The sequence below is a fragment of the Microcaecilia unicolor genome, chromosome 3 (assembly GCF_901765095.1).
Source record: "Microcaecilia unicolor chromosome 3, aMicUni1.1, whole genome shotgun sequence".
Classification (NCBI taxonomy): Eukaryota; Metazoa; Chordata; class Amphibia; order Gymnophiona; family Siphonopidae; genus Microcaecilia; species Microcaecilia unicolor.
The window spans coordinates 241504222-241626117 of record NC_044033.1 but is presented as its reverse complement, the minus strand read 5'-3'; the positions used below and the strand labels follow the sequence as shown (position 1 = coordinate 241626117).

The 121896-nt window shown below is 42.4% G+C and overlaps 2 protein-coding genes across 2 annotated transcripts; both read right to left on the bottom strand.

The window, feature by feature from the left end:
* Positions 1-6875: 6875 nt before the first annotated feature.
* LOC115464513 (vomeronasal type-2 receptor 26-like) lies at positions 6876-54715 on the bottom strand. Its single transcript, XM_030194878.1, has 9 exons — positions 54495-54715; positions 51389-51680; positions 25598-26389; positions 14832-14918; positions 14631-14633; positions 14041-14265; positions 12425-12448; positions 10634-10760; positions 6876-7771 (listed from the first exon to the last, which is right to left on the bottom strand). The coding sequence occupies exons 1-9, from the start codon at positions 54713-54715 to the stop codon at positions 6876-6878; spliced, it is 2667 nt and encodes an 888-aa protein (XP_030050738.1).
* A 10165-nt stretch (positions 54716-64880) lies between these two features.
* LOC115464512 (vomeronasal type-2 receptor 26-like) lies at positions 64881-98585 on the bottom strand. Its single transcript, XM_030194877.1, has 6 exons — positions 98365-98585; positions 95877-96168; positions 87787-88578; positions 79040-79267; positions 66849-66975; positions 64881-65776 (listed from the first exon to the last, which is right to left on the bottom strand). Exons 1-6 carry the CDS (start codon positions 98583-98585, stop codon positions 64881-64883), a joined length of 2556 nt encoding a protein of 851 aa, XP_030050737.1.
* Between the last annotated feature and the right edge of the window lie 23311 nt (positions 98586-121896).

Sequence of the window (121896 nt, the reverse complement as noted above, 5' to 3'; positions counted from 1 at the left end):
ATAAATAGTAGTAGTAAGTCTATAAAATAATGAGTGGAGTGGAACGGGTAGATGTGAAGCATCTGTTTATGCTTTCCAAAAATACTAGGACTAGGGGGAATGTGATGAACCTACAAAGTAGTAAATTTAAAACGAATCGGAGAAACGTTTTCTTCACTCAACGTGTAATTCAACTCTGGAATTTGTTGCCAGTAAATGTGGTAAAGGCGGTTAGCTTAGCAGAGTTTTAAAAAACTTGGATGGCTTCCTAAGGGAAAAGTCCATAGACCATTATTAAATTGTACTTGGGGAAAATCCACTATTTCTGGGATAAGCAGTATAAAATGTTTTGTACTTTTTTGGGATCTTGCCAGGTATTTGTGACCTGGATTGGCCACTGTTGGAAACAGGATGCTGGGCTTGATGAAGCTTTGGTCTGTCCCAGTATGGCAACACTTCTGTACTTATGACCTTCTAGGAAGCAAGCCTTCCGGGAGAACAAAAGATTCAGGAGTGTTTCTACCAGATGTCTCCAAATAGGTTAGTTTTGTGCATGCTGTAAGAACATAAGCATTGCCATACTGGGACAGACCAAAGGTCCATCAAGCCCTATATCCTGTTTCCAACCATGGCAAATCTGAGAAGAGTAAAAGAGCTAAAAAATAAAAAGCTACAAAATAATAATAAAAGCTACAAAAATGTTATGGGATATGCATTTAAAACCGTATGAGGAGAGACTTGCTGACCTGAACATGTATATTTTGGTGGGAAAGAGAAACAGAGGTGACATGATACAGACGTTCAAATATCTGAAAGGTATTAATCCGTAAACAAACCTTTTCCGGAGATGGGAAGGTGGTAGAACTAGAGGACTAGACTGGATGGAGCATTCAGGACTTTATCTGCCATCATTTACTATGTTACTAAGGGGGTCTTTTACTAAGGCATGCTCACGTTTTTAGTGCATGCTAAAATTGGGTGCTCGCTAAACTTTAGAGATACCAATGTATTCCTATGGGCATCTCTAATGTTTAACGTGGGCCAAAGTTTAACGCGTGCTAAAAATGTGAGCGCACCTTAGTAAAAGATGGGCCCGCCCGAGAGATTTTAACCTCATCACAGGAACCAAAGAAACATCAATCATTGGACTCTTTTGATCTAATTGGGTTTTTGCAAGGGTCCACCTCTTTGGTATCTACTGCCAATGTGATTGCTTCCTTTGCCTTTGAGACAGACAGTAACTGGCTCCTCAGATCATATTTCCGTTATAAAGATATTGTATTTTGTGGTCATAAAGTTCAGGGCCACACAGCTCATGAAGAAAGGCCTTTTTATCATTGAAACCTGAACTTCTGGTACTGGGGGGACATTTTTTCTTTAATTTCTGTGTAAATGTTTAGTTAAGTTTAAGTCTAAGTCGTATGTTTTTCTAGACCAAGAACATTTTCAAAATTTCTAGCAGCAAGGAAAGTTCCTCAACCCATATTGGTTTCCACTCCTTCTTTTATTCTGGCTTGAACTAGACTTTTTGAAAAATAGCTGCTTTCGGTTTTAAAAAATTTCCTGTGCTTTCCTTGATGATTCCAATTTGAGTTCTCCTGCTATCTGCAATATTCTGTACGCTCAACACCCTTCTTTTCCTTAAATATATCTTCATTTCTTAAGTATATTTGTATATCATTCCTTATTTTTGTTTATATATTATAAACTGGTAAGCCTGAAATCGGTGTGAGCAAAATAGTGGAAACTATTATGAAGAATAAAATTACAGAACACGTAGGCAAAAATGGTATAATGGAACAAAGTCAGCATGGATTCAGCCAAGGAAAGTCTTGCCTCACCAATTTGCTTCATTTCTTTCAAGGCGTGAATAGACATGTGGATAAAGGTGAGCCGGTTGATGTATATCTAGATTTTCAGAAAGCTTTTGATAAAGTTTCTCATGAGAGACTCCTGAGACAATTAAAGAGTCATGGGAGAAGAGGAAAGGTTCTGGTGTGGATTAGGCAGTGGCGTTCCTGGGGAAGCTGGCACCCGGGGCGGATCGCCGATGCGCCCCGCCCCCGGGTGCAGCACCCCCCCGATGCAGCGCGGACCTCCCCCCGGCGAAAGGACACCCCGCGAAAGAACCCGCCGCCGGGTGCACGCCGCTGGGGGGGTGCCGCGCGCCTGTCCTCCGTTGTTCCATGCTTCTCTGCCCCGGAACAGGGGGCAGAGAAGAAGCATGGAACAATGGAAGACAGGCGCGCGCGGCACCCCCCCAGTGGCGTGCACCCGGGGCGGACCGCACCCACCGCCCCCCCCCCCTAGGAACGCCACTGGGATTAGGAATTGGTTTTTGGACAGAAAACAGAGGGTAGGGTTCAATGGTCATTTCTTTCAATGGAGGAGGGTGAACAGTGGAGTACCGCAGTGATCTGTTAGGACCAGTGCTGTTTTACATATTTATAAATTATATGGAAATCAGAATGATGAATGAGGTGCTCAGATTTAAAGAGGATACAAAACTATTCAAGGTTGTTAAAACACATATGGACTGCGTGATATTTCAGGAAGACCTTAGGAAATTGGAAGACTGAATATCGAAATGAACGATGAAATTTAATGTGGACAAATGCAAGGTGTTGCACAGTAGAAAGAATAATTCAAATCATAGTTACCTGATGCTAGGGTCCATCTTGGGGATCAGCACTCAAGAAAAAGATCTGGCTGTCATTGTAGATAATAAACTGAAATCTTCTGCTCACTGTGCGGCGGTGGCTAAAAAAGCAAACAAGATACTAGGAAAGGGATGGTGAATAAGACCAAAAATACTATAATGCCTTTGTATCACTCCATGGTGCGTCCGCATCTTGAGTATTGTGTTCAGTTCTAGTCGCCATATCTCAAAAGATATAACAGAATTAGAAGGTTCAAAGAAAAGCGACCAAAATGATAAAGGGGATGGAACTCCTCTTGTATGAGGAAAGGCTAAAGAGGTTAGGGCTCTTCAGCTTGGAAAAGAGACGAATGAGGGGAGATTTGATTGAGGTCTACAAAATCCTGAGTGGTGTAGAATGAGTAAAAGTAAATCGATTTTTTACTCGTTCCAAAAGTACAGAGATGTGGTAGCCGTGTTAGTCCACTCTTAAAGGTTATCAATAGAAATCAAACAAAATAAAACATGGAAAAGAAAATAAGATGATACCTTTTTTATTGGACATAACTTAATACATTTCTTGATTAGCTTTCGAAGGAAGTTACATGGAAATACTTTTAAAACAAATAGGAGGAAATATTTTTTCACTCAACGAATAGTTAAGCTCTGTAACTTTTTGCCGGAAAATGTGGTAACAGCGGTTAGCATATCTGGGTATAAAAAAGGTTTGGACAAATTCCTGGAGGAAATGTCCATAGTATGCTATTGAGACAGACATGGGAAACAACTGCTTGCCCTGGGAGTTTTAGTATGGAGTATTGTCACGATTTGGGTTTCTACCAGGTACTTGTGACCTGGCTTGACCACTGTTTGGAGAACAGGATACTGGGCTAGATGGACCATTGGTCTGACCCAGTATGGCTATTCTTATGTTCTTATGATGTTGGGTATTCTGTTAGCAGTGGATAAGTCTACAGGATCTTATAGACAGTAGGTATTCCTTGGGATAGAATTTGATTCTGTAAAGATGTCGTCTAGACTTCCACGTGAAAAAGTAAGACAATTGGTTAAATAAATCTCAAATGTACTGGGTTGTAAGAAGATTTCAATACAAGTCATTCAGCCTTTAATTGGACAATTTAATTTTGCTGCATGGGTTATATCTATGGAGTGAGTGTTTTCTCAGCGTTTGGCACTGTTATTGTGTGACTTGTGTAAAAAGAGCATAAGAGTAGCCATACTGGTTCAGACCAATGGTCCATCTAGCCTAGCACCCTTCTGGCCATAGCCATCGACTTGTTGCATTGTTTTCTCACCTTGTGATACTCATACACCCTCACCCAAGGTCCCTCTCCTGGACCAAGCTTATCAATCTCTCCTCTACTATTGGGTACATCTCCTTTGGTTTCTGCACCCAAAGTGCACCACTCTGCTCTTTGCATTATTTATTTATTTAGATTTTGTTCACACCTTTTTCAGTAGTAGCTCGAGGTGAGTTACATTCAATATTTCTCTGTCCCAGGAGTGCTCACAATCTAAGCTTGTACCGGGGGCAATGAAGAGTTTAGTGACTTGCCCAAGATCACAAAGAGCAGCAGTGGGATTTGAACCAGCCACCTCTGGATGTCAAGACTGGTGCTCTAACCACTAGGCCACTCTTCCACTTTGACTGCCAGACCCTTGATCATTCTTCTAATGTTTGAAGATCTCTTCTCATGGTTTCTACTTCCTCCAAAGTATCTACTCTATTGGCTATCTTTGTGTCATCTGCAAAAAGGCAAACTTTTTCTTCTAACCCTCCAACAATATATATTAAACAGAATCAGCCCATGCACAGACCCCTGAGGAATGAGGGACTGTATCAAAGGCTTTGCTGAAATCTAAGTAGATTACATCTAGCGCATGTCCTTCATCCAATACTTTGGTCACCCAGTCAAAGAAGTCAATCAGATCCATATGGCAGGATGTTCCTGTGGTAAAGCCATGTTGCCTTGGATCCTATAACCTGTTAGTTTCCAGAAAGTTAACTATCATTTCCTTCAGCAGTGACTCCATTATTTTTCCTATCACCAATGTGAGGCTTACCATCCTGTAGTTTCCCATTTTTTTCCTGTCCCCGCTTTTGTGAAAAGGGACCATATCAGTTCATCTCCAGTCCTGAGGAACTTCTCCCATCTCTAAAGATCTATTAAATAAATCCTTAAGAGGACCCACCAGGACTTCTCTGAGCTTCCTCAGTATCATGGAATGTATCCCATCCAGCCCCATAGCTTTGTCCACTACCAGATTTTCAAGCTACTTATAAACGCGTTCTTCTGTGAATGGCATAATATCAACTCCATTCCCAGATATACCCTTGGCAGCCAACCATGGTCCTTCTCCAGGATTTTCTTCTGCAAACACAGAAGAGAAGTATTTGTTTAGCACATTTGCTTTATCTTTAACATGGTAACATAGTAGATGATGGCAGAAAAAGACCTGCACGGTCCATCCAGTCTGCCCAGCAAGATAAACTCATATGTGCTACTTTTTGTGTATACCTTACCTTGATTTGTACCTGTCTTTTTCAGGGCACAGACCGTATAAGACTGCCCAGCACTATCCCCGCCTCCCAACCACCAACCTCACCTCCCACCACCAGCTCTGGCACAGACCGTATAAGTCTGCCCCGTACTATCCCCGCCTCCCAACCACCAACCCCTCCTCCCACCACCGGCTCTGGCACAGACCATATAAGTCTGCCCAGCACTATCCCCGCCTCCCAACCACCAGCCCCGCCTCCCACCACCGGCTCTGCCACCAAATCTCGGCTAAGCTCCTGAGTATCCATTCCTTCTGAACAGGATTCCTTTATGTTTATCCCACGCATGTTTGAATTCCGTTACCGTTTTCATCTCCACCACCTCCCGCGGGAGGGCATTCCAAGCATCCACTACTCTCCCCGTGAAAAAATACTTCCTGACATTTTTCTTGAGTCTGCCCCCCTTCAATCTCATTTTATGTCCTCTCGTTCTACCGCCTTCCCATCTCCGGAAAAGGTTCGTTTGCAGATTAATACCTTTCAAATATTTGAACGTCTGTATCATATCACCCCTGTTTCTCCTTTCCTCCAGAGTATATATGTTCAGGTCAGCAAGTCTCTCCTCATACATCTTTATCATTCTCCATATATTTATTATCAAAATTCCATTCTTATCTTTTCTCCTTTCCCCAATATATCTGAAAAGGTCTTGTCATCTCTTCTTTACATCTTTAGCCATTTTTTTTCTTCTGCCTGTGCTTTCTCTTGCCATATTTCCCTCTTGGCTTCTCGATGATTTGTGCCATGTTTACGTTAGTACAAAAGGTGGAGATTAAATTTACATGTGACCCCAGTGCCTAAGCACTATTCTGTAAACCATGCTTAACTTTAAGCGCTGATTATAGAATAACGCTATTTTTGGCACCAATTTTTTTTGGTGCCATATATAATATTCACCCCTAAATGGATAATGCAGAGTGTAATGTCATCAAATACCCAAAGGGTAGTGACCATCTGCCGCCTACCTGAAGGTGTAGGCCGATTATCCAATCACCAATAATCCAAGATAAGCTAGCTCCATTAGCCAAAAGGCGGTCAACAATGACCCTCAGTACTAAGGGCTATTTACTGCAGTGAGTTTATCCACCTACTCTGTAGTAATTGTCAAATTAATGTGTAGTAGTTGCTAAAGTACCATATTAACTACTGGTGCATTTGAATTTTCATGTTAACAGTTAACAACGCTGAGAGTGAAGGAGGAGCCTAATGGTTAGTGCAGTGGGCTGAGAACCTGGGGAACCAGGTTTAATTTCCACTGCAGCTCCTTATGACTCTGGGCAAGTCACTTAGCCCTCCCTTGCCCCAGGTACAAAATAAATACCTGTATGTAATATGTAAATCACTTTGAGTGTAACCACAGAAAGGCAGTATATCAAATCCCATCCCCTTTCCTAAATAGCCCCCCAAGGATTTCCCCTTTGAGTGGAGGATGACTTGGAAATTATTCAATAGTTATTTCAATAAAAATATATCACCAACAACATTATTATTGATCATATTTAATTTTATATTCAAATTGTGTACAGTACATTTTAGCTATAATATTACATATGTGAAATTTAGGATTGCCTCAACCAATGATGTAGTTTCTGGGCTAAAAAAGGACATTCAACTTGGACTTGCCCAGCAACTGATAATATTTAAATTAATCCATCTTTTGCACAAATATTAATAATTCTAGTTTCTTGATAAGCATTTTCTGCTATTCATTTCAGGTCTCAGCAGAATAACAAAGCACTTAGGGAAAAAGATACAGCCAAGAAGTCCAGTACTGGAAGCCAGAATAGCAAATATTTCTACCGCTACCATGTACTTGCCCTTGGTGCTCAGGTACGTTGGGATGAAGGAGAACCAGACGTTGCAGAACACCAGCATGCTGAAGGTGATGTACTTGGCCTCATTGAACCTGTCAGGTAGATTTCTTGCTAGGAAAGCTACAATGAAGCTGACACCAGCCAGAAATCCCAGGTAACCCAGAACAAGGTAAAATGCAACTATCGACCCTTCATTACATTCAGTTAGTATTGTTCCAATTTCTGATTTCGTATTAAGATATGGAAACGGGGGAGCAGTGAACAACCAGGCAAGACACAGAACAGTTTGAATAAGAGAACAGAAAAGGACTATAAAAGCTGAAACCCTGTAACCCATCCATTTCCGGAGCTTGCTTCCAGGCTTGGTGGCATGAAACGCTGTGACCACAGTGATGGTTTTTGCTAGTACAGAGGAAAGAGCAATAGAGAAACTGATTCCAAAGGCAGTCTGTCGGATAATACAGGTCACTTTGTCAGGGTGTCCAATGAATACCAAGGAGCAGAGGAAGCAGAGCATGAGGGAGATGAGGAGAATGTAACTGAGTGCTCGGTTGTTGACTTTCACTATGGGGGTGTCTTTGTAATGAATAAAGATGCCCAAAATGACAATATTAATGAAAATTAAGAAAATACAGATGAAAGTCAAAGTTATCCCCAAAGGCTCTTCATAGGTCAGGAAGGTTATCACTTTTGGGATGCAGGTATCTTTCTTCTGATTGGGCCATTGGTCCTCTGGGCATTTCATACAAGCGTCCATACCTGAGAATTAAAAATATTGTCCCATTATCTCACAAATAGAATCAGCTATATCCCTTATAATAAGATATGTTTCAAAATGACAAACCTTACTTAACTGCCTTCATCACATCGGTATCACAGATCAAGCCTTAGCCTGGTTTGAGTCATACCTCGCCTCCAGAACCTATACAGAGAGCTTCCAAGGAACTACCTCTGAACCATTTTCCACAAGTTGTGATGTCCTCACGGATCTATATTGGCACAACCTTGTTCAACATCATTATGGTCCCATTGCTAACTCTTATTCAATCAACCTCACAGGCTTTATTTATGCTGATGATATTCAAATTTTGAGAACTATAGACCCCACCAACCTGAAGACATTCATTCCCTAACAAACTCTCAAAGATCACTTCCTGGCTAACAAACCATAGGCTAAAGCTGAGTCCAGAAAAATCAAAGGCCATCTTATTCAGTGACCAACCCAATATGGTTCTTACAATTCCACTCCTGCTTCACAATGTACAGGGTACTGTAGTTTCTTCTCTGAAACTTTCAGGCATTATAATTGACAATGATCTCAATTTCCGGACCCTGATTTCAACTTTGATTCGGTGATGCTTCTACAAACTGCACCTGAGATCCTAGTACACTCTCTTGTCTTGTCTCAAGTAGATTATTGTAATTCATTATACAAAGGGCTATGACAGAAAGAAACACATCGAATTCAATTGATTGAAAACAACCCCATTAAACTGATCAATTGTGCAAAAAAGGTTTGATCATTTCACACTGTTAATGAAAGTCGCTCATTGGCTCCCTATTGCACATAGAACAACCTATAAGATTCTGTTTCTGGTATTTAGTCACCACTGGGTCCCCTCCTTTCCTGGCACATGTTTGACTCCCTATTCTCTGTCACAAGCTCTTCGCTCCTCTCAACAACATCTTCTAGCCTTTTCCTCTTTTCAGCACATCAGATATGATACCACTCTTAATTTTATTTTTTTCTGTTGTTGGCCCCACTCTCTGGAACGCCTTACAGTTCCAGCTAGGATCACATATTTCCTTAAACAAATTTTAAACCAATCTTAAAACCTTCCTCTTTGAAGATGCTTTTTCCGCAAAATAATTGTGCTTATTTTGTTGATAATCTCAACCTCCGCTAGATGAGCCTATCTACCTCTGAAACTACCCTTTCTATCATCCACCTCTACCCCTGTCCTATCACATATTGTAGTTCTTTCTTCCTCCCTCCCATTACTGTCTACCCTCCCCCTTCTTCCTCTAACTTTAGTTTTTTAATCCTATTTTTATTAGTTTTGTTAGCTGCTCAGATAATTCTTATGGTTTGTGGGATATTAAGCACTAAATAAACTTGGAAACTTGGACAGTAGCAAACATTAAACAAGTAATGAATGATTTTACTGGAAATGAAATCATGCATTATTTCTTAGAATTACTTGCAACTGAAATGTATGCTTCTAAAGGATTTATTGAAAAACCAGATACTACAGACTCAACATGATCCAAGGTAGCCTGCTGTAAAGTATGTGTAGTTCAAGTGGTAAACTTGATTGTGATGTTTCTAAGTGTTTCAGTGATTGGCTATCCTCACTGATTATTGAAATCACTGATACTTTACAGATACTTGATTCCTGAAGCAGGCAATCATTGCCAAAACATGGACTGTGCCAAGTCTGTGGTATCTGGTTTCTCAATAAATTCATATTTGATAACAATCAACCTCTGGATATTTATCTGTTTTGTTTGGCCTATGTCCCTTCTCTACTCCTCTAGTTGTCTCAGCCTTCCATAGGGACATTCCTTATTCTGTCAGGCGTTGCTTTTAAAGGATTCCATACGTCTTATCCAATGGGGGTGTGATTTTTTTTGTTAGATTTGTACCCCGCGCTTTCCCACTCAAAGCAGGCTCAATGCGGCTTACATGTTATATACAGGTACTTATTTGTACCTGGGGCAATGGAAGGTTAAGTGACTTGCCCAGAGTCACAAGGAGCTGCCTGTGCCTGCAGTGGGAATCGAATCCAGTTCCCCAGGACCAAAGTCCACCACTCTAACCACTAGGCCACTCCTCCAGTTTTGCTAGCAGTATCCAGTTCATATTTTTGGATTAGACACAAGATATTCCACTAGGACATATGAAGACCTTCTTACATAGTATACTGAGATTGCAATTGAGATGTCCAGATCAGGATGTGCTCAATTCTGGTGATATTTTTCAAAAGGGATAAAAACACCAACAGGCTTATTTTCGAAAGAGAAGGGCGCCCATCTTTTGACACAAATCGAGAGATGGACGTCCTTTTTTCAAGGTCGCCCAAATTGGCATAATCGAAAGCCGATTTTGGGCGACCCCAACTACTTCCCATCACAGTTCCTGGGGGCGTGTCGGAGGCATAGCGAAGGCGGGACTGGGGCGTGCCTAACAGATGGGCGTCCTCAAGCGATAATGGAAAAAAGAAGGACGACCCTGATGAACACTTGGCTGACTTTACTTGGTCCTTTTTTTTTATGAACAAGCCACAAAAATGTGCCCTAAATGAGCAGATGACCACCTGAGGGAAATGGGGATGACCTCCCCTGACTCTTGCATCACAGATCAAATATGGATATACCACAAAGCGTAATTCCCATTCTTTGCTGTTTTTGTCCCATTTGTGGCCTACTTCATTATCTTGATCCACATTTTTTTTGTGTTACTGCTTCCCTCCTCCTTACTTTGTGTTGATGTTTTGCAACAGTCAGGAGTACATGCATATTTGCTGCCCATGTTGGGTCTTCAATAAAAGCTGAATATGGGCCTAATAGTGAATAAACAGTGTCTATGAGCATGCCAAATTATAACATGAAATCACTTACCAGTTTGGCTGGAGATCTCTCCCTCTGGACAAGGGATACAGTCGTAGCAGCAGACAGGCTCTCCTTCCCTGGTTAATTTCCTGAACCCAGGAAGGCAACTCGGGCTGCATCTGGACTGCAGAGGTATCTGAGGATTGAGAAAAAATCTGAATAACTTGAGATAATACTGGATTATGACTGTAAATGCAGTGTTACTTTTCTGTCTAAACATGAGCCGGTTTTCCCATTTAGTTTTTGAGCTCATTACCAAGCTATTCAATAGAATATGGAGGTCAGTATGAGCTCTATTTTGATTGGAAATATAAATAACATGAAATAAGTTTGACCTGGAATCAGTCTTTCAGGCTGATTGGGGGAATTTCTTGAGCAATGTTCCTATGCTTTTCACCCTTAATAGTTTGATTGAGAAAAAACCTCTAATTTCTCAAATAACTTTGAATTCTCCCTCTCCTCTTAAGACTTGGACAATGAGAAAAGGACTTTTGTTTCTTTAATTATTTAGCTAACATCTTTATCCAGAGTTAGTTTCATTCAGCTACAGTAGGTATTTTTTGTTTAAACTTGATGCCTTCTCAAATGGATATATTTTGGACTAATTTATCTTGATATGTGAGTATACTATTCAGTGACTATCCAGGTAACTTATCCATTGTTATTAAATTACACTGCAGAAATAGCAAGTCAACCTTCATATTTGTAACCTATCTATATAAAGTTAAGCCGGCATATTCAGCAGGCTAAACTATAGTTATTACCGATGAATATAGCATGAAGATATGCAGATAAATTAGCATATCTTTATGTAGTCATAGTAACATAGTAAATGACAAAAGGTAAAGACCTGAACAGTCCATCCAGTCTGCACAACAGTCACACTCATTATCAAGTCATGATTAAACCAAAAATGAATGTGATATAAAATATTTGATCATTTTCTCTTTTTGGCATTTCTGAGTCATACTATAGAATACAATGTACATTGCTCACAGATGCTCACAAAAGGAGGAAAATACCTCAAAAGATCCAGGTGCTCAAGTTAACTTGTCACTAGCATACAGTCAGCACTCAATGGACCATTAAATCATCATTGGCCAAAAATCTCCAAAAATATTTTTTTATTCTTTTTTATACTCAAAAAAATCATATCGTGCTCATTCATGTGTATAAACAGCAAAATGATACAAAAGCAAAAAAGATTATATATATATAGAGAGAGAGAGAGAGTGAGAGAGACTGAGAGACGTGGAGGGGCATAATTGAATGCGAACGCCTATGTGTAAGAACGTCCATCTCCGATAACGGGTCCGTGAAGGGGCGGGCTGAACCGTATTTTCGAAAAATATGGACGTCCATCTTTTTTTTCGAAAAAACGGTTTGTACCAGGCGACTGCATTGGATTTGGGCGTAGCTGGGCGTTTTCATTTTTTAGCGGTAATCGAAACCGAAGCAGCCCATCTCAAAAACGAACAAATGCAAGGTTTTGGGTCGTGGGAGGGGCCAGGATTCGTAGTGCACTGGTCCCCCTCACATGCCAGGACAGCAACTGGGCACCCTAGGGGGCAATTGTAAAAAATAGAAATAAACATTAAATTACCTCCCAGGTGCATAGCTCCCTTCCCTTGGGTGCTGAGCCCCCCAAATCCCCCCCAAAACCCACTGCCCACAACTCTACACCATTACCATAGCACTTAAAGGTGAAGGGGGGCACCTACATGTGGGTACAGTGGGTTTGGGGGGGTTAAGAGGGCTCCCATTTACCAGCACAAGTGTAACAGGTAGGGGGGGATGGGCCTGGGTCCAGCTGCCTGAAGTCCACTGCACCCAGTAACAACTGCTCCTGGGACCTGCATACTGCTGTGATGGCGCTGGGGATGACATTTGAGGCTGGCATACAGGCTGGAAAAAAAAGTGTTTAAAGTTCTTTGTTTTTTGGTGGGAGGGGGTTAGTGACCACTGGGGGAGTCAGTGGAGGTCAACCCTGATTTTCTCCGGTGGTCATTTGGTCATTTAGGGCACTTTTTTGGCACCTGTTCATGAACAAAATGGGTCCAACAAAAGTGTCCTAAATTCTCGCTAAAAACGCCTTAATTTTTTCGATTATCGGCCGAGCGCCGATAACCACGCCCCAGTCCCGCCTTCACCAGGCCTCCGACACGCCCCTGTCAACTTTATTCGTTCCCGCGATGGAGTGCAGTTGAAGGCGACCAAAATCGGCTTTTGATTATATCGATTTGGGCACACGCGAGAGAAAGATGTCCATGTCCCGATTTAGGTCGGAATATTAGCTTCTCATTTGATCTGGCTGCAAAACTCTCGATGGGGAGTTACTTATTTTTCTATTTTTTACTGCGGAGGGCATTCCCGGCAGTAATCAGCAGCACACTGCATGGTTACTGCATGGGTAGCACGTGAGCCCTTACCGCTAAGTCCATGTCTGGAGGTAAGGGCTCAGGCCATATGCACTAGTTTTAATTTTTGTGCACGCCTATTTCCCGCCAATTAAAAAATGGTCTTTTCCCCAACCATGGTAAAACATGGCCCAGTGTGTGCCCAAAAGACATGCCCACACTTCCGCAGGCCACGTTTTACTGTGACTTTGCAAAAGGACCCCATAGTGAGCAGCTCAAAATGGGACATGGCATGGGAGTGGCATGAGTGTGTCAGGGCGTTTTCAAAAATTAGGCACCATGTTAAAGGCTGCCATCAGTTGGGCACAAGAATTTACCCTAGGTTTTGGCAGGCATAAGTCCTTGGGCCCAAAGTTGGGCACAGGAGTTGGCTTTAAGCACTTTTCTTTAAATGGTGCTTTGTGCAATGCGTTCTTTATAGAATACTGGTTTATCACACATCTTTTTAGCACCTAACTTTGGGTCCCATTTACTGAATCTCTCTCAATATGCACATGGTTCAGTGTTTTCCATCTTGTTTTGTATTATTTTGTTTATTAAAAATTTGATATACGGCCCTTCACAATCACATCAGAGCGGTGTGAAATAGTCAAATAAAACTAGGAGGAAAGGAATTACAAAATAAAAGGAAAATTAAATTTAAATTAAATTAATTGAATTTAGTAAATTAAGTAGACTGTAGTTCCAATCTAGGCAAGTTTAAACAGATAGGCTTTCAACAAAGACTTAAAATGACCAAACGATTGCTCAAAATGAGGGTTAGTGGGAGAAGCATTCCAAAGAGAGGGAATCAGATAAAAGAAAGCAGAGTGATATGTAGATTCCAAATGAGACAAATTAATTGGAGAAATAGAAAAGCTGGAGGTAAAGAGAGAACGGAGAGGGTGATAAAGGGTTTTAGGAGAAATGAGAGCAGTGAGGTATGGATGGGGAGGGGGGTGCCAATGTTAACGGCCTTAAATGCCAGAGCAAGGAATTTAAATTGAATTTAAATCAGACCTCGTTGAATGTGCTGTCCCACGTGGTGTTTTCATAGATGGTAAATTCCTGCTCTGATGGAGCATAGGGGTTATAACTTCCAACAATTTCATTAATCTGTGTCCCATCGGGCAGAAAGAAATTGCTTATAATATTATATCCAACGGCAAGATCACCATTCTCATCAAAAAAGATTTCCTCACCCAGAATGTTCTTAAAGTGGAGGTTCTTTAGATAATGATGAAGCTAATAAAAAAGAGAAACATAGTTATTGGTGAAACTCACTGCAGGGTTAAACTCCGAACTTAAAGCACATACAATCTGCTTCTGATTTTACAGACATGTTTTCATTTTGAAGCAGCATTAGGGTGGAGCTTATTTTTGAAGCAAAACATTAGTTAAATCAATGAACGTTTATTGGTAGCTCAACAACACAGATGTTCTAAAGTTATCAAACAGTAATAATTCTCCAATCCATGTATGGCATTATTGAATATGGGCCGATGTGAACCAAATTTAGCTGTCAGTGTTTTGTACACACAGTGGAACAACAAATTGAACATGTAACTCCATCACATGTCACCCAGTATGCTGACATCATTAGTCATTACCTTCTGCAAAAACAGAAATTACAAAATTTTGGCAGAAATCAAGAATCCCAATAAGAGATCCACAAAACTGCCAAAGTAGAACAAACATTTAGAGAGTGGCGTTTGCTGAAGATCAAACAGTGGCAAGTCTGAAACACAGCAAGTCAGAGAGTCTGAGTTTCCCTCAAGCTTGATGATCCTTTTGACATTGTTCATACCAACATTTGCTGCATAATCACAAGCAGTTCTTGCTGGCTGAACATGAAAAGGGGAGAAGATGATCAATGACTGGTATCGATGCACCATTAGCTGCAAAAAGAAACAGAAGAGAAAAAGCAGAATCTTGCAAAACTCAAAGGGTTGCATATGTGTTTGCATGTCAAGTGGTGCTTAGATGCCAACTCTGGCTGTATAAAGGCTGGTGCTGGGCTGGCTTGTACGATCTGAGTCCCACATATGGCAATCTGGTTGTAGGATGGGCTGGAGAGAGCTTTGACCGAAACTCCAGCAATTTGGAATGTGAGAACTGGGCTGGGCAGACTTTTATGGACTGTGTCCTGCAAATGACAAGACGGATTTGGATAGGCTGGAGTGGCTTTGACGGCAATTCTAGAAGTTGGAACATAAGGACAGAGCCAGGAAGACTTCTATGATCTATTTCCAAGAAACACCAAGTATATAATATCATGTTCATTGTTTATTTAATCTTAAATTGATAAGGAATATGACTGTTGGGCAGACTAGATGGGTCATTCAGGTCTTTATCTGCTGTCACTTACTATGTTACTATGTTACATCATCAAATAGAAGATTTGCAAAGAACAGAAACTGAAACAGCAGTATTGATATCATCAAGTAGTAGTTCTGGGGATGAGAATGTAGGCAATACAGTGACCTCATGAACAAAGCAAGGTTTATCCAGATACCAAGAAAGAAAGGGCTTCCTCTCATTTGCCACATGGGAATCTCTACCGCAGCTTGTAAGGGCTACACAAATTTTGTTGCTTTTCTACTACTACTACTACTACTACTATTTAGCATTTCTATAGCACTACAAGGCGTATGCAGCGCTGCACAAACATAGAAGAAAGACAGTCCCTGCTCAAAGAGCTTACAATCTAATAGACAAAAAATAAATAAAGTAAGCAAATCAAATCAATTAATGTGAACGGGAAGGAAGAGAGGAGTGTAGGTGCATTACAGATTTGAACACGGCAAAATACTTGTCTGAATATGTTGCATAATTGATAGAGAACTGATTCAAGAAACAAATTTGTGTTTATGCTTTTTTTGTTAATAAGGGGCCCTGTTCCTAAGCTGTGATAAAAGGGAGACTGCACTAGTGTTAGTGCGTGTTCTTGATGCACTCAGGATCCTTTTTCACTGCAGTGGGTAAAACGCTGTTTTTTTTTTGTAAAGAAATGTCCATACGGTAAGTGAACCATTTACCACATGGCCATTTTGGGGGTGAGTTCTTACTGCCACCCATTCAGATGGCAGTAGGGGCTCCCGCACTAATCCGGGTGATCAGGCAGTGCATGGTGCTGCCCAATTAACGATGGGTAAGCCCTGGTGCTACAAAAATAGGAGATATGCCCGGTGGTAGTTCTGGATTTGCATGTGGGAATTCTGTTGCTGCGTGCCATCCCATTAGTAAAAGGGCCCTTAAATTTGTTATTTTCATCAGATTTGAGATGATTGAGCTACCCGTTGATATTCAAATAAAGGGTTCTAACTTTTTGACAAATATTTTTAGCTCTGGTGGAACAATTCTAGGGGGTAAGATCTTTGAAAATCAGCATATTTATTTTCCCATCCTAAGCAACAAGTGGCATGGGACAAGTTGGTCACAATTCTGTAACTTGGTACCAAGCACTTACCCATGGCTCCCTCTGACACTGGGCAAGTCACTCAACACTCCATTGCCCAAGATATAAAACTTAGATTGTGAGCCCACTAGGAACAGATAAGTTCCTGCATCTAATATGTAAACCAGCTTGGTTTTACCACAGAATGGCGGCATATCAAGAATCTAAAACATAATAAACATACATTAAATTTGTAGTTATGAGCCATTCTTTAAGGTCATTTTTGAAGTGCATATTGCATGCAAGGGAAATGGAGCTCTGGATGTGTCTCAAACATATGAGCATAAATTAAAGAACAATATAGATTATATGCTTTCTAAGGTACACTTAGGGGCATCCATTTAAGCCTGCCATACGGTTGTCATAAGTGGTTCAACCTAAATCTTGATGCACCGATTTGGGTTTACACGAGTATTCTAGGAAAATGTGGTTTTAGAATTGACACTCTGTGCACAGCATTGAAGGAACCTCAATCTATACACCAAGTTCAAGAATTGACCCCTATGTATTTAATTTCCTTAAATGTATAAATTTGAGGAAAGTGCACAGCAAACATTTTCAGATCGGTTCATAGTTAGTTCAATGACTCATTTGGTTCAACTTTTGAGACTGAATCATTTCATAAGTACATAAGAATTGCCATACTAGGAAAAACCAAAGGTCCATCAAGCCCAGCATCCTGTTTCCAACAGTGGCCAATCCAGGTCACAAATACCTGGCAAGATCCCAAAAGAGTACAAAACATTTTATACTGCTTACCCCAGAAATAGTGGATTTGCCCCAAGTCCATTTAATAATGGTCTATGGACTGTTCCTTTAGGAAGCCATCCAAACCTTTTTTAAACTCCACTAAGCTAACCGCCTTTACCACATTCTCTGGCAACGAATTCCAGAGTTTAATTAAGTCTGGTGCCCATAGTTAGGCTCAAGGTTCTATTAAGGATGCATGCCCTTTACAAAATAGCGCTTTGTGTTGATTTTTTTCAGTGCCTATTTTGGAGCACCATTTTTACAATCTGGTGCTCAGGAGGTAATTCTATAGCATGGTGCTAACATTTAATGCGCACAACTCTCAATCAGGATTTTGGTCTAACCACAGCACCGAAACAGTTCTAATTACTCTTCTAACTAAATTTAAACAAGCAATTGCAACTGGCAACAATATACTTCTCATACAATTTGACATGTCCAGTGCATTTGATATGGCAAACCATAAAATATTATTAAACATCCTAGAATACTTCGGAGTTGGAAGTAATGTTCATAACTGGTTTAGAGGCTTCCTAACCACAAGAACATAGCAAGTGAAATCTTAATCGAATACGTCTGCTCCATGGATTCCTGAATGCAGTGTCTCCCAAGGATCTCTACTCTCGCTGACCCTCTTTAACCTAATGATGACACCCCTGGCCAAATCGTTATCCAATCAAGGCCTTAATCCATACATATACGCAGATGATGTCACGATTAACATCCCGTTCAAACATGATTTAAAGGATTTAAAGGAAGCCACAGCTTCCAAATCATGCATTCATGGGCAGATGCATTTCAATGAAAACTTAATGCAGAAAAAACACAATGTCTTATACTCTCATCACTACATAACACAAGTAAATTCACCACCATAAACACACCAAACTTTTCCCTCCCCATTTCAGACACCCTGAAAATTCTTGGAGTTACCATTGATCGAAATCTCACGCTTGAAAGCCATGTGAAAAACACAACAAGGAAGATGTCTCATTCAATGTGGAAAATCAAAAGAGTAAAACCTTTCTTCCCAAGGGATATTTTTCGCAATCTGGTACAATCAATGGTGCTAAGTCATCTAGACTACTGCAATGCACTTTATGCTGGCTGTAAAGAGCAAATCATCAAGAAACTTCAAACAGCCCAAAACACTGCAGCCAGACTCGTTTTTGGAAAGACAAAATACGAAAGTGCTAAACCCCTAAGAGAAAGGCTACACTGGCTTCCACTTAAAGAACATAGTACGTTCAAGGTCTGCACTTTGGTTCATAAAATCATTCACAGAGATGCCCCGGCCTACATGCTAGACCTTATTGACTTGCCACCCAGGAATGCTAAAAGATCAGCATGCACATTCTTGAAACTTCACTTCCCCAGCGGACTAAAGTACAGATTAACACATGCGTCTAGCTTTTCCTACTTGAGCACGCAGCTGTGGAATGCATTGCCACTTGATCTGAAAACAGTTTACGACCTTATTAACTTTTGTAAATCGCTGAAGACTTATCTCTTCCACAAGGCATACCACAATGATCCATAATAGGAACTGTAGCGCATCTCCCTCTATACCTGATTGCTTAATTCTATTACGTCATCCATGTTCTTTATGTAATACCAATTGTATCTCTTACTCTGGAATGGTGAATGCCATGACAGAACATTGTAAGCCACATTGAGCCTGCAAATAGGTGGGAAAATGTGGGATACAAACGCAACAAATAAATAAATAAATAAATAAATAAACAAATAGTAGTAGCAGGAATAATAAAATCCCATCTGAAAAGGGGCAAAGCAACAGAAGGAATGAAATGAAGAACCCAAGGCAAGGAAATGGGGGTCAATACAACACCAAGGATAGCAGGAACATACCAGGGGACTAGAAGAGGGGTGGGTAAAGCAACTCTATACCTGGGCATGTGCAGTTGCATGCGCCTTGCACCTGTATATGTAAATAAAAGCACTATTTACCACTTATCAAAAAGAGGTCTAAATGGATTACATAAAAGCATAATATACAAAATAAAATCATTGAAAAGAATGCCGTACAAAACAAGCAGAAGGTCTCAATATATTGAGAGGCTGCTTAGTTCCCACTCACCCCATCAGCCCATACCAACTAAACCATTAGATAATTTAATGAGCTTTAACTGGATTTTAAACATTAGTAAGTGATAGTTCTGACTAGATAAATGATGGAAGAGCATTTTGAGCATTGGCGCTAAAAAGAAAAAGATTGAGTTCCTCATCGATTCAAACAGTTGAGAGCAGATTGGCTTAGCCTCCATTTCTTTTTTTTACTTCCATTTCTCTATCCTATAATTGTAATAGTGTTCTTTTTGCCCTAATAATGTAACACAATTTTTCTGCCTGTACGGAAGTGCAATATATTAAGTTTTAAGAAATCATACTTCCTTTCTGCTGGTGCTTTTGTTGCTGTTTTGCTGGTTCTGGGTCTGAGGGAAGGACAGAAGATTAACAGCCAGGTGCATCATTCACTCTCTTCCAATACCTGCTCTACATTTATTTTATTTTTTATTTTTGTTACATTTGTACCCCGCGCTTTCCCACTCATGGCAGGCTCAATGTGGCTTACATGGGGCAATGGAGGGTTGTGACTTGCACAGAGTCACAAGGAGCTGCCTCTGCCTGAAGTGGGAATCGAATTCAGTTCCCCAGGACCAAAGTCCATCACTCTAACCACTAGGCCACTCCTCCACTCCATTTGGGGGGGGGGGGGTTCTTCTTTGCCACTTAGCATGCTAGCACCCATGTTTTGCAGACCTCCTTAGCAAATAAACTGTCAATATCAGAGGCATCTGATGGAAATTTCTGAAATGAGGATTCATCAGAATCTTTATCTGCCAAAAGCTGCCCCATAGTCTTCCTAGTAAACAGTAGAGGTTGCCCACCTATTTCACTCTGTTGGCTTTACATGTTGCTGGTCTCCTGTTCCCTCACCCTGTGTTGCTTCTGCCTTCCTTCAACTCTTTGTGGAGATAGGAGCAAAAAACTAGTCTTTCATAGGTGCACTTAAAGCTGCAGATGTTTGAACATTATTTTTTACAGTAACGTCTCTTGGATTTTCTAGTAAGCTTCTGCAGATGTAGACCTTTCCCTTTGTTCCTCCCTACAATGCTGCTGCTGGACCAAGATCATAAGGACATAACAGTTGCCTTACTCGTCAGACGAAGGGTGTGACTAGCCCAATATTCTATTTCCAACAGTGGCCAATCCAGGTTACAAATACCTGGCAGAGTCCCCAGAAGGAAGATAAGCAGTGGCATTTCCTGGTCTACCTTAATAACAGTTTATGGACTTTTCCTCCAGAAATTTATTCAACCTTTTTAAACACAACTACACTGTTTTTACCACTTGCTCCAGCAATGCATTCCAGAGCTTAAGCTAGCACCTCTCTCTCTCTCTCTCTCTCTCTCTCTCTCTCTCTCTCTCTCTCTCTCTCTCTCTCTCTCTCTCTCTCTCTAATTCTCTCTGTCTGAGTGCAAAAAAAAAAAAAAAAAAAAAAGAAACGATGAACCACTCTGCTTTCTTTTAGGAATTTGAGGAATTTTTTTTTTTTTTTACTAAGCCGAGGTAGCATTTTTAGCTCACAGTAGAAATCAGTTAGCAGTAAACACCAAGACACTCATAGGAATATAATGGGTGTCTCAGTGTTTTCGCCAGCTGATTTCTACTGTAAGCTAAAAACGCTCCCTAGTTAAATATCACTCTGTAGCTTAGTGCCACTGAATTTCAGCTCTGACTCTGCTACAGATCTATTTGATCAGTGCCAAGGCAAATTCAGGGGCAGAGATGAGCTGTACTTGGAAGTTACTTGAACACTGCTGGTATTCAGCTAGATAACTAAGAAACACAGAAAAATGAAAGCAAATAAACCCATATGACCTATCAAGTCTGCCCATCCATGCCATCTACTCTCCCTATCACTCTCTTACAGATCCTAAGTACTTGTCCCAAGCTTTCTTGAACTGAGATACTGTTTTCATCTCCACCACTTCCACCGGGAGGCTGTTCCACAAACTCACCACCCGTTTCATGAAGAAGTATTTCCACAGGTTACTTCTGAGTTTATCCCCTTTCACCTTCATCCTACGCAACCTCATTCCAGAGCTTCCTTACAATTGAAAGAGACTCGCCATCCTGTTCATTTATGCGGCATAGGTATTTCAATGTCTCTATCATATCTCACATATTGAGATCTTTGTCTGTCCCCATACACTTTATGACGAAGACCACTGACCATTTTAGTAGCCGCCCTTTCTGAATGAGGTCTCACCAAAGTCTTATTCAGGGGCATCATCACTTCCTTTTTCCTACTGGCCATTTCTCTCCCTATGTACCCAAGCATCCTTCTGGCATTTACTATCTCCTTTCATATCTGTTTGGCCATCCTAAGATCATCACATACGATCACACCCAAGTCCTGCTCCTCTTCTTCACCCCTAAACTGCACTGTTCCCGCCAGCCTTTGCAGCCCAAATGCATAAACCTGCATTTTTTAGCCTTAGCTTCAGTAAGTTCTTCCTCATATTATCCACACCATCAGGGATGTCTACCCTATGCAGATTTTGGTATCATCCACAAAAAGACAAACCTTACCAGACAGCTCTTCAGCAAAAGACATTAATTAGATTTGTCTGACAAAACCTGCCTCTAGTGATACCATGTCACTTCTGCTCCTGTAATCCATTGAATTCCAATGACTTTACTATTCTCTGTTTTCAAAGTGTTTCCATTAATTTACTTACCACAAAAGTCAGACTTACCGACCTGTTGTTCTCAACCTCTTCCTTAATTCCGCTTTTGTGGAGAGGGACTATATACAGGCCCTTCATCTGTGAACATAGAACAGAAATATTTGTTAAGGAATTCGGCCTTGAGTCTCATAATGCCACTTTTGCACTTCTTTCTGTCACTAACATATCTAAAAAATGTCCTGTCCTCCATTCTACCATATTGGCTAGTTTTATTTTTCCATTTGCATCTTTGCTTTCCTGAATACTCTACCAGCTTCTCTTTGCTTTTCTAGATATTGTCGCCTGTCTTCCTCTTTCTGCAATCTCTGCTAGTTTATAAGGTCTAACTCAGGGGTAGGCAACTCCGGTCCTCGAGAGCCGCAGGCAGGTCAGGTTTTCAGGATATCCACAATAAATATGCAGGAGATAGATTTGCAAACACTGCCTCCTCGGTATGCAAATCTATCTCCTGCATATTCATTGTGGATATCCTGAAAACTACTACTACTACTACTACTACTACTACTACTTAACATTTCTAAAGCGCTACTAGGGTTACGCAGCGCTCTGGACACCCTCGCACCATCCACCTCCCGTCCCACAAAGTGTACTAATCCCCAGCCCTGGCTGACCCCTTGCATCCGTTACCTTCGCTCCTTCCACGACAAAGTGCAAAAGATCAACCTTGAATTCACTACCAAGCCATCACCCCCCACCCCTCTTCACCCAGCCATTAACCCTCTCCCTCAACCAACCAACCCAGGCCTCCTTCTCCTCCTTTCCTGAGATCACCGAGAATGAAACCTCCCGCCTAAAACCTGACCTGTCTGTGGCTCTTGAGGACTGGAATTGCCTACCTCTGGTCTAACCTCTTTTTCCATAATTTTTCAGCTACTGCTTTTGAGAAACAAAGCTCTCCCTTTTCCTCTTACTTTCACCAAAATGTTTGTTGCCTTTACAGTAGTTGATTTCAGTTTTATCCACTGCTTTCCAGCTTCTTCCAGACAACAGTTCCTTGAGGTAATCCTCCATCTGAACAAAGTTTTTTTGACGTCTAGAACCTTCACTTTTGAATGAACCCTCTCCACACCCGTGGCCTAGTGGTTAGAGTGGTGGACTTTGGTCCTGGGGAACTGGGTTCAATTCCCACTTCAGGCACAGGGAGCTCCTTGTGACTTTGGGCAAGTCACTTAACCCTCCATTGCCCCAGTTACAAATAAGTACCTGTATACAATATGTAAGCTGCATTGAGCCTGCCATGAGTGGGAAAGCGCGGGGTACAAATGTAACAACAAAAAAAATTAATATTAAACCACACCATCTGGTGATCGCTGGATGCCAGATAATCACCTACTATAACACTATCTCAGTTAATAAACACTGAGTCCAGTACGACCCCATCCGACATGGGTTCTGTTACCAACTGCTGGAATACTTCCCCCTGTATGAAATCCAGGATCTCCTTGTTTCTCAAAGACCCACAATAAGGATATATTAAAATCACCTATTAGTAGTACATCCCCTTTAACAGGTAGATTTTGAATGTCTTCAATTAAATCCCTGTCTAATTTAAAACAAATTGGAAAAAATATTTCTTTACTCAACCTGTAATTAAACTCTTGATTTTGAGCCAGAGAATGTGGTAAGAGTTAGATTAGCAGGATTTAAAAAAGGTTTGGGTGGTTTCCTAAAGGATAAGCAGCATAGAATGTATTGTACTGTTTTGGAATCTTGCCAGGTATTTATAACCTGGTTTGGCCACTATTGGAAACAGAATGCTATGCTTGATGGACCTTTGCTCTGTCCCAGTATGGCAATAGTTATGTACTTATGACTGTGAATGAGGCCTGTATATCAGACCATTGTAAATACATTTGCCGTTCCTTCTTTCCATATTGGCCCACAGTTCCTCTTCCTTCCTCTGTGGGTCCTGCAATTGTGTGGCTTTAATATAATCTTTAATATATAATGCCACTCCCCCTCCATTTCTTCCTACCCTGTCTTTCCTGAACTAACTGGCCAAACTGGACCACATATAAAGCTGCCCTAACGATGCCTAATTAGTAATCTTGGTACTGAGTATCAGCTGGTCCCAGATAATATCCAGGTCCTTGTGGACCACTGGAAATTAAATATTGTTAATAATGGGCTCCCCTTTTCCACTCTATGACTATCACTCTCTTTCCACTTTCAATCCAGTGTTCCACATATCCACTATTCAGTGGCGTAGGAAGGGGGGGGGGCGGTGGGGCGGTCCGCTCCGGGTGCACGCCGCTGGGGGGTGTCAGCGCCTCGCTGGTTCCTTGCTCTCTCTGCCCCAGAACAGGTGGGGCAGAGAGAGCAAGGAACCAGCGAGACGCCGACACCCCCCAGCGGCGTGCACTCGGCGGATTGGCTCTCCCGCCTGCCCCTCACCGCCTTCCAGGTATGTTCTCATGGGGGGGGGGGGGTTGCGCTATGGAGGGGGGAGGGTGCGTCACGCTGCACCCGGGGGGGGGAGGGTGTGCGCAGCGGCGACCCGTCCCGGGTGTCAGCTGTCCTCACGACGCCACTGCAACTACTTAGTAATGTGGAGTGCTGAAAGACCAGTGGTGTTTAGTATTTTCACCCCATCTCCAAACTATCATATATAATATAACAGTTTTGGAGAGACAAAATATAAGGCCACATATATGAGAAAGTGAAGTTAGAAATTTTATTACTTACCAAGAGAAGAGTACAATTATAAAAGTTTAATTTCTCATAGGGGGGGGGCTTCAGAGTCACAACACAGCCATGATGCTTGCGTCTGAGATTCAAACCCCCCCCCCCCCCCCCCCCCCCCCAGATAAGATCTGGTACATGCAGTTTTATACAGGTAACAGTTAATATATATTATAATGCAGTGGTTAATACCCATTGGATAGTATAATATAGTGTTTTTTACTAATTGGCCAGGCTAATACGCTGCTTATTATTTCTGAGAAAGTCTAAACTAGCTTTACTGTTCCTAGTAAGCACAGTCATCTTTCAGGGAAATCTCCCAGTTCTGCATTTCTCCGGAACACCTGCACCACCAGGTTGCCACACAACGCTAATCTATACTTGCAGGCTTTGCCCCTACAACCCCCCTTCCTCATTCTCATCACCGCAAGGGTGTGTCAACCCTTTCCATTGCTGGAGTTCAAGTTAGTGTCACTTCAGACTTGGGCCTGTCAGTTCTACTGTCTTTTTCATACCCTGAACCAAAGAGTAGAGAATGGTTCATAATAGACATTATTTTCAACTGTGTTAGGACCCACACAGAATATCCAGATCTAATTCAACCCATGGCAATCAGCATTTAAAAAAGCCCTGACAGCCTAAGGATAAATATTACCCATGTAGTTTTTATAAGTACTTTTATCATTCCAGGTAGCTGCATGTCTGTAATGTTGGATATGAAACATCTGTTATAGTTACAAGACTTGATATACAACCCTTCTGCAATGAGTCAGAATGGTTTACAATCTAAAATTATATAAACAAAGGAACAAATATATACAGACTTCTCTGCATCCTCCTTCCCTTCCATACTGTGCAATCATATACCATCACTTCTTTATTAAAATAACATTCTTCTAACATAGGATAATACCTTCCATGGGAAAAAATCTAAAAATCTCTCACTTTCTCCACTCCACATGGTGCTATTTCCAGAACCAGAAGTCATCATGTTATGCAGTGCATGTGCCATGGCGTACACAGCATTGTATATATTATAACTATCCCCAGAGTTTAGAATATCACAGTGTAAGAGATAAAAAGATATTTCATCACTGCTGCAGGATCTTTGGATGCTCTCGGGACACTGGTTGTTACACAGGTCCTTCCACCACATCTCTGTGAATGAATCATTTGGAAATATGGCAGGATTCACCTCACGGACAATTTTGTGAAAGCTTGGAATAGTCCTCTTTGCGACAGTAAAAGCTAAGGTGTTTTTTTTATCAACATTGTATGAGGGTAAGAAAAATCCCCATTCATCTGTGATGATCCAGACCTTTCCAGGTGCTTCCCAAATGGATGTGCGTCTTATAGTCTCTGTGCAGACTCTATTACAATACAAAATAATTACTTTAGTTGAAGATGTAATGATGGTGTTGTGAATTTTATCTGTATTATGATGCATGAGTGACATGTACTGACGGAAGGTTTCTATGAATTCAATGCAACCTCCACTCTGCTCAATTCCTTCTCTCAGAATCTGTACAGCCCTCATGCTGTTTTCATCATCAGCTGCAATGATACTGACCCAGGTCCAGCCAAAATGCTTCAATAGTTTGACTATCCCAGCACAGAGGTGCAGCTCACTGGGGACAGTTCGATAGAAATAAGGAAACTTAACTGTGTTGCTCATGACAAGATTCCCTGAGGTGTAACTGATCTGCTGAAAATAAAAGAATGAATTTATCAGCACTTTTGTCAAGAAATATCACATTTCATTCACATGCCAAATACTTAGAGCATAATTGTACTATAAAGAATGGAGGTGAAAAAAGGTGAGATGTTAAAGTCAACTGGTATGCAGTAGCCAAGAAGCTATTTCTCCCCTCCCCCACGTGACCTCTGCTGTTGCTACCAATGAAATTCTGAAACAAAGCCCCACTCTGGGACCGTCCTCCAGACCCTCAAACTCCACAGACCCTTTGTTTATTAATTTTCTTCACAAGACAGGAACAATCCACTATTATTCTGTCCTTCAGCTTCTGTAGATCAAGATTGCCATACAACTTGAGTGTGTATGGTTGCTTTACATACAGTAGGATGGGTAACAGCATAAGTACATAAGTATTGCCATACTGGGACAGACCAAGGTCCATCAAACCCAGCATCCTGTTTCCAACAGTGGCCAATCCAGGTCTCAAATATCTGGCAAGATCCCCAAAAAGTTCAGTACATTTTATGCTGCTTATCCCAGAAATAAGCAGTGGATTTTCCTCAAGTCCATTTTAATAATGACTTATGGACTTTTCCTTTAGGAAGCTATGTAGAAAACTGAGCTACTGAGATGTGCATCTGTATTTTACTAATTTTGCATTAGGAGACCCACTTTGTAAAAGCAGGCCTATCTCTATCCACTCTCAATCTATGACTGAACAGGCAATAAATACAGCCATAGAAATTTAGGCACATGGATTTGTGTATGAAAAAATTTGTATCCATTGGGAGTAATTCTAAAAAGAGGTACCTAGTTGAAGGTGGCAAGTAGATACTTAAATAATGGTATTTTATTCATTGAAGATTGGGAATGTGGTGAAGTCAAGTTTTTTCCATCTCCACATGATGCGATAGTTGAAACCTATATTAACTGATCACAATCTACTAAAGTATATTAAGGCTTTGCTAACAAGTAGGTTAGATCACTGTAACTCTCTTTTCAGGGGTTGAATAAAACTGGGTTGTGTACATTGCAACTGGTGCAGAACACAGCAGCTAGACGTGTGACTGGAAGCAAAAGGTCAGATCATATTACGCCTGTCCTGTACCAATTGCATTGGCTTCCTATGGCGGCTTCTATAGCCTTTAAGACACTAGAGGGTCCTTTTACAAAGGTGCCTAAGGACCTACGCGCTTGCAACATGTGTCAAATTGGCATTACCGTACAGCATTGGATAGTGCGAGCACCCAGCGTTAATTTACTAGTTTGGTACATACTGAAAACATGTGGTAGAAAAATAGATTTCTATTTTCTACGGTGGGGGACATTCCTAGCGGTAATCAGCAGTTGGTGTGTGCTGGACGGTTACCGCATGGGTAACACGTGAGCCTTTACCACTAAGTCAATGGGTGGCGTTAAGGGTCAGACACGTGCTTGGTTTCATTTTGCTGTATGTCCATTTCCAGGCCGCCCCAAAAGAACCCTTTTTTTCCAGACACGCTGGAGAAATGGTCCAGCATGCATCCTATACATGTGACCACACTACCGCAGCCCACTTTTTGGCGTGCCTTTGTGAAAGGGCCCCTGGGCTTGGTATAAATCCTATTATTTGGATCTTCTTGACTATGTTTGAATCAAGTTAAAGAAATATGTATCTCATTGAAGTCTTCATTCTTCCCCAAAGGCCTTCTTCAACTTCCAGCATTAGATGTGATTAAACTTTCAATTACCAGAAAGAGAAGATTCTCTTATATTGAATCCTGTCTTTGGGATTCATTGCCTGATGACATTCATGATGTCTCTTCCTATTTGGGTTTCTGCAGTCTTTTGAAGACACAGTTGTTTCAACAATATTTTGTTTGAAATAGTCAAGACGGGCAATGCATTTCTTACATGATTTTATGGTGTATTTTTGTTATAATTGTATTTTTAATTATTATTGTAAACAGCTTTGATATTGTGATAATAGGCGGTCTATGAAATTAATAAATCAAATCAAATTTATGTAAGTAAATGACCTTTCACAGAATATGAATTAGCAGAAAATACACAGCATGATTGCGTACATTGCTGGTGTGAGTGCTCATGGATGGAGTTTGAACGGGGTGCCCAGGTTTATGTGTAAATGTTAGAACTCTTATCATTTGCGTTTGTACATGGGAACATCTAGGCCTGGGCATGGGCACCAGCTATAGGTCTGGTGTAAGGGATTTCACCTTAAATGAGTGAGTGTTTTCAGCCATTTGTGCTAAATTTTTATAAAGAAAAGCAGGTGTTTACTTTTATTTATAGAAAAGACTTAAAATAAGTGCCATATCCAGCAAATATAGCAGACACCTAGCCTTAGAATGTCACTAATTGTGCACAATTACATGTTTATCAAAATTAAGCTGTAAGCTTCTAACTTTAGTTTTGGCCTAGCTAACACATGCATCCACGCTGAACTACTGATGGGGAGAATAGAGTAGTTGTTCCCCTCTCAAAGGTATGGAGGGGTTAATAGAGGACTAACAAGGTCAGGAAATGACTGGTCCAGCAGTTTAAGTTCAGGTACCATACCAGAGAGAGGTAGAACCTTGCAAGAGCAGGGAAGTAGGATCCACATGCTTAGGGTTACCATATTTACGAAGACGAAAAAGTGGACTCCAGAAATAAAATATCTACCTTTGCTAAAGAAATATTTAATTGTAGCAAATGTGCAAATGGCTTTTAGCTAATGAGCACACATCAAACAGTGACTGACATACAGTACAGCAGTAAACAATAATCTACTTTTCAAAAACTTTCAGATTTGAGTTTGACTGAGTCTGAGCCCAAGTGTACTAATCAGAAGAGGGGATCTCCCTCAACAACATTGCCTGGCTTGACCTATGCTTAAAGTAGTGAGGTACAAACAAAATTCCTTTGACAGATTCAGCTAGCAGGAAAACAGAGAGATCAGCAATGTCCTGCTCTCTCTTTAGCACCTCTATTTGTCCAGACTAAATAATAGGCCAGAGATGGTTTCTATCATTATGAGGGCAGGTGTATTGGTCATATAATCCACATAGAACTAGAGTTTAATATCTGGTTGTTTATGGGATATAATGCTAATAAAATGAAATGAAATAGACACACAAAAAGAGGATATTTTCCTAAAAAATTAAAAAAAAAACCTAGGGGACATATCTGAAGTAGCCAAAAAAGAGGACATGTCCTATTAAAAGAGGGCATATGGTGATCCTACACATGCTAGGCCTAGAAATAGATGGACATAGAGGGTATCTTGAAGGGAACACTCAGGTTTTATTGGTGCATGCTGCAGCAGTAAAGATATGAACTAAACCAACTTTCTACTTTTTGGCATCTTGCAGGTGTCTCGACCACTGAGGACACAAGCACAAGGCACCTTGAATGGGGTTAGCAGATTATTTTACATTTGTCAAAACCTATGTAAATGTTCTACTCAGCTCAGGGAAATGCTGCTGGGAACCCTATATGGGCACCTATGGGGCATGATAGTAGCCTTAACCTGCTAATTTTGATCTATATATAGCATTTTGGGGCAATTCTATGACAGGGCACCTCTGATTGGGCCCCCCAATGTAGCACATGAAGCATCTATTCTATAAGGGCTATTGTAAATGAGTGTGCCTAAATGTGACACTTTCATGCATAAATTACAGGGTGTGATTTGGGTGGTACCAGTGTGGGCACAAAACATGGACATCCATACTGTATTTCAGTATTTGATTCAAACAGTGGAGGAGTGGCCTAGTGGTTAGGGTGGTGGACTCTGGTCCTGGGGACCTGAGGAATTGAGTTCAATTCCTACTTCAGGCACAGCTTCTTGTGACTCTGGGCAAGTCACTTAACCCTACATTGCCCCAGGTAAAATAAGTACCTGTATATGTAAGCCACATTGAGCCTGCCATTAGTGGGAAAGCGCGGGGTACAAATGTAACTTAAAAGGGGAGGGGACATTTTTATCATCAAGGATGGACATTGGGCGTTAGAACTGCCATTTGGGATGTCCAGGTTTCAGAATAATGTTCGTATGGAGCAGCGCTCCAGTGGGTGGAGTAGTGGAGATCATCTCCATTCACCAGTGATTGGTGCCCCCCCCCCCCCCACCAAAATTGAAAATGATGAGGGTTCCCAGGCTTTGTGACTGCTGCCAGAAACAGAAATGCCAATGTTTCTACAATGGCTGACATATTAATTTATGATTCAGCATATAAACATCTATGTTAAGGGTTTTCAACCCAGTCCAACTGGCTGGGAGTGCCTCGAAGACTGGATTGAAAACTTCTGATTTAATCATGACTGAAGGAGGTGCTTAGTGGTTAGTGCAGTGGACTTTGATCCTAGGAAACTGGGTTCATTTCCCACTGCAGCTCCTTGTGATGTTGAGTAACTCACTTAACCCTCCATTACCTCAGGTACCAAAACTTAGATTGTGAGCCCTCTAGGGACAGAGAAAGTACCTGTATTTAATGTGTACTGCGCTGTGTATGTCTAGTAGCACTATAGAAATGATTCAGGTGTGGATGCTGTTCAAAAACACCATCCTGGAAGCCCAGGCCAAATATATTCCGCGTATTAAAAAAGGAGGATAGACGACCAAATGGCAGCTGGCATGGGTAAAATGTGAGGTGAAGGAAGCTAATAGAGCTAAAAGAAAATCCTTCAGAAAATGGAAGAAGGTACATACAGAAAATAATAAGAAACAGCATAAGGAATGTCAAGTCAAATGCAAAGCGCTGATAAGGAAGGCTAAGAGGGACTTCGAAAAAAAGATTGCGTTGGAGGCAAAAACACATGGAGGGGCATAATCGAATGCAAACGCCCATGTGTAAGAACGTCCATCTCCGAGAACGGGTCCGTGAAGGGGTGGGCCGAATCGTATTTTTGAAAAAGATGGACGTTTATCTTTAGTTTCGAACATACGGTTTGTGCCAGGCAAATGCATTGGATGTGGGCGTTTTTGAGATGTGGGCATTTGTTTGAGCTGGGCGTTTTCGTTTTTCAGCGATAATTGAAACTGAAGCATCCCAGCTCAAAAACGACCAAATCCAAGGTTTTGGGTCATGGGAGGGGCCAGGATTTGTAGTGCACTGCTCCCCCTCACATGCCAGGACACCAACCGGGCACCCTAGGGGGCACTTTTAAAAAATAGGAAAAACATTAAATTACTTCCCAGGTGCATAGCTCCTTTACATTGGGTGCTGAGACCCCCAAATCCCCCCTAAAACCCACTCCCCACAACTCAACACCTGAAGGGGGGTACCTACATGTGGGTACAGTGGGGTTTTTTTTTTTGGGGGGGGGGTTAGAGGGCTCCCATTTACCACCACAAGTGGTACAGATAGGGGGGATGGGCCTGGGTCTGCCTGCCTGAAGTGCACTGCATTACCCACTAAAACTGCTCCAGGGACAGGACTTGTTGCTGCTGTGTAACCTTGGCACAGCAATTCACACTGTAAGACTAATCTCGCTGAAAACGTCCTTTATTTCAATAACCGCGTTTACTCACAGTTAACTGCAGATCAGAGGTTGTGCCCCACTGGCAACGAGTCTCCCTGGTACTAAGATTAGCAGTAGGTCAGAGCTGGCAGAATGGTGTACAATGCCCTCTTTCAGCAACATTCAAGGTAAGAACTAAGTTCTGTAACGTGGCTAACACACTAAACGGATCTAAAACGGACTTACAAAAATGGCCACTACCTCGTGGACTACCGGAAACAAAACAGGGCACACTCTGACCCAGTAGGCCGAGGGAAAAGCACCATGGGAGAAGAGCCTACCAACTACCAACATCGTGAGACTGTAACACAAGCTAGAGAAATCACGCAGCCCAATAACCTACACCCACCACAATGCAATGCTGATGTGACTCTGCAGTGCACCCGAGAGCCACATCTGACCCAGGGAAAGGCTGTGAGAGGATCGAACACATTCTGCTGTCATGGAGGTGGGTATGGAATTTGAGGGTGGCATAGAGGCTGGGAAATAAGGTTTTTGCAAGTAGGAGTTTTTTGGTGGAAGGGGTTAGTGACTACTGGGGGAGTCAGGGGAGGTGATTCCCGATTCCCTCCGGTGGTCATCTGGTCATTTAGGGCACTTTTTTGGGACCTGTTCGTGAGAAAAAAGGGTCCAAAAAAGTGTCCCAAATTCTCGCTAAAAACGCCTTTCTTTTTTCCATTATCGGCCGAGAGCGCCCATCTCTGCTCGGCCGATAACCACGCCCCAGTCCTGCCTTCACCACATCTCCGACATGCCCTGTCAACTTTATTCGTTCCCGCGACGGAGTGCAGTTGAAGATGACCAAAATCGGCTTTCGATTATACCGATTTGTTCGCCCATGGGAACAGGCGCCCATCTCCCGAACATGGGCGTTTTTCTCCTTTCGAAAATAAGCAGGATAGTAACATTTTTTTCAGGTATATTAAAAACAGGAAGCCGGCAAAAGAATCAGCTGGACCGCTAGATGACCGAGGAGTAAAAGGAGCGATCAGGGAAGACAAAGCCGTAGCAGAGAGATTAAATGAATAATTTGCTTCGGTCTTCACCAAGGAAAATTTGGGAGAAATACCGGTGCCAGAAATGGTATTCAAAGCTGATGAGTTGGAGAAACTGAATGAAGTTTCTATAGACCCAGAGGATGTAATGGGGCAATTTGACAAATTGAAGAGTAGCAAATCTCCTGGAACTGAAAAATGAACTGGTGGAACTATGGTTAGTAATATGTAATTTATCCTTAAAATCGAGCATGGTAACTGAAGATTGGAGGGTAGCCAATGTAACACCGATTTTTTAAAAAGGTTCAAGGAGAGATTCGGGAAATTATAGACCGGTGAGTCTGACGTCAGTGCCAGGCAAAATGGTAGAGACTATTATAAAGAACAAAATTACACACCATATTCAAAAGCATGGATTAATGAGACAAAGCCAACATGGATTTAGTGAAGGGAAATCTTGCCTCACCAATCTATTACATTTCTTTGAAGGGGTGAACAAACATGTGGATAAAGATGAGCCGGTTGTTATTGTGTATATGGATTTTCAGAAGGCATTTGACGAAGTATCTCATTAAAGAATCCAGAGGAAATTGGAGAGTCATGGGATTGTGGATTAAAAACTGGTTAAAAGAGAACAAAGAGTAGGGTTAAATGGTCAGTATTCTCAATGTAGAAGGGTAGTAAGTGGGGTTCCCCAGAGGTCTGTGCTGGGACTGCTGCATTTTAACATATTTATAAATGACCTAGAGATGGGAGTAACTAGTCAGGTAATTAAATTTGCTGACGAAACAAAGTTAAATCGTGGGAGGATTGTGAAAAATTGTAAGAGGACCTTACATGACTGGGAGACTGGGCATCTAAACGGCAGATGACGTTTAATGTGAGCAAGTACAAATGCATGTGGGAAAGAGGAACCCGAATTATAGCTACGTAATGCAAGGTTCCACGATAGGAGTCACCTTCTGCTCAGTGTGCTGTGGTGGGTAAGAAAGTAAATAGAATGTTAGGTATTAATAGGAAAGGAATGGAAAACAAAAGCGAGGACGTTATAATGCCTTTGTCTCCATGGTGCAACTGCATCTCGAATATTATGTTGAATTCTGGTCGCCGCATCTCAAAAAAGATATAGTGGAATTAGAAAAGGTGCAGAGAAGGGCAATGAAAATGATAAAGCGGCTGGGGCTTTTCAGCTTGAAGAAAAGACGGCTGAGGGGAGATATGATAGAGGTCTATAAAATAATGAGTGGAGTGGAACAGGTAGATGTGAAGTGTCTGTTTATGCTTTCCAAAAATACTAGGACAAGGGGGCATGTGATGAAACTACAAAGTAGTAAATTTGAAACGAATTGGAGAAAATGTTTCTTCATTCAACGTGTAATTCAACTCTGTAATTCGTTGCCAGAAAATGTGGTAAATGCGGTTAGCTTACCAGAATTTAAAAAAAGGTTTGGATGGCTTCCTAAAGGAAAAGTCCATAGTCCATTATTATATTGGACTTAGGGAAAATCCACTATTTCTGGGATATGCAGTATAAAATGTTTTGTACTTTTGGGGGGATCTTGCAAGGTATTTGTGACCTGGATTGGGGCTTGATGGACCTTTGGTCTGTCCCAATATGGCAATACTTATGTACTTATGTAACACAATATATATTGGAAACACCACTGCAGAAGAAACATTAATAATGAACAGAATGAGAACATGGAACCGATCTCACTGACAACTCTTCCTCCCCCTCCACCCAGCTCAGACATTAGACATAAGAATAGCCATACTGGGTCAGAGCAAAGGTTGATCTAGCCCAATATCATGCTAATAATAGTGGCCAAGCCACATACACAGTAACACAGAGGAGATCCAGGAAGTTATAGACAGGTGAGCCTGACGTCGGTGCCGGGCAAAATGATAGAGACTATTATAAAGAACAAAAATACAGAACATATTTAAAAACATGGGCTGATGAGACAAAGCCAACATGGATTTAGTGAAGGGAAATCTTGCCTCACCAATCTATTACATTTCTTTGAAGGGGCGAACAAACATGCGGTAAAGGTGAGCCGTTTGATATTGTGTATCTGGATTTTCAGAAGGCGTTTGACAAAGTACCTCATTAAAGACTCCAGAGGAAATTGGAGAGTCATGGGATAGGAGGTAGTGTCCTATTGTGGATTAAAAACTGGTTAAAAGATAGAAAACAGAGAGTAGGGTTAAATGGTCAGTATTCTCAATGGAGAAGGGTAGTTAGTGGGGTTCCCCAGGAATCTGTGCTGGGAACTCTGCCTTTTAACATATTTATAAATGATCAGGAGATTGGAGTAACTAGTGAGGTAATTAAATTTGCTGATGACAAAAAGTTATTCAAAGTTGTTAAATCGCAAGAGGATTGTGAAAAATTACAAGAGGACCTTACGAGACTGGGAGACTGGGCGTCTAAATGGCAGATGACATTTAATGTGAGCAAGTACAAAGTGAAGCATGTGGGAAAGAGGAACCCTCATTATAGCTACATAATGCAAGGTTCCACGTTAGGAGTCACGGACCAAGAAAGGGATCTAATCATAATAACATAGTAGATGATGGCAGAAAAAGACCTGCACAGTCCACCCAGTCTGCCCAACAAGATATACTAAAGAGAATACACAAATAGTGGAGAACTGAATAGATCCCACGATGCGTGAAATGAAAAATAAAAAAGGTGGGAATATAAGCCAGGCTATCCAAAGAATGGAACCAAATTATGTTTAAAAAAACAAAGTTTAATAATTTCCAAGCAAATAATGATATAACAACAACACATAAAAAATGACTCGACACAACGTTGTGTTTCGGCCGAAGAGGCCTACATCAGGAGTCTATAAACATAAACAAACAATAAATAAATAAATTAAGCATAAAAAATGAAAAATAATAATAATATACAGCAAAAATTATACTGAAAGAGAAACATATATAAATTATCAAAAAGATCAAGGAACCATATAAATGCAAAAAATAAAATACTATTAGCAAAAAAGCCAATTAAAAATTATACATCTATATATATATATGCCAAATAATATGTCAAACAAACATACTGACGAAAGGAACATTAAATAGAAAGAGGCAAAAAAAATGCAAAATAATGAAACCAGGAAACAAATTGAAAATATATACATACATGGGGATTAATGAAAAAACTAACCTTATTGATCAAGTTGAAATTGAATATAACACATCAAAGGAATCTCAAAGAGTGGATAAAAGATTCCAAAGATCTTGCAGATAAGATCTTAAAAATGGTCTGTAGAAGACAGAAAAAAAAGGTTTTTGCAAAAAAGATCGTATATTCACGAGTGTGGTTAGCGTACATAAGACAATAAATATGTTTAACCCTATGGTCACGTGAAACAGTTTAAATTTCACCCATTTGAAGAAATCCAAAGGAAAAAAAGTCACGTGATTTGACTATTGAGTCTTTTCCAGCACTGTTTCGTAATTAAAACACAAGACTAGCTAAAAAACCCGGCAAGACTAGTTAAAAGTTAGTTTAGGAAAAAGAACACGCACAACATATTAATAATAAAAACACAAGACTAGCTAAATGCCGCAAGACTAGTTAAAAGTTAATTAGAAAAGAGAACATGCACTACATATTAATAATAGAGGAAACCGCACTCAGATAAAACAAAAATGCTAACCCGCGGCAGCGCTAGAGGCGCGAACCGCATGTATTAGAAAGAAGACGTGAAACGCATACCTTGAAAAAGACCGTTGCACAAGTGAACCGTCTGTCTGTCGCACTGATCTCAGCAGTTACAATGAAAGTAAAAGTGAACTGCAGGACAATTCAAATAGCCAGAAGAGCGCAAAAAAACGCGCGAAGATAAACCGACACAAGTGTCAGCTGATCCAAAAGCGTGAAACATAAACGCTGTGACAAGATATTCTCACATGTGCCATTTTTTGTGTATACCTTACCTTGATTTGTACCTGTCTTTTTCAGTGCACAGACAGTATAAGTCTGCCCAGCACTATCCGTGCCTCCCAACCACCAGCCCCGCCTAGCACCACAGGCTCTGGCACAGATCGTATAAGTCTGCTCAGCACTATCCCCACCTCCAATCCACCAGCCCTGCCTCCCACCACCGGCTAAGCTTCTGGGGATCCTTTCCTTCTGAGCAGGATTCCTTTATGTTTATCCCACGCATGTTTGAATTCCGTTACCGTTTTCCTCTCCACCACCTCCCGCGGGAGGGCATTCCAAGCATCCACCACTCTCTCCGTGAAAAAATACTTCCTGACATTTTTCTTGAGTCTGCCCCCCTTCAATCTCATTTCATGTCCTCTCGTTCTACCGCCTTCCCATCTCCGGAAAAGGTTCGTTTACGGATTCATACCTTTCAAATATTTGAACGTCTGTATCATATCACCCCTGTTTCTCCTTTCCTCCAGGATCTAGATGTCATCGTTGATGATACATTGAAACCTTCTGCTTAGTGTGCTGTGGCTGCTCAGAAAGCAAATATAATGTTAGGTATTATTAGGAAAGGAATGGAAAACAAAAATGAGGATGTTATAATGCCTTTGTATTGCTCCATGGTGTGACCGCATCTCGAATATTGTATTCAATTCTGGTCACGACATCTAAAAAATATATAGTGGAATTGGAAGAGGTGCAGAGAAGGGTGACAAAAATGATAAAGGGGATGGGAAGAGTTCCCTATGAGGAAAGGCTAAAGCGGCTAGCCAGCTTATTTTCGAAAGTGATCCCCGGCCACCTTCCGACATAAATCGGGAGATGGCCGGCGATCTCCTGAAACCGGCCAAATTGGAATAATCGAAAGCTGATTTTTTTGACACCTTCACTGCTTTCCCATCGCAAAGCTTGCGAAAGATCAAGGGGGCATGTCGGCAGGGTACCGAAGGCGGGACATGGGCATGTTTAAGAGATGGCCGCCTTTGCGATAATGAGCATTTCGCCGGTTTCATTTGGTCCCTTTTTATTCACGAACAAGCCTCAAAAAGGTACCCAAACTGACCAGCTGACCACCGCAGGGAATCGGGGATGACCTCCCCTTATTCCCCCAGTGGTTACCAACCCCCTCCCACCCTAAAAAAAAACTTTACAACATTTTTTTCCCAGCCTCTATGCCAGCCTCAAATGTCATAGCCAGCTCCATGACAGCAGTATGCAAGTCCCAGGAGCAGTTTTTAGTGGGTGCAGTGCACTTCAGGCAGGTGGACCCAGGCCCATCCCCCCCTACCTGTTACACTTGTGGTGGTATATGTTGAGCCCTCCAAAAAGCCCCAAACCCACTGTACCCATATGTAAGTGCCCCCCTGCACCCCTTAGGGCTATGGGAGTGGTGTAGAGTTGTGGGGAGTGGGTTTTGGGAGGCTCAGCACCCAAGGGAAGGGAACTATGCACCTGGGAGCTATTTGTATATTATTTTAGAAGTGCTCCCTAGGATGCCCGGTTGGTGTCCTGGCATGTGAGGGGGGCCAGTGCACTACAAATGCTGGCTCCTCCTATGACCAAAGGGCTTGGATTTGGCTGGGTTTGAGATGGCCGGTTTTGGTTTCCATTATCGCTGAAAATCGATCCCGGCCATCTCAAACCCGGCCATTTGGCCAGGGTCAACCATATTATGGAAGATAAAGATAGCCAGCCATCTTTTTCGAAAATACGGTTGGCTCCACCCTCTTGCGTCGCCGGGCCCGGAGATGGCCGGCCATAGAAATGGCCGGCGCCTTTCAATTATGCCCCTCCAGGGCTCTTTATATTGGAGAAAAGGCAGCTGAGGGGAGATATGATAGAGGTGTATAAAATAATGAGTGGAGTGGAACAGGTAGATGTGAAGCATCTGTTTACTCTCTCCACAAATACTAGGACTAGGGGGCTTGCAATGAAGCTACAAAGTAGTAAATTTAAAATGAATTGGAGAAACGTTTTCATAACTTAATGTGTAATTGAACTCTGGAATTCTTTGCCAGAGAATGTGGTAATGGCGGTTACCTTAGCGGGATTTAAGAAAGGTTTGGACAGCTTCCTACAGGAAAAGTCCATAGACCATTATTAAAATGGACTTGGGGAAAATTCATTGCTTATTTTTGGGATAAGCAGCATAAAATATTTTGTGCTTTTTTGGGATCTTGCCAGGTACTTGTGACCTGGATTGGCCACTGTTGGAGACAGGATCCTGGGCTTGATGGACCTTTGGTCTGTCCCGTCATGGCAATACTTATGTACTTATGTACTCATGGTGCTACTGGATATAGACAGCATTGTACACATTGTGGGGATACAATCTAAATTTTTGTAACTGATTCAATGGAGGGTTAAGTGACTTGCCCAAGGTTATAAGAAGCTACAGTGGAAATCAGACCCAGTACACCAGGATCAATGCCAACTATTAATGTTTTCTTAGCAGTAGTTTTCTTACAAACTCTTATTTTATAGCAACTAATACATTTCCCCAAATAAAACAAACAAAAGTATCAGATAGTCTGACTTACACTTCCTGAAAGCAACAGAAAATGTGTCTTACTGACCTCAAGCACAAGGAGAATAAAATAACAGGAATACAACCTTTTGTGCCAGGAAAGACACCAATTTGTCCTAACCTGTGGGAAATAAATGGTAAAATATCCTATATAATAATTCTCACCTCCAACATTCTGTTGCTGCCTGGGACCGTGGCTCATTCTGAGTTGGTCAGCTAGGCTCTGTAGATCAAGCTGACATCACCCTAGCCATTATAATGTCAACTTCAGAACCTGGGGGGGGGGGGGACATGCCTCACAGCTGATCCATGTCCAGAGGAGGGTCGCTGGACATGGGTGGCTGGAGGGGGGGCAGGGGAGAGAGGAGGGTCGCTGGACATGGGTGGCTGGAGGGGGGGCAGGGGAGAGAGGAGGGTCGCTGGACATGGGTGGCTGCAGGGGAGCTGAGGAAAACCTTGCTAGTGCCCGTTTCATTTGTGTCAGAAATGGGCCTTTTTTTTTACTAGTTTTACCTATAAACTGCAGGATATGCATTCTCTTTGTAGCCATTCAAGGCAAGACCTACAAGACTCAAAGACATTTCTAAACATTGGCCTTTTTCACTTATCCCTCTGTACCACTGTGGCTTTAATTTGAGGCTCACATGTGAGGCTCACCATCTGGGGAATTAGTTGGCTAAGGCCAGTGTTAAAAGAATAAATGTACCTATGCAGCAGCTGCCATTCCTTGGAACAGGATCTTCATTCAGCATCTTGTTTGCCACAAAATAAAATAAACAGTCATACAACTTTTTGCTTGGGTTCATTTTGAGCAATTCCCTTTTGTTTCCAGAAAGTAGAAGTCAGGCTACCTGATACTTTGATTTGTTTCATTCAAGAAAATGTATTAGTTATAATGAAACAAGCAACAAAACCTGTTTTGTGAAAAATGATACAGACCCTAGGAAGGCTCTCGTCTAAGTGATTTCTCCTCTCTCCCCTGCCCTCCCCTCCATGCTCAGCGATTCTCCCCTCTCATCCCATCCAATTCATGTCCAACGATTCTCATCTGCCCTGTTCTCCTCTCCCAGCCATGTCCAGCGAATCTCCCCTACCCTCCCATCCCATCCATGTCCAGCGATTCTCCCCTCCTCTCCTCAGCCCTCCCATCCCATCCATATCCAGCGATTCTCCCCTCTTCTACCCTGCCCTCTTCTCTTTCCTACCACCCTGCCTTTAAGCTGTTCATGTTATTTCAGGTCGCAGCGGCGGCAGGCTTGGCTTGCGTCACCTCCAGCCTTCCCTCTCATTGTCCCGCCCTCCTCTGACATCATTTCATCTTTCTGCGAGGGCGGGACACTGAGAAGGAAGGGAACGCTTGAGTCAAGCTGATGTCAGCTCATTTGCATGATGTTACAAACCCAGCCAGCCAGCCATCCAGGGAAGCAGAGTGACCAATTATTATATATTTATTTATTTTTATTTTATTTGTTACATTTGTACCCCACATTTTCCCACCTATTTGCAGGCTCAATGTGGCTTACATGGTACCGTAAAGGCATTTGCCAGTCGATTGATAACAAATACAGCTTATATTGTGGACAAAGTGAGGTAGGTATGTATCAGGCACCATGAGGATGGAAGGGATGAAGATTGTGTATTGTCCAGTACGATCATTGGTTATGTGTTGCTGGGTGTGGGGATTTACGTTGGATCGGTGGGGTAAGCCTTTTTGAAGAGGGTGGTTTTTAGTGATTTCCTGAAGTTTAGGTGGTCATGGATTATTTTCACGGCCTTTGGGAGACCATTCCATAGTTGTGCGCTTAAGTAGGAGAAGCTGGATGCATAAGTTGTTTTATATTTCAGTCCTCTGCAATTTGGGTAATGTAGATTTAGGTATGATCGTGATGATCCGATTCTGTTTCTGGTTGGTAGATCTATGAGGTCTATCATGTATCCTGGGACTAAGCTGTAGATAATTTTGTGGACCAAGGTGCAGATTTTGAAGATGATCCGTTCCTTGATTGGGAGCCAGTATAGCTTTTCTCGGAGGGGTTTAGCGCTTTCAAAGTGTGTTTTACCAAATATCAGCCTGGCAGCTGTGTTTTGGGCGGTCTGGAGTTCTTTTGCGAGTTGTTCTTTACATCCCACATAGATTCCGTTGCAGTAGTCTGTATGGCTTAGGACCATTGATTGTATTAGGTTACGAAAACTTTCCCTTGGGAAGAAAGGTTTTATTCGTTTGAGTTTCCACATTGAATGAAACATTTTCTTTATTACGGAGTCAGTGGCGTAGGAAGAGGGGGGGGGGGGGGCGGTGGAGTGGTCCGCCCCGGATGCACGCACTGGCGGTGTGTCAGCTCGCTGGTTCCCTGCTCTTTCTGCCCCGGAACAGGTTACTTCCTGTTCCGGGGCAGAGAAAGCATGGAAGCAGCAGAGCCGACGCAGCTCCCAGTGACGTGCACTGGGGGGCGGATCGGCCCTCCCGCCTGACTCCAGCTGAAAGGTAGGGTGCGTTTCGGGGGGGGGGGGGTGCGCTCCGGAGGGGGGGTGCGCAGCGGCGCCCCGCCCCGGGTGTCAGGCACCCTCACTACGGCACTGTATGGAGTTTACTTGGCTCTCAAGGGTAAGGTTACGGTCGATTATGACGCCGAGTATTTTTAGGTTGTCTGAGGTAGGGAGGGTGTGTACTGGGGTGTTTATGGTTGTGGGTTTGTACTTGTTATGTTGAGATGAGAGGATGAGGCAGTGTGTTTTTTCAGTGTTCAGTTTCAGTTGGAATGAGTTTGCCCAGGAGTCCATGATGTTCAGGCCGTCATTGATTTCATTGGTTATGTCTGTTAAGTCATGACTGAAGGGAATGTAGATTGTGACATCATCTGCATAGATGAACGGGTTGAGGACTCGGTTGGAAAGTGACTTTGCCAATGGGATCATCATGTTGAAGAGTATTGGTGATAATGGTGATCCTTGAGGTACTCCACAGCTAGCTTTCCACGGTGGTGATATGTTTGAGTTTGATTTTACTTAGTAAGTTCTGGTGGTTAGAAAACCCTTTATCCAGTTAAGTACATTTCCAACAATCCCAAAGTGGCCAAGGAGTCTTAGTAGTATATTGTGGTTGACCATGATGAATGTGCTCAACATGTCGAATTGAAGAAGTATAGTTTTACCTGTGGCTATTTATTGCTTGAAATTGGCCAAGAGAGTGACTAGGACAGTTTCAGTACTATGGTGGGGGCGGAATCCTGACTGTGAGTCGTGTAATATTGAAAACTTCTCCATGTATTCTGTAAGCTGTTTGGTCACCAAGCTCTCCATCAGTTTGACTACTAGTGGGATAGATGCAACTGGGCGGTAATTGGTTAGGTCGTTTGTGTTTGTCTTGGCGTCTTTAGATATTGGGGTGAGTAGGATGTCACCATATTCCTCGGGGAAGAGACTTTGTTGTAGTCTGAAGTTTAGGTGGGATGTGAGATCTGCCATGAAGCTATCGGGGGCAGATTTGAGTAGATGACTGGGACATATATCCAGTTTGCAGTGGGTGTTGGCAAACCTATGAGTTGCTTTTGTAACTGATTTAGTGGTGAGGAGAGTAAATGTTGACCAGATACGGTCAGCTGGGCATCCACCTGGGATTAGGTCCCGGTCACCGAAGAAGTTTTCGATGTCGGTGTTGTGCTGAGGAAGTGTGCGGCGTAATTTTATTATTTTTTTGTTAAAGTAATTAGCGAGTTTCTCTGCGGGTGGGATGTCTGTATTAGTTGTGGTGATAGGAGTGGTGTCTAGTAATTTATTTACGAGTTGATATAGTTTCTTCAGATCTTTGTAATCCGGTCCTATTTTAGTTTTTTAAAAGGACCTTTTGGTTTGTCTTATTGCATATTTGTATTTTATTTTCATTTTATTTTGCTGCATTTAAATCCCACATTTACCCACCTATTTGCAGGCTCAATGTGGCTTACAATATAATACAACTAGAATATTATTGATGGAGTAGAAAATCAGAGTATATATAACAGATAAGGTGCATAGGAATATTATGGTAATCATATTAATGGAGAAGAATTTCAGAATAATTGCTGTTAAGGTTCATACGAAAAATATGTTGATTAAGAAGTGGGTAGATGGATAACAACATAACATAATTTATTTATTTATCTCATTTGTACCCCACAGTTTCCCAACAGTGCAGGCTCAATGTGGCTTACAATGGACCACAGAGGCAGACGCCAATGTAAAATGAAGCTAATACAGCAGAAAAAAACCTACAAGAGATATTGGGGAAGAGTAGAAATGGGCGGAAGGATTAGGGAAACCTGGAAGGAAGAGGGAAGGGGAATGGATCCAAAATGTCTCTAGGTCAATGCACTTCCAACAGTGAAGACACATGCAGTGGCAGTGGGATAAGCATTTCCAAATAACATGGTCTTTAGAGATTTCCTGAAAGTTAGATGGTTGGTGATGGTTTTAATTGTCTTTGGCAAAGAGTTCCAAAGCTGAGTGCTGATGAAAGAGAAGGAGGTAGCATACGTGGATTTGTACTTGATGCCGTTGCATTTTGGATAATGAAGGGTAAGATATGAACGGGAGAGTCCAGATGTATTCCGAAGAGGTAGGATGATGAGATCTATCATGTAGCCAGGTACCTCACCATATAGGATTTTGTAAACTAGAGAGCAGAGTTTAAAGGTGATTCAGTCTTTGACAGATAGCCAATGTAGTTTCTCTCGGAGGGGCGTGGCACTTTCAAACTTTGACTTTCCACAAATCAATCTTGCCGCTGTATTTTGGGCCGTCTGCAGTTTCTTAATAACATAATGATATAAGGACAAGGGATAATTGTCAGTAATTAGGATAAATGGATAACAACATAACGTAATGATATCAGGACAGGGTAGATTATCGGTAATTAGGGTGTAAATAAAAATAGGCAAAATGAAAGAGTTCCAATATACACTGTGTCTGGTGTAATTTAGGAGTCAGATTGTTATGAGGGATCCATTTTGTACGCTTTTTTGAACAAGTAAGTCTTCAATAGTTTCCGGAAGGTCATCAGGTCGTGTGCTTTTCTTATAGTGGTTGGTAATTCATTCCATCGTTGTGTACAGATGTATGAAAAGCTAGAAGTATGTATTGATTTGTATTTAAGTCCTCTGCAATTAGGATAATGGAGGTTTAAGAAAGTATGTGATGAACTTTTGTTGTTTCTCTCTGGTAGATCTATAAGATCTGACATGTAAGATGGGGCATCTCCATAAATAATTTTATGAACTAAGGTGCATATTTTGAATGTAACTCGATCCTTTAGTGAAAGCCAGTGTAATTTTTCTCTAAGGGGTTTAGCAATATAGTATTTCGCCTTTACGAATCACTGGTAAACGGCATTTTTGTTACAAAGAATGTGAATGGTGTTCTTAGCTAAGTCATAGGTGCTGAATTCAAAAATGAAATCAGTTTTTGCCTATCGGGCTCAGTTTTCTTGTGACACGCTACACTTTTTATAAAAATCCTTGAAAACGCTGCATTTTGGTACCCTGCTGTGCAGGGCTGCCGAGAGGGGGGGGGGGCGGGGGGATAAAATCCCCAGGGTCTGGACCTTCAAGGGGGGCCCGGTGCCAGTCCCACCCGCCCTCTGACCGTCTGCCACCGGGCCGGCCCCCTGTATTTAAATCACCGCGCGGTGCGACTCTCCCTCTCACCTCCCTGTGAGGCGGAACTCCTCCCTTTGGGTCTCCTTCCCTCCCTGTATCCCACCCTCGGGGGAGCAGCAGCCGCAGCGGCGACCTCAGGGGTGGGGCTGCGGCGGGGGAGAGGCGGCCTTGTCTTGGACCCAGCCAAGTTTCTCGGCAGCCCTGCTGCTGTGGATTAATTTAATTCAGCAGTTGTAATTGTTGAAAAAACAATTGAAATATACTAGGAATTACAATGCAAAACCCTTAGTTTAGAAAGCCACCACCAGGAAATAAGGGAGGTTTGGCAACATTGCCCATGAGTCATGCTCGAATATGTTCAAACATGTTCTGTTGCGTCAGTTGCCACCTGTATCTCAGCATTGAGAGTTCAGTCAACAATTACTGTTGGAAGTGACTGCTTGTAGTTCTACGTTTGTGAAGGTTTGTGTTTTGTGTCATTTCAGAAGAAATGCCTCGTACCTGTGCAAATAGTCCAAATTCTTTTTGTTATTTCTGTGGAGAGTTTACTCTGAAATCGCAAAAACGAAAACTTAATCCTCTTGTAAAAAAGTGCTACGAACTATATTTCAGGTGTAAGGTTGGTGAACAGGACTGCAAATGGGCTCCCCACATTTGCTGTTTGATGTGTGTTACACTCCTGACAGGCTGGTTAAAAGGAAGACGTTGCATGCCCTTTGTTGTTCCCATGATTTGGAGGGAACCAACGGATCACACAACAGACTGTTATTTCTGTCTGACAAAAATAGCAGGAATCACCTTGAAAACAAGGAAAACTGTGCAATATCCTAACTTACCATCTGCTATAAGACCTGTATGTCGGAGGAGATCCAAGATGGCGTCTAGCTGAACGGACGTGCGCCGAGCTCTCTCCTCCCTCCATTGAAACCTGCACACGGAGATTCGCTTGCCGCTATGGGCAAGCGAAAGGGTAAACCCAGTGCACTTGTCTCCGCGCGCAGGGTGGAACCAGCTCTGCTGCGGCAGATGACTCTGGCAGAGATGGGATTGCTGACGCCGGGAGCTGGCGGTTTCGCTACGGGTGGTCCGGAAAATCTTACAGACCTGAGCGCTGAGGGAGCCTCGTTGAGCCCTCCCCCAATGGCTGTACCCCCAAGGCCAGGAGAGAGGCAGGATTCAGCGGTGGAACGGAGCGAGGTATCCGGAAGTCGGTCCCCTGCGCTTGTTTGCGGAGACCCCGCTGCTTCCTCAATGCCAGAAGGAACACCGATGCAGGCGAGTGTACTGCCTGCAGTGAATCTGAGCATGTCCTCTGTCGTGCTGGGAGATTTGAAAAAACCTACAGCTATCACTTTAGAAGTTTTATGGGAAGCGATACAAGGCCTAAATTCCAACGTACAACAGATTGCCCGAATCCTAACGGGAGAATTGGCAGAGGTAAAGCAAACTCAAAAAGATATTTCTCTTAAAGTTGCAGAGCATAGAATTAAAATGAATGTTTTGGACAATGACTTTAAAGCAGTGAAATCTTCAACAGAAGTGTTGATGAAAAGTTTCAATTTTCAGCAGCGTAAAATAGATTTCCTTGAAAACCAAATTCGTATAAATAATCTACGTTTTCTTAACTTTCCTAAATCTCCACTCATCCCAGCACTGGAAATGTTGAGGAAATATGTGCATGAGATACTGGGTGTCCCCTCTGAGGGATTCCCTCCTATTATAAGAGTACAATATATTTCTGGTGCAAGAACGGGTGATACTCCTCAAAATCCTCAAGCTGCTACAAATTTAACTGACTTCCTGGAAAGTTCTATGGAGGTCATATCTGAGAGAACCACACTGCTTGCTACATTTGCACTGCAAACAGACCGTAATAACATCTTGAGACGTTATTTTCGCCATATGAACTCCACTTTTCTTGGGTCAAAAATACAGGTTTTCCCAGACTTTTCCAAGGATACCCAGAGAAGAAGAAAAGTTTTCCTGTTATTAAAAGAAAGAGTTCTCCGCTTAGGTGGAACTTTTCAATTGAGGTTTCCTTGTAAATGTCTTATTACCATTGATTCTATATCATATATTTTCTTTGACCCAGAAAAACTACAAGAATTTATTACCTCTAAAGAATAATGTTGTAATAGGCACTGTATCAAGCGCTATTCGGCTGCGATTTTCCGCCATCTCTCTCTGTTCACTTAAACTGATTGCTTTTTGACTTTAGTTATTTTCCTAGATCTTGGATCATAATTTGTGGTCGATATAATGTTGGAAAATTTCCATTTTGACTGAATTCCCTTTATTTTTATCTTGATTGATTTATGTTGTATTGCATAAATGTAAATTTGAATAAAGTATAAATAAAATAAAATAAAAAAAAAAGACCTGTATGTCACAGTGAAGAATTGCCAGTACCAGTGCCTCCTGAGAATTTGATAGTGAGTGAAAATGAATACAGTGACGAACATGCAGAAGACAGAGAAGGGGATATGCATACCGACCCATCATTTCAGGACCTCTGTGAATCAAATGTGCCCCACTTTTTGACACAAGGGGATCTCAACGATCTTGTTCGTGATTTAAATTTGTCGAAGCAACAGGCTGAGCTTTTAGGTTCGAGATTAAAAGAATGAAATCTTCTTTCTTGCGATACGAAAGTGAATGTTTTTCGCAGTGGCGTTCCGAGGGGCGCTGACACCTGGGGCGGATCGCCGATGCGCCCCACCCCCCCGGGTGCAGCGCCCCCCCATGCAGCACACCCCCCCCCAGCGAAGGGACACCCCCCAACCCCGGCGAAAGAACCCCCCCCGGGTGCACGCTGCTGGGGGGGTGCCGCGCGCCAGTCAGCGTCGTTGGTTTCCATGCTCCCTCTGCCCCGGAACAGGAAGTAACCTGGAAACCAACAATGCTGACCGGCGCGCGGCACCCCCCCCAGCGGCGTGCACCCGGGGCGGACTGCCCCCACCGCCCCTCCCTTGGTACGCCACTGGTTTTTTGTGACCGACATGCTATTTTTTCTGAATATTTCTCCAAGGAAGGTGACATGGTCTTTTGTAATGATATCGAATCCGTTAGAACGGTTCCACCAGGACATTTCTCAAATGGAAAAGCGTTATCAAGGCAAATGGAATGCCGCAATGTTGTCCGACTACTGCTGGACCTTACGGAGAGACGTTCCCGAGGCAAAGTATCACAGGAAATCAGGAAGGAAATCTTTTTAGGTATGTTTCTTCACTTCTCTTTACTCTTATGTTGCTTATATCTTTGATTTCTTTGTGAACTGACACAGTTTTTTTGGAACTCTTGTAGCAGATACATATAATAGCTACATACGCCGACACAAGCATTTACAAAAACCATTATCACATGAAAACCGAGGCTGATACAGAAATTCTGAAATGAGATCTGGATTCAGGGAAGAATTATCTTCCAGAAAAAGTTTGTTTTGTTCTTGTTACCAGTGATTATTCTGGCTGCGGTGTTCTGGGCAGTCTGGAGTTTCTTAATGGTTTTCTATGTGTTTGTTTCCATGCATTGAGTGTGTGTTCATTTTTTTATTTTTTCCATGCTTGTTCAAGTTTCCTGGATTGTGTGTTCATTTTTTTAAAATTCGTCATTGAACCATGGTATCTAGTTTTGTCTTCTTGATATTCTTGTCTTTAGTGGTGCTATTTTGTTTAGTACGCTTCTGCATCTATCCTCCCACTGATTGAGGTAGAGTGTGGAGTCCGTTCGTGTTTTCCATTTGTTGTTATATATCAGTTGCCAAAATAATTGGGAATCTATTTGCCCTCTCATGGTGTAAGTTGTGTGTGCTGGTGTATGGTTTAGTCCCTTCTTCCGCTAGTTTAGGGATAGGTTCAATTTGTAGTAGTCGGACAAATGTGTTTCTGTCCATTTGATGTCTTTTATTAATAGGTTATGATCTGTGGACAGTTTATGTGATAAGAGGTCTAGTGTGTGTCCCTTGATGTGGGTAGCTTGCATGTGGGGCCATTTGAGATCCCAGGACTGTAGGAAATATTTGCATTCACATGCATTGGTGGAGTTGGGGTCTTCTAGGTGAAGGTTTATGTCACCTAGTATTAATGTACTGGAGTTGTTTACACAAGTGTTTGAGATGAAGTCCGTGAAGATAAATTGGCTTTTGTTCCAGTTACCAGGCAGTCTGTAAAACAGGACGCAGTTCAGATGATCGGTCAGAGATTTGTTATGGATTCTGAATGATGCAATTTCTAGTTGGGGTGTTATGGATTCGGCAATGGTTTCTGTTGTGAATTGGGTTCGGTAGATTATAGCTATGCCTCCTCCTCTCTATCCCGTTCTGGTTCAGTGAGTGATTTTGTAACCTGGAGGGCCTAGTTCAAGGATTATGGGGTCCTTTTGATTGTGGATCCATGTTTCGTTCATGAAAATAAGATTGAGGTTTTCTGAGCTGATCCAGTCTGATATTGTTGTTGTTTTGTTAACTACGGACCTAGCATTAATGTAGCCCACTTGGATATCTTGGTATGGGGCTGCTAGGTTTGATGATATGTGGATTTTTGTTAGATGCCATTCCTTGGGTGGTGTGTGTTTGTTGCGATCTTTCCTTCTGTTGGTGTTGTCCGTGTTTAGATAGTCTTCCTTTGATTTGATGGGTGTCAGTTTGGTGAAGTGTGGATTGTTTGATCAGCCTTTGGTGATTTTGAAGGATGGGTATGATATTATTTTCTGTAAGTGGGACGGATAGTGTTAGGTGGATCAATGAAAGGGAGTAGATTGTTAGGAGTATTTTGACTGTATTCATTTTGGTGTCAATTTGGGGATGGGTAGGTGATAGGTAGGTTGCTCACAGTCAGCTGCTTGGGGGTGATGTCCTGGGCATACAGCTCTATTGCTTTGGAAACCGTTCTGATGGTTGGAGGCAGAGGGATTCCGTTAGCAAGGGCGCAGTGCTGCCGGTTGGGGTAGAGTTGCAGCTGGTTGTCTAGCAGGTGGCGGTCGTTTGGGCTGGCATCTTCACAGATCAGCTTCCTGTGGTAGTACTTTGGTGGATATATTTGGTGGCTGGTTTGGCTGGGTCCCACTCGGGCGAGCTGCTTGCATCGCGATGGTCAGCTCATGTGGTGTGGTGTCATGTGGGCCTGTCTCGACATCGTAGGCCCCTCGTGACTTGCCGGTGGGTGCTTCCCCTGTGCTCCGAGACAGTGTAAAACCCAGATCTGCGGGATCCCACGGATCTAAGTACAACCTTAAGACTGGAGCGCGTCTTTGTTTTGACGGCCGCTGCTGCTTACAGAACACTGCAGCGATCACCAGCCATAACCCAGCACTGCGATTCTCTATTCTCCTCTTTCCATGGTGAATCTTCAAGGACGTTAAATCAAGGAGGTGTAATAGACTGGAGTGGAAGTGAGCCTATCTAGTCCACTGTAAATAAGGAAGACATTTGATTAATCTCTGTTTCCACTCCCCAGCGCAGCCATCATTGGCATTCACTCAAAACACTGCATGCAAACCTGTGAGCTGCTGCATTCACGTTATCGTTCTTTATTTTCGGTCCATCTGTAACAAGTATTGTCTAACACTGTTTTTGTTGGATAGGCAGAGCTTTTTGCCCTGTGCTCCTCGTCTCCTGCTGTGCACCGTTCCACTCTCCCCTCCTTCCTAGGCAGGCGTCCGGCCAACTGGTACCGCTGGGCAACAGGTGGGTGCCCGATGTCAGCGGGGCAGCATTTACTCTGTGGCAGGGAGGAGCTGCAACAAACCCACAGTAGTCAGCCGTGTCAGGGAGGATGTCAGTGGAGTGGTCAGGTGGTTGCGTCTCCCTCAGCAGAGATTGCTGCTTTAGAAACCCCACTAGTTTACTTGCAAGGAATTTCCCTCTCAGACTTCTTATTGCATTGAGGGTTAATAATTTTACCCTCATGAGTTAAAATAATACAACATACATATTATTCACATTGGTCTTAATGTTTGAACCAGAGGCTAGAGCCATAATAATAGGAGGGGGAAATAGGATGCCTCAGTCCACTGCTCTGATAACTAAATATTTGATTCATTATTTACATTTTTGTTTTTTTGTCTCTGAATCATCTTTTAAATGTTACAGTTTATTTTATGTTTTTTGTTACATTTGTACCCTAAGCTTTCCCACTCATGGCAGGCTCAATGCAGCAGGCAATGGAGGGTTAAGTGACTTGCCCAGAGTCACAAGGAGCTGCCTGTGCTGGGAATCAAACTCACTTCCTCAGTTCCTCAGGACCAAAGTCCACCACCCTAACCACTAGGCCACTCTTCCATATCACCATTAGGAGTGAGTGGTTAATAATTTGGTTTCATTCTGCTAAGGGTAGAGGTTCTTTAAGGAAGGCTTATAGAAAAGGGAATGAAGTGAAATCAAAGATGCTCCCTGACCTGTGGGTAGTGGTATATCCTGGAGAGGCTGGAAAACTGGCTCGAATGCTCAGCTGGAAGACCTTCAATAATAGCAGCTGGTGGTCCAGATGTTTTGCAGTTGTAATTTGGGATCCTGGTGTCCATTCCTGAAAATATATTCATGGCAGCTCTATACATTAAGAGAAAGTTGTCATAAGGGTTATCAATGTGGAATCCCAATGTGAGGTTGGGTAAGAGCTCCGAGCTGTTGTTAATCTCCTCCACCGCAGACACAAAGGCCAGGAAGTTGTAATAGTTCAATGCTACAGGACTTTAATGACAATAAATATCATTTAATATGAAATTAGCATCACACTATAAGATACAGAAACATACATTAATAGTAGGCAAGAAATAGGTTTAGGATAGGGTTAGAAGCATTGTTTCTCACAATCTTTACATATTGGTCTGATAACAAAGAGCAAAACATGCATGCTCCATGTTTAGCACAAATTAACTGCATTTCTTTCCTCTTTTTCTCTTCGCCTATATCTTTATCTATTCTTCAGCCATGCTTTCAGGCCACAGCAGGTAAATACACATCCTACCCATATGCAGACACCCATAATCACTAGACTCTAGCACTGCTGTTTTTTTGCCCAGCAATATATATCGGAAACAACAATATAAACTCCCCACCCAAGATTATTCAGGAGCAAAAGGAGGTAGGATGAAGAAATGGTATCAGGAGAGATGGCATGGTTGGACATGGTTGGAAGTACAGGTGGAAATTCCCAATCCCCAGTAACAAAAATTTGGCCAGACCCATGAAGGAATAAATAGAAATGTTAGTGGAAATTTACATCCACCACAGGTGAAGATGAGTCCAAGAATGCGAGGAGAAAAAAATAGAGGAAGGGGAGGGGGAGGAAGGGAGGGAAGAGAAAGGAGGGAGCAAATAGCAAGGAGGAAGAGGAGGTGAGATGGGAGAGCACTAAAACTCAATGAAGTCGACTATTTTAATGTTTCATGCAAATGTTCATGATCCAATTCATTTTTATGGTTAGCTGTAGTAGACTTTTGTGCAAAATGGCAGACAACTCATTGAAAACCCCTCAGGTTACTACCTCAGTGCCTGAAAACTCTTCATACAAGTACATTTGCAACAATCTTACTGTAGAGATTGTGTTTTTAGATTTCACTGGATATTCAGGCAAACACTTCACAGTTATGTGCTGTCAAGCATCGGATGTAATAATCTGCATTAAAACATTGACTGAGCTCCAGCACAAAATGCTCTAATGCATGTGCAGAACTCTGGTCTTGATGCAGTAAACTACTGCTGCTTTAGAAAATGTGTAATGAAAGAAAATTGTGCACTCTATGGATTGCTGCAACGGACGTGTTTGTTTCCCTTCCTATCAGGTGTCACCATTTCCCAGATAACAGAAGACAAAGAGGGAAGCACAAAATGCCGTGGTGATCTGGTGAGAGTGAAAATCCAGTGCTGTGGCTACTAGGATGCTCAGGATCAGATATCCACCATAGGTGGCGTAGTGACCTCAGCAGAAGTAAAGTTTGTGCACAAAGGGAGAATTAGGATGGAGGTCATTCATACAAAAATGAGCAAAATGATGCTAGTCTGAAGAATAAGTCACACACAGAGGGGCTGAAGGAGCTAAAGAAATACTCGACAGAAGAAGAAAAGAAAAAGGAAGATATAATGCAAGTTTTCAAATAGTTTTGTGCATTGAATAAGGTACAAACAAGTAGTATTTTCAAAAGAATGAAATGTTCAATACTAATAGGATGTTAAAGAAATAAAGAAGGGGAGAACCTGAAAAAAACATTTGAATTTTTTCTTTCATGGAGAGTATGGTGGATAGCTAAAGTAATTCAATACAAAACAGCATCAGAATGCAAACGTGCCGTGGAATAATGTGGGGAGGTCACTTTTCACAATACTTTTACCCAGGATCTAAAGCTGTCTGAAAACTTTTAACTCAGTTCTTTGGAAAAAGTGGACAAAGGGAAAAGTATATTTTTCTCTGCCCAAAATGTATGAAGGCTTGAGAGAGACAACAACACATCTAGTTGTGCATTTTCACAATGATTTTAAGGGAAACATATTAACAAATAAAGAGATGAAAATTTTAGTAGGTCCTTTTACCCCAGGTCACCTTTCAAATGGAAAATACTCAGACTTAATGTGATAGAATTACTAAAATGTCATCAGGTTATTTTTGCAATTCATGGCAGTAACCAACCAAAATAAAACCCTCAAGCCTGTCTCATATAGAAACTAAAATACTATCCAAAAAATGACAGAAACACAGGAAACAAACCAAAGTAAAAAAAAAAGCAAACAAACAAACAAAAAAAAACAAAGTAGTAATCCTAGACCCAAGAATATGAAACCTGTTTAACTTTCTGTAAAAATGTCCGCCAACTTACAAACATTTATCACTACTCCTTGACAAGGGAAAAGAATTCATTAGTCTCATAGTTCTAAATAAGGAATTCATTTAAGAACCTCACAAATATACCACCATCATCGGTCCTAATCCCTTGTATTTTAATATAATTACTGTGCCCTTAAATATATATAAAACTTTACCCTTTCACCAATGTCACACAATAATAAAACTGCCAGTGTGAATAGAAATAGTCCGATAGGATATTATATATTCCTTCTTATTAACAAAGCACTTATCTTTTAAAGCTGCTCTGAACTCATAAGCTCTTAAGCTCAATGGAGCCGTTCGTTTCGCCAACTTCAACTTTGTTGGAGCAAACGTATAAGTGCCTTACTGAAATCAACTACTTTAAAAGAATAGTGCTTTGTTTACAAGAAATAGTATATAATATCCTATCAGACTATTTCTTTTCACACTGGCAGTTATATTATTGTGTGACATTGGTAAAAGTGTTAAGATTTATATATAATTAAGAGCACGTAATTATTTTAAACTAGGAGAGTTTTGGACCGATAACGGTGGTATATTTGTGAGGTTCTTAAATGAGTTCTTTTTCCTCATCAACTAGTAGTGATAAAAGATTGTAAGTTACTGGACATTTTTACAGAAAGTTAAACAGGTTTCATATTTTGGGTCTCAAATAGGAATTAAGCCATGATGCTACTTACAAGGTATGTCCATCAAATGAGGGAACAGTTGTGAAGAATGGATGTTGAAATGGGTTAAAGATCTCTACAGTTACGAGTCCTCCAATCATGATATCCCCATCCCTACGGTAACTTGGTCGTAGTGGTATTGATAAGTCATTTCCAAGGGTGCACTGACACTCAGCCGTCTTCCACAGGATGTCACAAATCATCAACACAATCGGAACCAGATGAACTTCCATCGTTAATGCTGTGAAACAGCTTCTACTGTGATAATGCTCACTCTTCCTGCTCCAAATGTAATAGCTGAGTATGCTGTGGGATGCTGTATGGTTCCTGATGGTGCTATCTAACTAAATATTTTAATGATGGGCAGAAAACATTAAGTATTAAACTGCAATGAAGGATGAAGAAAGACAGCAAACTTTTAATGCTTATGGTGAGGTGACCACTCTATTTCTAGCTGAGCTACATCACCTGTGAGCATATGGTCTCTGTTGGGCTCTGCTGCTCAGAGGTTCATCCTTAAGGGATATCTGCTCCTGACATCTTCATTTATTTTGATATATAGATTGTTTCTTTTAAATATAACCTTATGGATCCACTGTCTTCATTAACTTAGAGAAATTAATTTGATAGGAATATTTGTGTGGACCGCAATAAACACAATATTATAATACAATTGATGATACATAAAAAGATGAAAAAGCCCATCTACTCTGCAGTTATTGTGTCTATACTGCCTTGGATACATCTGAGATTCCAGTTAGAGTGAGACTGGTATAAAATATCTCTCCAGGAGAGTCTACTTTGTCCCTTCCTTGGTAATCCAGCACCTTGAATAGCGTGGAAGGGAATAATCGAACGTCGCCGGTGAAATAGATCGCCGGTGACCTATTCTGGCGGCGGTGCAACAGCTGGCCAGAGCCGTATTTTCGAAAAAGATGGCTGGCCATCTTTTTTTTTGATAATATGGTTGAGCCCGGCCAAATACCTTGGATGTCGCCGGGTTTGAGATGGCCGGTTTTGTTTTTCAGCGATAATGGAAATAAATGCCGGCCATCTCCAACCCGGCGACATCCAAGGCATTTGGTCGTGGGAGGAGCCAGCATGTCTAGTGCACTGGTCCCCCTTACATGCCAGCACACCAACTGGGCACCCTAGATGTCAGTGCGGTGCACTTCAGAAACAGCTCCCACATGCATAGCTCCCTTACTGTGGGTGCTGAGCCCCCCAATCCCCCCCAAACCCCCTACCCACAAATGTGCACCCACTAAAGTGCTCCAGGGACCTGCACACACTCAGGCCTCTAGGACTTGTTTCTGCTGTATAACCTTGGCACAGCAGTTGACACCTGAAGACTAATGTCTTTGAAAAAGTGCTTTATTTGAATAAGCACCTTTACTCACAGTTAACTGCAGATCAGAGGTTGGGCCCCACTGGCAAAGAGTCTCCCTGGTACTGAGATTAGCAGTAGGTCAGAGCTGGCAGAATGCTGTACAATGCCCTCTTTCAGCAACATTCAAGGTAATAACGTTTTCTAACGTGGGTAACATATGAAAGGGATCTAAAACTGGCTTACAAAGATGGCCACTACCTCATGGACTATCGGAAACAAAACAGGGCACACTCTGACCCAGTTAGCAGGGGGGAAAAGCACCATGGGAGTAGAGCCCAGTACCCTACACCCACCACAATGCATTGCTGATGTGACTCTGCAGGGCACCTAATAGAAAAGGTGTCACACTCACCCGAGAGCCACATCGCAACAACGGAAAGGCTGATAGATGATCAGTGGCGTACCAAGGGGGGAGGCGGTGGGGGCGGTCCACCCCGGGTGCACACCGCTGGGGGGGTGCCGCGGTGCACGCCTTCTCTGAGTTTGCTGACTTCGCGCGTTCGCTGCAGCTCCCCCTGCCCTGGAACAGGTTACTTCCTGTTCTGGATCAGAGGGAGCTCCAGCAAATGCGTGAAGTCAGGAAACTCTGAGCAGGCGCGTGCTGCGGCACCCCCCCCCCAGCGGCGTGCACCCGGGGGGGGGGTTCCGCACTGCATGGGGGGGTGCTGCAACCGGGGGGGGTCTGCGCTGCATCGGAGGGGGGGGGGGTGCTGCACCCGGGGGGGGGGGGGCAGGGCACCGCCCCAGGTGTCCGCCCCCTAGGAATGCCACTGCAGATGATACAACACATTCTGCTGTCATGGAGGTGGGTATGGGATTTGAGGCTGGCATGCAGGCTGGCAAAAAAAGGTTTTCATTTTAACTTTTGTAGTATGTGAGGGGATTGGTGACCACTGGGGGAGTAAGGGGAGGTCATTCCCCATTCCGTCCGGTGGTCATCTGGTCAGTTGGGGCACCTTTTTGAGACTTAGTCGTGAAAATAAAAGGACCAAGTAAACCTGGCCAAATACTGCTTAACGCCGCTTTTTGTTTTCATTATCGCCGAAAGCCGGCCATCTGGTAGCCACGCCCAGGCCCACTCATGTCCCGCCTTCGCTTCGCCGGTGACACTCCCCCTTGAACTTTCGCCAGCGATGCAAAGGGAAAGCGGCGATGTTGTTAAAAAAGTCAGCTTTCGATTATACGCTTTTCGCCGCTTTTGTGAAATCGCCTGCGATCTCCCGATTTGTGTCAGAAGATCGCCGGCGAAAAGTTTTGATTATAAGCTGGATAGTACTCTGATCCCTATTACTACATCCTGCACCCCATCTTTCTCATATTTAACCACAAGGCTTTATAATAATTAAAATAAATCTGCTTGATACGGATTTATTCCACTGGCCTAAGCTAAACACATAAAGCCAATGAGGTGACTGAATACTGACCCCTCATGAGTTCTGGAAGAGATAATGGAACAATGGTCAGGTTGCTTCTTTATCTCCACCACTGTCTGCTTCTCTGGAGGAAGAAACTAATGGTTAGCTCAGTAGTCTGATAACCCAGGAAAGCACAGAAAAATGAATGGAGATAAAATACCCTATGGCCTATGCAGTCTGTTCATCCATGTCATCTACTCTCCTTATCTCTCCCTCAGAGATTCTGTGTACTTGTCCAAAGCTTTCTTAAATTCAGATGATGTTTTCATCTCCACCATCTCCACTAGAAGCAATTCCTCAAATTCACCATCATTTCCACCTTATACAACACCTGCTGCTCTCTCTTAGCTTCCTTCCACATTCTCATTAATTCTCCACATTTCTCTTTATTTAGCTATCTCTCTCAATTAACCTAACTTAGCAACAGAAATCCATCCCTTGGTTACTGAGCACCATATTCAGTTTGTATAAGCATGCCAAGCACTTTCAAACTCTCAGACTGGCATTTTGTACCTGTTGATGTCATGCACTGTAAGAACAGTGTACTGTCTAGTAAATTATAGATCACTAGTAAACAAAGGCCTGTTTCTGAGAGCAATGAAACGGGCGCTAGCAAGGGTTTCATGGTATTGTGTATGTTTGGGAGAGTGTGTGTGTGAGTGACTGTGTGAGAGAGAGAGACAGAGTGAATGCGGTAGTGTGTGTGGTTGTTTGACATAGTGTGAGTCTGTGTGTGTGTGAGATTGAGAGTGTGTGGCAGGGTTCCCCCTCCTTCCTTTTCCCCTCTGTGTTCCCACCCTCGTCATTCCCCCCCCCCCCCCTTTCCTCCCCTCCCCTCTTCCCTTCCTGAGGGTGGTAAGTCCCATTCCCTCAGCCTTTCAGGGTCATCTGTTGCATTGTGTTGTTCATTCTGGCTCCCTCCCTGCTGCCACTGCCAGCATGATGCATCTGGCTCCCTCCCTTCTTCCCTTGCACCATGTTGAGGCTGGCTGGCTGGCTCCCTCAGAAGTTGAGGCTGTAATCGGACCCTCTGCTCAGAAGAGCCTGATTTAAAGCTTACAGGTGACTGAACTCTCCCTCTACCTGTAGTCGAGCCAGGGAAAAGGTCACCCACTTCAGTGCAGAGAGAGTCAGGATACAGTTCACTAACCACGTCCCAAGTCTGTACCAGAGGTGGGAGGAAAAAAAACTAATTTGTTGGATTCTGTCGGATTTGAAAGAAGCAAACTTTAATGTTACAATAAATTAGGTTTATTTGAGAAAGAATGAAACAAATCAGACATATGTAACCCTTAAAGACCTTAACTAAAGATTCACTTTTTTTTTCTACAACATCAAATTATTGTTATTTAACAAACTCACACCCATTCAACTTGTACTCTCATGTTTTAACAGGTTAACTCTTCATCTCCCAGTTGCAAAGGATCAGATAAGTATTTTAATGAATAACTTTAACCTTCTTAACCTAAATGTGGAATAATGTCTCTCTCTCAACTACTCAAAGTTTTGAAGAATTGATACTTTGTGTTAACTCTCTTTTGTCTTTCAAGTTTACTTCATACCATCCCGAAGGATTCAGGTAAGTGTTTTCCCTTTTTCCCTCTTCCCCTTTCTTTCCAAAGTCACTTTCCTTTAGGTGTACAGCTCGGTCTCTCCTCTTGCTTCACCATCAAAGTCTTTCTTGCATAGGGGCCCGTTGTTTTCGGTTGCTGCAGCGTTTCCTGGATCTTCCTCCTACGCTTATCTTAAGTAAATTAAACGGAAGCAAAACCCTAGCTCCTTGCGTATATTTCAGGATTCCTTTTCCTTGCTAAAAGGATTTCTTTATTCAGAAAAATGGGGGCCAAAACTAGCTTCAAAAACAAAATAATTAAATTCTCCTATCTTAGATCCCCTAAGCTATGTTTCTCGTGCCCTATGCTACTGAAGGAGTGCTGCAAATTATTCAGGAACCCAACTTCTTTTCCCAATCACACTCCAATGCAGTCAAACACTTCTCAATTTATAAACTTGTCAGGTAACACATAAACTATGACATATCATTCAAAATATCCAACATACAAATTTCAACACTTTAGATCACTCACTCAAATAACTCCCAATAACCTTCACCCCAACAATTCTATTTCCAATCCTAACTTAAACCCTAACTTTCCTAAAAATCCCCTAATCTACAAAATAGTAACTCAATCACCCCTTTACTTAATATAATTTTCCACTGAACTCCCTTTTTACTAACCACCCCCTTCCCAAATCTATTTTAATCTAGCTACTCTTTCCTCTACCTCACACAAAATCCACTCCACCAACATACATCTGCTCTCTTCGCTGTCCCAACTCCTTCAGCCCACTGACTCCAACAGCCGTTCCCTAGGAAAACTGTTCCTCGGCTTCCCATTCCAAACATCCCCGGCCAATCTCAAGCCCCCCTTAAACTTCCAAATTCCACTGCTGACCAACAGAATGTTGGCCAGCAGTGCTAAATCTCCATTTTAAAAACTGAATTCCCATAGGAATTAATGGGGAATTCTTAAACTAACCAAAACCCTTTCCTAACTTCAATTAAATTATTCCAAATTTTCCCTAGTAATAAAATTTTCCACCCTCTATTAAATCATGTCTTCCAAATTTAAAAATTCCAATATTTAATGTCCGCCCGCAATTATCCCACCAAAAATCCCTTTCAAAAATCCCAAATTTAGTAAAGACCACATCAAAAATTTAGTTAACCCCTCCTTAACCTACTCCATCGAATTAATAAATTTAAACCGCAATTAACCCCTTAAAACCAGCAACCATCCAAAAGACCCCTTTAAAAAATAAAAAATAAAAAACTAATCTGACAGAAAAATCAAGAAAAATATCCTGAACCCAAATATGCAAAAAAAATTAAAATCCAATAACCCCCTGATTTTTTAAAAATAAAAAACGCAATTTACACAATTTAAAAATAAATAAATTAAAATTCTGGGTCAAAAAACCCTTACCTTGTCGCTGATTTTCTCCTCACTCGATGACTATCATTGGTTCTGGTCCCGGACGTCCCAGTCCGAAAACGGAGCCAAAAATTGAAAAAACAAAAAAACCCTCGGAGCTCCGTCCAAAAATTTAGGCCCCGGCTTGGACATAAACGGAGCTCCGGTCCGGCGCACAGCCCCAATCCGTACATGTGGCGTGCACACCATCGGGAGCATGCCCGCACGTTTTACTCTACCCGCCGGCCATTTTCTTCAATCTTCAGGCCTCGGAATGGCCCTCTCCAGCTCTTCGGCGTCTCGCCACAACTCTGACCTCCTCCACCTCCACCAGGACACCCACCGCCAGCAAGGACAGCCCCGACCCTCCAAAAATCGCGGCGCTTCCTCCCGGAAATGCGGAGCTGCCCGATTTTTCCTGCCAGCCCTCTCTGGCCCAGAACATCAGCGCTGCTCACTGCAGCACACCCCAGTCGTGCTGTTTCTCCCCCCCCCCCCCCCGGAGCTCACGTCGGGGCCCAAATGCCTCTTCACTCTCGGGGACGTGCTCAATTGTCCCCAAGAGCCCTGGAATGATGGCGCTGTAGCCCAGAACGGGCCTCCCCAGGTAAGAAAAACCATTTAACCCCTAGGTTACAGTGTGTATGTTTGGGAGAGTGTGTGTGTGTGTGAGTGACTGTGTGAGAGAGAGAGAGACAGAGTGAATGCGGTAGTGTGTGTGGTTGTTTGACATAGTGTGAGTCTGTGTGTGTGTGAGATTGAGAGTGTGTGGCAAGATTCCCCCTCCTTCCTTTTCCCCCCTGTGTTCCCTCCCCACCCCCGTCATTCCCCCCCCCCCTTTCCTTCCCTCCCCCTTCCTTGCCTGAGGGTGGTGAGTCCCATTCCCTCAGCCTTTCAGGGTCATCTGTCGCATTGTGTTGTTCAATCTGGCTCCCTCCCTGCTGCCACTGCCAGCATGATGCATCTGGCTCCCTCCCTTCTTCCCTTGCACCACGTTGAGGCTGGCTGGCTGGCTGGCTCCCTCAGAAGTTGAGGCTGACTGCCTGCTCACCTGCCTCACTCTGACCTTTTGGATGTCTCTGTTTCAGGGGGAAGATGTGTTTGTTTTTTGCAGGAGTGGGGCCATGTTGTTTGTGAGTGTCGTGTGTGGCGGAGGGAGGGGGCAGGACCGTCATCCGCTCCGCTGTTGTTCCTTGGGGGGGGGAGGGCCCGACGTGGTTCTGGCGGTGGATGGCTCATTTCTGGTGAGGGGCAGGAGCGACACGGTTTGTTAGCCCTGCATGGCTCGTCGCGGTTTTACCTGGTTTGTGCTCCGCTGTTGTTTCCATTGTCGTAGCTCTGTGTGGGTGGTGGTTTTCGTGCCCTGCCCTCGACGTCATTGTGTTTTGACGCGAGGGCGGAGCAGAGCTACAGTGTGGAAATCCGGAGTTTGTGGCCTGAGTAGAACGTTGGAGGTGAGAATGTGCTCCGCCCTCAACGTCATAACGTTTGACGCGAGGGCGGGGCCCAGAGACTGTGATTTTTGTGGCTTCAGAGCTTTGAACTTACGAACCTTGGCTTCAGTGACGTCAGACAATAGAACATTGAGGGTGAGTTTTATATATATAGATTTGCAGACTTTTCCCCTGAATTCAGGAAATGTATTTGACAAGTTTCACACATTCACCCCTCAGGTTACTACCTCAGTGCCTGAAAACTCTTCATACAAGTACATTTGCAACAATCTTACTGTAGAGATTGTGTTTTTAGATTTCACTGGATATTCAGGCAAACACTTCACGGTTATGTGCTGTCAAGCATCGGATGTAATAATCTGCATTAAAACATTGACTGAGCTCCAGCACAAAATGCTCTAATGCATGTGCAGAACTCTGGTCTTGATGCAGTAAACTACTGCTGCTTTAGAAAATATGTAATGAAAGAAAATTGTGCACTCTATGGATTGCTGCAACGGGCGTGTTTGTTTCCCTTCCTATCAGGTGTCACCATTTTCCAGATAACAGAAGACATTTGTACCCCACATTTTCCCACCTATTTGCAGGCTCAATGTGGCTTACATGGTACCGTGAAGGCGCTTGCCAGTCGGTTGATAACAAATACAGGTTATATTGTGGACGAAGTGAGGTAGGTGTGTATCAGGCACCATGAGGATGGAAGGGATGATATTTCCCTCTTGACTTCTCAGTGATTTTTTGTCATGTTTACGTTAGTACAAAAGGTGGAGATTAAATTTACATGTGACCCTAGTGCTTAAGCACTATTCTATAACCCATGCTTAACTTTAAGCGCTGCTTATAGAATAACGCTATTTTTGGTACCAAGTTTTTTGATGCCATATATAATATTCACCCCTAAATAGATAATGCAGAGTGTAATGTCATCAAATACCCAAAGGGTAGTGACCATCTGCCGCCTACTTGAAGGTGTAGGCCGATTATCCAATCACCAATAATCCAAGATAAACTAGCTCCATTAGCCAAAAGGCGGTCAACAATGACCCTCAGTACTTAGGGCTATTTACTGCAGTGAGTTTATCCACCTACTCTGTAGTAATTGTCAAAATTAATGTGTAGTAGTTGCTAAAGTACCATATTAACTATTGGTGCATTTGAATTTTCATGTTAACAGTTAACAACGCTGAGAGTGAAGGAGGGACCTAATGGTTAGTGCAGTGGGCTGAAAACCTGGAGAACCAGGTTTAATTTCCACTGCAGCTCCTTATGACTCTGGACAAGTCACTTAGTCCTCCCTTGACCCAGGTACAAAATAAATACCTGTATGTAATATGTAAACCACTTTGAGTGTAACCATAGAAAGGCAGTATATCAAATCCCATCCCCTTTCTTAAATAGCCCCCAAGGATTTCCCCATTGAGTGGAGGATGACTTGGAAATTATTCAATAGTTATTTCAATACAAAAATATCACCAACAACATTATTATTGATCATTATCCTCCTCATAATCGAAAGAGAAAAATGCCTATATTTCGACCCAAATCGGGAGATGGGCGTCTTTCTCCCGTGGGCACCCAAATCGGTATAATCGAAAGCTGATTTTGGGCGTTTCCAACTGCAATCCGTCGCAGAAACAGGTAAAGTTGACGGGTGCGTGTCAGAGGCGTGGTGAAGGCAGGACTGGGGCGTGGTTATTGGCCGAGGAGAGATGGGCGTCTTTAGCTGATAATAGAAAAAAAGGCGTTTTTACCGCGATTTTGGGTCACTTTTTTTGGACCCTTTTTTTCATGAACAAGTCCCAAAAAAGTGCCCCAATTGCCCAGATGACCACTGGAGGGAATTGGGGATGACCCCCCCGGACTCCCCCAGTGGTCACTAACCCTCTCCCACCAAAAAAAAAAACACTTTAAAAAACTTTTTTTCCAGCCTCTATGCCAGCCTCAAATGCCGTACCCACCTCCATGACAGCAGAATGTGTTCTATCCTGTGACAGCCTTTCCCTGGTTCTGATGTGGCTCTCAAGTGAGTGTGACACCTTTTCTGTTATGCGCACTGCAGAGTCACATCAGCAATGAATTGTGGTGGGTGTAGGGTATTGGGCTTGTAGTAAATGCTCACGATGTTGGTAGTTGGTAGTTGGTAGTTCTTACCTTGAATGTGACTGAAAGAGGACATTGTACAGCATTCTGCCAGCTCTGACCTACTGCTAATCTCAGTACCAGGAAGACTCGTTGCCAGTGGGGCACAACCTCTGATCTGCAGTTAACTGTGAGTAAATGTGCTTATTCCAAAAAAGGACGTTTTCGGAGCGATTAGCCTTCAGGTGTCAACTGGTGGGCCAAAGTTATAAAGCAGCAACAAGTCCTAGAGGCCTGCTTGTATGCAGGTCCCTGGAGCACTTTTAGTGGGTACCGCATTGCACTTCAGCCAGGTGGACCCAGGCCCATCCCCCCCCTATCTGTAACACTTGTGCTGGTAAATGGGAGGCCTCCAAAACCCACTGTACCCACATGTAGGTGCCCCCTTCACCCCTAAGTGCTATGGTAGTGTTGTACATTTGTGGGTAGTGGGTTTTGGGGGAGGGGGGGTTGGGTGCTCAGCACCCATGGTAAGGGAGCTATGCATGTGGGAGCTTTTTCTGAAGTCCACTGCACTGACCTCTAGGGTGCCCAGTTGGTGTCCTGGCATATCAGGGGGGCCAGTGTGCTATGAATCCTGGCCCCTCCCATGACCAAATGGCTCGGATTAGGACGTTTTTGAGCTGGGCGTTTTTAGTTTCCATTATTGGTAAAAAATACAAATGCCCAGCTCAGAAACGAACAAATCCATGGCATTTGGTCCGTATAAACCGTATTATCGAAAAAAAAGATGGACGTCCATTTTTTTCGAAAATACGGTCTGTCCCGCCTCTTCATGTACCTGTTTTAGGACATAGACGCCCATGGAGATAGGCGTTCACGTTCGATTATGCCCCTCCACATCTTCTTAATTTTATATTCAAATTGTGTAGAGTACATTTTAGCTATAATATAACATATGTGAAATTTAGGATTGCCTCAACCAATGATGCAGTTTCTGGGTTAAAAAAGGACATTCAACTTGGACTTGCCCAACAACTGATAATATTTTAATGAATCCATCTTTTGCACAAATATTAATAATTCTAGTTTCTTGATAAGCATTTTCTGCTGTTCCATTCAGGTCTAAGCAGAATAACATAGCACTTAGGGAAAAAGATACAGACAAGAAGTCCAGTACTGGAAGCCAGAATAGCAAATATTTCTACCGCTACCATGTACTTGCCCTTGGTGCTCTGGTATGTTGGGATGAAGGAGATCCAGACACTGCAGAACACCAGCATGCTGAAGGTGATGCACTTGGCCTCATTGAACCTGTCAGGTAGATTTCTTGCTAGGAAAGCTACAATGAAGCTGACACCAGTCAGGAGTCCCAGGTAACCCAGAACACAGTAAAATACAACTATTGACCCTTCATTACATTCAGTTAGTATTGTTCCAATTTCTGATTTCATATTAAGATATGGAAACGGGGGAGCAGTGAATAACCAGGCAAGACACAGAACAGTTTGAATAAGAGAACAGAAAAGGACTATAGAAACTGAAACCCTAGAACCCATCCATTTCCGGAGCTTGCTTCCAGGCTTGGTGGCATGAAACGCTGTGACCACAGTGATGGTTTTTGCTAGTACAGTGGAGAGAGCAATAGAGAAATTGATTCCAAAGGCAGTCTGTCGGATAATACAGGTCACTTTGTCAGGGTGTCCAATGAATACCAAGGAGCAGAGGAAGCAGAGCATGAGGGAGATGAGGAGAATATAACTGAGTGCTCGGTTGTTGGCTTTCACTATGGGGGTGTCTTTGTAATGAATAAAGATGCCCAAAATGACAGTATTAATGAGAATTAAGAAAATACAGATTAAAGTCAAAGTTATTCCCAAAGGCTCTTCATAGGTCAGGAAGGTTATCACTTTTGGGATGCAGGTATCTTTCTTCTGATTGGGCCATTGGTCCTCTTGGCATTTCATACAAGCATCCACATCTGAGAATTAAAAATATTGCCCCATTATCTCACAAATAACATCAGTTATATCCCTTATAATAAGATATGTTTCAAAATGACAAACCTTACTTAACTGCCTTCATCACATCGGTATCACATCAAGTCTTATCCTGGTTTGAGACATACCTCGCCTCCAGAACATATACAGTAAGATTCCAAGAAACTACCTCTGAGCCATTCTCCACAAATTGCGGTGTCCCTCAGGGATCTACATTGGCACCAACCTTGTTCAACATCTTTATGACCCCATTGCTAACTCATATTCAATCAACCTCACAGGCTTTATTTATGCTGGTGATATTGAAATTCTGGCAGCTATAGACCCCACCAACCTGCAAGACATTCATTCCCTAACAATAAACTCTCAAAGATCAATTCCTGGCTAACAAACCATAAGCTAAGGCTGAATTTATAAAAAACAAAGGCCATTCTATTTAGTGACCAACCCAATATGGTCCTTACAATTCCACTTCTACTTCACAATGTATAGGTTCCTTTAGTTTCTTCTCTGAAACTTTTAGGCAATATAATTGACAATGATCTCAATTTGCAGACCCAGATTTCAACTTTGATTCTACAAACTGCAACTGATCCATTCCATTAAGACACTTCTACAACTCCCTGCTCCCCACTCTCCAGATCCTAGTATACTCTCTTGTCTTGTATCAAATAGACTACTGTAATTCATTATACAAAGACCTGTGACAGAAAGATATACACTGTATTCAATTGGTTCAGAACATCTCTATTAAACTGACTGGTCACTGGTGCAAAAATATTTGATCACACTCTTTTTGAAAGCCGCCCAGTGGCTCCCTATTCCCATTCTTTGCTGTTGTTTTCCTATTTCTGGCCAATTTCACTATCTTGATCCACATCTTGTTTGTGTTTCTGCTTGCCTCCTCCTTGCTTTCTGTTGATGTTTTGCAAAAGGCAAGAGTGTATGCATATTTACTGCCCATGTTGGTTCTTCTATAAAGACTGAAAATGGGCCTGATGGTGACTAAACAGTGCCCATGAGCATGGCACATTATAACATGAAATCACTCACCAGTTTGGCTGGAGACCTCGCCCTCTGGACAGGGGATACAGTCATAGCAGCAGATGGGCTCTCCTTCCTTGGTTAATTTCCTGTACCCAGGAAGGCAACTCTGGCTGCATCTGGACTCTGGAGGTATCTGAGGATTGAGAAAAAATCTGAATAACTTGAGATACTACTGGATTATGACTTTGCAAATGCAGTGTTACTTTTCTGTCTAAACATGAGCCAGATTTCCCATTTAGTTTTTGAGCTCATTACCAAGCTATTCAGTAGAATATGGAGGTCAGTATGAGCACTATTTTGATTGGAAATATAAATAATATGAAATAAGTTTGACCTGGAATCAGTCATTCAGGCTGATTGGGGAATTTCTTGAGCAAAGTTCCCACGCTTTTCACCCTTAATAGTTTGATTAAACAGTATGAGAAAATACATCTATTTTCTCAAATAACTTTGAATTCTCCCTCTCCTTGTAAGACTTTGTTCTGCCCTGGTTTTACAGCCTGCCTCACTAGCACAGACAACTCAACAATTACTGTGGATTCTTTTGGATTCGTATTAGGTAAATGAGACTTTTATTAGAAGTTCACTTGAAATGGAGAGTGTATAAGTCATTATTGTCTAAGATACATGATTAAGCATTATAGTTGAAGAAAAACAATAATACCTATATATAGTTGAAAAGAAACAATCATTACATCACTGGCCATGCATCACTACATCCAGGCTTCCTTATCAGTGAAGCCAGGAGTCTCTTGACCAGGCAAGAAGCAATAATAAACAATCATAATATACATACATCACTGGTCATGCATTATCACATCTAGGCCTTTCTCATCAGCTGGGAAGCCCTTGTTCAGCGAAGCCAGGAGTCTCGTGACCTATGCAGTAGGTCTGCTCATAAGTGAGCTTCTGATTTCGCTGTAAAAGGCCCCCCCTTTTTTATTAGGTTTAGAACTCATTTTCAAAGCTAAGGAAAATTACAAACTGTGCATGAGAATTGTGATCACATGCTTCTTTGTGCAGGCGGCCAGCCTGAACTCGAAGCATGCTCCACCTCCCCCTGCACATAGCAAATTAATTAGATCCGTGCCTTATCTTCCACATTCCAACTTGTTTTTTGCATGAACAGGGAAAAACAAGAAAAAGTTACTTTTGGTCAAAAACAGAAACTTCAGAGTGTACTGTCGGATAAAGCAGAGTTGAAACGCAATCTTTAAAATCTTTCCATTACAGACTTGTTTGGCTGTCAGAACCTATTGTGTTGCTTTGACTGCATCTACTTTTGCTGTCTGCAAGAAGTTGCCATCCTAGATGTCTAGATAGTCATGTCTAATGTTTGGACCAACCCTGGTGCTCTGTTACACTTTGCTAGTGTAGTGGGCCAATCTGCACATATACTTTCGATGTACAAACTGCTAAATTAAACAATGTGGATCATTAGTGACACTCTATGACCTAATGATACTCGGTGGCTCTCAATGATGAGTAATATTAGCCCAGCAGACATTTCTCAATGGAGCACCACAGCTATTTACTCACTTGGATCCAAGAAATCCTACAGCTTACTTCACAATGACATTTACGACCCACTTTCAAGACACCTATTGTTGAGTATCAAGGCCGCAGCCGAGACCCAGTACCGGCTCACCTTCCTGGACCACTGGCAGTCTCTCCATGGTGGCGGGTCGCGTGTGAGGAACATTGGGGCACTCCTCCAGTCCAGCATCCTAGGCGCATGTGCGCAAAAAGCCTCCTTTGTAGTGGCAGTGGCCGGAGATGACACTATTCAGGCGGGGCTTTGTAAGATCTCCTGGACCTTGCTTTCACAATGAGATCACCTTGTCCTGTCTCAGCTACCTTGTCTCAGGTCCCTCTCCTGCCTGCCTGTCTCTAGCTCCTGCCGTGCCTCATCTTGTGCTCCTGCCCTGCCTCCAGTTTCAGCCCTGGCTGTCTCCAGATCTAGCCCTGCCTGTCTTCAACTAAGCCATGCCAACCTTGTCTTCAGCCAAGCCTTTCCCACCTTATCTTCAATCTAGCCCACCTTGCCTTCAGCCAAGCCATGCCAACCTTGTCTTCAGCCAAGCCTTGCCCACCTTATCTTCAATCTAGCCCACCTTGCCTTCAGCCAAGCCATACCCACCTTGTCTCCAGCTCAGCCTGCTTGCCGCTCTGATTTCTAGTCTGAACCTGCCTTCCTAGTCCTTTGCCTAGTGCTGTGCCTAGCCTGAGTGACTCATCTGCCTCTGGCCAGCCTATAGTGGCAGCCCAAGGGCTCATGTAACCTGAGTGTCATAACATCGAGAAATTCAATCTGATTTCATATGCCAGACTAAGAACTGAAGAATGGCAGTCTGTGGTTCAAGATGGTTGACCACAAGTACAGTCGCGGCCCTTTGCCATGGAGGTTATCTTTTCTCCCACTCTTCCCACCCAGTTGGCCGCGGAGGAGGCGTCGGTTTACTACTTTCGCCCTCTTGCAGTTTTCAACCCCTCCTCCTACTGCAGTCTCACTGCTTCTCATCCTTTGAAGTTCACTCCATCCGTCTATTCTACCCGCTGCCACTCAGAGTTGCAGTCATCTACCACCCCCCTGATAAGTCCCTCTATTACTTCCTTACCGACTTCGATGCCTGGCTCTCCGTTTTTCTTGAACCCTCATCCTTGGAGACTTTAACATACACGCTGATAACTCATCCAACTCTTACGCTTCTCAGCTCCTCACTCTGACCTCCTCCTTCAACCTCCAACTGAGCTCCACCACCCCTACTCACCAAACTGGCCATTGTCTTGACCTCGTCCTCTCCTCTACCTGCTCACCCTCCAATTTCTGCGCCTCAGCTCTTCCTCTCTCTGACCATCACCTGATCACCTTCACACTTCATCACCCTCCCCCTCAGTCCCGCCCAACACTAACCACTACTTCCAGGAATCTCCAGGCTGTCAACCCCCCCCACCCTATCCTCTAGTATCTCTAATCTCCTCCCTTCCATCATGTCCTCCGAGTTTGTCGACGAGGCCGTCTCCGCTTACAATGCCACTCTCTCCTCTGCTCTGGACACCCTTGCACCATCCATCTCCTGTCCCACAAGGCGTACTAATCCCCAGCCCTGGCTGACCCCTTGCATCCGATACCTTCGCTCCTGTGCCTGATCGGCTGAATGCCTCTGGAGGAAATCTCGCACCCATACCGATTTCATTCATTATAAATTCATGCTACCGATTTCATTCATTATGAATTCATGCTTTCCTCCTTCCAGTCCTCCCTATTCCTTGCCAACAGGACTATTACACCCAATTGACTAATTCTCTCTGCTTTAACCCTTGTCGTCTGTTCACCACCCTTAACTCCTTCCTCAAAGTCCCCTCCGCTCCCACCCCCCCCCCCCTCACTCTCTCCTCAATCGCTGGCTGACTAGTTCCATGACAAGGTACAGAAGATCAACCTCGAATTTGCCACCAAACCACCTCCTCCTCTCCACCCTTTAACCCACTCCCTCAACCAACCAACCCAGGCTTCCTTCTCCTCTTTTCCTGATATCACCAAAGAGGAAACTGCCCACCTTCTTTCCTCCTCAAAATGCACCACCTGTTCCTCTGATCCCATCCCCACCAACTTACTTAACACCATCTCTCCTACTGTCACCCCCCATCTGTCATATCCTCAACCTCTCTCTCTCCACTGCAACTGTCCCTGACACCTTCAAACATGCTGTAGTCACACCACTCCTCAAAAAACCATCACTAGACCCTACCTGTCCCTCCAACTACCGCCCCATTTCCCTCCTACCCTTCCTCTCCAAGATACTTGAATGTGCCGTTCACAGCTGTTGCCTTGACTTTCTCTCCTCTCATGCCATCCTCGATCCACTTCAATCCGGCTTTCACCCTCTACACTCGACAGAAACGGCACTATCTAAAGTCTGTAATGACCTGTTCCTTGCCAAATCCAAAGGTCACTACTCCATCCTCATCCTCCTCGACCTATCCGCCACTTTTGACACTGTCAATCACAATTTACTTCTTGCCACACTGTCCTCATTTGGGTTCCAGGGCTCTGTCCTCTCCTGGTTCTCCTCTTATCTCTCTCACCGTACCTTCAGAGTACATTCCCATGGATCTTCCTCCACCCCCATCCCGCTCTCTGTTGGAGTTCCTCAGGGATCTGTCCTTGGACCCCTCCTTTTTTCAATCTACACCTCTTCCCTGGGCTCGCTGATCTCATCTCATGGCTTCCAATATCATCTTTATGCTGACGACACCCAGCTTTATCTCTCCACACCAGATATCACTGTGAAAACCCAGGCCAAAGTATTGGCCTGCTTATCTGACATTGCTGCCTGGATGTCCAACCGCCACCTGAAACTGAACATGGTCAAGACAGATCTTATTGTCTTTCCACTCAAACCCACTTCTCCTCTCCCGCCACTCTCTATCTCAGTTGATAACACCCTCATCCTCCCCGCCTCATCTGCCCGCAACCTCGGAGTCATCTTTGACTCCTCCCTCTCCTTCTCTGCTCATATCCAGCAGATAGCCAAGACCTGTCGTTTCTTTCTCTATAACATCAGCAAAATTCGCCCTTTCCTCTCTGAGCACACCACCCGAACTCTCATCCACTCTCTCATTACCTCTCGCCTTGACTACTGCAACCTACTCCTCGCTAGCCTCCCACTTAGCCATCTATCCCCCCTTCAATCCGTTCAGAACTCTGCTGTGCGTCTTATCTTCCATCTGGACCGATATGCTCATATCACACCTCTCCTCAAGTCACTTCACTGGCTTCCGATCAGGTACCGCATACAGTTCAAGCTTCTCCTACTAACCTACAAATGCACTCGATCTGCCGCCCCTCATTACCTCTCTACCCTCATCTCCCCTTACGTTCCTACCCGAAACCTCTGCTCACAGGACAAATCCCTCCTCTCAGCACCCTTCTCCACAACCACCAACTCCGGGCTCCGCCCTTTCTGCCTCACCTCAACCTATGCTTGGAATAAACTCCCTGAGCCCATACGCCAAGCCCCCTCCCTGCCCATCTTCAAATCCTTGCTCAAAGCCCACCTCTTCAATGTCGCCTTCGGCACCTAACCTTTTACCTCTACTCAGGAAATCTAGACTACCCAGCTTGACATTTCGTCCTTTAGATTGTAAGCTCCTTTGAGCAGGGACTGTCCTTCTTTATTAAACTGTACAGCACTGTGTAACCCTAGTAGCGCTTTAGAAATGTTAAGTAAGTAGTAGTAATAGTACGTGTGTAAATTTAGTTGAATCTGAACCTGAAAGGTTAGGCTGCTAAGTTTAGTTGAAAATAGAGGCCTAACTTAGGTCTCAATGTTTGGGTACTCAGGTTTCTTTTTTAAAATTGTTCTTTCGACATTGTTAAATGTTTTGTAGCATCATACATAATGCTCTAGATTCTATAAAGGTCGCCCAAAGTTGAGTGCCCAAATTTTTGCATGGATCTCAGATGTGTGCAGAAACTAATTAGTCAGTTATGTGCCAACAATCAATTACTGGAATTTATTGGCTCTTAATTGGCAATAATTGTGCTATACACAGATCTGCCCTATGCCCTATTCTATAACTTGAGTACCTAAATTTCATAACGCACAACTCAAAAGGGGGCGAGGTATGGGAAGGGCATGTGTGGGTGAGGACATTCCCGAAAATTAGGTGCTATGTTATAGACTGTCATCAGTTGGGCACAAGAGTTTACCCTAGGTTTTGGCAGATATAAGTCCTTGGGCCCAAAGTTGGGCACGGGAATTGGCTTTAAGCGCTATTCTTTCAATGGTGCTCTGCACGATGCTCTCGTTATAGAATGTTGGTTTATCACACATCTTTCTGGCGCCTAACTTTGAGTCCCATTTACTGATCTCTCTCAATATGCACATGGTTCAGAGTTTTCCATCTTGTTTTTGTATTACGTGGAGGGGCATAATCGAACGCAAACGCCTATCTCCATGGGCGTTTATCTCAGAGAACGGGTCCGTGAAGGGGCGGACCGAACCGTATTTTCGAAAAAATGGATGTTTTTGAGCTGGGTGTTTGTTTTTTTTAGCGATAATGCAAACTAAAAATGCCCAGCTCAAAAACATCCTAATCTGAGCCATTTGGTCGTGGGAGGGGCCAGGATTCGTAGTACACTGGCACCCCTGATATGCCAGGACACCAACTGGGCACCCTAGGTTAATGCGGTGGACTTCAGAAAAAGCTCCCACATGCATAGCTCCCTTACCACGGGTGCTGAGCACCCAACCCCCCTCCCCCAAAACCCACTACCCACAAATGTACAACACTACCATAGCTCTTAGGGGTGAAGGGGGCACCTACTTGTGGGTACAGTGGGTTTTGGAGGCCTCCCATTTACCAGCACAAGTGTTACAGGTAGGAGGGGGGGATGGGCCTGGGTCCACCTGGCTGAAGTGCACTGCGGTACTCACTAAAAGTGCTCCAGGGACCTGCATACATGCAGGCCTCTAGGACTTGTTGCTGCTGTATAACACTGGCACACCAGTTGACACCTGAAGACTAATCTCTCCGAAAACGTCCTTTATTGGAATAAGCACGTTTAATCACAGTTAACTGGAGATCAGAGGTTGTACCCCACTGGCAACGAGTCTCCCTGGTACTGAGATTAGCAGTAGGTCAGAGCTGGCAGAATGCTGTACAATGCCCTCTTTCAGCCACATTCAAGGTAATAACTAAGTTCTCTAACGTGGCTAACACATGAAAGGGATCTAAAACTGGCTTACAAAAATGGCCACTACCTCATGGACTACAACAGGAAACACAACAGGGCACACTCTGACCTAGTAGGCAGGGAGAAAAGCACCATGGGAGAAGAGCCTACCAACTACCAACATCGTGAGATTTTAACCATAGGCGGTCGGTGGCCCAACTGTTTGGGGAGGCTAAAGGGGGCGGGGTTAGGGGTGGAGCCAGGGGCGGAGCTTATAGCCACAATTAACACAGAGAAAAAATAAGTAAAAATAAAATAGTCACAATACCTTTTATTAAGTTTAGATATTAGATATGTATCATATGTCAAAGAATAAAGTGGTTGCTCAAAGCATATACTAACCACAATTGCTCAACTGCAAAACACTATGCACAAATTTGTGCAAAAACACACTCAGAACCTTACTGTACCATAACACTAGGCAGACCCTAATACACCAATATACCACCCATATAGAAAATGCAGACCGTCAACAATGTGAAACAAGGGATCATAATATCACAATTCTCATGTAGAGCCACAAAACACCCTTTTAGGGTGGATAGTGTTCACAATGAGCTCCTTTTATTAACAACTATATGTAGATCCTTCAAGAGGTAGTGTGTCATGATTTAGGCTCTAAATCTCTTTCCTATGTTTTGGTGCCACCTCAGTAATGCCAACACACAATCTCTCCACTGCAAAACACTATACACAAACTTGTGCAAAAACACACTCATAACCTTAGCAAACCATAACAGCACTAATTCCAAGGACAGGATGAGCTACAACCTTATGCGTGGAAAAGCAGCACTGTAATTACACCAGGCTCTAAAATACCAGTACACAACGTAGTTAAACAAAAAAAACAAAAAAACAAAAAGGGCTGTAAATACTACACACTAGTAGAATACTGCACCTTGATTACACATGAAAAACACATGACACAACAGATATGAAGGCAAAACTGGAAAGTTACCTCAAGAAGTCAGACTCAGCATGCAGCAATACTAGAAAAATTGAAAATTACATGCAAAATATCACAGATGCACATTTCCAAAAGCTGACATATTCCAGTTAATAAATTCTGAATAAAATACTTTTTTCTACCTTTGTTGTCTGATCATTTAGTTTTTCTATTCGCTTTGGTCCCAGTGTCTTCTTTCCATTTGATATTTTTTCTCTCAACATGTCCACCATCCTCCTGTGTCCTTATGCGTCCTGTCTACCATCTGTAGCCCTGTCCCTATCCTTTCTCCAGTTTCAGCATCTGCCCTCAAAGTGTTCCAATCCAGCCCTTAAATTCAGCAATTTTCCCTCCATCCAAATCCAGCATGTCTCCCCTCCCCTCCATCCATGTGCATGAACTTCCTCTGTCTTTCCTCCCCACCATCCATGTCCAGCATTTCTCCTCTCTCCCTTCCACTCCATCCGTGTGCATCTCCTTTGTTTGTCTTTCCTTCCCTCCATCCTTGTCCAACATTTCTCCTCTCTTCCCTCCCATCCATCCATCCATCCATGTCTTTCTCTTCTACCCTTCCATCCAGTGTCATCCCTCTTTCTCTCTCCATCCTTCTACCCATTACCCTCTCCCAATCCTTCAGTCTATTGTCTCCCTCTCCTTCCATCCATTGTCTCCCTCTATCTCCCCTTCCTTCTAAACAGTTCTCTCTCTCGACCCTTTTCCATTCAGCATGTCCTCTCTATCCCCATCCTTCCAGTGTCTTTCCTCTTTCTCTCCCTACCCTTACGTCCAGTGTCTTTCCTCTTTCTGCCCCCTCCTTCCAGCATTTTCCCTCTTTCTCCCTCCTTTCATTCAGCATTTCTACGTCTGACAGCTAGGGTCTCCCCCAGTTTCTCCCCAGCAGCTTCTCTCTCTCTCTCCTGCCAATGTCCCCTCTTTCTCTCCCCCCATCTTTCCACTAATCTCTCTCTCTCTCTCCTCTTCCATCCAGCATCTTCTCTCTGGCTCTCCCCTTGCTCTCTTCCATGTCCCCTCTTTCGCTCCCCATCTTTCTCTGGCTCTCCCCTGCTCTCTTCCTTGTCCCCTCTTTCGCTCCCCATCTCTCTCTGGCTCTCCCCTCCTCTATTCCATGTCCCCTCTTTCGCTCCCCATCTCTCTCTGGCTCTCCCCTGCTCTCTTCCTTGTCCCCTCTTTCACTCCCCATCTCTCTCTGGCTGTCCCCTGCTCTCTTCCATGTCCCCTCTTTCGCTCCCCATCTCTCTCTGACTCTCTCCTGCTCTTTTGCATGTCCCTGGCTCTCCCCTGCACTTTTCCACTTTCTCTCTCTCTCTCCTCCAGCGTCCTCATGCATCCCACCTTTCTCTTCCCTCCTCTTCTTGCTCCCATCACTCTCACTCTCCACCCCCCTTTTCCCATTCCCTGCCATTGCTTTCCTTCCTCCCTCTTCCTCTTAGATGTGGCACCTCACATCCTCCTCTCTCCACCCCCATTCCCTTTGGTCTGGCAGCTGGCTGGCATGATGCATCGCTCCTCCCCCCCCCCCCCCGACTAGTTTGGTATCGCTCTCCCCCTCCACTCCTGTCATGTCTTTGAACGTCGAGGATTCCTTCCGGTAGCAGCAGAATCGGCAATGATGTAAGCGCTGCTTTCAGCCTACCCCAGAAGCCTTCTCTGGAGAGCGTCCCTCCTACGCGGGAAACTGTACAGAGAATGCTTCCGGGGCAGGCTAAAAGCAGCGCTTACATCATTGCTGATTCTGCTGCTACCGGAAGGAATCATCGACGTTCAAAGACATGACAGGAGCGGAGGGGGAGAGCGATACCGCACCAGTCGGGGGGGGGGGGGGGGGGGGGGGGAGATGTTCAAGGCAGCGGGAGCTGCACCCGGGGAGGTCCGCCCCACCCTGCCCTTGCTGCACTTCTGGCTGGGGAGGCTTAGCCTCCCCAAGCCTCTTATACCGGGCGCCTATGATTGTAACACAAGCTAATGAAATCACGGAGCCCAATACCCTACATCCACCACAATGCAATGCTGATGTGACCCTGTAGTGCACCCGAGAGCCACATCTGACCCAAGGAAAGGCTGTGAGAGGATCAAATACATTCTGCTGTCATGGAGGTGGGTACGGAATTTGAGGGTGGCATAGAGGCTGGGAAATAAGGGTTTTGCAAGTGGGGTTTTTTTGGTGGGAGGGGGTTAGTGACCACTGGAGGAGTCCAGGCAGGTCATCCCCGATTCCCTCCAGTGGTCATCTGGGCAGTTGGGGCACTTTTTTGGGACTTGTTCGTGAAAAAAAAGGGTCCAAAAAAAGTGACCCAAAATTGCGGTAAAAACACCTTTTTTTTTTTGATTATCAGCTAAATACGCCCATCTCTCCTCGGCTGATAACCGTGCCCCAGTCCCGCCTCCACCATGCCTCCGACACGCCCCCCATCAACTTTATTCGTTTCCGTGACGGAGTGCAGTTGGAAACGTCCAAAGTCAACTTTCGATTATACCAATTTGGGCGCCTTTGCGAGAAAAACGCCCATCTCCCGATTTGGGTCGAAATATAAGCGTTTTTCTCTTTCGATTATAAGCTGGATAGTAACATAGTAACATAGTAGATAACGGCAGAAAAAGACCTGCACGGTCCATCCAGTCTGCCCAACAAGATAAACTCATATGTGCTACTTTTTGTGTATACCTTACCTTGATTTGTACCTGTCCTTTTCAGGGCACAGACCATATAAGTCTGCCCAGCACTATCCCCGCCTCCCAACCACCAGCCCCGCCTCCCACCACCGGTTCTGGCACAGACCGTATAAGTCTGCCCAGCACTATCCCCGCCTCCCACCAACGGCTCTGGCACAGACCGTGTAAGTCTGCCCAGCACCATCCTCACCTCCCAACCACCAGTCCTGCCTCCCACCACCGGCTCTGCCACAGACCGTATAAGTCTGCCCAGCACCATCCACCCCCTCCTGCCACCGGCTCTGCCACCCAATCTCGGCTAAGCTCCTTAGGATCCATTCCTTCTGAACAGGATTCCTTTATGTTTATCCCACGCATGTTTGAATTCCATTACTGTTTTCATTTCCACTACCTCCCACGGGAGGGCATTCCAAGCATTCACTACTCTCGCCGTGAAAAAATACTTCCTGACATTTTTCTTGAGTCTGCCCCCCTTCAATCTCATTTCATGTTCTCTCGTTCTACCGCCTTCGCATCTCCGGAAAAGGTTCGTTTGCAGATTAATACCTTTCAAATATTTGAACGTCTGTATCATATCACCCCTGTTTCTCCTTTCCTCCAGAGTATACATATTCAGGTCAGCAAGTCTCTCCTCATACGTATTGTAACGCAAATCCCATACCATTCTTGTAGCTTTTCTTTGTACCGCTTCAATTCTTTTTACATTCTTAGCAAGATACTGCCTCCAAAACTGAACACAATACTCTAGGTGGGGCCTCAACAACGATTTATACAGGGGCATCAACACCCCCATTCTTTATTAAAAAATTGTTATACCACCCTACACAATCACATCAGAGCAGTGAGGAAAGGAAGTACAAAATATAAGAAAAAAAATTAATTTAAATTAATTAAATGTAGTAAATTATGTAGACTGTGGATCCACTCTAGGACCCCCATAGAGCAGTGGTGTAGCCACAGGTGGACCTGGGTGGGCCGGGGCCCACCCAATTAGGGCTCAGGCCCATCCAACAGCAGCACACGTATTAGCAGTAGCAGGTGGGGATCCCAAACTCCGCCAGCAGAAGACTTTCCCCTGATGGTAATGAAAACGCCATTCTCCAGGATACCAGCACCTACGCATGCTTAGTTTTCAGCGTGTGCCTGCTGCAGACTGCTAAGGTGGAAAGAAGTGTTTTCCCGCCAGCTGAGATTTTTTTTTGTGGTGGGTAAAGGGGAGAACACTTGGTGCCCATCCATTTCTTGCCTAGGCCCGCCCAAAATCTGTTGTCTGGCTACGCCCCTGCCATGGAGGGTAAAAAAAGGGAAAGGTTAGTTTAAACAGGTGGACTTTCAACAAAGAATTAAAATGACCAAACAATTGAGTGGAGGAGTAGCCTAGTGGTTGGTACAGTGGACTTTGATCCTGGGGAACTGAGTTCGATTCCCATTGAAGCTCCTTGTGACCCTGGGCAAGTCACTTAACCCTCTATTGCCCCTGGTACAAAATAAGTACCTGAATATATGTAAACCGCTTTGAATGTAGTTGCAAAAACCTCAGGAAGGTGATACATCAAGTCCCATTTCCCTTCCCTTCCCTCAGAACAGAGGGTTAGCAGGAGAAGCATTCCAAAGAGAGGGAACCAGAAAGGAGAAAGCAGAGTGATGTGTAGATTCCAGATGGAGCAAATGGACTAGAGGGATATAAAGGTGGCAGCCAAAGAGAGAACGTAGAGGGCAAGAAGGGGTGTAATGAGAGCAGTGAGGTGGGGGAGGGGTGCCAAAGTGAGTGGCCTTAAATGCCAGATTGAGGAATTTTAAATTGAATTTGAATCCTACCTCAGTGAATGTGCTGTTCCACGTGATCACCTTTTCATAGATGGTAAATTCCTGCTCTGGTGGAGCATAAGGGTTATAACTTCCAACAATTTCATTAATCTGTGTCCCATTGGGTAGAAGGACATTGCTTATAATATCATATCCAATGGCGAGATCTCCATTCTCATCAAAAAAGATTTGCTCACCCAGAACATTCTTAAAGTGGAGGTTCTTCAGATAATGATGAAGCTAATGAAAAAGAGAAACATTTTTATTAGTGAAGCTCACTGCAGGTATAAACTCCGAATTTCAAGCACATACAATCTGCTCCTGATTTTACAGACACGTTTTCATTTTGAAGCAGCATTAGGGTTGAGCTTATTTTTGAGGTTTATAAAAATGACCTTCTTACCTCATAATTTGTTTGGATATATTAAGAAACATTTCAGGCAAAACATCAGTTAAATCAGTGAACATTTATTGGTAGCTCAATAACACTGATGTTCTAAAGACATCAAATAGTAATAATTCCGCAATCCACTTATGGCATTCTTGAATATGGTCCATTGTCAACTAAATTAGGCTGTCAGTGTTTTGTAAACACAGTGGAACAAATTGAACATATATTTCCATCACATGTCACCCAGTATGCTGACATCATCAGTTATCAGCTGCTGCAATAACACAAATTACAAAAGTTCAGCAGAAATCAGAAATCCCAATAAGTGATTCACAAAACTACCAAACTAAGGGGGTCTTTACTATGCCGTGGAAGCGTTTTTAGCTACTATGGCTACTATAGCTACTATGGTAAAAGACCCCTTAAACTAGAACAAATATTTTAAGAGTGGCGAGTGGTATTTGCTTGAGGAAGTGGCAGTTTGTAGCACAAGCCAGAGAGGCAGAATTTGTCTCCAAGCTTCATGATTTCTTTGGCATTGCTCATGCCAATGCTCTGCTTGATGACAAGGAGTTCTTGCTGGCTCAATGTGAAAAAGGAAGAAGAGGATCAATGGCTGGTATCGATGCACCATTAGATGCAAAGTGTAGCAGTTAGAAGAGAGACAGAAGCAGAATATTGCAAGACATCATCAAATGGAAGATTTGCAAAGAAGAGAAACTGAATGAGCAGTATTGCTATCATCAAGTAGTAGCTCTGGTGATGAGAATGCAGACAAATAGTCTGGAAAATGGCATGTGCTGGGGGTAGGAACTAAATTTATTATTTTCATCAACTTTGAGATGATTGAGCTACTGCTAGATATTGAAATAAAGAGTTCTTGCTTTTTGACAAATATTTTTAGCTATGGTGGAACAGTTCTAGGGGCAAAGCATTAGAAGGAATGAAATAAAGAACCCAAGGCAAGGAAACACCATTCCTCACTTCTGCTTTTGTGAAAAGGATCAGATCAAGGACCACTCCCAACTCTAGGGAAGCATTGATAAAGTCAGCCAGCGAGCCGCTAGAACTTCCCTAAGTTCCTTCAGTACTCTCGGATGTATGCCATCCGGCCCCATCGCTTTGTCCACCTTTAGCCAGTTCCTCATAAACACAGTCCTCTGAAAATCAATCAGGGACTACTACTCCTCCGTTCCTATTTGTGTTTATCTTCTGCAGACCTGCTCCCGGCCCTTAATCTGTGAACAAAGAACAGAAATATTTGTTAAGCAATTCTGCCTTATCTTGAGTCTCACAATGCCAGTTTTGCACTTCCTCCTATTAATAACATATCTAAAAATTGTCCTGTCCTCCATTCTACCATATTGGCTAGATGTTTTTCCATTTAGAAACAAAGAAAGATGGGGCAGATAAGGGCTGTATGGCCCATCCAGTCTGCCTATCCTCTGTAACCACTAATTCCTCCTTTTGGTAAAAGATCCCACGTGTCTATCCCAAGCCTTCTTAAACTCTGACACAGTCTGCGTCTCCACCAGGAGGCCATTCCACAATTCCACCATCCTTTCCATGAAAGAATATTTCCTCAGATTCATCATAAGCCTATTTCCTCTTAACTTCATCTTATGCCCTCTCATTCCACAGGTTTCCTTCATTTGAAAAAGGCTCATCTCCTGTACATTAATGCCACTGAGGTATTTAAACATCTCTATCATATCCCCTCTCTCCCGCCTCTCTTTCAGCATATGCATGTTGAGGTTCATGATCCTGTCTCTATATGTTTTATGACAGAGACCACTGATCAATTTTGTATTTGCCCTCTGAACTGACTCCTTCCTATTTATATCTTTCCATAAGTGAAGTCTCTAGAATTGCACACAATATTCCAAATGGGGCCTCACCAGAGACTTGTACAGGGCATTATCACCTCTTTTTTTTCTGCTGGTCTTCCCTCTCCTTATGTACCCGAGCATCCTTCTGGATTTGAGCACTACCTTTTCTACCTGTTTGGCCACCTTAAGGTCATCAGACACAATCACCCCCAAGTCCCGCTCTTCTTTCATACTCAGAAGCTCTTCGCCCCTATACTATACCTTTCCCTCTGGTTTTTGTGACCCAAGTGTATGACCCTGCATTTCTTAGCATTAAATTATAGTTCCTAATTTTTGGACCATTCTTCAAGCTTCGCCAGATCCTTCCTCATGCGACCCGCACCCTCCGGAGTGTCCACCCTATTACAGAGTTTGGTATAATCTTCAAAGAGACAAACCATACTAGACAGCACTTCTGTAATATCACTCACAAAGATGTTAAAAAGAACCGGCCCAAGAACCAACTCTTGCGGTACACCATTTGCCTCTTCATTTTCCTGACAGCTTTTCTAGCTTATCTGAGCTTTTCCATGTATTTTTGCTTGTCTTCCTCTTTCTGAGTCATCTTGAAATGTATAAAGGCTAACCTTTTCTCCTTTACCTTTTCAGCTACTACATTCGAGAACCAGAGCTGCCTTCTTTTTCTATTACTTTTATGTAATTTTCTAACATAAAAATGTGTCACCTTTAAAATAGTTTTGCCCACTGATGTTCTACTTCTTTCAGCTGTTCTCATCCAACTAACTGTTTCCTGAGAAATGTCCCATCTCAGCAAAGTTAGTTCTTTTGAAATCTAGGACATTCAATCTTTAATAAATCTCCTCTGCATCTTAATATTAAACCACATGATCCAGTGGTCACTAAATGCCAAATGATTTCCCACCATAACATCAGAAACATTCTTCCTGTTTCTAAGCACCAGGTTTAGAATTGCTCCATCCCATGTCAGTTCCATCACCCACTGCTGGAACAATTTTTCCTGTAGAAAATCTAAGATCCCTTTGCTTCTAGATGACCCCACAGCAGGGACACTCCAATTGACACCCGGAATATTAGTCACCTATTACTAGTACCTCCCCTTTCTTAGTTATGTTGTGAATGTATTCAATTAAATCTCTGTCCATTTATTCTGACTATGAGGGTGACCTGTATATTACATCAATGTAAATACATTTTCCTTTCCCTCTTACTAGTTTAACCTACAGCACTTCTTCCTTACCCCGTATGTCCTGCAATTCTGTCACTTTAATATTATTCTTAATATATAATGCCACTCCTCCACAATTTTTTCCTACCCTGTCCTTCCTGAGTAGATCATAGCCAGGTATAACTATGTCCCAGTCATGGTTCTCCATGAGCCACATCTCCATGACTGCCACTAAATCGAAATTGGCTTCTATCATTGCAACCTCTAGATCTAGAAATTTGTTTACCATACTACAGGCATTGGTGTATAAGGGTCTCCAGATTTTACTCTGTTTTCCCTGTTCTATAAAGGTATTTGATGTCTTGCCCTTCTGAGGGTTATTAATGATTTTGGGGCTTCTCTCACCCTTCACCAGCCAATTTAGTTTAAAACCCTCTGTAGTACTTTAGCCAGTCTGTTACTAAAGACACTTCTTTCCTTCCTTGATAGATGGACACCATCACCGCTCAGTAGCTCTTGGGAAATCATCCCATACTTTCTTGAATACCAGCTTCTCTTCGCTTTTCTAGATATTGTTGCCTGTTTTCCTCTTTCTGTAATCTCTTATAGTTTATAAGGACTAACCTCTTTTTCTATACCTTTTCAGCTACTACTTTTAAGAACCAAAGCAGCCTCCTTTTTCTCTTACTTTTACAAAAATGTTTGTTGCCTTTACAATAGCTCCTTTCAGTTTCACTCACTGCTTTCCAACTGCTTCCAAATGTTCCCATACAATTTCTTTAGGTAATCCAAGCAAAGTTAGTTTTTTTGAAGTCTAGAACCTTCACTTTTGAATGAACGTATTTTAATATTAAACCACACCATCTGGTGATCATTGGATTCCAGATGATCACCTACTATAACACTCTCGTGGGTTCTCTTACCAACTGCTGGAATAATTCCCTCTGTAGAGAATCCAGGATTTCTCTGTTTTGTTAATATGTGTCCCAGCTTGAGACCCATCCACTGGAATAGTGGTGGGCCGAGTTCTATAGCCCAAGCTGCTGAAAAGCACTGACTAGGCCTGAAAATCTGATGATGGCCTTGTAGCTAAGCGCCTGCGGAAGCAGGACCGCTTGGTAAGCCTTATTGGAATCTAGTGTGACATTCACAAGCAGTGTAAGGACCAGGATGAAGGAATTAATGGCTAAAATTGTAAGAAGTTTGGTTCAGAAAATGGAGTCTGCTGTTGTTAAGATGGCATCCAGGATCACGAGATATGAATACTATTCTCTCCATGTTAGGAAAGATGTTTACAAGTCAGGAAATTACAGTTATTAAGAAATAACAGAAGATGAACACCTGATCTGCGGTTAGGCATGATTCACAGATGAAAAAAATTGAGTCTCTATTGAAATGTATGGACAGCAGATACTATATAAGAATTGCAAATCTGGGTAGATTTTGGAGTTTTTCCCCATCGCTACCCAGAGGGCAGAGCTACGGTCGGTTGAACTGAGAATCTGACTGATGTGTGTAACAGCTTGAAGTTCCAATTGGTGAGAATAAAGACTATCTCTATCACTTGCTTTTCTAGTCTATGCCTCAAATTCTTGATAGTCTGTATGTTTCTTGGAACACTCTTACACAAATAGTGTTCACATAAGCGAGGTAGTTTTAACTCCTCAGTACATTATGTGGGAGAATAGATGGCCAAAGATCCACATAGACACCAGAAATCAGAAAGCCGAGGTCCTGGGTCTTAGATTTAAATTGAGCCTTCTGACACCCCCTCTATACCTCCGTGTTAAAATGCGGTCTTCTGAAGCCCACCCTTCCTCCCCATGGGCAGGGGTTCCCCGGAGGCTTAGAGAGGGGTAATTTAACAGTTTCTAAAGATCCCACTATAGGGATTCCACAATCAATATCTGGCATATTAAAATTACCTATGAATAGTATGTCCTCTTTCACAGCTAGATTTTAAATGTCTTCAATTAAATCTCTGTCCTCTTCCTCTGACTATGAAGGAGGCCTGTATATCACACCATTGTAAATACATTTGCCATTCATTCTTTCCAAATTGGCCCACAATTCCTCTTCCTTGGCCTGTAGGTCCTGAAATTGTGTAGCTTTAATATTGTCTTTAACAATGCTCCTCCTTTTCTTCCTACCCTGTCTTTCCTGGTCAAGCTGGACCACATATAAAGCTGCCCTAACGATGCCTGATTAGTAATCTGGGTACTAGTACTGAGTATCAGCTGGCCCCAGATAATATCTAGGTCCTTGTGGGCCATTGAAAGTAAAATATTTTTAGCTGGGTTAGACTCAATACAGAATATTCAGATCTAATTTAACCCCTGACAGCAGCAGGATAAATATTACCCATCATAGGAGCCGACTTTGTGGGTGCTATGAGTACTTGAGCACCTCCAATACTGAGAAAATTCCTTGTATGTGTCCAAGGAATGTTATTTCTACTGGGCTTAGCACCCCCAATAATTTTGAAAAGTTGGTTCCTATGTTACCCATGTAGTTTTTATAACTACTTTTATCTTTCCAATTGGTTGCATGTCTGTAATGTTGGGTAAGAAGTATCTATTATAGTTAAAAGAATTGGAGGGGCATAATCAAAAGGGGCCGCCCATCTCTAAGGGCACCCATCTCTGGGAATGTCTACGAGAAGGGGCGGTCCGAACCGTATTTTCGAAAAAGATGGGCGGCCATCTTTTCTTTCGAAAATACGGTTTAAACTGGCCAAATGCCTAGGATTTGGGTGGATTTGAGATGGGCGCCCGCGGTTTTCAGCGATAATGGAAACCGAAGGCAGCCATCACAAACACGAACAAATCCAAGGCATTTGGTCATGGGAGGGGCCAGGATGCGTAGTGAACTGGTCCCCCTCACATGCCAGGACACCAACCGGGCACCCTAGGGGGCACTTTTAAAAAATAAAAAAAAAAACAAATCACCTCCCAGGTCTATAGCTCCTTTACCTTGGGTGCTGAGACCCCCAAATCCCACTCCCCACAACTCTACACCATTACCATAGCACTTATGGGTGAAGGGGGGCACCTACATGTGGGTACAGTGGGTTATTTTTTTGGAGGGGGGGTTAGAGGGCTCCCATTTACCAGCACAAGTGTAACAGGTAGGGGGGTATGGGCCTGGGTCTGCCTGCCTGAAGTGCACTGCACCCAGTAAAAACTACTCCAGGGACCTGCATACTGCTGTGATGGAGCTGAGTATGACATTTGAGGCTGGCATACAGGCTGGACAAAAAAAGTTTTAAAAGTTTTGGGTGGGAGGGGGTTAATGACCACTGGGGGAGTCAGGGGAGCATCCCCAATTCCCTCCGGTGGTCATCTGGGCAGTTGGGGCACTTTTTGGGGACTTGCTCATGAGAAGAAAGGGTCCAGAAAAAGTGACCCAAATTCTCGCTTCTGGCGCCCTTCTTTTTTACATTATCGGCCGAGGGCGCCCATCTCTGCTTGGCCGATAAACACGCCCCAGTCCGCCTCCGACACGGCCCCGTCAACTTTGTCCGTTCCAGTGACAGATTGCAGTTGGAGACGCCCAAAATCGGCTTTCGATTATACCGATTTGGGCGCCCACGGGAGAAAGACGCCCATCTCCCGATTTGGATAGAAATATGGGCGTCTCTCTCTTTCGAAAATAAGCTGGTTGATATATATATATAATCTTCCAAAATTAGGTTCAATGAATTCAATTGGTTGTGTTAAGCCTAAAAGCACCTACTAAAACAACCGTTATAATCAATTATCAATCTTTATTCATATAACATTACTCAAATATTTCACATTATTGTTCAATATATAAACATTAAAAATCCACTAACATAAACCACCTCATTCCAACATTCATCCACAAACATACTATACAAAATCAGTACAAAATTAATAACATTCCACAGAATACGTCATCAAGAACTGCTATAACAATCATCTTATTCCTCTATTATACTTCTTTATACGGAGTTAGACATGTACATGTGGTTATAGAACTGACAACTCTACTGGAATTTATACTATCAATCAATGAGAGGAGAGAATCATCAGAAGGACTATAATTGATAGAAGGAGTATTAAAGAAGTATAATAGAGGAATAAGATGATTGTTATAGCGGTTCTTGATGACGTATTCTGTGGAATGTTATTAATTTTGTACTGATTTTGTATAGTATGTTTGTGGATGAATGTTGGAATGAGGTGGTTTATGTAAGTGGATTTTTAATGTTTATATGTTGAACAATAATGTGAAATATTTGAGTAATGTTATATGAATAAAGATTGATAATTGATTATAACGGTTGTGTCTAGTAAGTGCTTATATATATATATATATATATATATATATATATATATATATATATATATATATAATATATATATATATATATATATATATATTGTAACCAGGCGCCTCTCTTGCGCAGCCAAGGATAGAACAATCTCCTCCAGCTACAGGCTCCCGGCCAATGAAGAAATAGATGTCCACCAGTAACTTCAATCTTAAGGACTTTTATTCCATGCAGGTTTCTAGTACACAGTTCCAACAGCAGCATAGCACATACCAGGATTCAATACAGGCTTATAAGCTCCAGTCTGGGCTCTTTATCCAGTGCACAGTAAACAGTAATTCAATTCCCAAGACAAACAGTTCTTTCAGTTCATCATCACAGTTCAGTCACCAAGCAGCATTTTCTACCTTCTATCCTCTTTACCTTCAGGAGAGTTCAATATTTTAGGGACTCCTTCTACCCAAGGGTTTTCCCCTGCATCAGCTTCACAGTGAATTCAATACTTTTGGGACTTCCTCTCACCCAAGAAATTTCAGCCTGCTTCAGTACTTTAGGGACCTCCCTGCCCAAGGATTTTCAGCCTGCAAATACTTTAGAGACCTCCCTGCCCAAGGAATTTCAGCCTGCTTCAGTACTTTAGGGACCTCTCTGCCCAAGGATTTTCAGCCTGCAACTGCATCTCTCCTTCTGCTTCTCTCTCCTGAACTGAACTGCTGGGACTCCTTTGGACCTGCCTAATCAATCCCTGGCTTCAGCCACCACCACCAATCATTCTCCTTCCATTAGCTTCCTCACACCCCAAACCAGCTGAGTTAAGCATTAGACTAATGAGACCAATGATGAGCTCCTGTACACAGGGTTTCCTAACTCTCTTTCCACCTAGTAGCAGCCCCTCTACACAACCTACCAGCTTACACCCATGTCTTCCCTGATTGCAGTTATATGTCTATCTTTCTCTCTTCACTGCATTCTGCCATTGTGCTTCTCGTTCACACTGGGTAATCATATACTATCACTTCTTTCTTAAAATAGCATTCTTCTAGCATAGGATATTACCTTCCATGGCAGAAAATCTAAAAATCTCTCACTTTCTCCACTCCACCTGGTGCTGTTTCCAGAACCAGAAGTGATCATATTATGCAGTGCATGTGCCAGGGCATACACAGCATTGTATACATTATAACTATCCCCAGAGTTTATAGTATCACAGTGTATGATGTAGGCAGATGTTTCATCACTGCTGCAGGATCTTTGGATGTTATTGGGGCACTGATTGTTACACAGGTCCTTCCACCACAGCTCTATGAATGAGTCACTAGGAAAAATAGCAGGATTCACTTCACGGACAAATTTGTGAAAGCTTGGAATAGTCTTCTTTGCAATAGCAAAAGCTAAGGTGTTTTTTCTATCAACGTTGTATGATGGTAAGAAAAATCCCCATTCATTTGTGATGATCCAGATCTTTCCAGGCGCTTCCCAAGTGGATGTACGTCTTACAAGCTCTGTACAGACTCTATTACAATACAAAATAATCACTTTAGTTGAAGATGTAATGATGGTGTTGAGAATATTATCTGTATTTTGAAGCACGAGTGAACTGTACTGATGGAAGGTTTCTATGAATTCAGTGCAACCTCCACTCTGCTTAATCCCTTCTCTCAGGATCTGCACAGCCCTCATGCTGTTTTCATCATCAGCTGCAATGATACCAACCCAGGTCCAGCCAAAATGCTTCAATAGTTTGACTATCCCAGCACAGAGGTGCAGCTCAGTGGGGACAGTCCGGTAGAAATAAGGAAACTTAATCGTGTTGCTCATAACAAGATTCCCTGAGGTGTAACTGATCTGCTGAAAATAAAAGATTGAAGTTATCAGCACATTTGTCATGAAAGATCACATTTCTTTCACATATCAAATACTTACAGCATAATTATACTGTAAAGAATGGAGGTGAAAAAAGGTGAGATGTTAAAGTCAACTGGTATGCAGTAGCCGAGAAGCTATTTCTCCCCTCCCCTAAGTGACCTCTGTTGTTGCTACCAATGAAATTCTGAAATAAAATCCCACCCTGGGACCTTTCTCCAGACCCTCAAACTCCACAGATCCTTTGTTTATTAATTTTCTTCAGAAGGCAGGAGCAATCCACTGTTTTTCTGTCCTTCAGCTTCTGTAGATCAAGATTGCCATACAACTTGAGTGTGGATGGTTGCTATACATAAAGTAATAGGTTGGGTAATTCTTGCTGTGATCCAGAAAACCGGGTTACTGTGCATCTGTATTTTATAAAAGGCCTATCTCTATCTATCCACCCTCAATCTATACCTGAACAGACAAAAATTACAGCCATAGAAATTTAGGCACATGGATTTGTGTTTTAAAATTTTTACCCATTGGGAGTAATTCTAAAAAGAGGTACCTAGTTGAAGGTGGCAAGTAGATACTTAAATAATGGTATTTTATTCATTGAAGATTGGGAATGTGGTGAAGTCAACTTTTTTTCCATCTCCACATGATACGACAGTTGAAACCTGTATTAACTGAATGCAATCTACTAAAATGTATTCATGCTTTGATATCAAGTAGGTTAGTTCACTGTAATTCTCTTTTCAGGGACTGAATAAAACTGAGTTGTGTACATTGCAACTGGTGCAGAACACAGCAGCTAGACTTTGACTGGAAGCAAAAGATTTCATCACATTATGCCTGTTTTGCACCAGTTGCATTGGCTTCCTATGACGGCTTTTATAGCCTTTCTCTATGCTTTGTATAAATCCTACTATTTGGATCTTCCTGTCTATCTTTCAAGCAAGTTAAAGAAATATTTGTCTCAATTAAATCTTCCTTCATCCCACAAAGGCCTTCTTCAGCTTCCAGCATTGGATGCAATTAAACTTTTAATTACCAGAAAGAGAGCATTCTCTTTTATTGGGCCGTCTCTTTGGGATTCATTGCCTGAGGAGCAATTCTCTCCTTTATACTGGAGAGGCTGTACTACTTCAGGAGATATGGCACACATGTGGTAGACATGTCCACACATTCAATCTTTTTGGAAAATTCTAATTACACAGTTCTTCCCTTAGATCCAGCCTTTATTCTCCTTGGCATGCCTCCTCAGCATTTAGAGTGTTTTGTTCATTTAGACTTGATTAGGCAATTACTGCTAGTCATTAAGATCTATATTGCACAAAAATGGAAAAGCTCTATCTTACCCTCCCAACACTTTTGGCTGAATAAAGTTTGGCTGGCAGCTGGAAAGGAAAGGCTAGTTTGGCAACAAAAGTGGCAGCCTTGGAGATATTCTCACTTTTGGTCACCCCTTTTTTGATCTTTTCTACCTTCTTGATTTTTTTACTCGTTCCAAAAGTACAAAGACTAGGGGACACTCGAGGAAGTTACATGGAAATACTTTTAAAACAAATAGGAGGAAATATTTTTTCACTCAATGAATAGTTAAGCTCTGGAACTCTTTGCCAGAGGATGTGGTAACAGCGGTTAGAGTATCTGGGTTTTAAAAAGGTTTGGACAAATTCCTGGAGGAAAAGTCCATAGTCTGCTATTGAGACAGACATGGGAAGCAACTGCTTGCCCTGGGATTTGTAGTATGGAGTGTTGCCAGGATTTGGGTTTCTGCCAGGTACTTATGGCCTGGCTTGGCCACTGCTTGGAAAACAGAATACTTGGATAGATGGACCATCGGTCTGATCCAGTATGGCTACTCTTATGTTCTTATGTAATTTGGATGATTTAATACTTAATACATTTATTATGCACTCTCTTTCCCTATATGCTATTTATAAATAGCTTGAACACTGGGAACTTAATGGATTGAGATAACACTTCCCTCCCTGGTCTACTGGAAATTCTGTCTGGGATTTTTATCTTTATGTCACTGGTTCATCTTTTCATGATATTATCATTGTTGGTTCCTTTCAATATGACAATGCTTGTTTTTTTTTCCATTTGTTTTAAATTTCTTAGTTCTTGATTCAATTTATTGTGGACAAAATGAAAATGTTCTTTTCTTCTGTTACATTGTAAGCTCTTTGAGCAGGGACTGTCTTTCTTCTATGTTTGTGCAGCGCTGCGTATGCCTTGTAGCGCTATAGAAATGCTAAATAGTAGTAGTAGTAGTAGTAGTATTTCGTAATACCGAATTATATTTCTGATATTTCCATATATTTATGTTCTGTTATTAATATAAATGTGAAATGAATAAATAAAGAATTTAAAAAAAGACAATGCTTGTTTTCACATTGCAGCCTTATTGCTAGACTTGTATATATGATTTTATAAGGTTATTTGATTCCTGTATCAATATTCTGCTGTATTGTTTATTTCATTGTTATGTTTCTAAACACAATAACAAAATTTTGAAATTTAAAAAAACAAACAATCAATGTTTTGTTTGAAAGAGTTGAGACTGGTAATGCATTTTTTAAATGATTTCATGTTATAATGTATTTTTGTTATAGTTATATTTTTTATTATTATTGTAAACTGGTTTGATACTGTGGTAATAGGCAGCCTATAAAATTAATAAATCAAATCACATTGATGCAAGTAAATGAGCTTTTTCAGAATATTAATTAGCAGAAAATAGCATGATTTCATGATGCGTACATTGCTGTTGTGAGTGTACATGGATGGAGTTTGAGCAGAGTGCTCAGGTATGTGCGTAAATGATAGAACTCTATCATTTATGTTTGTACATGTGAACATCTAGACATGGGCATGAGCACTAGCTATAGGGCTGGTTTAAGGGATTGCACCTTAAATATGTGAGTGTTTTTAGCCATTTGTGCTAAATTTTTAAAAAGAAAAGCAGGTGTCTACTTTTATTTATAGAACAGGCTTAAAATAATTGCCATATCCAGCACCTGTAGTGGGCATCTAACCATAGAATATCATAACACTGGCATTCACACCTCAGTCAGTCTATCACCACACACCTCCTTAGAGATTTAAATAACACAACAACACCTTATTTGGAATAAAATTTGGCGGCAGCTTTATTCAACAAATAACAATATATAACTCAACTTCGCAACTTCACTTTTTTCCTTAGCAACAATCAAAGTTTTATCACCCTGTTAACTTCCCAGAGCGGTTTAATAGTGCTAAGCCATTCGGTAACGAAACTGGCTCTGACGTTCCCCACATTACAACTTCCCAAAGCAGTTCAAGATTGATAAGCCATTCGGTAACGAAACTGGCTCTGACTTTCCCCACCTTACCCCCTTCTACCCATGTGACTTACGGTTCTGTCAAGCCACATCTTACTCGTGGCGGTTCCGCCCCAAGTTCTTTTCCATTCCATATCATTAACAAATATTCACTTAACTGCCTCTGGTGCCTCTTTATTCCCCTCAAACAGGCCTCTCGCCCTGCAAAGCTGCTACCGATCTCCCAAACTCTACCTGTACCCCTTCCCACCCCTCCCCCTCTAACTACCCCTATCCTCTTCCCAGTACCCACTCACTGTCCCAAAAACGGGCGGGTTGGGCAGGGTCAGCCAAACTCACTCCTATCTAACCTCACTCTCACCTATCCACCCACCTAATACTTTTTTCCTCTCTTTTCTAACCGCCCAAACCCTTTATCCTATCTTATCCCTTCTCTATTTCCACCAATCCCCATTACCTTTTACCAACCAATCCCCTTTCTTCCCCTTGTTGCTATCCTGCTAACTTTACCCTGCACTTCTCACAACCCTTCCCCCTCCCCTTTCCTTTCCATCCCTTACTTCCTTCGGCCTCAGCCAATGTTATTACCCCACTGTCAAAACAGTGAGGGTCTCCCTATTTGTGCACACTTACATGTTTATCAAAATTACGCTGTAAGCTTCTAAGTTTAGCTTTGGCCTAGCAAACACAGGCATCCTCACTGAACTTCTGATGGGGAAAATGGAGTAGTTGTTCCCCTCTCAAAGGTATGGAGGGGTAATAGAGGACTAATAAGGTCAGGCAATGTCTAGTCTAGCAGTTTAAGCTCCAGATACTATACCCAAGAGAGGTCGAACCTTGCAAGAGCAGGGAAGCAGGACTCATATGTTTAGGGTTACCATATTTACAAAGACAAAAAAGAGGACTCCAGAAATAAAATAATATCTACCTTTGCTAAAGAAAGATTTAATTGTAGCAAATGTGTAAATGGCTTATAGCTAATGTGCACACATCAAACAGTGGCTGACTTATAGTACAGCAGTAGACAATAATCCACTTTTAAAAAACTTCCGAATTTGAGTTTGACTGAGTGTGAGCTGAAGCGTACTTATCAGAAGAGGGAATATCTCTCAACCACTTTGGCTTGCTTCTGAGATATATATGTAAGTCTGCATGACATATGCTTAAAGTTGTGAGGCACAATCAAAATTCCTTTGACAGATTCAACTAGCAGGGAAACAGAGAGATCAGCAATGTCCTTCTCTCTCTTTAGCACCTCCATGTGTCCAGACTTAATAATAGGCCAGAGATGGTTTCTATCATTATGAGGGCAGGTATATTGGTCATATAACATAGACAAAAGGTAAACCGTGTGTTCACTGTGTTTATCACTTTAACCCTGGTTTACGGAAAGATAGGAGGGAAAAGTCTCATTGATCACCAAGTCATGTAGAGATCGTCACGGTACAAGTCTAATCATCAACAAAAACCCCCTCCATCCATTTACAGTGATTTAACTTAAGTGATTCAAAATTCATGGATTTGTGTATGGAGTTTTTGACGTATTAGAAAACGTGATTGAAAGCCTATAATTCTGTGAGTATTGGTTATATAAGCCACGTAGAACTACATTTGATGATATCTGGATGAAATGAAATATGCACACAAAATAAGAGGATATTTTCCTAAAAAAATAAAAAAAACCTGGGGGACATATCTGAAGAAACTGAAAAAAATACATGTCCTCTTAAAAGAGGAAATACGGTGATCCTACACGTGCTAGGCCTAGAAAGGATAGTCACAGTAGGTATCTTGAAGGGAATAGGGTGGATGCTACAGTAGTAAAGACATGAACTAAATCACTGTCCTAGATAAGAACACATCTGGTAGGTAACAACTTTCTGATTTTGGCACCTTGCATGTGTCTCAACCACTGAAGACACAAAGATAAGGCATCATGAATGGGGTTAGCAGAGTATTTTACATCTGTCAAAGCATATGTGAATGTTCTACTTGGCTTAAGAAAATGCTTAAGAAAAAGACCATATTGATCTATTTATAGAATTTGGGGGGAAATTATGTGATAGGACACCTCCAATTGGTCCCCTCCCCAATGTAGCCAGCAAGTGCCTATTCCATAATGGGTGGTGTAAATGATTGTAATTAAATTTGACACTTTCATTCATAAATTACAGAGTGAGTTTTGGGTAGTTCTAGGGTGGGCCCATAACATGGACATCCGTACTGTATTTCAGAAGGGGAGGAGATATTTATAACAAAAAAGGATGGTCATTGGGAGATAGACCGGCCATTTGGGATGTCCAAGTTTCAGAATAATGTTTGTATGGAGCAGCACTCCAATGGGTGGAGTAATGGAGGTCATCTCCTTCATTCCCCAGTGTTTAGTGCCCCCCCACCCCCAAAAGTGAAAATGGTGAGGGTTCCAAGGCTTTGTGACATCTGCCAGAGACAGAAATGTCTATGTTCTATAATGGCTGACGTATTCATTTATGTTCGAGCATATAAACATCTGTTAGTGGTTTTAAACCCAGTCCAACTGCCTAGAAGTGCCCCGAGGACTGGGTTGAAAACCTCTGATTTAACATGATGTATATTGGAAATAAACAAAATAAGCTGCAGAAAAAACATTAAGAATGAAAACAATGAAAACGTGGAACCAATCTTAATGACAACTCTCCCTCCCCCTCCACCCAGCTTAGATATTAGAGCTAACAATAACCATACTGGGTCAGAACAAAGGTTGATCTAGTCCAATGTCATGCTTCAAACAGTGGCCAAGCCACAAACACAATAACACAGTAGATGGCACAGATAAAGACCATCATGGTCCATTCAGTCTGCCCGACAAGGTGCTACTAGAAATAAGCAGCACTGTACATGTTACATGCAGGTAGTTTGTCTTGTGCGTTAGTGAGCACACAATCTAAATTTTTGTACCTGAGGCAATGGAAGGTTTAGTGACTTGCACAGGGTCACAAGGAGCTACAGTGGGAATTGAACCCAGTTCACCAGTATCAAGCCAACTAGTCTTAGAAGTAAATTCGTTACAAACTTTTATTTTATAGTAACTAATACATTTTCCCAAATAAAACAAACAAAGGTATCAGATAGTCTACTTCCTGAAAGTAAAGGAAAATGTGTTTTACTGACCTCAAGCACAAGGAAAATAAAAGCAACAGGTACACAACCTTGTGTTCCAGGGAAGACACCAATTTTTCTACAAGACTCATAGACATTTATAAACATTGGACTTTCTCACTTATTCCTCTCTGCCACTGTGGCTTTAAGTTGAGGCTCACCATCTGGAGAATTTGTTGACTAGAGCCAGCGTTAAAAGAATAAATGTACCTACCTTGTAGCAGCTGCCATTACTTGGAACAGAATCTTCACTCAGCATCTTGTTTGCCACAAAAAGTTGTATGACTATTTTCTCGTTTTTGTTTGGGTTCATTTTGAGCAATTCCCCTTTGTTTCCAGGAAGTAGAAGTTAGGCTACCTGATACTTTGGTTTGTATCATTCAAGAAAATGTATTAGTTATAATGAAATTGCTGCTTAACACCCCCTCCCCCCACACACAAAAACAAAATTTTGTTATTATACAATAAATCATTACTTGCGAAGTTTTTCTCTCAGACAAGTTAAAATAATACATCATATATATTAATAACTTTGGCCTTAAAGTTTGAACCAGAGGCAACAGAGGCTAAAATTGTTAGAAATACCAAGCGGGGAAAATAGGATGTCTCAGCCCACTGCTCTGATGACTAAATATTTGATAAATTATTTACTTTTATGTAGTTCATTTTACAAACTTTGTTCTCTCAATCATCATTTAAATTTTAAAGTTTATCACAGTTAAGAGTGAGTGGTTAATAATTTGGTTTCATTCTGCTAAAGGTTGATGATCTTTAAAGAAGGTTTATAGACGAGGGAATGAAATGAAATTAAAGATGTTCCCTGACCTGTGGGTAGTGGTATATCGTGGACAGGCTGGAAAACTGGTTCGAATGCTCAGCTGGAAGACCTTCAATAATAGCAGCCAGTGGTCCAGATGTTTTGCAGCTGTAATTTGGGATCCCGGTGTCCATTCCTGAAAATATATTCATGGCAGCTCTATACATTAAGAGAAAGTTGTTGTAAGGGTTATCAATATGGAATCCCAGTGTGAGGTTGGGTAAGAGCTCCGAGCTGTTGTTAATCTCCTCCACCGCAGACACAAAGGCCAGGAAGTTGTAATAGTTCAATGGTGTGCGACTTTAAGGACAATAAATGTTATTTAATATGAAATTAGCATCAAATTATAAGATGCAGAAACAGACATTAATAGTAGACAAGTAATAGGCTTGGGATAGGGATAGAAGTATTGTTTGTCACAAGCTTTACATATTGGTCTGATAACAAACAGCAAAACATGCATGCCCCAGGTTTAGCACAAATTAACTGCATTTCTTTCCTCTTTTTCCCTTTTCCCATATCTTTATCTATTCTTCAGCCATGCTTCAGGCCACAGCAGGTAAATGCACATCTTACCCTCAATCACACACCCGTAAGCACTATACTTTAGCACTGCTATTTTTCTGCCCATCCATATACATCAGAATCAACAATATAAACTCCCCACCCAAGATTATGCAGGAGCCAAAGGAGGTTGGATTAGGAAGTGGTATCAGGAGACATGGCATGGTTGGAAGTACAGGTGAAAATTCCCAATCCCCAGCAACAAAAATGAGGCCAGACCCATGAAGGATCAACTGGAAGGGTTGGTGGAAATTCACATCCACCACAGGTGAAAATGAGTCCAAGAATGCGAGGAGAAGGAGTGGAAGGGAATGAGGAAGAGGAGGAGAAGGAAGAGAAAGGAAGGGGCTAAGAGCAAGGAGGAAAAGGAGGTCAGGTGGGAGATCACTAAACCTCAATGAAGTTGGCTATTTTAAAGTTTCATGCAAATGTTCACTATCCAATTCATTTTTATGGGCATCTGTGGTTGACTTTTGTGCAAAATAACAGACAACTCACAGGAAAGCCCTCAAGTTACTACCTCAGTGCCTGAAAACTCTTCCAAAAATCTTATTGCACAGATTGTGTGTTTATAGGTTTCACTGGATATTCAGGCAAACACTTCACTGATTATGAGCTCTCAAGTGTGGGATGTAATCATCTGTGCATTAGAGTGTTGTACTGAGCTTCAAAATGCTCTAATGCATGTGCAGAACTTTACTCTGAATGCAGTAAACTAATTTATTTATTTGTTACATTTGTAGCCCACATTTTCCCACCTATTTGTAGGCTCGATGTGGCTAACATAGTTCCAGAGAGGCATTTGCAGACTCCGGTGAGAACAAATACAAAGTGATGTTGTGGTAAGATAAAGTTCATGTGGCACAGCCACATTAGGGAATCGTCTAATGGAAGAGTTGGGTTTTGTCCATTACGTACTTTAGTTTTGTTAATGACAAGCAAATTACTGCTGCATTAGAAAACATTCAATGATAGAAAAATAGCGCACACTACGGATTGCTGCATCGGGTGTGTTTATTTCCCTTCCTGTCATATGTCACCATTTTTCAAGATAGCAGTAGGTTAAGAGGGAACCACAAAATGCTGTGGTGATCCGGTGGGATTGACATGCCAGGGATTCTGTGGCTACTAGGTTGCTTGGGATCATATTCACCTTGTGTGGGTGGTTACCTCAGCTGAAGTAAAGTTTCTGCACTAAAGGAGAATTACGTTGGAGGTAATTCATACAAAACTGAGCAAAATGGTGCATAGTCTGAAGAATAAGTCACACACAGAGGGGCTGAAGGAGCTAAAGACATACTTGACAGAAGAAGAAAAGCAAAAGGAAGGTATAATGTAAGTTTTCAAATACTTATGTGCTTTGAATAAGGTACAAAGAAATATTAAGTTCAAAAAAATGAAAAGCTCAATATTAACAGGATGACAAAAGGAATTAAGAAGGGAAGAACCTCAGAAAAAGATCTGAATGTTTTCTTTCATGGAGAGTATGGTGGATATCTAAAGAAATTAAATACAAAAGAGCATCAGAATGCAAATGTGCGTTGGTGAAATTTGGGAAGGTCACTTTTCACAATACATTTACCCAGGATCTAAAGCTGTCTGAAAACTTTTCACTCTGTTCATTGGAAAAATTGGACACAGGGAAAAGTATATTTTTAGCTGCTCAAAAGGTATGAGGGCTTGAAAGAGACAACACATCTAGTTGTGCATTTTCACAATGATTTCAAGGGAAAGATATTCACAGATAAAGCAGATGAAAATCTTAGCTGGTCCTTTTCCCCAAGAGCACCTTTTGAAGGGAAAATACTTATACTTAATGTGAGTGAATTAGTAAAATGCCATCAGGTTATATCTGCAGTTCATGCCAGTGAGCAATCAAAATAAAACCCTCAAGCCTGTGTCATATAGAAACTAAGCCATGATGCTACTTACAAGTTATGACCTTCTACTGAGGGAACAGATGTGAAGGGTGGATGATGAAATGGGTTAAAGATTTCTACAGTTAAGAGTCCCCCAATCATGATGTCCCCATCTCTATGGTAACCTGGTCGTAGAGGTATTGATAAGTAGTTTCCGAGTGTGAACTGACACTCAGCCGTCTTCCACAGGGTGTCACAAAGCATCAACACAATCAGAACAATATGTGATTCCATCTTTAACGCTATGAAACAGCTTCTACTGTGATAATGCCCACTCTTCCTGCTCCAAATGTTATTGCTGGACATGGCGTGGAATGCTGTATGGTCCCTGATGGTGCCATCTAATTGAATATTTGAATGACGGGTAGAAAAATTGCAGTGAAGTAGACCTGTGCATTTACACACAAGAAGGATGAAGAAAGACAGCAAAATTGTAATGCTTATGTTGAAGTGATCACTCTATTTCTAGCTGAGCTCCAACACCTGTGAGAACACTATGAGGTCTCTGTTGGGCCCTGCTGTTCAGAAGTTCAACCTTATGGGATATTTGCTTCTGACATCTTAATTTACCATATAATATAGGTTGTTTCTTGTAAATATAACCTTATGTATCCTCTTTCATTAACTTAGAGACAAATATTAGTTGAAATGGAATGTTTGTGTGGACCACGGTATAATACAATATTGTAATACAGTTCCTAATTAGATAGAGCAGGGACTGTCTCTTCATGTTCAAGTGTACAGCGCTGTATACGTCTAGTGGTGCTATAGAAATGATAAATAGTAGTAGTAGTAGTAGTGATGATAACAAAAAAAGATGAAAAAGTCCATCCACTCTGCACAGTTATTCTGTCTGTACTGCCTTGGATACATCTGAGATTCCAGTTACAGTGAGATTAATACAAAATATCTCTCCAGGACAGTCTATTCTGTTCCTTCCTTGGTAATCCAGCACCTTGAATAGCAGAGCACATCTGATCCCTATTACTACCTTTCTGCACCCCATCTTTCCCACATTTAACTACAAGGCTTTGTAATAATTAAAATAAATCTGCTTGATACAGATTTATTCTGCTGGCCTAAGCTAAACACATAAAGTCAGTGAGGTCACCACACTATCAGTAGATTCACTCCTACTTCCTATATAGATAATGGCCTTGCCTCTATGGATTATGTTAAACACCAGTGCCAATTCTTAATTTAAGCCAGTTATCATGCTGACTGAATAATGACCCCTCATAAATTCTTGAAGAGATAATGGAACAATGGTCAGGTTGCTCCTTTATCTCCACTACTGTCTACACCAAGAAACTGAGTTCTGTGGAAGAGGAGCCTAGCGAGAACCCAGGAAAACATAGAAAAATGATGGCAGAAAAGGCCACACATCCTATCCAGTCTGCTCATCCATGCCATCTACCTTCCCTATCACTCCATTAGAGATTCTATGTATTTGTCCCAAGCTTTCAAATGCTGTTTTCATCTCCAGCACCTCCACTAGGAAGCCGTTCCTCAAATTCACCACTATTTCCACCTTATATAACATCTGCTCCTCTATCTCTCTCATAGCCTCCTTCCATGTTCCCATTAATGTCCCACATTTCCCTCTATTTACCTTTCTATCGCAGGTAACCTAACAGCAGCAGAAATCCATCCCTTGGCTGCTGAGCACCATATACACTCTGTGCCAGCATGCTAATCCCTTTCAAAACTCTCAGATTCGCATTTTCTACCTGTTGATATCATGCACTGTTAGAACAGTGTACTGTCCAGTAAATTATAGATCATTTACAGACTGTTTCCCTGAATTCAGGAAATGTATTTGGCAAGTTTCACACATTCATGTTAATAAACATTTTTTTAAACACTAACAATTTTTTAAACATGTGTGAGGAAAACATGTCTTACCTGATAATTTTCTTTCCTTTAATCACAACCAGAGCCAGTGTTAGACATGCTGAGGTCCAGGTCAGAAATTAAGGACATGACCCCCAATATCCTCTCCTCCCTATCCCCTCCTCCGTTCTCCCCACCCACCATTATTACCATACAGAAAACAACTTTAAATTACTTCTTCATACATAAAACACAGACAGGCCTTTACCAAATACAGAACAAGGGATCACACCCAGACGTAAGAGGTGTGGAAAGCTGCAGAATGGGTCTAGTTGAGGTGGCCTGGGACATCAGAAAACAGCACTAACCAGTGCCATGAATAGTGGATCTGGATTATATGCACAGAACATGAGCCTGGCCAAAGTGGCCTAGTGCAGGAGGCCATGGCAAGGTATATGAAAGTTCCAGCACAACTCCAGAACAGCTGGGCTGGGCTCAAAAGTTGTGCTTGTAAATTGAATCCCCTGTTTATATTTGGGTCAGATGGTGGCTGGGATAGAGGGATGATTGCACGCAGGCACTCAAGTAAAAAGAAGTTGGGTTGTTGAGGCTTTAAGCTGGCTCAGATGTGCAGACACTGCACATAAGTGAAAGTTGAAAACTGAGAGTAAGGCTTGAGCCAGTCGATGAAGGTGAGTGATGCTAGACAATGTGAGAGAATGTGGAGAATGGGAAAAAAAAGCAACAAATACAAAAACACTAACTGATATTGCACTCAGAGTAACAGGGTTCGTGCTGCTTCGAGCCTATCTTTGAACTGTGGCTCACGGCTGAGGCTGGACAGCTGGCATTCTAAAACTGCCATTTTGGCTCTTGGGAGCCTGATTCTTGGAAGCTCAGCAGGAGTCCTCCATTTATAGTCCTGCCAGTTGGGGGGGGGGGGGGGGTGCTGTTTCACTATCATGTTTTCAATATTGAGGGACAGACAAGTTCTGCAAAATCCAGGGAACCTGCCTGTACCTAGAAATTGAAAACATAACATTGAAGCACCACCCCCTACTGGTAGCAGTGCACTTGGTGGACACCCACTCAGCTTAGAGAGAACAGTGGTTTGGAGGGAAACTGTTACAAGGGAAAGGGCATGTGTTGCATGAGCTCCCTGTGAGAGACAGATTTGTTTAAATTTTATTTTAATATTCAAGCACCTTTCTGACCTCATATGCAACTTTCTTTAAATTAGTCCCCTTATTTTCTAACTCCTGTTACTCTGTCATCTATTTATATGCTCCATCTTTGCTTACACCCTATGTAGTCTATTAAAATGTTTGATCACATATTGTGTTTACATTGCAATGTAGCATACATTACAACACAAATAGGACTGTATAAGTACATAAGTACATAAGTACATAAGTAGTGCCATACTGGGAAAGACCAAAGGTCCATCTAGCCCAGCATCCTGTCACCGACAGTGGCCAATCCAGGTCAAGGGCACCTGGCACGCTCCCCAAACGTAAAAACATTCCAGACAAGTTATACCTAAAAATGCGGAATTTTTCCAAGTCCATTTAATAGCGGTCTATGGACTTGTCCTTTAGGAATCTATCTAACCCCTTTTTAAACTCCGTCAAGCTAACCGCCCGTACCACGTTCTCCGGCAACGAATTCCAGAGTCTAATTACACGTTGGGTGAAGAAAAATTTTCTCCGATTCGTTTTAAATTTACCACACTGTAGCTTCAACTCATGCCCTCTAGTCCTAGTATTTTTGGATAGCGTGAACAGTCGCTTCACATCCACCCGATCCATTCCACTCATTATTTTATACACTTCTATCATATCTCCCCTCAGCCGTCTCTTCTCCAAGCTGAAAAGCCCTAGCCTTCTCAGCCTCTCTTCATAGGAAAGTCGTCCCATCCCCACTATCATTTTCGTCGCCCTTCGCTGTACCTTTTCCAATTCTACTATATCTTTTTTGAGATACGGAGACCAGTACTGAACACAATACTCCAGGTGCGGTCGCACCATGGAGCGATACAACGGCATTATAACATCCGCACACCTGGACTCCATACCCTTCCTAATAACACCCAACATTCTATTCGCTTTCCTAGCCGCAGCAGCACACTGAGCAGAAGGTTTCAGCGTATCATCGACGACGACACCCAGATCCCTTTCTTGATCCGTAACTCCTAACGCGGAACCTTGCAAGACGTAGCTATAATTCGGGTTCCTCTTACCCACATGCATCACTTTGCACTTGTCAACATTGAACTTCATCTGCCACTTGCACGCCCATTCTCCCAGTCTCGCAAGGTCCTCCTGTAATCGTTCACATTCCTCCTGCGACTTGACGACCCTGAATAATTTTGTGTCATCGGCGAATTTAATCATGATTAACACTGCGATTAACGCGTTAATCATTAATCACAATTAATAATTGACTGCCCTCCCTCTCTCCATCCCCTGCCTGCACACCCAGTCCAGCATCTCTTGCTCCCCTCCTGGACCACAGGTGGCTCTTTCCTCCCAGTTTACCTCATTTTTAGTTGTCTTGCAGTAAATCTTCGCTCAGCAGTGACTGGCAGTGTATTGAAATGCCTCAGCCTGCACCTTCTTACCATCCCAGTCACACACCCCTCTGATGCAAATTTCCATTTTAAGAAAGGGGCACAAGTTAGAAGGAAAGGCCTGGTTCAGGCCAAGGCAGCATGTCAATACACTGCTAGCCACTGCAGGGTGAAGATTTGCTGCAAGACAACTGATGAGTTAAACTTGGAAGGGGGAGCCACCACTGCCATGGTCTGGGAGAGATGGCGGATGGGTGAGTGAGGGAGAATTCAGGAGGGCAGGGGGATTTGAAGGAGAAGGCAGAAGGGTGGTGGAATTTAGAGAAAATGCGGAAGGGGAGGCATATTTTAGAGAGAGAGAGAGAGAAAGAAAGAATGGGTGAAGGGAAAGGGGGCAAAGGGAGAGAGAGAGAGAGAGAGAGAGAGAATGTGTTAAGGAACGGGGTCACGGAGAGGTATGTATGTGGGTTTATAGAACACTGTCCCTCACCCTTAAGAAAATTCCCTCTCTAACTAGCATGGGCCACCTTAAGAGCACTGATCCTGTCCTGGGAGGAAGTGAGCCAGGAAGGGTGGATTCAATACCTGAGAGTTTAATAGACAGGGTCAGGCTAAGGTTAGAGAGGCCCAGGGAAGGAAAAACTGAAGCTCAAGTCTACGTCACTGAATACGAAAATGTCCAGAGTTAAAAGATAGACGTTTTGATATAGACTTGTTTCAAATATGACAAAAGTCACAAAAAGTTAATCTAAATTACCATTGAGCCTGCAAAAAGGTGGGAAAATGTGGGATACAAATGCAATAAATAAATAAATATGACTACTGAAGGAATTATGGCATGACCCTCTTACTCCCTCAAGGTCATTGACCCCCATCATAGGGTTACCATATGGCTCCAGAAAAAGGAGGACGGATTGAGCCAGCCGGGTTTTACTTCCATTGCTTTCAATGGAAAGCAATTGAGCCAGCCGGGGCCCCATCCCCCTCCCCTACAGATGTAAAAGAAACAGTATAAACCAGGTTCTATGACAGCTTCAGATGTTATGGCCAGTCCTATTAGCGTAGCAAGCAGGATCCTGGAGTAGCCCAGTGGTCGGTACAGTGCACTATAGAGAAGGGAGCCAAGGCCCATATTTTACACTAACTGTTACACTTATGGTGGAAAGTGTGAGCCCTCTAAAATCCAAAAACGTACTGTACCTATATATAGTTAGCCCTTTACACACCTTTGAGACCTCTAAGGTCCTCTCAAGCATCATCAATATGTGTAACCTCGTCAAAAGAAATTGTACGATGTGATACCTGCCAGTGAGCCTTCTCAGGAGTAGCTCCCATGCTTTGAAATTTACTCCCAAAGGGGCTACATACAACTCAAGACTACTTCTACTTCAGGAAGCAGGTGAAAGCCTGGCTTCAGTGGCGTTCCTAGCCTGGACGGAACCCAGGGCGGATCGCCGATGCGCCACCCCCCCCGGGTGCAGTGTGCCCCCCCACCTGCGAAATGACACCTTCCCCCCCTGGCGAATTGACACCCCCCCGGGTGCACGCCGCTGGGGGGGGGTGCCGCGGCGCGCACCTGTGGGCTCCGACTTCGCTAACTTCACTCATTCGCTGCAGCTCCCTCTGCCTCGGAACAGGACGTAACGAGCGAAGTTAGCGAAGTCGGAGCCCACAGGCACGCGCCGCGGCACCCCCCAGCGGCGTTCACCCGGGGCAGACCACCCCCACCGCCCGCCCCCCCCCCCTTGGTACGCCACTGCCTGGCTTTTCTCCCATGCCTTTAATACATAGGGTGACTGACTATACATTCATTCTTCACCTGTAACTTAGATCAGTTCATTTCTTTCTAAATTGTTACAAAGAACTTGAGTTTAGCCAACCATCCTATTTATCTCAACTGACTCTGTACCATGCATGTTGTCCCCATCATATATCTGCAATTGGTCCCTCAGCTATATGGTGAGCTATATTATAGAAAAGCATTAGCATCATATCTATATTAGCTAAGTGTTCTAATGCATGCTTATTAGGTTTATTATTAGTATTATGCTAACATTGCATTATATCTCTGTTATTTGAATTTCTGTGCTGCTAATGGTGTATATTTTTGATACGGTTTAATGGTAGTTCTATTATTAGGTTTCAATTTGCTGTTTTCCAGTTTACATCATTTATTGCATTTTATGTTTATACTTGGGTTTTTCACTCTTGTTATGCTGTTAACAACATTGTAAGTCTTCTGTTAAACTGTACCTGCTATACACCACCTTGGGTGAATCTTCATAACATAAGAGAACATAAGAGCCTAAGAGTTGCCATACTGGGTCAGACCAATGGTCCATGTAGCCCAGTATCCTGTTTCCTACGGTGGCCAAGACAGGTCATAAGTACCTGGCAGAAACCTAAATCATGGCATTCCGTGCTACAAATCCCAGGGCAAGCAGTTGCTTCCCCATATCTGTCTCAACAGCAGACTATGGACTTTTTCTCCAGGAACTTGTCCAAACCTTTTTTAAACCCAGATACGCTAACCACTGTTACCATATAAGTACATAAGTAATGCCATACTGGGAAAAGACCAAAGGTCTATCGAGCCCAGCATCCTGTCCCTGACAGCGGTCAATCCAGGTCAAGGGCACCTGGCAAGCTACCCAAATGTACAAACATTTTATACATGTTATTCCCGAAATTGTGGCTTTTTCCCAAGTCCATTTAGTAGCGGTCTATGGACTTGTCCTTTAGGAAACCATCCAACCCCTTTTTAAACTCTGCCAAGCTAACCGCCTTTATTACGTTCTCCAGCAACGAATTCCAGAGTTTAATTACGCGTTGGGTGAAGAAACATTTTCTCCGATTTGTTTTAAATTTACTACACTGTAGTTTCATCGCATGCCCTCTAGTCCTAGTATTTTTGGAAAGTGTGAACAGACGCTTCACATCCACCTGTTCCACTCCATGCATTATTTTATTTACCTCTATCATGTCTCCCCTCAGCCGTCTCTTCTCCATTTAGTAGCGGTCTATGGACTTGTCCTTTAGGAAACCGTCCAACCCCTTTGTAAACTCTGCCAAGCTAACCACCTTTACTACGTTCTCCGGCAACAAATTCCAGAGTTTAATTACGCGTTGGGTGAAGAAACATTTTCTCCGATTTGTTTTAAATTTACTACACTGTAGTTTCATCGCATGCCCCCTAGTCCTAGTATTTTTGGAAAGTGTGAACAGACGCTTCAAATCCACCTGTTCCACTCCATTCATTATTTTATATACCTCTATCATGTCTCCCCTCAGCCGTCTCTGCTCCAAGCTGAAAAGCCCTAGCCTCCTTAGTCTTTCTTCATAGGGAAGTCGTCCCATCCCCGCTATCATTTTAGTCGCCCTTCGCTGCACCTTTTCCAGTTCTACTATATCTTTCTTGAGATGCGACTACCAGAATTGAACACAATACTCAAGGTGCGGTCGCACCATGGAGCGATACAAATGCATTATAACATCCTCACACCTGTTCTCCATACCTTTCCTAATAATACCCAATTTTCTATTCGCTTTCCTAGCCAAAGCAGCACACTGAGCAGGTTTCAGTGTATTATCACTGACGACCCCCAGATCCCTTTCTTGGTCCATAACTCCTAATGTGAAACCTTGCATGATGTAGCTATAGTTCAGGTTCTTTTTTCCCACATGAATCACCTTGCAGTTGTTCACATTAAACGTCATCTGCCATTTAGCCGCCCAGTCTCCCAGTCTCGTAAGGTCCTTCTGTAATTTTTCACAATCCTGTCGTGAGTTAACGACTTTGAATAACTTTGTGTCATCAGCAAATTTAATTACCTCACTGGTTACTCCCATCTCTAAATCATTTATAAATATATTAAAAACCAGTGGTCCTAGCACAGACCCCTGAGGAACCCCACTAACTACCCTTCTCCATTGTGAATACTGCCCATTTAACCCTACTCTCTGTTTCCTATCCTTCAACCAGTTTTTAATCCACAATAGGACATTTCCTCCTATCCCATGACCTTCCAATTTCCTCTGTAGCCTTTCATGAGGTACCTTATCAAACGCCTTTTGAAAATCCAGATACATAATACACATTTTCCGGCAAAGAGTTCCAGAACTTAGCTATTCATTGAGTGAAAAAATATTTCCTCCTATTTGTTTTAAAGTATTTCCATGTAACTTCCTTGAGTGTCACTTAGTTTTTGTACTTTTGAAACAAGTAAAAAATTGATTTACTTCTACTCGTTCTACACCATTCAGGATTTCGTAGACAGCAATCATATCTCCCCTCATCCATCTCCTTTCCAAACTGAAGAACTCTAACCTCTTTAGCCTTTCCTGATACAAGAAGTGTTCCACCCCCTTTATCATTTTAGTCGTTCGTTTATGAATCTTTTCTAATCTCATATCATAATTTGCTCCTGCAGTGTTCCAATGTCTCTCACTGCATCTCTGTCTCTCTCTCTGCCCTCTGAGTGCAAGCACGACCTGTCCTTTTGCAGCCCCTCACCTTCCTAAGTACCGGCTGTAATTTAAAAAATCTTACCTCGGGGTGTGGCGTCAGCATTGAAGGCGAGCGGCACTTCAGACTGCCTTCGCATGTGTCTCAGCTCAGCCTCTGGTCCCGCCCTAATTTCCTATTTTCGGAAGGGTGGGACCAGAGGCTGAGCTGAGACACATGCGAAGGCAGTCTGAAGTGCCGCTCGCCTTCAATGCTGACGCCGAACCCCGAGGTAAGATTTTTTAAATTACAGCCGGCACTTAGGGGCTGCCGGAGGACAGGTCGTGCTTGCTCTCGGAGGGCAGAGAGAGAGAGGGAGGGAGGCGCGGGGGTGTGGAACTCGAACGAGACGGGGGCGTGGAACTTGGAGGGGAGGGAGGAGATCCTGGAACTCGAAGGGGAGGGGGTCTGGAACTCGAAGGGGAGGGGAGTCCTGGAACTCAAAGGGGAGGGGTGCGGAGGGGATCCTGGAACTCGAAGGGGAGGGGTGCCTGGAACTCAGAGGAGAGGGAGGGAGGCAGGTAGGTAGGGGGGCATGAAACTCAGAGGGGAGGGGGGCTGGAACTCGGAGGAGAGAGAGAGGGAGGGAGGGAGGTAGGGAGGGGGCCCTGGAACCTTGCTAGCGCCCGTTTCATTTCTGTTGGAAACGGGCCTCTTTTACTAGTTCCACTATATCTTTTTTGAGATATGGCGACCAAACATGAATGCAATAGTCAAGGTGCTGTTGCACCATTGAGTGATACAGAGGCATTATAGTATTTTCAGTCTTATTCACCATCCATTTCCTAATACTATTACTACTACTATTTAGCATTTAATAATTCTCAACATCCTGTTTGCTCTTTTGGCTGGCACTTCACACCGAACACAAGATTTCAGCATATTATGTATAACACACCTAGATCTTTTTCTTGAGTGCTGTCCCCTAAGGTGGACTCTAGCATCAGATAACTATGATTCGGATTATTCTTTCCAATGTGCATCACCTTGCATTTGTCCACATTGAATTTCATCTGCCATTTCAATGCCCAGTTATGCAATTTCCTACAGTCTTCCTGCAATATTTCACAGTCTGCTTGTGTTTTCTATAATTTGCAAATTTAAGCACCTGATTCATCGTTCCAATTTCCATATCATTTGTAAATATATTAAATAGCACCGATCCCAGTACTAATCCCTGCGGCACTCCACTGTTCACACTCCTCCATTAAAAGAAATGACCATTTAACCCTACCCCATATGCGGTCGGTGGCCCAACTGTTTGGGGAGGCGAAAGGGGGCGGGGTTGGGGCGGGGTTAGGGGTGGAGCTTATATCCATAACTGTCTGATAACACACAGAAAAAATAAATAAATAAAAATAAAAGTCACAATTAATACCTTTCATTAAATTTAGATATTAGATATGTATCATATGTCAAAGAATAAAGTGGTTGCTCAAAGCACATCCTAACCTCAATCGCTCAACTGCAAAACACTATGCACAAACTTGTGCAAAAACACACTCGAAACCTTACTGTACCATAAATATTATACTGGGCAGACCCTAATACACCAATATACCACCCAAACAGACAACATCACAGACCGTCAACAATATGAAACAAGGGATCATATCACAATTCTCATGTACAGCCACAAAACATCCTTTTAGGGTGGACAGTAGTATTCACAATGAGCTCCTTTTATTAACGACCAGATAGAGATAAGAGTTTTCAAATTTCAATTTTTGCACAGTATAAGTCATCTTTATGACTACTGATGCACTCAAGCTTGCAAGTAATTAGTTTGAAACTCCAAAGCCACAGTCTCACACTACTACCTGTGTATAAAACAGGTTACAGGAACAAGTTACCATCACCAACAGTTAAATGTGAATCTTCTTTCAGCATATAGAGTGGAGAAAAAAAGGGGGGTTCAGTAACGCCACCCAGCCAGCCCAAGATGATCGGACTATATAAGGCGTAGGCCCGGCGCAACATCATCTTGCCCCCCCCCCCAAAACTCCACACTATTAAATGGCCAAAATATCAAAAATGGACTTGAAATGTCCTGAGGGTTAATAATGGACAAATTCCTGTATCCAAAAAGTTGAGATCACAGTCTAAGTCATCACAAACAATATAGGAAAAACCAAAAGCATTAGGGGCTTATAGCCCATTTAGTTATGTTTAAACAAAAGAGATCTGCATGAAACAAAATATTTATTTTTTTTATTTTGACTTGTCTTAAAACCTTCAGAGTCAGTCAGCACCTTACCTCTCCTGAAATCCAATTTCTGGGTCTGGAAGGAAGTGGGAGCACTGGGAGGGAACATCTCAGACACTCTTAAGGCATTAGCACTGCCCTGATAAAATGCTATCTGGTTTAAAGGCAGAACTGATGAGATCTTGAAACTTGGCCAACTATTTACTCACCACCTCACATTGAAATCTTAATCAAAACACAGATGTATTCACATCTTTAGAAACCATCAGAGTTTAAAAAACAAAACAAAACTCTTGTTAATCATCTGACTCTAGGTCTCCAGCTTTATCAAAAGTTTATGTCCCCTAAGGGGTTTTTTTTTCTGGACACTGAAAGTTTTGTATGAAATTTAGACACCAGCCCATGAGTACTTCTCTCGTCTGTGAAGATCACATATGGGCAGAGCAACTTATGTACAAGAAAGAACCCTTGTAGAACAGGGACAAATATCTCCCAGATGTTTTGCAAAGTGTGAGGAAATTGCCAGATTGGGCAGCTCCTGTGCACCCACTCAATGGCTTCAATATGCCCTGCCTCTTACCTGCTTCCACCAGTCTATGCATATAGTTTCACTTTCTCCCTTTGTTTTACTGGTCTTCTTTAAATATACTGGAGTTTGATCCACGTGAGCAGTTTTTAAGAATGGCCAGAGGTATCCTCCATGTAATGCAGCAGAGAACACCCTGAAAGGGAGAAGGGGTGCCGATGGCCAGCCCTAATGCCTATTAATAAGGGTCCAAAAATTATTTCCCCCCCCCCCATCTACACAATGCTCTAAGACCCACTAGGACTCATAGAGCGCATTCTCTCCAGGTAAGTCCCCAGACTGCCCTTCCCCCCTACAATCCTATAATTTTAAAGCCTTTCAAACTGCACCTTTCCTCTCAAAATACTGACCCTCGGGGTTTCCAGTCCATGCTACACTGACCTGACAAAGAGAACAGGACACTTTAAACTTTAGTCCAACTAAAAAAGTGTAAGTGTCATCTACAACCACGATGAGCAAAGAAAGAACTTACTGGTTATATCTTCCAACAAACAAACCGGTCCTCTCGTTTTTCTGTGCTCTCTCCGCCTCCCACCCAGACTTACAAAGTATCTTCTTCTTTAATGAGGCCACTCAGCGTGTTCTCGCCTATGCAACAGGAAGTACATCATGACGGGATGGGAGTGAGCGCTCGTAGGGAAGGCTGATTGGCTGCCTGAGGGCGAGGTGAAGAAAGAAGCACTACAGAGGCACAGGACCGCGGCGCGCCGGTGTGAGAGCCCGAGTGTGAGTGGCGAGCCCTGGGTGGGCGGAACTGGGCTGATGGCGTGTTGGCGTCACGTCGTGGTCGGTCCAAAACTAAAGCTGATGATCCGAATCCGATCCTGCAGCTGGGGAGGCTTAGCCTCCCCAAGCCTCTTATACTGGGCGCCTATGCCCTACCCTCTGTTTTCTGTCCAATAACCAGTTCCTAAACCATAGAAGGACATTGCCTCCTATCCCATGAATCTTTAATTTTCTCAGGAGTATTCTGAAAATCTACATATACTACATCAACCAGCTCAACTTTATCCACATGTTTAATCACGCTTTGAAAGAAATGAAGCAAATTGGCTACTAGAGCTATGCATGCAATCCTGTCCCAAATTGGGCATGCAACTTAAATGATTAACAAGTTAATCATAAGACATAAGCCATAAGCATCGTCACACTGGGACAGACCAAAGGTCCATCTAGCTCAGCACCTGTCTCTGACAGTGGCCAATCCAGGTCACAATCACCCGACAAGATCCATGGAGCAAAGCATTTTGTACTGCTTGTCCCAAGAATAGTGGATTTTTCCCTACGTTCCTTTAATAACATTCTATAGCCTTTTCCTTCAGAAAGCCGTCCAAACCTTTCATAAACTCTGCTAAGTTCTCCGGCAACGAATTCCAGAGTCGAATTACGCGCTGAGTAAAGAAAAATTTTCTATTTGTTTTAAACTTACTGCACTCCAGCTTCATCGCATGCCCCCTTGTCCTAGTATTTTTTGAAAGTGTAAACAGATGCTCCATATCTATCTTTTCCACTCCACTCATTATTTTATAGACCTCTATCATATCACCCCTCAGCCACCTTTTCTCCATGCTGAAGAGCCCCAGCCGCTTTAGCCTTTCCTCATAGGAAAGTCGTCCCATCCCCTTAATCATCTTTGTCACCCTTCTCTGCACCTTTTCCAATTCCACTATAACTTTTTTGAGGTGTGGTGACCGGAATTGAACACAATACTGTAGGTGCAGTCGCACCATGGACCGATACAGTGGCATTATAATATCCTCATTTTTGTTTTCCATCCCTTTCCTAATAATACCTAACATTCTATTTGCTTTCTTAGCGCTGATAATTGGACCCTAACAAGCAATTAACCACACTAGTTGGCAATAATTAGAATTTACACACACTACTCTAAGCGTATTCTATAAAGTGGTGCACATAAATTCTATCATGTTGATTTCAAAAGGGGGTGTGGCCATGGGAAGACCATGAGCAGGTCATGGGCATTCCTAAAATTTACGTGCAGTGTTAAAGACTACACCTGCTTCCCAATTAAGTTTAGGTTTGGGAATTTACACAAGGTTTTTCTTGTCATAAATGGCCCATGACTACATTTAGACACAGGAACGTGTACTGGGCATATTCTATAAACTGCACCTAACTTTAGGCATACTTTATAGAATGCACCTAGGCATATTTTTTGTCACTATATATAGAATCTAGCCCCATGTCTTTGAAAATCACCATCTGTCTCATCACCTCTTTTATACCCACACAACTGCTGCCTTTACTGCCCTTTAATCACATATGTATGCAAACAATAACCCAGCTGACTGAACTCTTTAAGTGAAAAGGCCTATTTACTGCAGTTATTATATCCATCTACTCTGGAGTAATTGTCAGAATTAATGGGTAGTAGTTGCTAAGGTACCATATTAACTATAGGTGTATTTGAATTTTCATGTTAACAGTTAACGAAGCTTAGAGTGAAGGAGGAGGCCAGTGGTTAGTGCAGTGAGCTCAGAACCCGGGGAACCAGGTTCAATTCCCACTGCAGCTCCTTGTGACTCTGGGCAAGACACTTAGCCCTCCCTTGACCTGGTGGAAAATAAGTACTTGTATATAACATGTAAATCACTTTGACTGTAACCACAGAAAGGCAATATATCAAATTCCATCCCCTTTCCTAAATAGTCCACAAGTGTTTCCCCATTGAGTGGAGGATGATTCAGAAATTTAATCAATATATAAAGTTATTCCAATAAAAAGATACAACAACTTTATTATTGACCATTATATCTACTTAATTTTTGTATTGTGTATAATATCAAATTTTAGCTTTAATACAACATATGTGAAATTTAGGATTGCCTCAACCAATGATGCAGTTTCTGGGTTAAAAAAGAACACTCAACTTGGACTTGCCCAACGACTGATAATATTTAAATTAATCCATCTTTTGCGCAAATATTAATGATTGTTGTTTTTTTGAAAAGCATTTTCTGCTGTTCCATTCAGGTCTCAGCAGAATAACATAGCACTTAGGGAAAAAGATACAGCCAAGAAGTCCAGTACTGGAAGCCAGAATAGCAAATATTTCTACCGCTACCATGTATTTGCCCTTGGTGCTCAGATATGTTGGAATGAAGGAGAACCAGACACTGCAGAACACCAGCATGCTGAAGGTGATGTACTTGGCCTCATTGAACCTGTCAGGTAGATTTCTTGCTAAGAAAGCTACAATGAAGCTGACACCAGCCAGAAATCCCAGGTAACCCAGAACACAGTAAAATGCAATTATTGACCCTTCATTACATTCATTTAGTATTGTTCCAATTTCTGATTTCATATTAAGATATGGGAACGGGGGAGCAGTGAACAACCAGGCAAGACACAGAACAGTTTGAATAAGAGAACAGAAAAGAACTATAGAAAGTGAGACCCTGGAACCCATCCATTTCCGGAGCTTGCTTCCAGGCTTGGTGGCATGAAAGGCTGTGACCACAGTGATGGTTTTTGCTAGTACAGAGGAAAGAGCGATGGAGAAAGTGATCCCAAAGGCAGTCCGCCGGAGAATACAGGTCACTTTGTCAGGGTGTCCAATGAATACCAAGGAGCAGAGGAAGCAGAGCATGAGGGAGATGAGGAGAATGTAACTGAGTTCTCGGTTGTTGGCTTTCACTATGGGGGTGTCTTTGTAATGAATAAAGATCCCCAAAATGACAGTATTAATGAGAGTTAAGAAAATACAAATGAAAGTCAAAATTATCCCCAAAGGCTCTTCATAGGTCAGGAAGGTTATCATTTTTGGGATGCAGATATCTTTCTTCTGATTGGGCCATTGGTCCTCTGGGCATTTCATACAAGCGTCCATATCTGAGAATGAAAAATATTGTCCCATTATCTCACAAATAGCATCAGTTATAGGACAGTAACTTTTCCCTTATAATAAGATATGTTTCAAAATGACAAACCTTACTTAACTGCCTTCATCACATCAGTATAACAGATCAAGCCTTAGCCTGGTTTGAGTCATACATTGCCTCCAGAACCTATATAGTGAGCTTCCAAGGAACTACCTCTGAACCATTCTCCGCAAGTTGTGATGTCCTTACGGATCTATATTGGCACCAACCTTGTTCAACATCATTATGGCCCCATTGCTAACTCTTGTTCAATTAATCAACCTCACAGGTTTTATTTATGCTGATGATATTGAAATTCCGACAACTATAGACCCCACCAACCTGCAAGACATTCATTCTCTAACAATAAACTCTCAAAGATCACTTCCTTTTTTAGTGACCAACCCAATATAGTTCTTACAATTCCACTCCTACTTCACAATGTACTGGGTCCTGTAGTTTCTTTTCTGAAACTTCTAGGCATTATAATAGATAATGATCTCAATTTCCGGACCCAGATTTCAACTTTGATTCAGTGATGCTTCTACAAACTGCGCCTGAGATCCTAGTACGCTCGCTTGTCTCAAATAGATTATTGTAATTCATTATACAAAGGGCTATGACAAAAAGATATACATCATATTCAATTGATTCAAAACAACCCCGTTAAACTGATCATTAGTGCACAAAAGTTTAATCATGTCACACTGTTAATGAAAGTCGCTCACTGGCTCCCTATAAGATTCTACTTCTGGTGTTTAAAATAGCCACCACCGGGTCCCCTCCTTTCCTGGCACACCTTTTGACTCCCTATTCTCTGTCAAAAGCCCTTCACTCCTCTCAACAACATCTTCTAGGCGTTTCCTCTTTTCGGCACATCAGATATGATACCACTCGTAATTTTATGTTTTTCTGTTGTTGGCCCCACTCTCTGGAATGCCTTACATCTCCAGCTAGGATCACACATTTCCTTAAACAAATTTTAAACCAATCTTAAAAGCTTCCTCTTTGAAGATTCTTTTTCGATAAATTGATTATGCCGACTTTGATTATAGTCTCTTCTCCTCCCTAGATCAGCCTATCTACATCTGAAACTACCCTTTCTATCATCTTCCTCTACCCCCCTGTCCTATCACATATTGTAGTTCTTTCTTCTTCCCTCTCATTACTGTATACCCTTCCCCTTCCTCCTCTATCTCTATTTTTTAATCCTATTTTATTAGTTTTGTTAGCTGCTCATATCATTCTTATGGTTTGTGGGATATTAAGCACTAAATAAACTTGGAAACTTGGACATTAGCAAACATTAAGCAAGTAATGAATGATGAGTTTACTGGAAATGAAATCATGCATTATGTCTTAGAAGTACTTGCAACTGAAATATATGCTTCTAAAGAATTTATTGAGAAACTAGACACCATAGACTCAATATGGTCTGAGATTGCCTGCTGTATTTATTTATTTATTAGGATTTATTTACCGCCTTTTTGAAGCAATTCCCTCAAGGTGGTGTACATTAAGAATAGATCAAACATGAGCAATAGGTAATTAAAGCAGTAAAAATATTCAAGTAACAATACAAAGTATGGCATGTTATACTACTTCAATGTCAATACAATATGTAATAAAACATTAAAATTGATAGTGAAGGGTAAAGCAAAGATGGAGCATATAGATAGGTAAGAGAGTAAGAAGAGTTAGAAACTAAGGTGAGTAATTTAAAGAAAGTTGCACATGAAGACAGAGAGATGGTTAAATATTATCTCAGTTAGGGTAGGAGTGGATAAACATGTCTTTTGGAGAGGGTGTGGTTATTGATAGTCCTTGAGAGGACCTTAGTGTCCTTGGCGGTGTATGGAGGATCATCCTATTCTTCAGGTACTTACATAGTAACATAGTAACATAGTAGATGACGGCAGAAAAAGACCTGCATGGTCCATCCTGTCTGTCCAAGACAAACTCATATGTGTATACCTTACCTTGAATTTGTACCTGTCCTTTTCAGGGCACAGACCATATAAGTCTGCCCAGCAGTATTTCCCGCCTCCCAACCACCAGTCCCGCCTCCCATCACCGGCTCTGGTACAGACCGTATAAGTCTGCCCTCCCCTATCCTCGCCTCCCAACCACCACCCCCTCTTCCCCCCACCTGCTCCGCCACCCAATTTCAGCTAAGCTTCTGAGGATCCATTCCTTCTGCACAGGATTCCTCTATGCATATCCCACACATGTTTGAACTCCGTTACCGTTTTCATCTCCACCACCTCCCGCGGGAGGGCATTCCAAGCGTCTACCACCCTCTCCGTGAAAAAATACTTCCTGACATCTTTCCTGAGTCTGCCCCCCTTCAATCTCATTTCATGTCCTCTTGTTCTACCGCCTTCCCATTTCCGGAAAAGATTTGTTTGCGGATTAATACCTTTCAAATATTTGAACGTCTGTATCATATCACCCCTGTTCCTCCTTTCCTCCAGGGTGTACATGTTCAGGTCAGCAAGCCTCTCTTCATACGTCTTGGAACGTACTTAGGGCCATTTCCTTTGAGGGCCTTGAAGATCAGACATAAAGTTTTAAATTTAGCCCTATATTGTACTAGTAGCCAATGAAGATTTTGCTAAAAAGGGTGTGATGTGGTCACGTCGCTTGCAACCTTCTATGAGTCTTGCTGCTGCATTCTGAATCAACTGGAGCTGGTGCAGGCCCTTTGTAGTCAGACCATTGCATAGTGCATTGCAGTAATCCAGTCTTGATGTTATCATGGCATGCACAACTGGGATAAGATTTCCCTTCTTGATGTAAGGAGAGAGGCAGCATAGCTGTCGCAAGTAGAAGAAGCAGCTCTTGAAGGTTGCTTGGATTTGGGCAGTCAGAGTATGTGTTGAGTGTAACTGTATTCCAAGGTTCCTGACTTGTGCATAGTTGAAGTGGTAAACTTAATTGAGACATTTCTAAGTGGTATGGCTAGCCTCACCGATTATTGAAATCACTGATACTTTACAGATACGTAACTCCTGAAGCAGGCAATCGTTGCCAAAACACGGACTGTGTCTAGTCTGTGGTATCTGGTTTCTCAATAAATTCATATTTGACTACAATCAACCTCTGAATATTTGTCTGTTTTGTTTGGCCTACGTCCCTTCCCTACTACTCCAGTTGTCTCAACCTACCCTAATAGGGACATTCCTTCTTCTGTCAGGCATTGCTTTTAAAGGATTCCATACATCTTATCCAATGTGATTAATTTTACTAGCAGTATCCAGCTCATATTTTTGGATTAGATACAAGGTACTCCACTAGAACATATGAAGACCTTCTTACATAGAATATCTAGATTGCAATTGAGATGTCTAGATCAGGATGTGCTCAGTTCTGGTGATGTTTTTCAAAAGGGAAAAAAACACCAAATGGAAGAAAGCTGATTTTATTTGGGGACAATAAACGACCCATGTTTCGGAAGATGCTTGCATCAGAGGTCAAATATGGATACACCACAAAGCATAACTCCCATTCTTTGCTGTTTTTGTCCCATTTGTGGCTTAAGTTCACTGTCTTGATCCACATCTATTTTGTGTTACTGCTTCCCTCCTCCTTACTTTGTGTTGATGTTTTGCAACAGTCAGGAGTACATGCATATTTGCTGGCCCATGTTGGGTCTTCAATAAAAGCTGAATATGGGCCTAATAGTGAATAAACAGTGTCCATGAGCATGTCAAATTATAACATGAAATCACTCACCAGTTTGGCTGGAGACCTCTCCCTCTGGACAAGGGATACAGTCATAGCAGCAGACAGGCTCTCCTTCCCTGGTTAATTTCCTGAACCCAGGAAGGCAACTCGGACTGCATCTGGACTTTGGAGGTATCTGAGGATTGAGAAAAAAATCTGAATAACTTGACATAATACTGGATTATGACTGCAAATGCAGTGTTACTTTTCTGTCTAAACTTGAGCCGTTTTTCCCATTTAGTTTTTGAGCTCATTACCAAGCTTTCAGTAGAATATGAAGGTCAGTATGAACTCTATTTTGATTGGACATAGACCGTAAAAGTGTACCCAGCACTGTGTTCACATTCCAAATTATTGGAGTTTACATCGAAGCCCTTTCCAGCCCATCCTAATCCAGATTTCCATATACGAGACCAAGACCGTATAAAGTTGCTTAACTTCAGCCTAAGTTCTTCACAACCAGAGTCACCATCTAAGCGCCACTCAACATGCAAACACACATGCAACCATTTAAGTTTTGTTGTATAATATCATTCATTTTCTAATTAGAAGTCCTCTGTGTTCATCTCACACCTTTTTGAATTTTGTCAATTTTTTTTCTCCTGACATTACTATTAAGTCTATCACCCTGAAATCTCAATTCATATACTCAAGTTTTACTGTTTTCCTGTCTCTGGAAAATATTTTTTCTATATTAATACCTTTCTAGTATTTGAAAGTCTGTATCATATCTCCCCTGTACCTCCTCTCCTCTAGGGCATACATATTCAGGCCTTCCATTCTCTTCTCATATTCCTTTTGTCCCAAGCCCCATACCATTTTTACGCCTTCCACTGAACCGCTTCAAGTCTTTTTACATCCTTAGTCTCCAAAAACTGAACACAATAATCCAACTGGTGTCTCACCAGTGACTTGTAAAGGGACATCAACACCTCCTTTTTTCTGCTGGTTATGCCCATCCTTCTGACTATGGCCACCACATTCTTGCACTGTTTTGTAGCTTTCAGATACTCAATGCTTAACCATGTATTGAGTGAAAAAATATTTTCTCCTATTACGTTACATGCTTTGCTATGTAAATTCAAAAAGCACACAGTCTAGTCAGTGAAGAACTGTCAGGTGGTAAAGAAGAACCCTAACTATAGCTACATCATGCAAGGTTCCATATTATGATTCACCAACCAGGAAAGGGATCTAGGTGCTATCATTGATGATACGTTGATAACCTTTGCTCAGTGTGCAGGGGCGGTTAAGAAAGCAAATAGAATGTTAGGTATTATTAGGAAAGAAATGGAAAACAAAAATGAGGATGTTATAATGCCTTTGTATCACTCCATGGTGCGACCACACCTCAAATATTGTGTGCAGTTCTGGTCTCCGCATCTCAAAAAAGATATGGTGGAATTAGAAAAGGTAAAGGCGACAAAAATGATGAAGGAGATGGGATGACTTCCCTTTAAGGAAAGGCTAAAGCAGCTAGGGCTGTTCAGCTTGTAGAAGAGACAACCGAGGGGAGATATGAAAGAGGTCTATAAAATAATGAATGGAATGGGTAGATGTGAAGTGTCTGTTTACACTTTCCAAAAATACTAGGACTAAGGGCACACAATAAAGCTACAAAGTGGTAAATTTAAAATGAATTGGAGAAAATATTTCTTCACTCAACGTGTAGTTAAACTTTGGGAATTCATTGCCAGAGAATGAGTAAAAGCAGTTAGCTTAGCAAGGTTTAAAAAGAAGTTTGGGTAGCTTACTAAAATAAAAGTCAATAAGCCATTATTATAATGGACTTGGGGAAAATCCATTGCTTATTTATAGAATAAGAAGCATAAAATGTAATATACTGTTTGGGGATCTTGCCAGGTACATGTGACCTGTATTGGCCACTGCTGGAAACAGGATACTGGGCTTAAAGGAACTTTGGTCTATCCCAGTATGGCAATACTTATGTACTTATTTTTCTGTTTTCTACCACGGGGTCATTCTCAGTGGTAATCAGCAGCACAGCAATGTTGCGGCGCACTGCGTGGTTACTACGTGGGTAGCACATGAGCCCTTACCGCTAAGTCAATGGCTGGTGGTAAGGGCTCAGGCCATTAATAAGTGTGCACTAGTTTTAATTTTTGCGCACGTTATTTTCCCAGCTGATTAAAAAATGCCCCCAGTGTGTGGCCAAAGGACATGCCCACACTACCACAGGCCACGTTTTACCACGGCTTTGTAAAAGGACCCCATAGTGAGCAGCTCAAAATGGGACATGGCATGGGAGTGGCATGAGTGTGTCAGGGCATTCCCAAAAATTAGGCACCATGTTAAAGGCTGCCATCAGTTAGGCATGAGAATTAACCCTAGGTTTTGGCAGGCATAAGTCCTCGGGCCCAAAGTTGGGCACAAGAATTGGCTTTAAGCGCTTTTCTTTAAATAGTGCTTTGCGCAATCCGCTCTTTATAGAATGCTGGTTTATCACACATCTTTTTAGCACCAAACTTTGGGGCCCATTTACTGAATCTCTCTCAATATGCACATGGTTCAGTGTTTTCCATCTTGCTTTTGTATTATTTAGTTTATTAAAAATTTGATATACGGCCCTTCACAATCACATCAGAGTGGTGTGCAATAGTCAAATAAAACCAGGAGGAAAGGAACTACAAAATAAAAGGAAAATTAAATTTAAATTAATTGAATTTAGTAAATTAAGTAGACTGTAGTTTCAATCTAGGCAAGTTTAAATAGGTGGTCTTTCAACAAAGACTTAAAATGACCAAACAATTGCTCAGGGTTAGTGGGAGAAGCATTCCAATGAGAGGGAACCAGATAAAAGAAAGCAGAGTGATATGTAGATTTCAGGTGAGACAAATGAACTGGAGAAATAGAAAAGCCAGAGGGAAAGAGAGGGTGATAAAGGGTTTAAGGAGAAATGAGAGCAGTGAGGTATGGGGGGGGGGGGGGGGGGGGGGGGGCAATGTTAACGTCCTTAAATGCCAGAGCGAGGAAATTAAATTGAATTTAAATCAGACCTCGTTGAATGTGTTGTTCCACGTGGTCTTCTTTTCATAGATGGCAAATTCCTGCTCTGGTGGAGCATAAGGGTTATAAGTTCCAACAATTTCATTAATCTGTGTCCCATCGGGTAGAAAGAAATTGCTTATAATATCATATCCAACGGCAAGATCACCATTCTCATCAAAAAAGATTTCCTCACCCAGAATGTTCTTAAAGTGGAGGTTCTTCAGGAAATAATGAAGCTAATAAAAAAGAGAAACATAGTTACTGGTGAAGCTCACTGCAGAGTTAAACTCCGAACTTCAAGCACATACAATCTGCTCCTGATTTTACAGACATGTTTTCATTTTGAAGCAGCATTAGGGTGGAGCTTATTTTTGAGGCAAAACATCAGTTAAATCAATGAATATTTATTGGTAGCTCAACAACAGTGATGTTCTAAAGGCTTCAAACAGAAATAATTCCACAATCCACGTATGGTGTTCTTGAATATGGGCCGATGTGAACCAAATTAGGCTGTCAGTGTTTTGTACACACAGTGGAACAACAAATTGAACATGTAACTCCATCACATGTTAGCAAGTATGCTGACATCATTAGTCATCACCTTCTGCAAAAACAGAAATTACAAAATTTTGGCAGAAATCAAGAATCCCAATAAGAGATCCACAAAACTGCCAAACTAGAACAAACATTTAGAGAGTGGCATTTGCTGAAGATCAAAGAGTGGCAAGTCTGTAACACAGCAAGTCAGAGAGTCTGAGTTTCCCTCAAGCTTGATGATCCTTTTGACATTGTTCATACCAACATTTGCTGCATAATCACAAGCAGTTCTTGCTGGCTGAACATGAAAAGGGGAAAAGAGGATCAATGACTGGTATCGATGTACCATTAGCTGCAAAGAGAAACAAAAGAGAAGAAGCAGAATCTTGCAAAACTTAAAGGGTTCCATATGTTTTTGCATATCAAGTGATGTATAGATGGCAACTCTGGCTGTATCAAGGCCGGTGCTGGGCTGGCTTGAACAATCTGAGTCCCACATATAACAATCTGGTTGTAGGATTGGCTGGAGAGAGCTTTGACAGAAACTCCAGCAACTTGGAATGTGAGAACAGGGTCGGGCAGACTTTTATGGTCTGTATCCTGCAAATGACAAGACGGATTTGGATAGGCTGGAGTGGCTTTGACGGCAATTCTAGTACTTGGAACATAAGGACAGAGCCAGGAGGACTTCTAT

What these genes read in the sequence shown, in the direction of transcription:
- LOC115464513 (XM_030194878.1), bottom strand. Translation starts at nt 54,715, where the DNA reads ATGGAAGTTCATCTGGTTCCGATTGTGTTGATGATTTGTGACATCCTG. An exon ending in TCATTTGATGGACATACCTT is followed by an intron (nt 51,681 to 54,494) that starts GTAAGTAGCATC and finishes TTGTCATTAAAG; the next exon opens with TCCTGTAGCATTGAACTATT. An exon ending in GGATATACCACTACCCACAG is followed by an intron (nt 26,390 to 51,388) that starts GTCAGGGAGCAT and finishes TTTTATTTTCAG; the next exon opens with CAGATCAGTTACACCTCAGG.
- LOC115464512 (XM_030194877.1), bottom strand. Translation starts at nt 98,585, where the DNA reads ATGGAATCACATATTGTTCTGATTGTGTTGATGCTTTGTGACACCCTG. An exon ending in TAGATTTTCTGCCATGGAAG is followed by an intron (nt 79,268 to 87,786) that starts GTAATATCCTAT and finishes CTTTTTCATTAG; the next exon opens with CTTCATCATTATCTGAAGAA. An exon ending in GGAACAGCACATTCACTGAG is followed by an intron (nt 66,976 to 79,039) that starts GTAGGATTCAAA and finishes CTCAATCCTCAG; the next exon opens with ATACCTCCAGAGTCCAGATG.